Raw genomic sequence first — 144,179 nt, 5'->3', positions numbered from 1 at the left:
TCCAAAGTTAATCTCGTAAAGCAATGAAGCAATAACTCGATAAAAAGAAAGAATATTTAATAATAAATATAATAGAAAATATTTAATAAACTTTAAGTACTTTATATCAAAAAATAAAATGTATAATTTAATAAATGACATTTTTTTTTTTTTTTCAAAACAGCAAACACGCATCTTTAATAATTTATATAGGTCAATAAGGTTCATTATCTACCTTCAAGAAGATATTTTAAGCGCACAATGAGAATTTAAAGTATAAAAAATATTTTATAAATCAATTCTTTTTCAAAGTAAAAAAAACCTAAAAAAAAAATAGGATACGAATTCAAAAATTAAACTTAAGATTCATTTAAGAGTTGAATCTAAGTTTATATCACGATATCTTTTGAACATTCATTGAAAATTCCAGAATTAACGTACAGTCTAGTTATTCCTGTCTTCTTTATTAACTATTCTTATAATAATTTTTGATAATTCGATTCAAAATTGTGATCTGTATAATCATACGTTTCCAGTTTCTCCTTACTAATCTCGCAATTTAGTATAGAATTATATATCCTAATGCTTTATATGTGAATTGCATATGCTACGTAATTATGTCTGCAGAGGGAGGAAACGAGAATTTGATAAAATTCAAATCACATTCTGATATATATACAGGATGGAAAACGTATCTTTTGAATGGTATTAAAGCTGTAATAACTAAAGTTAACTATAGAAATATTAACTATTTGAGACAGAATGGAATTGACATGGAGCAGTTACTTTTATAGCCACCATGATTATTGTTTCCAATATTGTTTTATGGTTAAATTTCAATCGTTTTTATAATCCAAGTAAAGTATAACACACACAATTCGAAATGTTTAGAGACAATAAATATACACTACTCAATGAAACTTTTTCTAACAGATGGCGCTGCAGAAAGGTTTTAATTGCATTCATTTATTGTACTGTAAAAAAGAACTGAAATTAGAATATTAAAATTTATTCTTTAGATTTTTCGTATAATCATATAAAATAAGAAAATAAATTTTTATTAAAATTATTTACATTTTAAGAAATAATTCTTAGTAAAATGAATTTGAATTCATGACAGAATGAGTGAATTGAGTGAATGTAAATATCGTTAACATCGTGTACACTTTTACTTTAAATTAATATTACTCATTCAATTTATAATAAATTATGAATAAAAAGAAATGATTTCAAATATGTACACACTATAAATATGAAGATTGTAGCTTTTAAACATGCTTTCTTGAGTGAAATAAAAGTTTTGTATTATTCCTCATAAGAATTTCAATGCATTAAAAATAACTTCAGCAATATTTTCTTCCAGATATATTGCTGTTGAATACAGTAAGGATCTTCCAGAGATTTTTTTTTGTCTATTTATTCAAATACTGTACTAACAATTTTAATAAGAAATCCGTTTCGGATCTCATAAAAAAAAATAGAACAACATGATTGGATTAGAAAATATTGATTAAAATTTGAGTAAACCGATACGTGCTTTTGATATACTTCGAGATAAAATTGTTATAGATTTCTCTACGAGTAAAAAATTCGATATTATGAAAAAAATATATATATATAAGAGAAAGAATAAAATTCGATATTGTACGAGAAAACAATTTTACTCAAATAATAAGAATATATTGTTATGATATATCAAAATATTCAGTCTTGGTTTATAAAGTCAATTGTCATTATAGCCTCCAAACAATTGGGAACTGTTTCAGAAATTTATTTCAATTAACACGAATCCATTGTATTCATTGTATCTACACGAATCCATTATAAAACTTCAATTAAAATTAATGCTGTATAATTCCAGTGTGATAATTATCTTAAAGCGTGATCTAAATAAATTTATATATAATTTTAGAATAAATTTCTTCTGTATTCAATAGTTAAAATGATTTCATATTTATATAATTATTTATAAATCCTCTGTAATAATCTAATTATAATAATAATTTTAAAGATTTTGTTAAAATAGAACAGAAGTTTTCTGCTTAACCTGCCTTTCTACTCTGTTTGAGTATTGAGAGGATCAATAAAATGATGTTTTCACGTTTAGTGTATGTATATATATATTGTTTATAAAGTATATTTTTTGTTCTCATAGTTCAATGCATTTGTGTTTTCATTGATTTATGTATTTCTGTTCAGTTTGCTGTTATTTTTCTATTCTTATTTTGTTATTCTGTTTATATTCTTTAAAATTCCTTCTCGTCTTTCTCGGTTATATAAGCATACTTTATTTCTAACAATATTGTTCTATATATATATATATATATATATAATTTTTTTTTCTTCTACTCTTATTACTATAATCTTCTCTTCATTTTTATGTATTTTCATATATACACGTAATAAGCTTTTTTATTATTAAAATTGTGGTTAATCCTTAAAGAAAATAAGTTAAAATTGATTGGATGGATATAAACAATAACATTTCAAATTGACAAAGATAAAATAAATACATAATTATTTTAAAAAATGCATTAAAAATCAATTACTCATAAGAAAAGCTAGCAATTTAAATAAGAATTTATAAATAAGCTTACAGTGCATTTTTATTTTGTCATTTTCTTTTTTCTTAATTCTGTTTTCTATTCTTTCTAAAAGGAACTTTTTAAATTAATACTACTTTTCTTTTAGAAAACAATTTCCTTATCTAGAAACTTTGATTATGTTGCAGAGAATTTGGATTTAGAAAATAGCTTTAAAACAAAAAGATTAATTTTTTTTTCTTTCCAACTTGGGATTTTAATACCGCATTTACCACATATAAACTAGTAATTTTTGTATAAGAGGATTACATTTTTGTTTTCCTTAATTTATTGCGAAGTAACTAATAGTTTTGATTAGTATTTCTTTTAAAAATTCTTATTTTTATAAGAGATACTAATTCTCATTCTTATTTTTAATTTAACATTTTTTTTAAAAATAATGTTAAATGTGTAAATATTTAAACTTAAATTATATTTAACATTTAGAACAAGCTTGGGATGTTATGTATAGAATGTTCCATTTCTGTAATGTTTGAATTGGACATTCAATTGAAATTATCATAAATTTACTAACAAGACTGATAATTAACATTTACTTCACTGTCTCCTCTTGGGATTTTCCTATTGTATGAGTTATATTAGGATTTCTATCTGAAATATATATATATATATTCAGACCAATTCTATTTAAGTTTATAAGTTATATGAGTTTTGAGATAAATACAATTAATGTATTCTAAGTTATTAATAATTATATCCTATAAGATTTAAAACAATTAATTATAAATATTATAATCAAATTTTACTATAAATAATGTATGTTAGCCCATATTTTTCAAACCAGCACGTTAAATTATTATAAAATCTTTAAATATTTTAGTTTTAGCAAAACATCTAAATATATATAATAATTTATGAGAGAAAAGAAAAGTTGAAATGATGGCTTAAAAATTGTTTGTCCTTAAACAAAATTCTAATCATAAAAACATCAGTAAATCCCACGTGTAAGTTGTGTAAAAACAAAAAGACCTGAGAATAAAAATATATATATATATATATATACATATTAAAAAAATATCAAGAGAATCCGTTAAATTTAAATCAGAAGATACCTGTATTGTTGTTTCAGTGTTAAAAATATTCTTAATCCTTCTTAATGGGCACGTAATCGTTCCCATGAAGAATAATCGAATAATCTTGAAAAATGGTACTTTTCTAAAAACAAATATGATTTTCAAATCAATTTATCAAAAATTCTATTTTTCAACATAATTTTAAACATCAATAACACTGACGCACTGAAGAAAAATCTCTATTAATGTAAAGAATATGAAGACAAATTTCAGATTAAATATATATTAATGATAGGAAATCATTTAAAGATAATTAATAACTCAAAATATCTATTAAATATTCTTAAGGTAGTTTATATTTTTTTAATATAAAATCCTTTTTATATTAGTTTATTTTTAATAGCTGTATTACTATTAATTTTTTTTATTTGTTTCAAGAGTTTAAACTATGCTAAATTTATTTATATTTTATCAAGTAACATTTTAGGAGCGAGAAGGCTGACATCGATCCTATAATCCTATATTTTTATAAGTGTTTACAGTGTTTTAAATACAGTTATCGTATTTTAAATATGTAAAAGATAGAAGCGTTGGTAGCAAAATATATACAATATTTTAAGAACTAATTTATGATGCAATATATGCAAACGATTTGACATAAAATTTTATTGACAGGAGCTAATTTAAGACACCAATTTTCATTAAAAATACATATTCATATTGGTCAAAAAGTTATCAAAGTAAATTATATTAAATTTATAATCACAAATAACAATTAATTCTAATAACTTTAAATGTTTTAAGCTTATTAATTCATATGTAAAATAATTGACAACTTGATTTTAATTTATCTTATTATTAATAAAAGGATTACATTTCTGTTTTTGTTTTCCTATCTAAACAATTAACATACATCTAGCAATTTTCTTAACCGCAAATAAGCTTTAAACATTTTCTCAAATATTCTATATATAAATATTTATATTATTTTCAGTATTATCTTTATTAATGAACCGCCTCTTTAATAAAGTATGGAAAATTCTATAAATTGTACTCTATAGATTTAAATAAATGCTTCTCTTTGTTATTTTTCTTTAAATCTATAATTTCTCTCTGTTTAAGTTTAAATACTTTTATATAACTTAAATTTATATAAACCCAATAAATTTTGTTTCAGTCAAGTGTTTAATGACCCAAAACCCTCACAGGCATCGTTTAAAAGCTTCTGACCCTCACCATTCATCTCTTTGACAAGGTTGCAGATGTCTTGGGATTTAGCCTCTCTTTTAATCGCCTTATATTGCATAGTGAGAATAAAGGCTATACTATCAATGCTTATCCCGGATGAAACATAATTACATAGGAAGAAAATATATTCGATCCGGTCAAATTTAATTATACCTTTAATGTTTATTAAGTATTATTGAATTAACCCTGTAAGTTGGTAAATATCTGTGATTATTCTCTAAGTCTATTGATTTCTCAGAGATTTCCTATCAAAACAATTAACATACATCTAGTAAAATTTAAATGGTGTACAGTTTAGAACATTTTTCAATGTAATTGAAAAGCCAGATTATTTATTATTTATGTAAAACTTTTTAAAATTTTATAAGAAATATATTTTAACTAATTAAAGATTTATTATTAAAGTAAATAGTTTATTACACTAGATGATACTGAAAATAATGCAAACATTTTTATCAAATTATTATATAAATTTATATTTTTACTCGTAGACTATAATATGTTAATAAATTAATACCAAGCTATCAATACTAAAAAATTTATAAAATAGAAAAGCAAATCCACAAACTAAAATGGACTGAAACGTATTAATTTTTAGTATAAATTAACCAAAAAATAAATGTTTTAATATAAATAAATTAGAAGAAATTAGTATAATTTTATAACGTCTGTAATTTAATCTTTAATTTGAGAAATTTCCATTTTAATATATTTAGATTCGTGTATAGATATGAGAACTAATCTTCCTAATTTCTTTGTGCAGCTCAGAATATAAAAATGTTTCGTTTTTGTAAATGAACTAATTAAAAATTTGTTTTACTCTCATTTGCTATTTGAAGATCAATTACGTCGTGACTGTGGATATAATATTCGCACAAGAATGAATATTTTAGAGCACCATTACGTTTAAACATTTAGCAAAATTTAGCATGTTACACGCAATTATCTTAACTGCAAATAAGCTTAAAACATTTTATCAAAGCGAAATCTGTGAATCTTTGTAATTAATATGAAAATATAAATTATTTTAAAGACTTTCGAGTGACAGTTAGATAAGATGGGATTCAACGGACATCATAACGCCGTTACTTCCTAAAGTCATTGTGGTTCGTAGCTAAATATCTTAAACTGACATCACGATAAGTCTTTTAAATTAAATATAAATGAATTTAATTAATTCAGTATAAAAGTTCAACATTCAAGATAAGAAAATACCCTATTTTATCCGAGAATGCTATTTAATAGCTATCTTTTTTTAGAACATTTCTGAACTTCTATATCATTAATAACGGTGAGATTACAAATATAAATGTTAATGAGGCAAGAGAATCAAATTTTGTGCTTTCAGAAAAAATCTACTAATTATACAAAGAAGTTTTTACGAAAAAAAAGAATGATAATTTAATAAAAGCGACTATAATAGAATCAGAAAAAATTATTAAAATCAACAACAAAGAAACTACATATGTGAAGTTGTGTTGTAGGCGTTCAAACAGCATACCCTTGGAGCAATAAAAGAACTAAATAAGCCGCAAGATAGTTCAATATAAAGTAGATCTCAGTGAAATAACACTTCAATGTCCCGAGGACTTTATGTCACATGCAACTTCGATCAATAACAGAATAAAACTGCAGACATCAGGTTTAATATTGACGTTTGCAACATGATCCTCAAATCGAAATCAGAAATGGGTACCACGTTCTCTATAACACAGAAACTCCTACTGCATTTTACAAAAACAGAGGAAATGCAATTTGCAGCATTTTCTCAGACATCCATCTATACTGTCACAGATGTTCAAACTTACAGTTTTTAGAACATCCTGCAACTCACAAATATTCGCTGCAAGATAAATTATGACATACCACCTGTATTTTATCTATATTTATAAAAATTCATTCAAAATTTTATGTTATATTAATAACACTACTATAAATCTTTTCGTGGATGAGAATTCTATCATGTATTGAAATTAAATTTCCCGAAAAAGTATAGCATTAATCTTAAACTTCCCGGTCTTTTTGTAGTTTTATTTTTAAAAATTAATGCTGATGGTTCTTCTACGAAAATATACTTTAGTTACTTTTTAATAATGTTTATAAAAATGTATAGTCGGATATCATAAATTTTATTTAGTTTGACATTTGCAGATGTGAATATTAGAAAGAACATTAATATTGATAATCCACTAAAAAGGTTTTATGCACTGAATAGTTCATTGATTTCTATGTAACTAAAAAAAAAAGAAACATAACTTAGAACAAGTTTTCTGTCAAATCGAAGCTAAACTTATTCTTTATAATAATAACTTCTATGCTCATTGGTTAGAATTCTGACAGTACTTCTGCATTGTCTTGACAATCATTTATGGTATGTCAGATGAATTCAAAAATCGGTTTGTCCTTCTCAATGGCTTTTATTTCGCAATAAATGTACCTCTGAATACAATAACAATTAAAGAAATTAAGATTATAAATTTTATTTTTATACTTTATGTTATCAAAACTGCAATTAAGATCTTAAAAAAGAAATTTATTTTGTTAGAAAATATCAACTGCTAAAAATGACAAAGTTACACTTTTAATATAATTTAAGAGATTCTTGAAATAAGATAAGAGGAAAACCGCAAAGATTCTTTATTCTGAGTGGTGTTGAATGTCTAGAAAATAATATTTACCAGCGGGCAAGTTGCCAAAGATTTTAAAATATATTTCATCCATGATATTTTTACATGAATAAAAACGAAAAAACTTTGACTTTATAACCAATTTGCAACTCTGTCACTATCATATCCCAGCTTGGTTCCTATCTTCTTCGGTATCTAGTTGCTTGTTATCGAATAATAATCGGTTTGTAAGATCAAACTTTCTATACATATATTGTACATAACTTTATATATATGCCTATATATAAATTCTGTGTTTTAACATATCAATATTTCATTTTTATATTTTTTTTAACAACATAAACCAATATGATAATGTATTGCAAATCCGTCATGGTCAGTCAAATATCATGAAAGTACAATAAGATGTTTCGTATATCTGATTTTATTTACATTGATAAAAATGTGAATTCTACATACGTTAAAATACTTCTATTAAATTTTTACATATTTATTCAAAATCGAATATTATACATTTACGATAGAAATTTTTTAAAAAAGTATTAGTGATTTTAATACCAAAGAGAATATTTTCTAAATGTAAGTGGATGTAGTGGAGCGTTAACCATCAATAATCAGACTTCCAGAGTTGATGTGATTAACACACTAATGCTGAATGAAAGATAATTCCTCAGGAATAGATGAAGGGCTTCAAGTACTTACATGCAATTTACTGATGGGTAGGAAGTTGCAATTATTTATGAACACATTGCATTTAAAATTAACAAATCCGAAAACAACTGATCTATATTCGCAATAATATGACAGTCATTTATTATCAGAATAAGCATTGTAAAATTTTGTATTTAAACTATTAAATGCTTAAATTTCCCTTCGAAAATGTAAGATAATTATTTTTCAAAGTTTTGGACAAAGTAAATGTCGTTTAATTAAATATTCTTTTTTACAATTAAATTTTTAAAATGTTGGAAAACAATTAAATTAGTAATCCTTCCAAGTATTATTAAATGAAATTAATTTAACATCGTACCATTTTTACATTAAAAAACTAATTAATGATAAAATATTAAGCTGTAAAATGTTTGTAAATTTAATTATTTTTTTACAATACGTTTATTAATGAGAAAAGATAATTTCGATTGTCAAATTTTATTATATAAAATATGGTTAAATAATACATTTTCAAAATTATCAATTATTTGTTTGGAATATTAAATTACATTTTTACTGATTTATTCCTTTTAGAATAAAATCTTAGTAATCGTTTTAATTTATATTGTTGTTTTCGTGCTCGTAGATTATCATTTTAACAATGATGCTAACACTTTTTAAATATTAAATCATTTTTGTTGCGAAATTATCTAAAATTACCTTTAAAAAACTTTGAAAAAGTTATTATTATTATTATTTTTTTGGAATATTCCGGAAAATCTTTTGGAAAAATTTCTCAAAATATCTATCATTAGACATGTAGCATTCTTTCTGTGCTTGGCATGGAAAGAATGCCGCATCTCTAATGATATGACATTTTCTAAAGCTTCCGTAATATTAGTTTGAATATGTTATTATATTTTAAATAAAGCTTTTATATAATTTTTATATTCCTTCCATATATTTTGATATTTTAAATCATTCATATAATTAATTTTTCTCAGACATCTATGAATTCTGTTTAAGAATAATTATTTAAACATCAGATTGGCATTTCTAGACAAAAATAAGTATTGAATTTTTAGAAAATATTAACAATTTTTTAAAAAATTTCAAATTTCGATACAAAAAAATAATAGTTATCAGGTAATTCTTTAAAATTTTGCTTAATTTCACAATTATTTCAATAAAAATAAAGATTTTTAATAATACAAATCCTTTTAACCTAAGTAAAATTTATAATATAAATTATGTAATTTTAATAAATCTTATTTTTCATCGTTAGGAATAATATTAAAACAAATTTGTTTATTTTATATTGAAACATAAGTCATATACATCACGGATTATAGAACAATCAATGTCAGACAGGGATTATGGAATATTACTATATTGAATTAACGGTGCAATAATAGTAAAACCTGGGATACAATTTGCACTTCAGAGGTGGTTAGCAGTTTATTATCAATATGCAATTTGAGAATTGTCATCTCATTAAATGCACTTTCTAACATCAAACTGTCTAAAATTTCGATTTAGCTGCATTTATTGTTATAGTAGCAGGAAATGATATTTAATTATAATTAATTCTAGAAAGAGAAAACATTTAAATTTTAAATCCGTTTATTATTTTATCTATAAGTCAGAAATGCGAAAGAAAATTTAAATAAACATTAAATAATTGTTCGATAATATTTTTATTGCTACTTTATTGATTTTTCTAAGCAACTCGTTATTAGCTAATATTTGTTGTAGAGATTATATGGATAAAGTATGTTTAAATTAATGATTAGAGAGACTTTTAAATATTATTTTTTGAGATAGGATCGCTTCTGATAGTCTCTAAACTCATTAAAACCAAAAAAAGTGCCTGTTATTTTTTAACAGTGCAAAACAAACTGCACAGAAATTATTAATGCACGTTGCAAACAAGTGGAAAAGATTTATAAAGAAGACTTAATATAATTAAGTTTAAAATCTATACCAATAAGGAAATAATAAATAAAACATTTTAGATATATAGTCAATAATTCTGGCCATAAAACTTGTTCCAGAAAAATAGTTAAGATATAAAATCATCATAAAGTAGATTCAATTTTAGATATTTTCATTCATTGCAACCTTCTTATCAACTCTATATCGTTTTAAAATACTTTCTTTAGATGTTTGTTTAGCATTTTATACACGTTAATACCGCATATTTATAGCAGATTATAGTCATAGAAACAGCTTTAATACGTTATTAATATACAAGTTATTATATCTTAAATCATTAATAATATAAATCTTTAAGATAATTTTGTAAATACCTTAATTTATTCTGAAATTTCTCGATTTTGTCGTTAATTTTGATCTTAATTTTAGATGAAGAGAAATTTAAATAAGCGTACAATGAAAATTGATTAGTTTAAAAAATTTCAGTGATATTTTTTAAGAAAATTGCCAAGTTCACAAAAATGTGAAGGTTAAAACCTGAGTAAATCTTAAAGTAGAAAATAAAATTACATCACTTTTTATTTGTTGTGACAGTGCTGATAGCCATTATTAACGTTACTATAATAAGCTAGAAAGAAAAAAATTCATACATTTTTCATCAGTCTGCTGTATACTTTAAGTTGTTTATCCTAATTAAAGAATTGCTTTTAAGATATCTCTGCTAAAATACTTTAATACAAAGTTTCCAACTACATAAATGTTTATATCGATTAATAATAATGAAGAATTTTAAAATGTAAATTAAGTTTTATTAAAATGCATACATTAACATTTTTATCAAGAAAATCATCGCGATTGTAAAATATATTCAAGTTCAGGATACCCAATTATTATAAGTGGGTCACAATGGTCAAATTTCCGGGATGAAAGAACCTACTAATATGATAAGAGAAAAGATTGTTGAACATTGAGATGATTTATAATAACTGAGACAGTGTTACATTCTGGATTGCATTAGTTTGCAACAGTCCACAATCGTTTTTAACCATTAATGCAGCTTTTTTTTACTCGATCATTAAGGCATAAAATTCAATTTTAAGTTGGAAACTTTTATTTAATCAAGAAAATTGAAAAAAAAAGAAAAAGAATTCGTTTAACAAGAACGGTTGCTGATTAAATAAATGTAGAAAAAGAGGAAAAAGTCATTTTAAAATTTGTATGTTAGTAAAATTCATAATTCTCTTCCTTTTCTTTTTTTGTCTCTTTTGTGTAAAATTCGAGCATCTTTTCCAGATTCATCCCCGGAGAGCGATCCCGGATTATAAGGAAAGACGTAGAAAACAGGGCATCGATCAAGACTTTGTTTCTTTCAGTTTGCTACCGAACAGAAATATATGAAGAAATAAAGGGAAAAGTTTGTATATATTTTTAAAAATTCTTTAATGAATTCGTTTTGAAGAAGTTTTGAATTATTAACGTAGCATAAATAAAGCAAAGTGGAGTATTATATATATATATATTTACTTTATTCAATCTTTCTACACATTTTGTAAAATTTTCTTGATTTTTATCTTAGTTTAAGTCCTTACAAATGAATAAATTATCTTCTTTTAAAGAGACACGTACGATCTTTTTGTGTGAATTTTTAATTGTAAATAAAATCTTACGAAAATTTACAGTAAATTAAACAGTTTAACTACTTGCTTCATTATAGAGAAAGATAGCACTTGTTCGAATATACTGTAATTATCTGGAAGTCTTACGAAATGTAAAAAGGGTGAAACAATTCAACATCTTTTCACGTTTTGTTAATTAGGTTATTGTCACTAGGGCCTTGTTTCTTTAAAAATATCAAGTGGATAGTTTGGCCCAAAGCTAAATATTTATTGTTTAACATCTAATTAAAAATTTAAACAATAAAGCTGAGTATCAACGAAAAAGTGCATACAATTTTAATTAAATAAATAGATCACAACGTGTTAGATGCTCGATAAATTAATTTTATATATATTATAATATTCCGTATTATAATAAACATATTCTAAATAATTTTTTAAAATTTTATATGCAGATAAAAATAAAAAAAATCAAAGAATAAACAGAGAATTTGTGTTTCAAAAATCAGAAAAAGGTACCTTCAGGTGTCGGACCGACTCGCTTCTGCCATAATTTAGCACTTTATAAATATCTTAAAAGATGTAATAATTTTGTTACGGTTGTTTAGTTTACAAAAATTGAACTTTTAAATGTAAATCAGTAAAATTCATGAATTATATTACTTAAAATATGAATATATTCATATTATTCATGCATATATCACTAGGAATTTCTTCAGATGACAAGTCATAAGCGAATCTTTCTATTCTACGCGAGATTTTTGGGAAGAAATATACTTTAAAATATGCGCATACAAGTCTTTAAACAGTAAAAAGTGAGCACCCGTTAGTCTTCCGTTGTATACCTAATGCATTAATTTGACAGTTGAGAAGAGCCGAAATGGCTGCTGGCAATTTCCTGCAGCTGGAGTGAAAGATCAGTCATTGAGAGAACTTCACACTCGAGATCGATATTTTCTACGAAACACTTAAGCCTGCAGGGATTTAGATTCTGGCAACTAAAGATCGTTCCATACCGTTCGTTGTGTTTCAAAGATCTCTGAAAGAATGTTCTTGGCTACTTTGATTTCGCTATCATTAATGTCTTCTGTCCGAACTCTTCCATATGTTTAAAAGTGGAAAAATAAAAATATATCAAATTTATTTCTGCATCAATACTTCCTTTTAAAAAAACATGAGAATTTATATCTGTACCATTTAAATTTCTAGTCATTTATAAACAATTACTATCAAAATAAGAAAAAAAAATTATATTAATGATTCTTTAATTATATTATCGACAACTCGTTTCGATTTTAACAAGTACACCAAGGAATAAATAAGTTATTTTTGAGCATTAAACTGGATTTGATTAATCCTCTTATGTTTTGATCAAAACATTTTAGTTTTTAATGTATTTAAATCGAATTGCTTTAGTAATATTACTTGTGACAGACTCCATTATAGTATAATGGCATCATCGGTTTGTAGTTGTAGGTCGAAAAGTACTATCTATTTTTAAGGTTTGGTAAACATATTAATAAAATAATACCTTGACGTATTTTTAAGCATTTTCTCACCTTTCACTTATTATCGCCAGCCTATTAATGCGAGGAAATTGATTCTGAGTAACTATAATAAAATTTGATTTTAATACGATTTAAAATAATCACTTTGTATTTTATTTTCATTCTGATTTTACATAAAATAATATTTCCTGTCGGATAATTAAAACTGTTTGGCTTAAATTATAAAAATATAAAGAAAATAAATTCACATAAAAATAATAAAAATTTATATAAATGGACTAAGTACATCAGGTTTTGATCAAAGAAGTTTCCATTAGATATATCAATATAGAACGAGAGATTATCAAAACTGATAAAATTGGTACTGATATCATTCTAGCTTATCTACGAACTTTTTTTATTTTTGCTTCTCCCTATTATAATTTCATTTTTAAAAAATTAAATAAAACATTTAAGATTTAAATAACTAAATATAAAGTAAATATTGAATTCTCAAGAGGTACTACAGTTTATAATACAAATATAAATTGACACGTCAACTACAACATAATAACTGTACTATCGATGATGATCTATCATATTTTCACCTGGAATCTTATTATATATTAATTATGAATGTACTTGTGTGAAAATAGCTTTAGTATTATAATGTATTTTTTATCGATCCGTTGTTAATAACACGTGTTTTAAATATTTACTGTATTAAATTATTTACGCTCATGCAATTTTATCAACAATATATCCCGTTTAAGTTTTAAAGAAAAATTTCGAGTGCTGTGCTTCATTTAATATTAAGTTTTTTACTTCTTCCCCCCTCCCGCTTTTCTTTGTAACAAATTTTCTCTGTTCTATATGCACTCTGGTCATTTAGCAAATAGCGTCTCGTTACACATTCACAAGAAGATAAATATTGACTGCTTGCTTTTCTGATAAAAGTTTTGTTTAAATCTTTAAAGCCGATTAAAATTAAATTAACATTTTTCATTTTCTAAGAAATAACATTAAGATGATAACGGTGTTGGAACTTTCCGAAGGTGAATTCAAAATTAAACGAATTAAAGTAAATTCCATTTATTAGTATACGAATATTATTATTTTTATTATTTTTTCGTTTTAATAAAAGTGTCTCTTATAAAAGTATTAATGTAAATTTCAATGTTTTTTTTAAAAAAAAGATAACATTTTTATTACATTTTACAATTTTAGTAATTAAATAGCATTTAAATTTTTATTAGTATTTTTTATCATATATTTTAATATAAAATGTTATTATAAATATAACAAAAACAATTTAAGTATTTATACACATGTTATATAAAAAAGTTAACTTATGTAATAAAGTTTACATATAAAGTTATATTATATAACTTTAATATAAATACTTAAATTATTTTTGTTATGTTTATAATAATAAAAAATAAAACTAATAAAAAATAGTGTTATAATAGCCATAAAAAGGAAGAATTCATACAATTAATAAATAAAATAATTCTATAATAAATTATTAATATTGAGTATAGTATAATAAAAGCATTTATATCATTTCAAAGACTATGCTACTTAGGCTACACAGACTACATTCACTAATTCAATATGTTACTTACTTATTGATTACAAACGATTACCAATAATCAGAAAAATATTTGAATATAGCCTTTCCTTGTGTAATATCCACCAAATTCTATTTATTCAATAAACAATTATAAGTTTAATTTTAATAATATAAGGCTTATAAAATAAATTAATGCAGTGAAGAATTTTAGTTAAATTAATATTTTACTAACTTTTTATTTTATATTTAAAATATTATTTAAATTTAATTAGTCATTTGAATAAAAAAATAATAAAAATTATTTTTTTATTCAAATGACTAATTTGTATATTTTTTGTATATTTTGTAACTTATATAATAATTTGATAAATATAAAACTTGAATAGAATGTTGTAAACATTCAATTACATTATTACATTAAAATTATAAATATTTTAACAATATTATTATATTTTTCTCTTATTTTTTTAATTGTTAATTTAGTGCTATATATTATTTAACGTATAAAATATATCTATTAATTTAATATATGGTATGATCATAAAAGTATATAAAGTAAGTTTAAGTTTATTGATGTATATTTAAACATTTAGTAACAGTTTCATAAGAGATTCCCGTTATACAGGTGATACGAAATAAATTAGTAGACAGTTACATATCATTGTTACTATTAACAAATATTATAAATTTAGTTACAAAAATAACTGAAAATTACATTTTAAAAATACTATTCTATGCCCAAAATAATCTCGTATTATTCAACTAAAAATAATTAATTTAAAACTAACAGCGATCAGCACTACTTAAACTTAAACTGTACAATAAGAATATTTAATTTCTAAGTTTTCTGTAGTTTCATATTTATGCAATTCTTATTCTCACACAAACTTTTCTATAAAGATAAGATCCATCGTTAATCTCAATTCTTCATATTCTTTACACTCAGACAATGTATGGAATACAGACACACGAGCATTACAACATTTACATCTACCCGTCAACATTATTATCTTATCATTTATATTAATGATAGTTATGAAGTTCTAATTGCATAAAGTTTTTTTTCCAATTTGAGAAGGAAGATCAGAACAAATATAATTGGTTTCACTTGGATATTTTAATAAATAAGTGCACCAGTATATGATTGATTCTTGTAAAGTTTTCTCGTCGAATAACATTGACACTGCAATTGATAATCCATACTAATATAAGACCATATTTTTATCTTCAAATTAAACGGAAAAAGTGCTAGTTATACACCATGTTTTGTAAGTAATAAATAAAACTTTGTATATCAATTGTACAGTATAACGGATTTGTGTGTTTTTTTTTATTATATCATGTAATCATCTCGTATAGTAGATTTTGAATTATTCTATTTTTGAAGACAAAACTCTTAAGTAGAATTTAACTATTATTTTTATTATTACTGGTAACAACATGATACACTAAAACTGTCCAAAAGTTTCGGTGCCATGCTATTCCGGTTTACGCAGGTTTCGCTGTATGTATTCTAAACTAAACAATAAACGAGCAAAGGCCAAATGGAAGTTTTCAGCTTAATTAATTTTATCTATTATATCCATATTAAATCAACAGAAAACACAACGTTCAAAACAATAGAGTTATATAATTTAAAATATAGCCTAATCTTTTAAATCTCTTATTTTGAGTTTAGTAGATATACTATATAAAACAATAACTAATAAATTTTATTTATGTTAAAAACCAATTATAAGTTTAATTTTAAAAACATAAAATTCGGATATTTTGAATAATATATGTTAAATAATAAGCAGACCAAGATTAATGATTACCTTTTTATTGTTGGTCAAAACTTGAATTTTGTAAAATAATATTAATTTGTTCTTGACTGTTTAAAAATTCAATATTTTCAAATTTCTATTATTTAGAAACATTCCATATAATCAAATAATTCAGATTATTGCATAAACCTAGAATAACTTTTGAACACTTTCGTTTGAAAAGTCATAATCAAACAATACCAGTACATTAAAGACATAAAATTGATATTCTTAGATTTAAAATAATATATAAACTATATTTATGGTTTTTCAATATTACTTTATTAGAAATATCGTTATAACTTGGTTTTTTTTACCTCTTTTATGTCTACTATAAGATCGAATCAAGTAGGAAAGGGATAAAAATATATCAATATAATGCTGTCAATTTAACAGATTGGTTGTTACTTTGGTCGACTTTTTTAGTCACGAATCCATGAAAATATTAATGCTATAATACATCTGTCTGTCTCGTGATTATTCAGTTTAAAAATATTAAAAAAAAAAATATATATATATATATATATATATATATATAAAATCGGTATATATGATTCTTTGCATATACGTATCACTTATTTTATTTTAATTTTGTTATAATAAAAGGGCCTGTTTTGTATTTTTATTTGCGGAATAAAGAATAGAGATAATTAAACTTTTTAATCTAAAAAATACGTATATACGTACATACATTCATATACTGTATATACGAGGATGTAGCTGGACTAAGTACAGTAGAGGTTGCTCTAAAAAATTGCAGATGGTCTTCCGGGTGGTGTGGGGGATCATGGAGTATCATAGAGAAACAGGATTCCGGGATGGCTCCCCGGAAAATTTTAAAAATATCACGTAATAGGTCTACTATTAAATAAAGCACAATACTTACCAAAGGTACAAAAATACACACAATTTAAACTCTAAAAATTCATTATTTTTAGATAAATATACAATAGAATTTCGTCATTTGGAACAATGACAGGAGCGGCTCAAAAATATATAATATATGTATACATAGATTTTTCAGTAATAAGCACGAAATAGTTTTATCTACATAATTAAAATATTTATTTTTAAATTAATCTTTCTTAGGTTATTGATTATAAATTATATTTTAATCAAGAATAATCTTCTTTGAACAAAATAAAATTTTTCCTTCCTGAAATTTTTATAAATATTTAATATCGATATTTATTATTTGTAGATTATAAAGCTGTACTGTGCAGGAAATTTCCCTAATTGCTTGAATAAATTATCATTATTATTCACTATAAATCATAAACTTTCGTATTTTAATATCAGAAAAGAACTATAAATATAGAACTATGGATCATAAATAAATTAAATGCTATAAATATTTTCTTACTAGCCATTTAATAAATATAATTTCACAAATCTAGAAAAAGTTAATGGAAAAATATTTTTATTTTGTATTAATTTAGAGAGAAACATTTTGTATCCATAACAGTTTACTGTATATCATGTTCTTTTATATAGCACAAATCAATGTAGAATTGTTTTAAGGAGCATTTTTTACAATTTCTCTTATTATAAACATTCATTTTTTGATTATTATTTAAAATAAAGAATAAAATTATTGCACAGTTAAGTTCTTTTTTTAAAAAAAAAGGTTCAAATATTCGAATTAACTACAGTTTATTAAGAAATTTTAGCTAAATTTTTAGTTATTTTAATGTTTAAAAATTTAATTGATTAAATGCATAAATAAAGATTTGTCGCATGAAGAATGGCATACATTGAATAAAAATGGCAGAAAATTTAGAAACATTTGCAGTTTGGTTATAATTAGTCTTGATTAAAATATAGTTTTATAGATTGCTCTATAATCGAAATAAATTATGCTTATTTATAAGGACAATTATTAAATTAAAATTCGACCGTAAAATTATATTTTGGATATTTATAAATGTTCCACTAAAAATGTGTATAACATAATTCAGAGCTATTTGTTGAATTTTTAGAGAAAGCTAAAAAATTATTAATTTTGAAACATTCTTTGAAGATTATTGTGATCAATTAACACTAACTTTATAACTTTGTAAGCCAACTAAAATATAATCAGTGTGATCGATGTTCACTAAATTAGCTAAACTTTTATACCTGTAAGAAAACTGTTTTCAGTTCAGAGTTCAAAATTTTAAAATCTGTCGATAAAATTAATCATTCTATCACACAATAATTTGTCTAATAAGTTTTCAAACGCAGAAACAAGTATAATTTGTCGATAACTAGATATTGATTACTGCAGATGTTAAATATTTAAAATTATGAGTTAAAAATCATTAGAAGGCATTTAAGCGATGGTTTTAAAATGCAGGAAATACATTAGGCACTGCAGAGAATTAAAAAATGATTAAAATTTTCTGAATTGTTAAAAGTGGAGAAATTTCTTATGAGAATCTGATGGAAAGGGGGGAGGTTGTTCCCATAGATAGATTGCATGGCGATAAACGACCATTTCTGCAATAGTGGTGTATCCCAGCAATGTGTTCATTCCAGATCTCCTTATGTCCGTAATCTCCTCTAATGATAGCGACTGTCATTGCAACTGACGAATGGTAGCCAAGAGCCGCTGCAGCCTTACAAATTTCCACTTCAAGACATTTACATTGAGAAAAGTAGTCGTCAGAGGCAATTTGTTCTCTGGATCCAACGAAGATTTCCAAGATTGTACTGTAACTTACCCGGGAAATGAAGGTTATTTAAGGTCTCTTGTAAGAAGTCTACAATTTCATTTTTTGCTCTGATTGCTCGGCCAAGAAGCACTGGACACCTTATAAATTGAATAGCGACTACAGATTGACAATTTTATTTTTTTGTTACTGGATTAGGATGTTCTCTTATCAAAATATATGTTTGTACAAACTTCTATGTGATACTGAAGAAATTTTTGAAGTATGACACTATCTTCTTTTTAATTACTTATTCCTTCTTCTGATATATTAAAAACATATTACTATATATAATTTTGATTTAATTTATAAATGCTCTAAAATGGAATAAGATTTTTTTCAATTTTATAACATAATTAAATATTGCAGTTGCCAAAACAAGAAAAAGGAATCAGTAACTTCAATTCGTATAAATTAAAAACTGAATTTCCATTTCTAGACAGTTTCTTATTTTTGTTTTTAGAAAATTGAAATCTTTGAATTTAAAAATATCTGATTATTATTAATTTTTGCACCATATTTTATACATTTTTAATAAAAGTGCTTAATAACGAATGTCATAATCACAAAACAGATATATGTTTAAGCCGAAAAATTTAGTAATGATTTTTTAGTCTATAAAATATTATTTATCATTTTAACGTTAAATCCTATTTTAAGAAATTCGATAATAGAAAATGCAATTTTTATACTTTTATCATTCTAACTTCCTAAACTGAATGCAAAATTAAATTTTTAAGACTGAGAGAGGAAAGATTAAGAGACTCTCTTAGTAATTCTTTATAAAACAGACATCAAAACCATTTCCTTGATAAGAGAAATCTCGGAGCTAAAATTATTTATATGTGAAGCCGAATGATGATAGTATACTGAAGGTATTGACGTTATCAGCCAGAAGAGAACTAGATAATGTCTTGTCTGCCACTTGACATTGTGACACGTCGATGACAGATGACATTTCTCAACATCGGTCATGTCCATAGACGTGTCGCCTATGTCTCCAAGGTATTTTAAATGTAACAATAATCATAACAGCTATTGTTATAGCCAAGCTTCTCATAAGAATAAGGAGACTTAAATTAGAAATTTTCCTTTACTATTCATCTATCGATTTTAACGATCGAATCATTCGGTATGTCTTCAATGTCTTCATTAAACTGTTAAACAATTATAAATAAATAAGACATAAGTAATATCTAATAACATACCAAGCAAACTATGCAATAATATACAGAAACATTCTACATAATTTGTCTGTTTTAATCATCAAACAAGGAGCCTAACTGATCGATTTGTACAAAGTAATTACATACAAATATAAATTAATTTGAGGATATGAAGTGATTCGAATAAGTGCTTTTAATTTAATCTAACTTCGGAATATTTTGAATTTTAGTTGTAATCATTATTAAGAAAGATTAGTTGTTATAAAGTTGTTTTCATAGATATGTGTCATTTAACAGAATTAATGATTTATAAACATTTTCAATTAATATTTATTGTTTAAAATATTGCTGATGTTGTAATTTTCTATAATAAATAATTGCTTAGAATGTTTAATTAATTTTATGTATCTAATAAATCGGTTAACATTATGTTAACTAGATCTATGCGTTTAATGTAGAAGATATTTTATAAAATCATTTCTGAAATGGAAATGTTTGTTTATTTAACGTAAGATGTCTGTTATAAATTCATTTCTAATTACTATAGAGCTTTTTAAGTTACAATAAAATCAATTTTAATGACGACGAGAAAAGTTTACTGTTGATTTACATTGATTGTATTGTAATGTACTGTATGTTAGATTTCCGAAAACAAATTTTTCAAAAAGTACAGTTTACTTTACAGAAAAATAAATAAATATCAAGTAAATTATTTGCAAATTAGATAAATTAGTTTAATTTATAGTTTATTTGATTTTTTCATTTTTAATGAAAAATTCTACTCACTATACATTTTTAATTTACAAACAAAATTACAAATAAAATTTCATTTTTATTGCCCAATATAATGAACATGAAATAAATTTTAATGTCTTAAATTTTAATTTTTAATTATTTCTCAAATTATATTAAATGAAGATTATAAATAATTTGAAGTTTGCAATTGCAATAAATTTATATAATTAAATAATTATAAATTTGTGTAATATTATTAAATTAGCTCGAATGAAGAACTTTTTCATAGTTAAGTAATTAATATTAATTTAAATTAGTTAAAAATGATTGTAATTTATCAGCAGAAAGATAAATTTTAAGTTGTTCATCTCAACTTTACTCTTTGCGATTATATCTTGAATAATAACGAATAGAATATTAATTTGTCACACAATAATTATAGACGAACATTTCAGTGCAATATATTTTCAATTTAAAAAGAAAAATAATAACAGCATTCAGAAGCAATCTCCAAGAAAAGAATAAAAATGTAAGATTATCAAATAAAGCAAATTTCTTTTTATCTTGTTCCAATTTAAAACGTCAAACCAAAACATTAATATCATCCAAGCGTACAGATCAGACAATTTGATATAAAAAGCATCGAAGTCTAAAGAAGATAAGTCCTGTGAAATGGTGCAAGAGACAGTTCTTCGGATGTATGGTTTCAATAAAACGGTGACGCCATTAACGCTTTCTTTCTCTCTCTTCTTCAATAGAATAACCAGAGGGGATTGGAGCAATGTAGCGATGGAAGATTGGCGACTTTCAGACTCTTTAGATTGAGGTGAAGTGATCTGACGATGACTTAATAACTCTCTTAGTAAATCCTCATTCTTTTTTTCTTAACCAACTTTACTTCGGTAAAAGCAATCTCCGGCACTGAACAACTTCTTTCAATATCATTTACCAATCTTTTTTTTTCACTAACGGTTCATATGCAAAAATGGCAAAACTGTTTCGTTACAAAATGAAACTTTATGTAATAATATAACTCTTTCAATTGTATTTCTTTCTTTTGAATAATGTAAATGTATTTATTATTCAATATATTACTATTCTAAAATTCTTCCTCTTTAATATTTCTCTGCGAAATTCTTTTCAACTTCAATAGAATTTCAAGAATGCCTTGTTTTACCTTCAGTAATAGAATTTCTTCCAGATTTCTTTTGTAAAAGAATTTTCGATTTAGTTGATAAACATTTTTTTGCAAAAATTGTTTCTTGTAGTGAGTCAAAGTGCTCGATCTTTGTCTTTTAATTTTCTTATAGTAATTTACTTTCTTTTCTATCAGTTTTATATGACATGTCAATTTCGTTGTTTACGTTCTTCTGTCGCTTTTGAGCAATTAATTAATAAAGATAAAAATTTTAATTACATATTTAAAGATTTAAAATTATTGAAATAAATGATCTTTAGTTATAAAATAAAGTATGGAAAACTGAGGTTTTAGTATAAGTCCGTATTCTGAATAACAAATGAAATCCATTTTCTGCAGCTGTTGAACTAAATCCTCGCCATTCGCCAAGAAAATGTCGTTCTATGGTTTTGGTACGCTATTATAAATTCAATACATGAAGAGACCATGAATAAAAACTGACTCGATGCCTGTGAAAATACGAAAAAACGTATTTTATATCATATTTTTAAAAAATTAATATTAATCACAGCTAAGCTTACCGTTTTAATAGTGATTAACATCTGACTTTCGACCGTCTGAATGGTAGCATTTATTTTACTTAAAAATGTAACTTTATAAGAGAAAAATTTTTTAAAAACTTTGTTTTTAGTGTGGCCATTTATAAGTAATGATAGCTATTTACGATGCAGGAGAGATCAATGCTTCGTAGAGATAGAAGCAATAAAATAATAAATGTAGTTCATTCTTTATCTGCTGCCGAATATAAAAGAAGTGGCTATATGTCCGTCAATGAAGGTACAAGATAAATTATATCTTTATTGTTGTATTAATATAGGAACCTTACATGCTCCAGTAAAAACAAAGCAAAGTTGATTAGCTACGATTCTAACTGAGAATCGATGTTAAGAAAGCAAACGATACGAATTTAATCATGTGATACATTATTAATCGTTATATAGCTATCATAAAATGTATACCTTATTAGTTTTATTTGATTATAAATGACAATAAAACAAAAATAAATAAAACATATACAATTTATTTATTCACTATATAATTAATGCTATACAAATGTTCAAATATCGCATGCACATAAAGAAATACAATTTTTATGATACATGTTAACGAACGATGAAGTGGAACTATTAATTTATGATGACAAGAATACTATTGATAGTAATATTAAATGGAATATAGAATATTATAATGAAGTAATGTTGAAGCAAATACTAAATTAGCAATGAATAAATTTATTAGAAACTGAATAATAGCAAACCATTAATTTACTGTATTTGTTCTAAGATAACTTTAGATGTTTTAAACTAAATCGTGAAACATTAAATTTTCATATGCATCATTTTATATATTTTAAAGTATAATAGAACAATATTTTATACATATGCATTACACGAAACAATAATATGAAAATGAGTAGAAATTATTATTATTATTATACGCCCAACTAAACATACAAACTCTGTAGAAACAAATTAAATAAAGTTAAATATTGGGTAATGTTATTATCTTTCTCTCGTAGACTATATTTTATTAATATGCAATTTTAAATTACTGTATATAAATAAATATTTTATATATGCTATGAATTTTATATAGATTCACAAAAGAATATTATGCAGCATAAATAAACCAATAAAAATGTGTTGTATTAGCAAATATTTTATATAAATTATTAAACAAATACTGGTTTTACTTTAGAAATATTTAGTTTATTTATCTGAAATTAAATATAGGAAATTGAAATTTAAGCTTAAAATTTTATGCATTTAATTTCTTTTATTAATAAGTTTATAAAATTTCAAACGTAAATTTTCTATATTTTATTATGTTTTGAAATATCGACACCAAATGTTAAGCATATAATTAAAAATATCAAGAAAATTACAATGATACATTTATAACAAAATCTATTAACATATTCTTACATTTATTTGTAAACTAAATTAATAAAATTTTAACTATAAACCCAGGATCGAATCTGGTTGGTCAAACTCCAGGATTCTCCAGGTGGTTTGGGTTCAGGGATTCTCCCGGATGTATAATGACTCGTCATTCACCACCTGGCCCCCCACTTCTGGGCCTAGCCGAACCCACGATTGACCTGAAAAAAGCTTCTTAATGCCAGGCTTATTCATAATTAGTTTGAAGTTATTGATTTTAAAACATAATTTAAAATACTGTATATAATTTTAGTTATTTAAAAAATTAATTTATATTATAATGTAAATTCTAATTAATATTTAAAATGTTTAGAATGAAGCTATATTTATAAACATGTAATCAATAATAAATATAATTTTTATATAAATAAGCTTGAAGTCGATTATACGGTATGCTTATCGATTAACTATTCGCGGTTTGTTGGCATTCCTTTTAAGTTAGAAATTGTTTACGATATCGTAAATAACGAGAATTTAATATGAAAATGAATTTTTAATGAAGAAGTTTTACCTCGCCTGTCAGTAAATATTTAATTTATTCTTTTTCAAAATATATTATTAGCTGTGCATAATAAAATTAACATTTAATGTCAACATAATCGCCTATATAAAGAATTTTATAAATAGTAATTCTTTCAGTGTTGTTTTGATATTCTCCAAAAACTTCACAACGTATCCGGGCTGGAGACCGTTTTATATCATATAATACTATTCCAAGCTCTGTTTGGATTATTCTCGATCAAGGAATCTATTTTCACGGATAACCGGGAATCTAGCGTATTTTAAAGAATATATTATTGTATATTGTATAAAATTTTTATTTTTTTGCCAAATCTTCAGTCTGGATTGCTTTAAATTTTAATCCTCTCTTTATATCTTGCTTTATTGTCGCGACTCCATCTTTTCCTGGTATTTTTTATCCTCTTACATACCTTGATAATATTTTTAAAAATCATTTTACATAGCTTATATATGAGAAAGATACATTATTTTTTTAATATTTAATTTGATATATATCAGAGAATTTTACAAAAATGAGTTTAGTCATTTTAAATATATTGCATCAGAAAGTGTCACCTAGATATTCAATCTTAGTTTATGACATAATGAGAAGAATTTAATGCCTGAGCGTCCTCATCCGATCTTAAACGCCCATCCAACTTTCATCAAATTAACTCCTATTATTTCAAGGGTGATGACATTAAAGCTCCTAAGCTACAGTAATGTTTGGTAAGAAAACAGATGAATGACATTACTACTAGAAAAGTATAGAAAGATTTATTTGAGAAACATTTTAGATTACATAAATAATATTGTGTCTATAATATTTGCAGCTATCTACAAATATTCATAAAAGACAACAGGATCGAGGCACGCCCATCAACAACGCTAAAAGAATGTCTAGACTATTAATATTATCTTTATGGTAACTTAATTATTTAATTATGACTAATCGATTTTACTCCCAAGCTATGAAATCCACGCTAGCTTAATGCTTTTTAATAGGATCGCATTTTTTTGGTCTGTCAAAAATTGCTACCGGCTATTTAAATATGAAAATATTAGTTTGGTTTATATAAATATTTATTCCTTAGGTTTCGGAAGAGATGAAGAACCGTCATAATTTTTCATCTTTTTTTTCCCTCTAAATCAATCATCATGCATATTGATGCATCCTCGTACTTATCTAAACTTGCAATTTTATTCATTTTTGATCTGTGGGGGTGTTTAATTTAAATTTTTACAGTATTTAAATTTTTATTTTTATATTTTTTTTCAAAGTAAGAATATTCCATAAACATATATTATCAACTTGGAAACTTTCAATCAATATAAGATACGTTTTGCAAAAAATAATCAAAAATATAATATTTTAAAAAATTACAGGCATTTTAATGTGATTTTGTTTACTTAAAGGTTTATTATAACTTCTAAAAAGAAAGAGAATTGACAATAATTGTTTCATGAAAATAACCTTATGAAATTACAAAGAAACCTTTTTAAACATAAAAAGGTTTCTCTGTAAACACATAGACAATCCGATAATATCTTCTATCTGTTTTATCGGTTCATTGTAGTGTTTCATATACGAGGTATTTCGTATATGCCATTGAATTGCTTTTATCTTCTGTTAATGACTTTACCTTGGGATAGCAGTCATGAAGTTCTCACTCTCCCAAATCAACCACGGGAGCTTAGTCAAATGTTCCATGAAGTCTTATCGATTCTTACTAAGTTGCTGGATCAGTATGATACCACACTAAGTGCATAAATTCCTTTGCTATATCCATTCACCTAACCTTAATGCTCCTCTTTTTCTTTTATTTACCATGTTTATTTTCATTTAAAAGTTATACAAAAGTAACGATACGTTTTATTTATAAAATTAACTCAAAACTATAAGCTTACAAATAAATATTTCACTAGAATTTTCTCTTTGAACGACCAATTTTACTACTGAATGATTTTGTTTACCGAATGAAATCCAATCTAATATGGAAAAATTTCGAATTTCTTTATTTATTTATTTATTTCTATTATTTACTTTCTGGTCACTGAACCAATTGACTTATTTTGATTGCTAAAAATTATTATCTATATAAATTTATTATCCAATATGTAAATTTTATGGCTTTATTAGGAATTTTATGGAATTAGTTTTTATTAGTTTTGTTGTTAATATAGATTGTCAAAATTCTTTTTTCTACTTTCCATAAGCTAGATGTTAATAGGATTAACTTAAGACGAATAAAAACGAAAAAAAAAACTCTGCTTATTTTTACTTATATTTTTACTTTTTTCAAAAATTAAATTTTCTTTAATCATAATCATTACATCATGAATTATTCACAAAGCTCAAACGAGTAAATTTTAAATAGGAGATTTTTTTTATAATGCATTCGTATCATATATAAGAAATGACTTTTTCAGCTAGTTTTAATAATTTAAATCTATAATACACTTGAAAATTTTTTAAATTTAAAGTCAATATTATAGTTTCAACCATAAATAATTAGTAATTTTATCAAAATTTAAGAATAATTATATTCATAAATTTAAGTAGAAAAATATTGTAAACTTTATATAATATGCATTAATAATAAACTTAATTAGTATATTCATTCTGGTTATTGACATCGTTAAAAGAACATTAACCAATTTTGAAAAATTCATTTTTTTCTTCATGTATTAAATGTAAAATAACATTGATTAATACTTAACTGACAACATTAAAAATCATTTCATTCGTGTGTAACGTTTTTAATTGAATATCAAAATTTTTAAAGTCATTTTGAAATAATGAATTAATATATTATATGTTGGTTAATGTAGAATGAAGGTACTTTTGAATAATGCAATTTCACTTTCTCAGATGGTCAATAATTTGTTTAATTTTAATGAAATATGATCCGTTCACATATATCTTAAAAGCAACCTGCCAATCTTAATAGACTAATCAATTATCCAAGCAATATTCCAATTTTATGATAATCTTCAAATGTCGCTTTAAATTCTTACATCAATGTAAAATTTCCGTAACGCTTCAGCTTTATCACAAATTACAAATTTTGCCTAGAAATTATTCTTCAAATATATATTTTCTTAATATAATCATTTGTTATTAAAGGGAGAAAAAAAGTTTGTAACTTTCTTGTTTTATTTTTAAAATATTTATATATCCACCTATATAAAGGTATCTAAATCTTCGACGTATCTTATTATCTGTATAAAAAGAACTTTCAAGTGGCTTTTATATCCGATAAAAGCTATACACTTCCTCTTCTGGTAATAGTAAACCCTGAGATAGCTGATACTTATAACTTTTCTTACTTTTATCCTAAAAGCTGGGAAAATATCCAGGTTTAATATGTTTCAATTATAAAAACAAAAACTTAGAATTGAACGCTAAAGTATTATTAGAATTCGGTTTTAAAAACTTTAATCTGTGTAAAAACAACCTTTAATAACGTTCAAGATAACTGATATTTAATGAATTTAAGATTGAAGTTTAATTGTGTGAAGACATTAATAATGAAATGACATTTAATAATTTTTAATTTTTATCTTAAATTCTGTCGACTTTAAACATTATTTAAATAAGGTTTATATTTTATATATATATATATATATATATTTTTAGAATTTCTGCATAAAATTTATATTTTTGTACGAACATTAGTCAACTTTCAAAATCAGGAATTAAATAAAGTATCGTTTTAAAATATCCAGTTCAACTTTGGAGAAATTTATAAATTTCACTTTTGTATGAAGGAAAAATCGAATAAAAAACGTAGTCATGCGGAAGAGTGAACTCTTCAAGAGGAACTAAGGAAACTTCACTAATGACACAAGGATTTAGGAAGAGTTCGATTATTGACCCAGTGTTAGTCATTACTAACATTAAGTCGATAATCGAATAGAGGCGCAGATATCACTCTTATGTACTACATAGAATTCTTATGTTTGCGTTTGCCATTTAGAATATTAGTTGAATTCACGGATTATCACAATTTACCTTGCCCTAGATGAATGTAAGAAAACAATACGATCACGAGATAAAAATAGATCCGGTCAGTCTATTTAAAATGCATTAATATTAAATTTAATATTCTGATAGATTTTTAAAGTAAATTTAGATTTTTCTTAAATCCAAATTTAAATTTTATTAAAATTAAAGTAATTTTATTCAAATTTTCATCTAAAAAGGCTAAAATTTATATTTTTAATTTAAATTGTTTTGAATATTGATTTATATTTCTAAACTTATGTTTTTCCTACAGCAGATGGATATTTTAATATACAGGATGTCCCAAAAGTAAGTCAATCATTCTATAAATTAAATTGTCTTATTCAAATACTTAAATTTTTAATCATGTTTTGCTTAAATCATGTTTCTCCTAAAGTTGATAGAAATATGATTTTAAAAAAATATGATTAAATATTCTTTTATTTTGAAAAATAGTGTCTTTATCTTTTACAATTTTGTGAAGAAAAATCAGTCCACATTTCGTATTCACAAATATGATGAATACACAAACCAAAAATAAAAAAGTTAATTGACTTTGAATTATATTAAAATGCTTAATTTATTGTTGTGGCTATTATATATTTCTCCTAAATCAAATATACTAGTTAGAAATATGAATATTTTTATTCATATTAAATGTTTGGTTTAACTTATAATAAATATTTTCAAAAATATATATATTACTTTTTATTTGAAATTTATCTTGTATACTAGTACCTTTTTTTATCAATTAACAGGACTTATTATACTAGAATTATGGATGCAGATATTTAGTCTTACAGATCAGAAATAATATTTTTATTAAATATCTGCATCCATAATTCTAGTATAATAAGTCCTGTTAATTGATAAAAAAGTACTAGTATACAAGATAAATTTTAAATTACGATAGAGGACACAAAGGCGTAATAATTATATATATATTACTATTCTTTCTTTATTTATTAATTTAAACGCAACATGATAAAACCTTAAAACTTTAATCAAAATACTATTATTTATAATTTACAATAAGAAAGATATGCGTAAATAAATATTCGTAAGAAAAGCACATAAAAAAGAGAAAAAATACGAACCTCATATAACGGCCACGTCTAAACAGCGGCCATTTTTTTCAGAAACTTATAGAAATGCATGCAAAATAACCACCAAATATTGGCACTTCTGGATACTTTTTATATTCCCGTCGGTAGTCGTTGTTCAGAGGTTTGACTGTAATATGTAGCCTATATGAATCTTATTTATATCTTATACAAATATTTTTTATATTAAAGTTTATTTGGTATTAAAATGTTTAAATTACTGCTGATAACTATGAATGATGTTACTAAATAATTATAATTAACTCAATACAATACCTCGTATAATTATATTAGTAATATAAACTTTATAGTTATATATATTATCTAGTGTATGTTGTATATGTTATAATTTATTTGCATTGATATATGTGGTATACAATATTGCATAATATTATGTATACAAATATTGACTTTATTATTAAATTACATAATTATATGCAATAGATTGCGGGCTGTGGGGAAACCATTAAGAAATGACATACTTCGGTCTCTTCATTGGCAATACCATTTGAGGAAAATAGTGATTTGTGATAGTAGAGTGTTTGTACTTAGCGAGACAAGAGGCGATGTATCCTTACTGCCTAATTGACAGCCCATTTAGGCAAGTTTACTATGTCTACACTAATCAGAGCCAGATACGTGATCTTGCTAATGGCATGCTGAGGCTGTAAATAGAAGTGTCAGATATCTGGGACGTGTATTATTAATAATACCGAGGATAAAACTGGTCTTAGCAGTCTTATTTGCTGGTAGTTTTTGATTAAAAGCTGTTTATTTCTTGCCAACGACTTAATTTTAATTAAAATTCTCAATTAGATATGAAATTCTAAAGATATAAACATTACAGCTTGGCTAATAAAATCGATGCAATTAAATTATTTTGATAATTACAATAATAATAAATCTTCGTTGAGAATTAACAAAACTTTTGTCATATATAATGTTAATAACTGAGTTTTACGTCACAGAGCATCTAAAAGTGAATCTAATGGTAAGTTGGATAACGATAAAACATTACAATTAAAGGTATCTGCCGAGCTGAATAGATAAACAGGTAGTGATGTAAAGTACCATTAAAAGTACATAAAAACCTTATTTTGTTGAACGTGTCAGAATGCAAACTGAATAAATAACGTTGCTTGCCATGTAAATGTTAAATTATTGCGTTAGTAATGAAGAAATTAATAAATATATTAAAATAATTTTGATTAATACTGAATAAAAATTATCTTTTTAACACATTTAGATAATATAAAAATGCAACAGTTGAACTAATATCGCATGAAATATGAAACAGTAGTGTAGGTGACAACTGTAAACAAGTTTATGTTTTCATAAATGATTCATGAATCACCAAATCACCTGACCTAAAGTCGTTTGCATATCGTTTCCTTTAGTACAGAATACAAAAGCATCATATTTCGATATTCCTAAACAGAAATTTTTTGGAAGTCCATTTGAGATAGCCAAACTACATTTGAGAATGGATCAATAATTTCTGATGTACTAAACACAAATAACGTTTAAAAAACTTAACTTATGTTAATTATATAATTATATTATAATAAAAAAATTTCATTTAATAATTAACTTTTACATCTATTCAATTATATACATATATATATATATATATAATATAATATTGATGTAAGCTTCAAATAGCGTTATATCTTTTGTGATGGATATGGAGAACCACTTTATATTTATCGCATAGGATTTGTGCATAATTTATATTTAGTTAGTGGTATTTGTACATAATTTACTCTATTTATATGATTTTCGTACATACGTTCATGTTTATTGAATGTTATTCCGGTATATATTAAAGCTAATTATTATATAGTGTATTTGTATAAAAGATTATTATGCAGTAAATACATATTCAGTTTGCGTATGTTATAATTTTATATATTTTCATTTTATTTAAAATGTATATATGTATAATATTTTTATTTTATAAAAGTTTTATATTTTTACCATAAATATGTATAGGTATACAAATATATATTTCATTGAATTTTTATTCTTTTGCAAAATTTTATATTTATTTCCATAGTTTATTACATATGTTTTAATAAATGTTAAGCTTAATAAATGTTTTTTTTTTAATTATATAATTTTAATTTTATTATCGATATACGAAGATAATAAAATAAATTAATTTATATTGTTTATTAAACGTTACATATATTTAAGAAAATGTTATGCTACATTTTTTGATGCGCTTTATATTATATTTTTCTCTCCACAAAACTTATTTTATCTTTTTTCATGAAAAAATCCTTATCTTTAGAAGTAAGATGTTTTCCTGCAACTTCCTTCGCAAATTTTTTAAAAAGAAACAAAAATGGGTTACATTATTGTTAGATTAAAGAAAATTTTTTAAAATCGAGTTTTCCAATTTTTCATCAAGATAGAAGTTAATGGGATATTGTTTTATTTTTCTAATAATTACTACAAGTCTACATAAATTTGATTTTATGTCAGATATCCTTTAACTTTGTTCTTGATATCACCGAATACATTGCATTTACTTTATATTTTAATGCATTTAACGTGTAAATAACACGTTTACGCATTTAATGAATAAATTTGTTTAAATTTTATGTACTGTACAGTACATATCAATATTTATTTTGATATTTTTTATATTAAAAATTTTCAAAATTTTTACTAGTAGTATGGTATAGTAGCATTACGAACTTGTTATTATAAAAGAAAAATATCAGGTATACAATTAAAAAAAAAAAAATAGTAAATAATTTCGAACAAGTTCTTCGTTATCTTGATAAAAATCGATATCCAGACAATTTAGAATGAAATATTATATTAAAAAAATAGTAAACTGGTTGATAATTACGAACTCGTTATTGATTTATTGCTATCGTAATTCATTTTTATTAATTATGATACTTATTAGTGTGAAATTTTACTTGATATAAGGATTTAGATTAACCGTGAAAAAAGCAATACAAGTAATAAATTAAAGCACGAAAATAAACACACGATTTTTTCTTGAGAAAACTGTATACAACCTTTAAATAATTAGTTTTAACCGATAATTTATTAACAGTGTATGGTTTTTTTTTTACATTTTATAAAAGAAAATATGAAAGATATGTGATACTGAACTTCGTAACACTTTCCAGCGCAGTGAATATTATATTATTTTTTTTTAATATTTTATTTTGGAAAATAACCGATATGCACTTAAATAAATCAGATTTTCGTCTATTTTTGATGCGCATCTACATTGCAAGATAGAAGAGTGCATCAAACTATAACTAGAGGGAATCTTTGTTCAAAAGACAGAAAAGCAAGATGTAGTGTTCATAAATGTCAAAACAGTAAAGATACGAAAAAACTGGGTTTGTTTGGAATGAATATGACGGCCGTAAAAAAAGAACCGTTGTGGTCGATAGACTGTAGATGGGACAAACCTGGTGATGAAACAGTCCAGCCATAAAATGAAACCCATCGACAATATTACGTTGTGGATGAGCAATGAGACAAGAGAGACTAAAGATATATTTAACATCATGCCTGACAGCTAAACTTCGTCCCTGGCAATCATACTCCGGAGACAAATAGAAAATAACAATTACATACAGCCTTTTCTTTATATAGAAAGAGATGAAGTAATATCGCAGTCGGAGTAAACAGTAAAACTGTTACGGTAACGGTGCCAATTAATAATAAAATATAACGAGTGGAAATTTCTAATAAACAGATGATATTAGCTTAACAATTTTATACACGCAGAACGAATTGAGAGTTGTTATATTGAATTTCTTTTAGGTGAAATGTATAAATTATACTGCATCTGTAACCAGGGATACCTTTTTGTGTAATTCGATGCAAGTGATCACAGTTAATGAATTATTCATTGTAAAAGTTGTAGTTGATCGAATAAAGTTTTCAACATTTAACTTCCAGGATATGAGCCTACTGTTTAGGATTATGAAAAACAAACCTACTTTAAATTTTTTTTTATTATGAATAATAAAAAAAATATATTATAATCGAAGTATAAATCAATAGAAGTTTAACATATGTGTTTAGTTTTTCATAATAAATGTTTCCAACATTATAAATCAAGCACTTAGATATTTTTTATCATATCAAATAATCTGTAAATCCGTATGGGATATATCATGTTAAACCATATCATAAAAAACCATTAGAGAACACTAAATAAAATACTATAAACGAACAGATTCTTCATACATTTATATAATTATTATAATTAAATTAAATATATTTTATGTTTTAATATAAACATTTGTTAAACTTTTCAAATTTATTTTACAGAGAATAAAACAAGTCAAAAGTAACACTTTGATTTATAGTCTGTGAAAAAATGAATCAGATAAAGAACTTACTTTCAGAATGAAATTAGTTATCTAGAAGAGGAAAAAAAATAACAGTGTAGAAACAAACAGATGTAATTATGAGTTTAATTTTTAACGTAACCAAAACATTTAAAAACACGCAACTTTTATATTTACATTAATTAAATTTCTCAAAAATTCTGTAAAAATATGTCTTTTTATTTTCGTGATATTTTAAAATATAACTTATTTATAGAATATGAATAATTTGGTTCAATCACAAATATAGGACTTCGTCTCTCCGAAAGCCATTAAAATATACGAAAGAAATCAATAAAACAAAAAGATTTTTCATTAGTTATTTAAAAAATTTGTAATTTATATTATTAAATTTGTTTAGTAGCTGTATATATGTTTAATAGGTGGTTGTCTCTTTAATCCGAAAACATTCGGTAGACTAACTTACAGCTAAAATATATTACATAATACCACTGTTGGTCGATTTGCATTCCATTTGACAGATTTACTAAGTTACTATTATTGCTATGTTTTTTTATTTCTATGTGTTCTTTAAACTTACGTTTATATATATTTTTCTCGGAATGTAAAATTTTGGTGTTATTTTTAGCTGTAAGTTAGTCTACCGAATGTTTTCGGATTAAAGAGACAACCACCTATTAATTTATATTATCTTCATATCACGTTTTTACATAATACTAAACATTAGTATTCCTCTATGTTCTAATTTATTTATTTATTTTAAAAACGAAATGCTACACTGACAAGTTTATTTTTAATTTAAAGAATTGAAGAAAAACATAAACTCTTTTGAAGTCTTAAGCCTGTTTAAAATTTTCAAAACAACGAATAATTTCAATTATTACTTTATAATTTCTTATAATAAAACTTAATCTTTAAATCGAAAAATAATTCCGGTATAATTTGGATGTAAGGAAGTAAATTTCTTTAAAAAAAACAAATATACACCATCACATTCTAACATTCCTTAGAAAATTACTTGAAAAAAATAATTTTATTAAGTAAACTTAAATAATGCTTAATGTGGAAAAATATTTTCAATTGATATTATCATAGATTAATGTCATTAAATTGATATCTTGTTCTGCAGTTGTAAATGATATTCACATTAGCAAATGATCCATAAGTCGACATAAACTAAAGCATGGATGATTCATGTTCAATCATCCATAATGTAATAGACGTTAAACCAATTCTGTATGTTGTACTTTAATGATGGTATTAAAAATTCTACTAAAATTCATACGGTTGGTATTTCGTTAATTTTGAGTGATTTATACGCGTTAGTTCTTTACATATAATATACGTTCATTAAGAAAAAATTAATTAGCTTACTGAAACAACAAAGCAATATTTTAAATAACAAGAAACGAAAAAAATGCTTACTAATGAGATGTTTAATGAACTGAAGATGATGTTGAGAAATGATACATCATTTTAAAAATAATCTTTGTTTTTAATTATTATGATTTTTATATAGACAAATACATATTATTTTGGGAATTTTTTTTAAAATAAACTTTTAAGTAAGTTATACATTTTTTTAAAAAAAGGGATGAAAAAAATACACAATTGTCAATTTTATTGATGAGTTTTCTTAGTAAAATCTGTAATCAGAAAATTGTTATCTTTCAATTTGTAATAATTATACAGAACTGGAGAACGATATGTAGATATCTTAAGTAATTATTCAAGAAGATTTATCACTTTTTCTACTAAAAAATTATATGAATTTCATGCATATGGATATCCCCTAAAACTACGTTTATCAAAAAGAAGATCTTGAAGTTTAATTTCTGTGACGTTCTTAGGGATGAAACTAGTTCTGAAAAAACATCAAACTCATTTTCTCGTCTTTGACGGTTCTCCATGTCATTAATTTCAGTAAATACAAAAAATGAATGTCATTCTCTAGTGACGTAATCTACGATGAACTGTAGAATATGATAACTTCTTTCATCCACTTTTTAAAGACTTAAGTTAGTATATAAAAATATTCAAACAAAATATTAAAATATGTTTATACTTGAAACTCGATTTACAAAATAAAGTAATTCTGGGTACGTTTTTTTTTTTTATTGTTTTTGCAACCTGAACCTCATAACTTATCAAATTATTTATGGAGATATGAGAGAAATATTAAAATCTACTTTATGGAAAAATTGGATAATATAAATTCATGCTTTGAAATTTTTGCTTTTTACTTGTATAATTTTTGAGTATATTTATTTTTTTATTTTTTTATAAAATAAATCTTGAATGTTAAACAGTATTTTATTCTATATATAACAGCATGACTATAATATTTTATTTTGAATAGAAATGCAATCATTACATATAATAAATATATAACTATATAAATTAAAATTTAAAATAAATAGCCTATATATAAACAAAATGTATACAGTAGGTCTGTGTAGTATATATACTGTATATACTATATACACAAAAGTACATCATATTATTCCTGTACGTTTTCATTAAAAGTACATGTAATATAATAATTATTATTTTATCAGAATAAAAGTTATTTTTTAATAATACATTAAACTTTTAAATCCATTTAAATGTAATTGGTATTTTTGAAACCGTTCGATTATTTTTAATATTAAATTTCTATCTATCTTAGAAAATATTTGAAAAAATAATCCAGAATTACCTCGAAAACCATTCATTATTATAACTTTTATTCACATTTTCAATAATTTATGGAGAAAAGAAAAATAACAATTTATTAATGTATATTTTCCTACTTATATATTTAAGGAAAATTTTAAAATCACCAAGGAGACTTAATGAATAAAATTTAAAATCAGTTTGATATTAATCCGATTTTCGAAATCCCATAAAAAATATATCATATAATATCTGCACATTAACTAAATTTAAAATCTTGGAAATTAGGAAACACTTTGTTCCTTTGACAAGCAGATTAGAGAAGGCAGCCCATACACCACTATTGACTACATATTAATCACGCAGCGAGTACAATTACAAGTGCGAACTGCTGTAATATATGGGACCTGTGATAAATGGTCGGCCTTCCACCTCCTTCCAAGCAGCTCTAGAGAAAGAGGTAAGCGACTGAAAAGCCATGTAATTTAGCTGGCATACGTAGAAACGAACAATAAACCTGCTCATAGGGTCTTCACTAAGACTTACCATCTCCTCCCGAAGCATCCATTAATAACATAAGGTTGACAACTCCCTGGAAACATTCTTTTTCCAAATATTGCGGATTCTAATATCGATCCCTTTTTAACAATAGGTGATGAGAGAGATACCAAGATAGCAGAAACAAAATGAATATAACTCTGGTTAAGATGATAAAGCACACTTTTCGTATCTTCAATGTTCCTCTAATAGCTATTGGTTAAAGAATTGATTCTTCGGTGAAATTTTTGCACTCTCTAACCTTTAAAAAAATAACATCCATGTAGTTGCTACTTGTTGATGCGAAAATAAAATTTGTTTTAAAAATTCATAAGATTCTAAATATTCCAAATATATCCCACTTTTTATGTCTAAAATATGCAGTACTATATTATTCAAATCACAATCTATTCCTAAGCTCTTGGAAACATTTATTTTCATGAGATGTTGGAAACAAATCCGCATCATCAGGTGCCGAGAAAAACGAAAATGAAAATACAACAGTTGTAATGAAGAAAGATATATCATAAATATTTAAATACGCAATTTATTACTCCATAATTTATGAATAGATGGCAATGTGTTATGTATAAAACATTTAAATATTAAGAATACTCTTTTTATGTTCTTGTTTATAATTAACATTTATAGTAAAACTTTTGTTTAGTATTCTGAATATTCTTTTAAATTATAAATAACTCATATGAAATTCGAACAGAGTGATTTATTCGATATCCTTTAGGTAGATCGAAATTTATAAAACTTTCTTCATTGGTGATAGTCAAATTTTTATTATATTGTGTCTAATATTAAATTTAAAAAAGCTACGTACTGCCGGAAAAATATTAGAAATATTTTTCATATCGCATATGAATTTGTTTCCTGTTCGTGTTCTTTTTTCATTTCTAGTTTTCAACACTATATTGAACAATTTTTTAAAAAATTTACACTTATATTATATCAAATGACAATCTAAAATATTCCTATCGAATTTAAAAGGTCTTTTTGACTAGATATAAGTTCCCTACATCCCTCGTATATATGCTGATATATGCTAATTTTTTATATTTTATGTAAAAGATATTATTAAAATATATATTAAATTTATTATAACTCGCACTTTCTTTATCATGATTATGAATTTCAACTTATAATTGTGCTACTGTTATATATATATATAATTATGTTAGAACACTCTAACAACTTGAAATTTGATATGGAACTAGCTCAATACCATTATCTTTCCTACACTGATATCATCTTTGCTTCTTGATTTCCGAAAATAGGTCGTAAAAAAGTAGCAAGAAAATGTCTGATGAAGCAAATTATATAAGAAAAAGGCTTAAACATCTTTTTCTTATATATATTAATCACAGACAACTTCAGCTCAATTATTACAATTTTAAATCAATCAAAATATATATTAATTAAAATATTTCTTAATTTTAGCATTCTATATATATTTTAAAGTACATATATCTATCTTTATTACGCTTAAATTAAAGATTTTAAATTAGATATTTAAACACGTTGCGACTCTTAACTCTACATTACTTTCTTTTTGTGTGTGCGTGTGTGTGTGTGTGTATCTAATTTGGAAAAGAATTCACGAACGGTTTCTTAAGGACACATCATCGAGATTTCCAGACACGATTTTCGGTCCGAGATCTAACAAAAATCTCGAACTGAACTTTAAGTAAATAAATAGAAAATGATGTGATAATTCGCAACCAATGATTTACAAAGAAGTTTTTCCCGAATTAAATTATGAAAATATAAATTTATTTATATTTATAAATCTTACGTAAAGTTATTAAATTAATAATTATATTATCGTTAATGTTCAAACTATATTTATGGAAACAGGTATAATAAATTATGTAAAATTACTTTTTCGCAAGGAGGAAAAAAGAAATAAGAAAGAGTGATTCACAACAAATTTGCATTATGATAGTTTTAATTACATTTATCAAAAATATAGATGTGAATTTTATTAGAAATAATCTGTTTAACTCTAAATAAAAGTTTTAAAGAAGTTTTAAATTACCATCATCTTATTTCGTCCATTCATTAAAGTTTAAATGTAACACGTATCTTGTTTGTATTTATTGGTTATTTATACTTTTTCTCCAATTTTTACAGATTCTAATAAAAGAAAAAAGTAGCTAAATATTCGAAATTTATATATTTATATTTAATTAAAAGAATCGTATAAAATAACAAAAATTAAATAAAAAAGAGAGAGAGAGAGAGAGAGAAAGCTGCTGCATGGTTATTTAATATTATTATATTTACTTACGTGTTATATGAATGCGAGATTTGTTTAAAATTAACAGACAGTAAAAAATGTTAATAGCATAATATACAGTATATCTACAATAAAATTTATTTGAAAAAATAGATAATGTACAAAGATTTTTTTTTAATTATTTACAATGAGATTCACCTCCATTTATGAAAATTCATACAAAAAGTACATAAAAAATAATCAATGCAATGATGGAGAATATTTTAATTGTGTTTAGGATATTGCTTAATGTCTGTACAAAATATTATATACAATTATAAGTCAATTTGGTCGTTGACTTTTGGCTGAAATTGGATTTCTGCATATTCAATTATTTCTTGTCTCGGTCTTGCTATACTTCTTGCGCTTCCGTTGCTCGACAGATCCAAATGTGCATAAAGAACGCTACCATTACCTCGTTCGGACTTAAAATGACAAAAATATTTATTTTTAGGATCAAATTAAGTACGTTAAATCGAAAAAAATTAAATAGTCACAGAAACTTAATTAAAATAGAGAATTATGATTAAAAAAATATAATTAAATAAATTAAATCTAAAGTAAACTATTCTGTATCTTAATTAAGTTAAATACATTTAAAAAAGTTTATTTTTTTTATTTCTAAATTTGATGTATTTTGATGGACGAGTTCAATCTGTTTTTAAATGCATTTAATACCCTTAAGAAAAGTTGGTAAACTAAATTTCTTTACTAATTGAATAAACATTATCTAAACATAGTCAAAGTGCGACAACTTAGGAAAATCAAGTTAAAGACTTTCATTAAAGCTCTTCACCTTTAAATTTTCGTAATGAGGTTCGGTAACTGTAACCAAGACTGGAGTATTTCTCTTAGGAGAAGCGTAAAGGGCATCAGGAGGTATCGCTCCTACAGAGCGATTGGGAGGAGGAAGTTCCGATGAATGTCCACTATCGGATTCACTGCAGATAAGAACAACAAGGTTATTCATGGCAAAATTTGTAACTATAGTTTAGTTTGAGACAGTTTTACCAATTGAATCTCTTACTCTAAGAGTAATGTAAACCAGTGATGAATGTGTGTCTCGAGTTAAATTATACTGTACTTGGAAGAGATCAATGCTTTAATCTTCGGATGTCGTTTAGTTTGCAAACCACGCAAAGTTACGTTATTTCATTGATAAAAATCACCAGAAACAACTGAATACAAACTAAATATTTTAAACTAAGTTGGAATGTATGATTCATTAAAAATATATGTTAATTTAATTATTTAATGGCAGTAGTTTGAAGAACTACTTGCTCAAAGACATGATTTATTCATCAAATAACAATAATGTTTCAATTGATTTTAATATAACGAATATTTCCTAAGGGTTTAAATATTTAATTACAAAGAAAGTAAACAATGATAAAGCAAACAGTAATAGGGCGTTTTATATTATTTGTTTGAATTGTTCAGTTATTCTATGTATTTTATTACTTCCAAGATATTGTTAACGATATTTTTTCTAGTAACTTCAAGCTTACATAGCTTGTGAATATTAGATTTATTAAATAAATATATAAAATATATTTCATATGTTAATTCGGAAAATTAATAAATTATACATTGTTAAAATCTAATTTAATTTTCATGGTTATTTAAATTTACTGTAATGATAATCAAAAAAATATTATACTGTACATAAAGCTTTGTAATTATAATTCTATCGTTTTTTTTTAAATTTAAGTTTTATTTATTTAAAGACAGTAATAGGACACATTAATTTTTGAAATTAAGAGATTTCTCATTCATAGAATATTTAATTTTCCATAATTTTAAATGATAGAAATTTAAAAAATACATTTTAAGGAAATTACCAGCTGAATATTAAAATAATTATAAAATGAAAACCTATATTTTTTAATTTGTTTCTAAGCCAGGAAATTTCTAAGATATGTAGAAAAGGAAAAGCACAAAACAATGTATTTTTTGTAGTTTTCGCTTTTTAAATAAAATACAAAAATACAGCTTTAAAATGAAAAACAAACCTCTAAAATTGTATTTTTATATTTTCCTTAAATTAATATTTAAAGTCTCTTCTTCTAAGACGGATAGATTTTTTTTTAATCATTTTAACTAGACAAAATATTTTATTTTTTACGTATATAATATTTAATTTTGAAACTGTAAGCGGACTTTTTTGTAGCAGTAATTTTATATTAATGAATTAATGACCAGCATAATATAACTACTGCTTGTGATCGCGAAAGAAAACCTCATTAATTTGAAATCAGTTGATTGAGTAAAAAAAAAAGCAGTCTAGTCTACTAAATTTAAAATTTAGTCAAATTGTTTACTGACACTTTTTAAAAAGAAAATAAAAGCAGCAATTGTAAAAATCGGTTTTATATGAATGGTGTTTTTTAAAATCTTTTTCGTGATTAAAATGTTTACAAAAAATTAATATTTGAACCTTTTAGAACAGTCTTTAAGGTATGAACAATTCAATTGGGTAATATCACAAATTTAACAAAAGAAATTCATAAATATCGAACGAATCTGATTTCAGTATCTGGAGTGATATATTTTTTTCATTGGATATAGTGAAGGAATCTTTAGTCCTGTTTTTATTAGGAACATCGTGAAAGAACCAATTTTTGTCACTTTTCGGATATGACTTGTGATATCGGAGGAAACAAAATCCTTTTTTTTTTCTATTTATACAATGTTATCGAGTGATCCTGGTGGAGTATAGTTCAATACCAGCTTTATTCTTGCTTTCAAGTACATTATTGTCGGTTATAAAGATGTGGATCGTGTTTATAAACCACATTAATCCTTTATCAGCAACTTATAAATATTCAATTTTCAGAAAATATATGATACTGTATAGACGTTGTTGATCGAAGAGCAGCAACACTTTCTCATGTTTTGAATTGAGTACAATAAGCTTAAGGAAAGATTCAAAAGGCTCGGTTTTAGAGAATTTATTTAAAATAAGATTATATATTTTATTCCAAATCTTAAGATGTTTTCTATATATAAGACATTTGACTAATTACAAAGTTTGATTCTACATTTAAAATATGTAAATGGACCTTAATGAATAAATTACGTTGTAATGATTCTAACTTCCAGTCGAACAATTTTGAACGATTGATAATTTAATTGCTGATAAACCATTCGAATTAAGTTAGAATTGATAATCTGTCTGCAAGTCTAGAGTTAAACAATAAATTTTTAAACAACATCTGTTAAATTTTCTGAAGGAAATTGGAGATGATCCGATTTAACAAACAGCTCAACGTCGATGGCCCTTACCAAATCATCCGCATTCGTATCAAGTACGTTAGAAAATTTGTAAGTATTTTAGAAATTATTTTCTATTATCTTACACAAACTCGAAAGTTTGAAAGAATCTATTCAAGATGTACGTTCGATGACATTTATTCCATTATAGATAGGTCTGTATATATGTGAAGCGATAGTATACGATCAATATACTAAAGTTAATTTAACATTAGTCAAATTAGCTAATTACAGAAGGACTAATCGTTACGGAATGAATATATTATTTTTAATTTTCGTATTAAAGAGTGAAATTATCCGTTTTAAATGGAATGCGAGCCAGCTGCGAATTCTAAATTAGAATTTCGACTCTTAATAAAATAATGTCACCAAATCCACTCATCTAAATTTAAATGAAACTCGAATTATAACTTTTCTGCATATATATTAAAAATCTAAATTTCCTTTCAAAAATCTGTTAACTTTTCTTAAACGGCATTTTTTGATTGAAAAGATGAAGAAAAAAGAAAGGAGAAGAGGGGGAGAAAAGTTGGATAGACTAAACTTTTATATATTTGAAGACAAAGTAGTCATGAATGTCTCTAGGCAATGAAATCCCAGACTTTCCAGTTGATAGAAATCCGGAGTTTTTAGAGTTTTACTTGGTTTCTTCCTTGATAACGTCGAAAATCCAATTCAATGCGACTCAACGAATGCGTCAAACAAATAGCAAGAAGTTGCTTTATGATACAATCAAGTATTTACAACACTTCTACAACATCCGAGAGTTCGTTAATATACGATGAATCTTCCATTTTTCCATCATAAATAATATTAAAGAGAGAATAGGATGATACTAAACACATTCGACACCTCTTTTATATTACCTAAACATATAGTTTAAGCTAAAATATAAATATTTTTGGCGGGATTGTTTATGTAATCCCACAGTCTGTATATCTTCGGTCGTTCATGATTGATATTCCCAAAATGGAGTTGAAAGTTTTAAAAAGTTTTTAAGAACTTTTTTAAACATTTTCAAATATTGTCACCAGATGGCGATAGAAGATGTTGAACATACTAAATATAAAATTGAATTTTATATTTACAAGCAATTTAACTCGTAAATCCGATTTAGGCTCGGTGATTTATCTCGTTTGCTTCACTAAATGTTCGATTAAAATTAGTATCTTTAGAATGTCATGTCACACTCTAATAAATGCTTTTCGTCGTTTGTTTCTCGTTTAAAAAAGTAATCGTCGAAATTAAAAAAAGAGAGAGAGAGAGAAGAACGAAGCGAAGTAATTTTCTTCCTCGCTTCCGCTTTTGGCAATGGCAAAATTAAATGGAAAATCTACTAGATATAAAAAGGTTTCTTTAGTAAATGTAAGGGATTTGTAAGATGAAGTTATTCATACGGACCTTTTCCATTGTAATCGTGCTTTTCGTAGTTGAAGTCCATCAATTTGGTCATCCGTTTCAACCCAGAGTAGCAAGAAAAGTCTAGCGAGATTGAAGAGACTCAATTTTTTGTACGAAACGGATGTTAGTGAAGACAATTTTCTTCGTCAGTTCTTTCGGTTGGGATCTTGTCCAGTAATTTGAGGAACAAAGTTTAAGTGAAAAGTCCGTTGAAGATAACAGTGCGGGTGTCATTTCCTGCACTCGATACTCAGCTAAGTGAAGTGTAAACAGGCGAGAAAAACATGCCTGACACCAAGCCCTTCCAGTTAGCTTAACTCGAGCGAACATTTCACAAGATTCCTCTTACTAAATCGGCTGTTTTACGATCTGTTTTTATATTAGTTCAAATGATTTCGTTATCTTAGAGTTGCAAGCTTCTCCCTAGATCCGTATAATGCCAACTGTAAATGATAAAACCAACTTGTCAGCAGAAAAAATAATAATAAAAAAATAACTCCGGAAAAGATCGCTTTAATACCGAGTCTATGTAATTTGTCTTGGCTTCTCTCGTTAAAGAAAATCAATGTCAAGTGATAAATGTGAGTGTCCTCTTCAGACTGGTTGTTCCAATGTAATTTGCACATTGGAACAAATGCTACTTTTCAATGATTTCTTATAATGAGACATGAACATTTTCAAGTTCGACTATTGATAAATGCCTAATGGTTCCCTATAAATAAATCTTTATATCTTAATTGAACGGAATAAACCATAACCTGACTGCAAACATTTCCTATATTCTGTAATGACAACAGTTCCCATGCTAATAAATGTAACATTTGCACACATCTACGTGTAGCATAAATCTACCGGACTATTAATTTATATTAAACGTCTACGATAGACTATTAAAGTAAATTAATATTTGCTAAATTAATTAGCTTGCTTAATTCACTACATATAAATTATTAATTCCTATTATTTTAATATTCATCTAATAGATAAATTCTCTAGAAAATTGTTAAAAATGTTTATTTAAATATATTCGTTTACTCAATAATTTTAATATTTAAAAGAATATAAAACTAATTAACTGATAAGTATGAAAAATTTAAATTTTCTATATTTACCTTCCTGTATCGGTCTTGAATCTCTGTTTTCCTATTAAATATAAAGAATAATTTTTAAATTAATTTTTTATGAAATAAATAATTTATTTCGTATTAAGGTAAAATAAATTCTATAAAATTATTTAATCCTTCATCACTATGCAGTATTACTAAAGTCTTGTCTCTACTATTGATAATATTAAAAGTTCAATATAAACTGCATACATATACATTGCATATTTCTTTTTGTTATAGATATTATTTTATAGTTTTGTATAAATAGCGATGAAGTAAGTAAAATTATTTAATAAAATTAACCTAAACAAAACATGTTCCGTTTTAAAATCAAATAAAGTATGCTAATTTCATTAAAGAAAATATCTGTAAATTTTATTAAACACACGAAAACTAGCAGCACAATTTATCTTAAATGAATATTTTCGTTAAACTTAAGACATATTCCATGCTTAGAATAACAAGATACGTTTGGTTAAAAAAAAAAGGAAGAAAAAAAATGTATCATGCACACGACATCATTAGAACTCACCAGTGAAACTTTCTAGTTGACTCGTCAAGATTAATATATTTTTTCCCTTCTACAGCAACAGTAGGGCATTTATTAAAAGATTTTTTTTTTCTTTTCTTTAAAGTTTAAACAAGTCGAATGTTACGGTTAAATGTGATAGATACTCCAAAAATAGCTTCTTTCTCGTTTTCATTTTTGGCAGAAATACATTTAGTACGTGCATAACCAATGTGGATTCTATCGTTTTAAATTAAAGTAAACCTTACTTTCTTGAAGCAATAATGACTTCGGTTGAATGCCAACTCAAAAAAAAAAAAAAAAAAAAAACAAATGATATGAAAGAAACATTCTAAATATTTATTCGTATTATTAAAACCGAGCTTTTATTCTAACAATCAACTTTCGTAGGCCTTTATTACGAAATTTGTGGCCGTAATCAGTAGAAACAACAAAATTGCACATACGAAAAGAAAAAAAAATCACTAGATAGGTACTGTCAATTGATTGTCGTTGTCTTGACACATTTTGAACTTGGCAGAATTCCAAGTTGTTTTACACCCTCGGGGTCTTTAATCAAATAGCTTATAGTTGAATTTTTAAGCTTGCTTTTTCACCTATTGTAGAAATAGCAGTAGAAGAAGGTGCTGAAGAAAACAAGATTGAAAAGACGGTTACAGACATTTTATTCCATCTTGTTAAAACATTTTTATGCTCTTGCCACACGAGGACTCTCAATAGCGGAAACTGTGCATATAAATAAAATTGGAATATGTAAAATATTATAAATCGAGACTTAACGTTTGATTCGATATAGAACTTTTACAGGAATAAATTTTTCGTTAAATACAAATCAATATTTGTAAATGGTGTCGTGAACATATAACGCCTGAAAACTTCGACTTTATATTCATTTTCTCGTTTTAACTATATTAAATAAAAGTTTATTCTCGATAAACTTATAAATTTAAATTTTATGGTTTAATTTAGAAAATATTATTTAACTCTAAAAATGTTTAATGATTTAAAACAAATCTCAATATCCTAATAATAAGTAATTAATCTTTCGTATTGATGTATCCCTTAATATTTTACATTAATATTAAAGAAATTAGAAAAATACTGTCAGAGACATTCGGTTAAGATTTTTATTTTAGTCATTGTTCTTGAAATTTTTAAAATAAATGTATAATGAAAATGAATACTTAGAAGCACCTGGATAGTTTAAAAATCAAACTGTAGTTAAGTGATTTGGAATTATCAATTTGATAAAACTGAATAACTTCTGAAAATTCAGGAACGAAGCTAATTTGAGAACAATTGTACCAAATGAAACAGATGTCGTGTGCAATATGAACTGATTCTGATGTCTGTGAAGCTAAATGAGATCAAATGTAAACCATTACTCGAATTTTAAAGAATTAAGAGTTGAAAAATTTGTTTTCAGCACCTGAATTTGACAAGAACTAATTTTGTTAGACATGATTAAACTTCCACTATAATATCACTTCGCAATCAATCACTTTTTTTTACATTACAATGGCTAAAATGTTCTTTTTCTCTTATAGATAAGTTGAGAATGTTTCCTGTAAAGTATCTTGGATTTAAAGATGTCAAGATCCAAACATCTGACAACTTTGATAAGAGCTTCAAAGAAAAATGTTAAATATGAATATCAAGTAAAAATTGTGTGAAGAAAACTTAGATAATTGATACAAACAACAAGGTTACGTTTAAAAAATATTTATCAACTACTTTAACAATTGCGACTGGAAACATTTCTTAATAATTACTATATTCAAATAGCTTATTTAAACAGATAATGATTTTTCTCTTTATTTTCAACACATGATCTGTAAAAATCCATAAATTTAATTATTCTTCCTTTTTGTTTCATTTTTGATATTTAAAAAGTAAATTGTTTAAATTGAAATAAAAAATACATAATATTTCCATTAAAATATATAAACGTTTCAAAAATTTGTTAACATAGATTTTAAAACAATCAAATTCTATAAAAAACATTTCAGTTAGTACAAAAATGAGAGATAACATGATATTTTCTTAAAAAGTTTATTCACATAAGCATAATCTGTACAAAGTACAGAGTAGACTGGGAGCAGACAATGTGTCACAGCCTAATAACTTTCCTCAGACAGCAGTTTGCTAAGATGTTCCTACAGACACCTATTCTAATGTTTTCACCATAATGGCTCAGAGCATGGTGAAGTAGGTTACACCCAGCACAGCAGTCTTCGGTATGATAAAGCAGAGCGGGTAGACAACAAAAAACAAGTAGCAGTTGATTGATATTGTCCATTTTTTTCTCTTTACGGAAACTGTAAACATAATTTAGGAATCGGGGAGAAATATGTCTATTTACATCGTTTCCAACGTGAACAATCATGTCCAACACTCTTTACAACGAGGCACACGCATACAACGGCCAAACGTGGTCAGTTCCAAATCGTTGACCGCTATAACGTTTAAGTAGACTTTTTCATAATTTGAGAACCTCCATAAATGATGCAAACAGCAATTGAATAGAGGAACTAAAGCCTCATCCATGTTATAATGTTTGAATATTCGTTATTTTTGTCTCTTCGTCTTGTGGCAATCTTTGTCCGCTGTGTTTCGTGCCTGGAGAGGAAGGAATAATAGTTATGATGTTATCCACACTTCCAGAAGAACAATTACGTTGAGATATTTAAATTATTTTACTTAAATATCTTTTTTCGCTAAATTAAAATATAACTACAAATAAAATTAACAAGAGCTTTTCAAATTTACTTTTAAAAATTTGCATGCTGATATATTTACATCTCATTGTAACTTAATACGTGTAAATAAACACGAATGTAAAAAAACAGAAAAGGAAAAAAACAGCAAAACGTAAGAGATAAACACGCATTTTATTAATAGAGTTTAAAAAACACGAAATAATTTAAGTATCGTATTTAAGAACTGTTCATGTTCCTTGATTTAAGAGAATGATATTCTTGATGATACATATTCGCGGCTATAATAAAATTTATGGATTAGAAAACTTTATTGAGTGATATGGAAATGAGTGAATTCAACAGTGATTCGAAAATTTAATATTAGAAATTTATGAAGAGAACGTAAACTTTATACAGTGCCATTTTCTTTTTCAAATTATTCAATTATAAAACTATTATGCAAATTATTTATTCAAATTATTCAATTACCTTGCAAACTATCATTCGTTTTTTTTATTTTAGTATTATCATTATTAAATATTTAAAAATTAACGTTAAAATAAATTAATCTTAGAATATGAAAAGAGAAAAAGTTATTTCGAAATGATACTGAGTAATGTATAATATATAAATGCCAAACGGTCTATAATTTTGAATAAAGATATCTGCAGAATTTATATAAATTGTTATTTCTTTCGAAGCATACGATTTTCATAATTTATATTTTAACTGTAAGTCAATAGTATTCGTATAAGCAGGAAATATTAACCTTAAATGGAAAAAATTACTGCAAGAGCAGCAGCCACTACTAGAAATTGATAAACTGGTGCTTTAGAAATCTTTCAGATTTCAAAATTCTGACCATTAAAGGCAAAAATCTATGTCTATGACAAACTCGTAAACATTTTCTGAGATAAATTGAATTTTTAACTTATTTCACAAAGTAATAACTCGGTTTCTAAACCTCGAATCATTTATTCATACCGGAAAGCTTTTTCTTGATTACTATTTTCTGTGATTTCTCATAACTCAAGTCAAATACAAAATATGAGATTCCTAAAGTGCGATCCATTTTATTTCACTTTTGCCCTTCGTTTCTGCTTCCTTGCCTTATGGTCTCATTGATTTCCATTTTATAGGTTCAGAAATGAAGATGTATTATATTCTGATTAATCCATATGCTTCCGTATCAGCAATTTATTAAAAAAAATCTTCGATAAGTTAAATTAATAAATAAATTGCAGTTTTCCAGAAATAAAAAAATAAAATAAAATAATAACAGCAAAATATTAACAATTTTTAAAACAAATTAAATTTACTTTATATTCATTATTGATTATTAAAACATTTTAACATTCGAAGAATGAAAGTATTTAAAAAAATCTTAGTTTTGATAATTAAATTTGTTTAAATTAATTACAAATTATTTTTAAAAAATAAATTATAAAAATATAATAATAAGCTGACAGAAAAGAATATTAATTCTGCATAAAAATTCGAAAGCTTTATGAAAAATACTTCAAAAAAGAATTTATTAATTGTCATAGAAGCTTGGAAAGATGAAATCTTGTATGTTACGTCTTGAATTGACGTCAGACAAGATGAGTGAAGTACTTGGAACGATAATTTGTGTCAACAACTTTCTCGTTGTTTTCCTTTCGTAAATCAGATATAGAACACTTCAGTTGTGTAGTAGTTATGAATAAGACAAAAAACACGTGATACTCATTGAAAGCAGTCTTATTATTAATAAATGAAAAGCTATTATGTTCAGAATCAAGAAACTGTCATTGTTAAGATTAATTAGACAGCTGGGACAGTGGGACGACATGTGAGAAACACAACTAGCAGATACCAATCAATCAAAGCCATGACATGAAACAAACACGACACGTCTCAACGTTTAATTACATCACAACGAATTCATCTATCAAGCAAGAATGAAGAACCTGTTGAAGAAGCTTCTCGTTTAAGAAAAATATCCATCCTCTACAGTCACCTCCAAGCTAAGCTGGAAGTCGCCTCTTTCATACAACTTTTGAAATTAACAAAACGGAATTCAATTAAGGTTGCAATCTACTCTAAAAGAGGATTGATCCCACGAAGTAAATTATTTTAATACGTAAACAGAGTACAGAGAAGATAATTGGGTGTAGAAGTTTCGTAAAACTTATACAACATGATCAATTGATAAATGATATCGTCTACTAGCAAATACTTGCTTATAACAAGTTCAAAAATAACGTTAAAATAACAATTTTTAAGAGTGTTGTTGATTTTTAAAGTGTTTTCAAAATTAAAAACGTTAATCTATTTTTAAATTTCATTAAAGTTAAAACATATTTTTAATTATTATTATTATACAAAGAATTTATTATGATTTTAGTTGGAGATAAAAGGAAATTCGATATATTTTCGCTCAGATTTTTGCGATAAATAAACTTTCAAAAATTTTGTTTGTGGTTATGTGGATTATATCGTAATAAAATAAAAAATCGAATAAAACCAAAAATAAAGAAATATATGGCATTGTGTTTCGCAGAATATCCAAGCAGAAGAAATAAAATGTGTGCATGCTGCATGCATTATTTACTAAGAAACCCGAGAATCCAATAATAAGCGATAATGGCACTTACGGCTGAAGCATAGACGGTCTGACTTCAGAAGATAAAGAACTACAAGTACCACGATGATGAGCAGCACAATACATCCAACAACAATACCAATCACTACAGACATGGCAACTGGTTCTGAAAGTAAAATAAAACTAATACATATATATGATAAAAAAATAATGTAATCTGATCTGTACAATAAGATCAAAATTGTAATTTGTTTTTGCTTTTAAAATTGCAGCAGATATAAAAACATTCATTCATAAGAATTATTTATATTAATAAATAACTTAAAATAAATTCTAGATAATATATTAATGATATAAAAGTTAATAGAAAATATATTAATTTAGCTAGAAAAAAATAATAATTTCATATAACTTTTTAAATATATTTTGACACTAAAATCAAAATTATTTAAAAATTATTATAAATTACTTAATATTTTAAAATAATTTATTATAATTGTTTAATTTTGATAATTTGATATTAATTTAAATCCAATTTAAAAATTATATTTATATCACGTATAATGTAATTACAGTATATCATATTGTAATACAAAATAAATACAAATTTTACGCATCTTTAATTTTAAATCGTAAAATTAAACAAATTCGTTGAATTTTCTACATTAATATAATAAATATTGAAAAATGTTAATATAAGATTTAATATACTATTAATAATAAGCATGAAATAAATATAAAATTCTAAATTTAGCATATTTGGAATATCTTCAATAAAAAGAAACTGTATTTATCATCATAAATCATTATAAAAATTTATCCTTTTGACACATGTATATCTATTTTTATGTCTATTTATAAATTTATAAGAATAAACTAATAAACATTATTATTAACAAAATTCTCTACGAAGAAAATTACTATTAAAAACTACATCCTATAATTTATATAAAACATCAAATCAATAAAAACTTTCGACCTTTACTTTGTTATTCTATTATATTTTTGTCCCTTAAATCGATACATATATATATCGATTTCACGGACAGTTATTTATATATATTATAGCATATCTTTATTAAAATAGAATTATGCAAGTAGGTCTATATGTGATATTTACTCTATGTTAGTAAATTTGTTTAATAAAATATAAATTTAAAAACAATTTTTGTTTTATACGTTATCTTTATAAATTAAATTTTAAAAATACCCAAAATTTTCAATTTGAAAATATGGAAGTTTCAGTATGGATTTTTTAGGTTGTATTTTCAGAAATTTTAATAAGCAGAATAATTATTTGATTCAAGTAAAAATGTAAATGTAGTTACAATCAATGATATATTTTTTACTTTATCATCATTTTGAAAAATGACATATTTACTTAAACATGACGTTGTATAGAATATATTGAAATAGGATAAGTAGAGTGTCTTTATGTTATGTCCAACGAGCATTGGACGTAGAAAGCATTATCGAGAATGCATGAACGAATAACAACATTTCTTTTGATCAAAGAAATGTTCCAAAGTCGCTTTTTTCAAATGTATTTTGGTTCACCTCCAAAATAACTCAAATTAGAACTGGATTGAATTCAACCCAAAGGTCGAGATAAATTTCCCCATAAAATTCTGATCTTAGTAATTCGGTTACCTACTACTTTTTCTCTCCAGATAGATTGCTTGATACTTAGCTAATAGGTTGTAAATCGTTCCCACTTTCTCATCAAAAGCTTATAAGATTTCTTTCATAGATTAGCGTAAGACAATGTTTATCCTTAGTTAATGATCTAAATTGATATTTGGAAGGTTATATGATACATATATTTAAAATATTATTAGTTTGATAACCTAATAAACTTGTTGTCAGATAACAGACTAACGTTAAATTAGATGTTATACTTCTCTTGTTTGATAAGATCAGTAAAAATTGAAATTTCTTTCTTTTCAAGAAACATTAGATTGGATATTTATGGAGAAGTCGTGAAAGAAAAACTCTTTTGTTAAATAATAGTTCACGGATCCGTACAAGTACTATTTACCATAATTAACCCAATCACTTCGGTGCTATATCTTGGTTATAAACTTTATTTGCACGTAGCCAATTTGAATTAAGTTGCACCTTAGGCATATTTTACCTTTTATATTTGCATTTATTTCTAGTTAAGTTCTTCGTTTGAATTCATGGAAGATATCTTCTCCTTACAATTCTTTTATCATTACAGAATTTTAACAAGAATTAGTACTCTGATACTCTTCATTTAATAAGCAATAAACGTAATGAAACAATCAAAAACTATAGAATTGACTATTATTTGATATTTTAAAGTTTTCCCCTATATTTAGCTATAGTTTTGAAGAATTTCGCTCAAATTATTCACAATTTGTAAGACTAAACTTTACATTTTGCAGGTTAATAAAAATATATAATATCCTTCACGTAGAATATAAATTCCGGTGTTCATATGCAATATATTTATCAATATGTAAAGAAAAGGAACATAAATATAAATAATATATACTTAAGATCCGTGTAAACATTAAAACATAGTAAAAATATTTTTACTACTGATATCTATTTAAATTCCATGACAGTTTCTCACACAAATTCAAATTTAAGATTAAACTGAATAAAAAAATTTCAAAATAATTCATATTTTTTTAAAAAATTTACCTCTAACTTCTAATAAAACAGCATAAGATTCTCTCCCTTTATCGTTTTCCACATTTAAAGTATATTTTCTGGAATCGGTTCCATCCACCTGCTGTATAATCAACCTAGCTTCGTAACAATCTCCCTGCCTTAAATCCTGAAAACAAATCATTGCTTTCTTTAATTTGAACAAGCTTATTAGTATATATCACATCATATAAACCAATTAACTGAAACTGCTGTGACGCTAGATAACCATTCTAGTTCAATTAATCATGCCAAACTCTAATTTATCTACATTTGCTATATTGGAAGTAAATGGTGAAATAAATTGATCTACAAATCATGAAAATTTTATCCTTTAATAAGCGATAGATTAAATCGCAATTATCCCAAATTTTAAACTTTTGTGCATTATTTACAAACAGACAGTTTCTCGATTACGTAAATGCGAAAATTTATTGCATACTAATTTGATCTTTAAGTTAAGTAAATCCAAATTTAGGTGGTAATGCTAGGAGTTTATTTTTCATGGTAAATCTTGTATTATTCGTTCACCAGTTTTACAGGAATAAAAACTACTAATTTGCACAATTTATCAATTGTATTAAATCTTAAAAACTTTAATTACAGATAGTACATACGCATACGTACCGGAAGTAATGGTTCTGCAATATAACGCACCAGATCAGATCCTGTGTCTAGTTTCGAACTTCCCCATTCCCAAAATGTACGTCGTGGCTGCGGATCCGAGCAGAAGAACACTGTCATTGTGGCATCTTCGTCTTTCTCAACCACAACTCTTTTCTTTGTCTTCGTAGTATTTGTTAGCACTTGAGGAGCACCTTTAATTAAACAGCACATTAATAAATGTCTTCTGTCATTATTCATTTAATTCAATTTAAATTTTCTACAGTTAAAACACCTTTATATATTATTTTAAAGGAAACAATATTGTTAGTGAAAAATTTTACTGTGCAGTGCGCTGTCATAACTACTAGTATCAAGTAATAAATCATAGAAGACGTCGCTATAGCGGTAAAAGTTTTAAAATGTGAACCCAAGAGATTACCAGTGACATCTAAGGTGATTTCCTCAGAGGTTGCCTTATATTCGTTTCCATTGATAACATTAGAGACCTCGCAGATGTAGTGACCTTGGTACATGTAGGTAACGTTGCTGACGAAAAGAGTAGAATTATTACCACGTTCTAACCACACTAAGGGCTCCCCTCCTATTTTCTGAAGCCACGAATATCTGTAGGGAAAAATAATTTTCTATTTAATGTCCCATAACGATTAGCTTTCTAAAATATTTAATATACATAATAAAAATTTTGTAATGAATACGCATTTAAATCTATTCGTGAAAAATTAAAGATATAATTAGTATTTATTATGATATTCATAAATTATAATATGTATTGTATTGCATGTTTAACTTTCAGATCTCTTTTTGCAGATTATAAATTATTTATATGAATTCCATAAAGTTTTCTGATAAATGATACTCAACCTGACAATATGGCGAAGGGAAGTTTATTTCATAGGGTATTCTACAAGCTACGGAAATCTAAATACAGTATAAAATTGATTTAATAACATCTTGAAACATTTCTCTTGTGGAAATCAGGTAGAAAATATATTGGTTTAGCCATAAAAGAACTGTTTAAATTCTAACAGTGACCGAGATACCCATTCTATCCACAATCAGCTATATATAATTTTGGAAGATTGAATGGTCTATGATGAAGAGGAACGAGTCGGCACATATGACCTTTCCGAAATAAATTTCAGAATGCTGTTTACTGAACTGGCTGAACAAATCCCTAAAGGACTACTACATAGAGATGAGCGTTGACTAGTGACTGTATAGTTACTGGATTGATACGTTATCATGGGACGTAAAGATACACTTTACGGAGAAAGCATGAAGAAAAATAACATCATTTATAACAATGTCACTGACTGATGGCGCTATCTGCTGGAAGCCGGACAAATACAAACCCAAGGTAAGCAGGTAGTGTCACCATTGGAAGACTCAATGATGCGCAAACAGATCTCGATACTATCTTTTATATATTTTTTCTTCGAATTTTTGCCTGGAATAATATATCGTTATAGATATGTTTGTATCGATGCCTTTCATACTAAAGTAAAAAACCTATGAGATATGTCTTACGGCTTAAAGAAATTTGGCTATTTGTGTTGAAATCGCCCAAGAATATAAATTGACTCAAGGTAGTAAAACCGTGGATAACAATTTATAAATAAAAGAAAGAATCATGAAATTTTTCGTATATTTTACTTTTTAGTGTTTACTTGATTCTCCGAGAAGCGAACGTTTGCAGTATAAAAGAAATGTTTATCTTTTATTTTATTACATTCGTATAATTGGAATAACGTTTTTTATTTCAATAAACCACTTACTTGGGTACTGGGTTTCCTTCGGCAACGCACAGTAATTTCGTCGAATTATAAAGAGCTACTGTTGAAGCAGGCGACGGATCGACTCGCAGTATTTTTGGCCTATCTGCAAAATTCCATTTTCAATTTATATCAAAAGTACAGTATTAAAAGTATTTTCCATAGTTTATATAAAAAATATTTAAGAATATAAATTTCCTATAATCGCTTTAACAAAACAATTATTTTAAAGCTTTAAATAATGCATTTTTTCCATTAAAACATTTAACTAATTATTAATAAAACAGTTACCCTTTAAGTTCATATCAGTAAGAGAAGAAATATAATATTATTTTAGAAAATTTATCTACGTATTTACTGTACATGTGTAATCTAAGTAATAGGCTAAATAAATAAGTGGAGTGAAGAGTCTTTATGAAAAATTAATTTCCTTGAAAAATTTAATAAAATATTTAGTAATATTTATTAATTGTGTAAGTAAGGATTTACTCATTAATATGTTAATTATATTGTATAATTTGTTGTATTCTTAAATAAATAATATACTTACACTTAACATCAACAGTCACCTCTAGTTCTTCACTTTGACCAACGTCATTTTTTGCAGAACAGCTGTAAATTCCGGTATCTGTTCTTTTGATGGGTGAAAAGTCTATTTGATCTTTGATATCATAGATCCCTGAGTTACCGGATTTTCTCCAGATGATATTGGCTTTAGGATTAGCATCGGCTTCACATTTCAGAGACAACGACTTGCCTTCTTCGATGTCTTCCTTTGTATTCCCTATTAATTTGATGATCGGAGAATCTGTAATATAAAAATGCTTAGTTTAAAATGTGGATAAATATTATCGAAATAATTGTTAATACTTATAAAATTCAAATATTTTAAAATGGTTTAATGCTTCATTTATATTATAAAACTTATTATCCATAATATAAATATAATTAATTTATTTAGTTAGCTTCGTTAGAGACTAACAAATTAAAATTTGCATCGATATTACAAACATTTATCTTAATATAAATATTTAAAATTGACGTCTTAATATGAAAGGAGATTAAAACTTACAAATTACCGAACAATTATAATTTTGAAAACTTTTATAATTGATTAATTTTTATTTTTAAAGTAATTATTACTAAGTGGATCGATTAACTCTATAACTATTATTACTAAAGTGGATCGATCGAATGCTAGTTGACAATATCTTAATAAAAATAGAATCAATTTTAAACAAATCGTAGCATTTAAACAGCTTGGAATTAACTTAAATGGTGTATATATTCAATACTTACATAAAACTTCAAGTAGTACCGTTATATCTAAAAATTCTTTTTCGTACGCTGGATGGTAAGCTCTGCACTGCAAAGATTTTCCGTTATGTTCTTTGTGGAAAGTATAATCGAGGAGACTAATTGCTTGCCACGTCTTGGCTTTATCAACGTCGGTAGTATTGGTTTGATTAGACATTGATGTTATATCTACACCGTCAATGTACCATTTCAGTACAGCCGGAGGATTTCCTTTCCTCGATACGCAATGGATTCTCTTGCTGTCACCAGAACGAGTTCTATAGGAATCTCCAGGATTTAATTGTATTGTATTATCTTCTATTCTCGGTGCCATCGGTGCTTCTGAAAAATATCATTTGCATATTACAGATATTCATATTTAGTCATTTATTTCTTTATTCCAAGATACTTCGAGCTATATTGGATCATCTTAATAATTCATTTACATGTAAATAGAATACTAATCATTAATCACGAAGATGATTTAAACATCTGTAACAAACATAGTAATTTTGCTGTTACAGAAATTACCGAGTGTGATCATTCCCCTAAGGTAAAATATAGCTGAAAATAAAAAACATTACTTAAAGAATGGTGAAATTTCCCTAGAGTTTCATTGATGTAATATTTAATTTCCTTTCGAAAGGCTCCTGTTGAACGAAGTTGTTTTCTGCTTTGAAATATTTGTGTTTATAACCACATATTCATTCAACATTTATAATACTCTTTAAATATTCTTTAAGTTTATAATAAAACTTATTTTATCAACAATTTTTTTTTCCTTTTTAAATTTTTAATGAATCTAAAAATGGATGTGGGCAAGGGATTCAAAAAATTTAGTCGCACTAACTAGTAAAATTTTTAAACTAATATATTTAATTCACTTATTAGATTTGACGTTCAATTACCTTGAACACGGAAAACAATTTATTTTTAAACAGTGAAAGAACAGTTTTAAAAAATAAAAATATTTTTAAAAATTTTCCAATTTTAACTAAATTCAAAACGTTTATATTTGTTCTTTATTTAAACAAATTTAATTTAGTTTTAATGAAAAATATAAAAAAAAATCTCCATTAATACGGCTAAAACTTTAACTAAAACATATTAAAAATTTACTCTTACTTGTTAGAAAATAAATAAAAATTAAGATCTTAATCTGAAATGTAAACCGAATCTAATCAATAAAGTCAAGTCTACAAGTCGCATTAATAAAAATAATTATTACACTCTAGAAAATAAAATACAGTGAGAATAAAGTTGAAAATCGTCTCTTGCAATAATCCCAGGATAACTACACTTGACAATTGACAAAGTTACTTGCTGCTGTTATTTGTGGGAACATTTATTTTAATCTACAACAAATTTCACTCAATTGGAAACAGTGCTAGGAAACGAAATCGTCATCTTATTGACTGTTGTACTTAATAGGATTGTTAAAAGTAAATTTTGTATTTACTCTTGAAACTAGTAAAATTTTGTTCACTTCTATAATTTTCCTTTCAGGTGATGCATAAATTATTCTCTTTGGTTCTCTTTATGGCTAATTATTAAATACATTAAATAATAAATCTTGCGGTAATTAAGAGAAATTTAGAATATACTAATCTTGTTATATAATAACAATATCTTGAAATAAAATATTTATTATTATTCTGAAAAGCTTTCTATTCTTTTAAAGACAATATTAAATATTTACTTGTGTTTGTTTCCAATATGAAAATATTTAAAAATTAATATGCTTTTTAACTACCAAAATATGTATTGTTTGTGACATTATACAGAATGAGAATTTCAATAATGGAATTTATATGAAACAAAGGAATAGGAATTAAAAGAAAAAGGCAATGCTATACTACTCAGAATTGACAAGGTGACATTATTTGATCTCTAACCTGTCAAAATCAAAAGACTGTAGATTATATTGTTCACTGCTTCACTTCGTTGCATCTACTAATCGATCACCCTATTTCTTTTAGACTGGCGGTTTTACTTTTGACATCAAAAGATGATTTTGTTAGCCACCGAGAAAAAGTAATCTTCTTTTATAAAATATCCATATTAAAAGCAATCCCTTATCTAGGTATCGCGTGTTTAAAAACTTATATAAGGATGGAATTCGAAATTGATCAGAAGCTATAGAAAATTAATATTCTTTTCAGGAGATAGGAAAATAAATATTAAAAAGTAAATTGAATAAATTTATAAACTATTACAGCATTTATCGAAAGAAATGGTTTTCTTTAAATAAATAGCATAATAAATAATTTAGTAAACAATAGACACTTTTCGAGATATCATTGATTGGTATTTACTGACGTATGTTGCTGGCACTAGTTATGTTTACAGTTCTCCACACTTAAACATATTCATCTTCTTTATCTTCCGGTCCATTAACTTTCGTCTTTTGGGTCGATCAACTTTTCGAATACGATGAGCAGAAAATTTACAAAATATGATTAATGTTTTGTTCACAAACTGCTACGGGTGGATCGTTGTTCTTTTGTCATACGAAAATAATGAATATTTGCTGTGTCGTGTTCACTTCTCATTTACAGTTAAGCGGTATTATCGTGAAACAAGTCACGTCGTATGAATTCTTTTCAAATTGTTCCTTTTTTTTTTTAATTGTGGTCTCGAATGATTTAATATTCATCTGACTTTCAAACTAAGCAGCGGATCGATATGTAAAAATGAAGCTATGTTGTATGAATAACTGTTATTCGTAGATAAGAAATCGTTTAACTCGTATTTAGCATATTCCTCAACCACATTTTTTTTTTCTCTTCCTAGATAAAAAAAAGCTCTTTATAAATTAAGAACAGACGTTCGATTTATATATTCGGATAACTGCTTCTACAATAAAAGATTACTTCAACCGGAATGTTCTTGTTGCACTTAAAATACGTTCTTTTTTCAACTTAATGGATTTTAGAAAATTATTCTATCGTGCCTTGGCTATTAGATTTAAATTAATTTTTTATAACCGATTTTAAATATCCATTAAAATATTTTTTCAATATTAAATATTTTGCCACTTAATCCTCCAATTTTTTCTATTTGTAAAAATTTCATATTCCAAAAATGACAATAAATTATTCACATTCTTAATGTACTTTTAATTAAAAAAAAATACATTTTATTAAACTTTATATGTTTTAATAAAAATAGAAAATATTCATAAAATCATAAAGAAAACTGTAAAGAATTAAGAAGCAGCCAATATATATATATATATTATATTATATTTTTTTCCAATGACCTTTATAAAGCCAATAATTTACAGTCGTTCATTTTTCAATTGGATGAAATTTATTCAACTGGGAAAGATTCATTATTTTTACTACTATGAAACTGAAGAAAATAATAAGATAAAATTTGTCGATAAATTTAAAAAAATAATAATAAATTTAGCATAATTTATTAGAGCAGTAAAATATTTTGTAAAAAGAAAAATTTCGTTCAACAAGTAAAACTTTTCTGAAAATCACATAAATGATGAAAAACTCTTTTCTCTTTCAAAAATTTAAATTACGTTCGGCTGCTAAAGTTATAGCTATTGGACTATGCAGTTTTTATTGAGGAGCAAGCAATTGGAGCCTTGTATTTGCATATGGTGAGATCACAACTGGAATCCAGCTATCCATAAAAAAATGTTCTGCTCCGTTGACTGAGTTGAGATTTTGTTCTACTCCTTGATATAAAACGTAACGAAAACTTATTTCAAGAATCTGAAAGCAGAATCTAGACCACAATGTTTATACTCAGTCTAGATTCCATAAGAAATGACTATCTCTGTTTTTTCCCGTGTCGGTTTAGTCAGCAGTCTTCAATGCAAAGACACGAAGAGCTTTCTATCTAAAATCGAACCTCGAACTGTGATATTGATAGCAGAATAATTTATATCATTTTAACTGTTCGAGTTTGAAACACCAAGTGAATATATGTGTTTTTAGATGTTTTGAAAGTCTTAATTCAAGATATTTTTATTATAAATAATCATTATTTTCAAGAATTTTTTAAACACGCGTTTATATTTTAAAGATAAATTTATAAGTGATAAAAATAAATATTTCACTACTATAAATACATAAAAATAAAGAACCGAATACATTATATCGTAAAATTCTTTCTCTAGTCTCAATATAAGAATATATATATACAGAAATGAATATTTATTTTTAGATTCTTAATTCAAGATTTATTATTTTGGAAAAATTAATTTTTTAAAAACAAATTTTAATACCTTTAAATATATTTTAAAATATAATAATAAATTTTCATTACTAAAAATATATATATGAAAATAAAATAAACAATTACATGCATTGTAATTTTCATAAAACAGTTTATTTAATCTAAATATAATTTTCTACGAAACTAATTATTTTACTATATATTTAAATTTAAATAAAATAATTTTTAAGTTTCATAAATGCTAAACAACTTCGACAATATAATTAAACTGCATTTTCCCTATAATTTTCATACAAAATGACCAATATTATCTCTAAATCTATTCAGTTCTCGTGTGACTGTAATTTGCATCTTATTCAATCCGCTCGAGTTTCTTTATTGGTACTTCAAGTATAGAAAATAATATAGTGAAATAGAAACTTTTTTATATTTTAAAAATAATTATACATTTATTTTTAATTAATTTATTTTTTAACTTTTTAAAGTTAACTTTTACGCACTTATCTTTTCTTTAAATATTTTATATGTTGTGTGTATAAGTTATATTGAATAAGAAATAACGATTTCTAATTATTGTCATGCTGCATCAGAATAAATGAAAATACTTGAGTTATATTTGTCGAAAGAGATTGTAGTTAAGAACAAAACATAATCGAAAGCTAGTAAAAGTGTTTACCTTGTCATTGAAAGTTATGCTCATGTTTTTAATAAACTTCTCTTATAATAAATACAGAGAAAATAAGTAAAGAAAATTTATTTTGATATGATCATAAAATATTATGACTGTATCAAAATAAATTAAAATTTTAATATTTATAACAAAAAAACATTTAAATAAATAAAGTATTTTTTTACTATATTTTTTGTACTAAATGTATTAAATATTTAGAATTTTAATATTATTTAAATTATCACAGTATTCGATCAAATAAAAATTCCGAAAAATTGTCATTTTTTTCACAAAACATACAGATTTTTGCTGTTCCGTTGAAAGCTATTAAAATTTTTGGAAAAAAGGTGAATATTATATACAAAATTTTACAAATTATTCTATTGAATATAAAATACAACAACATAAAATACAAAAAAATGCAGCAGTAAAAGGAAAATTATACTGGCAATAATAACAATATTTTTTCTACTTTAGAAAAAAAGATGAATATATTCGAATTTTGATTTGTACAATACTTCTTTGAATTGAATAGAACTTTATTGAATTTTTTTTATGGTAATATATTATAGGACATACGCGTTATAGGACGTATGCTCTACTGCTTTAGTCAATTTCTTTTTCTTCAAAGCAATTCCATTGTATAGTACGACTTTCTGGGTTTTTTCAAAACAAGATAAAGTACAAAATCTATACAGCGTTAGGATAATAAAACACAAAGAAATAAATATGTGTACTTTTGTAACTTGATAATAAAATAAATTTTAATTAAAATATATTTATATAAATAAAAAAGACGTAGTCGTTTCCAAAACTTGGTCAACCAAGTTTTGGAAACGACTACGTCTTTTTTATTTATATAAAAAATTTCTCATCCAGCGAAAAAACTAAAAATAAAATATATTTATTTCTTTAAAACATTACGTATTATTGAATATTAACATTTAATATATATATATATTTAAAATACATACACATATATAAATAAGTTTGCAGAAAAGGAAATGCAAAATACATATTATTCTAATTTTATTCACAGTCTCAAATTTTGTTATATTATAACGAATGTAACGAATATAAAGAATGTAAAGACGAATAAACATGCTCATTTACGTGTATTTTAAAAGAAAAAATTATCATAAAATTTGTATAATCAGAAATATTTTTAGCAAAAAAATTCAATATTTTTCTTAAAATAGGATTTATGCGAATGTATGGAAAAATCTGTTTATATAAATTGAAACACTCAAAATTTTTAATTCGAAACCATATTGAAAATTATAGAGATATGTAAATTTCCTCATATTTAAAGTTTATAAAATGAACTTAGAAAACAAGTTAAAATCTATGAAAGTTTAAGGACATTTCTCGTTAAATGAATTTACGCGATTACTATCGACTGATTTCTCTTATAACAAGTAAGAAACACAGAATATAAATTATCAAAATATTTGTTTTTCTAATTCGTGTTTTACTTCAATTTTCATAATTCTTGTTTTTCCTTTTATTATTTTAAAAAATAAAACGATATATTTTAATTAATAGTTTATCGCTTTATTATGTAAATAATTTAACTCGATTTTTTATATTTATTTATTTCTTTAATTTATTATTATATTACTTTTTTTAATTATTCACGCAAATAAAATAAAAAATAAATAAATATAAAAAATCGATTTAAAATATTTACATAATAAAGCGATAAACTATTAATTAAAATATCAAATATTTAAAATGTATAAAAAAGTTTTTTAATTAAAATATTTCGTTTTATTATTTATTAAGTATAAAAATATAATTTCATTATATAAATCGAATATTAATAATAATAAAAACGATAGTTTATAGATAACACTTCAACCTAATATTAAATTATTACAAGAAGAAAAATATAATAAAATTTGTGATAAAAATTATTATTATTTTTTATGAAAGAAAAACAGATGAGTATCATTTGAGCTATTCTACACACATGTAATTAATTATTTAAATTTTTCACGTGGTATTCTGTTTCAATTGCTAACTTTAACTTTAAAAAAAAACTTAGAATGAAGGAATAAAGAAAAATATATTTAGAGTCAATCGTAAATAAATAAAATAAGTTAAAAATAGAAAACAAACACAAAAAAGAATTTCTTATGATATAGGTTTGCCTTAAAGTAAAAACGCGTCTAGTATTATAACAAAGACTGAGTAGAAATATGAATTTTTTAAAGAAAAAAGTAAGAACGAATAGTTGAGAAAATAAAATAGATAGAAGAAAAAGTATGTTCGTAGTTTTTTTTTTCAACTAATCGTCGTTAAGACCGCCAACCAATACATAAAAGTTTATACATTGATATATATTTCATAATATAATTTTTTATACATTAATGTTTAGAAAATTTAAAATAAGGTATAAATCAAGAAATGTTTTACTATCTGCACGTAATTAAGAACTATGAAACATAACAGTTTGTATATCAATGTTTGTTTAATGAATGTTCAAAATCTGTAAAACCTTGCAAATATCTGATAAGTAGCAGCAATACAATCATCGGTCTGTTAATTTTGTAGATTAAAACTGGAACAAAACGACCAAGAGTTTCATTTACATTAGCGCAACGTTTAATGATCGCCAAGTCTCATAACTATTGTGAAAACTAAGATCATTTCAAATGCGTAAAATGAGACGTTCCTTGCACGTTGGAATGTCTGTTCACTGCAAACCATAATTTGCAACTGCTTTGTCTCACATCTGCAGATAGTATCATTAATCGCTAATCATAGCATCAACGTTTTCCTTGATCATCAACTTTGATTACGCGATTATACGAGACACGAATTCATAGAAATTATTTAAATATAAAACACAAATTACAAATTCTGCACAGAATTCTTTATCACGTGAATTTCGTTAAGATTTATTTCTTATTAAAATTTGAAAAAAATATATTCAAAAATAAAGTAAATAATTTGGAAAGCGCTATATAAATATAATTTTCTTAATTATTATTATTTTTATTAATTATCATTAAAAACAAAAGAAAATGTATAAAAATGATCGATTTTTATCATTTAAATGACAAATTTAACAAATGAAATAACTGAAATAATGAAAAAAAAAAAAAAAAAGTCTGTGAGATTCATCGCATTTTCAATAGAATATTTATTACAGAGACAATGAATAACTAACTAATCTCAGATTTAAGAAAAGAAAATCATAAAATATTCTTTAGGATTAATCCAAAAGCAACAAATTATTAATAGAATGATCTTAGGTAAATGAATGTTGATGCAAGAAGACTTAAGTCGTTGAATGCGAAAACTGATTAAAAAGCAATTGCTCTTTGTCATCATCAATTCGAGAAAATATGACATCAAAATATGAATATATTCATGAGCAGATGACATAATAAATATCAGAACAAATGAAAGCAAGGTTTGCATAAATTCAAAAGATTTGTCTTCCGCAAGACAGTTTTTAAAGTAGAAAAGAAAAAGAAAATCGGATCAGTTTAAATTAGCAAATATCTTTTTATTTGTGAATAAATAATAATTAATTATACGCCTATTATAATAATATTAACATACGTATTTATGAAGCATATATTAAATAAACATTGTTTAAAATTTAATTAAATTCAGAATAAATATAAATTATCAGCATTATTCTAGAATTAATTTTTTTTCGTTAAATAATTTAATATTCTGCGTAGCTTAATTATTCTTTTTATCTACAATTTACGTGATTAATAAATTTCAAAAATTGCGTTTTTTTCCCCGAAACACGAAAAGATAAAGAACTTTGTTGAAAGTGTTCGTAGATTAATATCTAAATTTAAGTATTACTTATATAATATAGCGTGTTAATTTGGAAAATTAAGTTAATTTAGTCCAAATGAAAATCTCACGATATTTATCGATTATTTACTTCGTTTATATAGTATACAATTTATTTGTTTATCATTTGTTTATTTATGCGGAATCCATTAAACACAATTAACATATATTCAATGATTTCGGTGGTTATTTTTAGCAACAATTTATATTAAATTATATTTTATCGATTCTTTAGTACCTCATTACTTATTTAAAAAAGTATTATTCGTTTAAATTTTGCCAATATAAATGAATATAATTTATTTATTAATTAAAATATAAAATATTTTTTTTATAATTATTTTTTCAAAATATTGAAATTTTAGTTGAACTTTAAGCTAGAATATTTAGTTTCTTTTAACATTTTTTTTCCTTAAATAAAAAAATAGAATAAAATATTTAATAAACAGGAGCGATCGTGTTTTACTTACAAGTTAGTTTTCTTTTTAGAATTTTAAATATAACCTCGGGATGGAATTTAACATCTAAATGATTTGTATGTTAAGACGAATGGAAAATTATGTTTTCTCTTTCGTTCCAACAGTTGTTAATAACTTGCAGATGCAAAATGTCTTTCACAAAATATCGATCACCCTATTTAATGCATATATTTAAGTCATATTCTATCAAATGAAACTGCATACAAGAAAAATATTTGAAACCAAGCTTTTTAAGTTACTTATTTACTTTTACATTCCTTAAAATATCTAATAACGAAGCGCCTAACAACTTTTCAATTGAGAATTCCTTTTTTTTCTTTTTTGATTTTCAATCCATTTTAAATGAATAGATTAAATAACGAATGATAAAAATTAACATTATTGGAAAAAAAATTAATTTGACCATTTTTCTTTTTGCAATAAAATTGGAAGATTTCCATTAACGCACTTAAGTAATTAATTTTATTTCATGGCAAAATAAAACGACTAACTCTCCTTCGATTCCTTTAGTGGGAGTGAAGAGAATTTACTGGAAAACAAAGAGCACATTATGGTTAGATGTTAGCGGTATGAAACAAATTCATTCTAAAAAAGAAAAAGAAAAAAAAACTTAAATCGAGTCATTTCACGTTTGAATGAAATGGGAATAAGATACGTATATTTTATCGTTGTTTTTAGACGGTTTATACTCAGATTTTATTATTGTTTCCTTTCATTTGTTTAAAATTTCATACATTTTACAATGCAGAAATTTAGTCACCAATATATAAATTATTCAATAACATTAATGTATATATAACATAAACACTAACGTGATTAATATGTAATAAACAAAAAAAACTATATCATTGAAATTTATTACTTCAAAGAACTATGTTTTATAGAAATTCCCAAATCTGATTGTTCTGTATTATTTAAATATTTACAATTTTAATTGCAAACAGCCTTTAAATGTTTTATTAATTATTCATAACAATGTGACGCTTCAAATTAATTATTTACTTAAAAGTGAATTTTAAATAACAATAAAAAATGATTTAAAATATATATAATTTTTATGAGAAAGGCGTTTTTCTTCTTTTCTAATTAATTATTTAGGATAGTTATACGATCTAATTTCTTTCCATAAATTATAATTTATATTAAATTAATTTATTGCAGCGTCAAAACTGTAATTTTCCTAGAATATGTTATAATAGCAAAACTATATTAATTAATAATTACAACATATAATTTATATAACTATTAATAACTAAAATTTTAGAATTATAGAATGAATTGCCTAATAGTTCTCTTATTCGAGATAATGTCCAAAGATTTATTACTTGATACATTTTCTAATATATTAGCGAACACATTTTTTCGTATTTATTATAGCATTGACAAGGCAATAAAAGCTTTGGTATAGCCTATAATTATTGCTAGGTATTTTTTATGATTAATAATTGATGCTTTTTCAAACGAAGAATGGAAAAAGGTAAAAAAATATAACTTTTATTTTAAAGAAACAGAAATGTAATATCTTAAATATTTGTATTAAAGGCACATCAAAGCCCTTAATTAAAGCTCGCTGCTTATTAAGGTCAGAATAATCGATGTCCATTCTAATTGCTGGTCTTGTAAACATTGATCTCAAGACAATGTTTTGAATGGTTGGTACTCTTCTTCTTGGCCAATGTGTGTCAAAGGATGAGAAATTTATTATTACATAGCTAACGATCGAAAGGGTAATTGATAATGATAATTACCCTTGACATGGAGGATATGTAAAGTATGTCTACAATTAGCCATAAAATCAGGAAGATTTCAATTGGCGAATTACGTGAGAATTGCATATACATTAAATTTTTAACTGTGAATAAGAGTAAGAAAACGTATTTTAAACGGAAAAATATTCATTGAGTAATTTATCAACTGAAAAAAGTCAGCGAATATATTTTTAATGTTTCTTAAAGTTAGTTCTTGTAAGGAAGTTAAAGGCTAAGTTATGTTTTAGTTAAAAACTTGAACTGAAGTCTTAAAAATAATAATTTAAGAGCATAATTTTAAAATATAAATCACCTATCTCCTTGTACTTCGGTGCATTATATTGTAAGTTATATCACATAAATAGTTGTACGAGTGATCAGTTTTGCTATAGTTATATCAGATGTCGGTTGTGAATTACGATCCGGGTTAGAAGAATCTGATCAGTGATGAGGGAATATTATCATAAAGAATTAAAGAGTCTATCTCATCGAACTAAGTACAACAAACTTCATCTAATTTAATGGAAAGGACGTACTGGTCTCAGTATGTCCTCGTTAATAGGAGATAAATATATCATAAAACTAGAATGAAATGACTTGTAAAAAGTACGAAAAGTCGAGCTGAATATAGGATGGTCGTAAAAAAAGTTTATCTATATTGAAGAAATTACAAAACTTTATTTTTTTTCCTTAAGAACTGTTATAAACTTTCTACTATCTTAGAATTTGTTATTTCTCAATAAAAAGTAAATTGAGTCATAACGTAAAAAATATTTTCTCAAATAATAACGTTTAATAATTTACTACAACTAAAAATTAACAAAAAAGTTTAATACTTTTAGATTTAAATTATTTCATTAATAATTGTGTTATCATACATAAAAAAAACTTATGAAAAATCGCTTTCATCTCACATAATATCATGAGGAGGTATTTGCTAGAAATTCGATATTTTATAAAGAATGCATTTGTGAATGTGTTAGTGAATAAAAAACTATGTTACAGCAACAGTTGGCAATACTACAATGTAATAGTAAAATCCATAAAAGAGATGACAGATTTTGTCACTATCGTCCTCAGCTAACTCTCACCCTCTTTACAGCCTTACTGAATATATTTAAATGCTAATACATCTTTTATTCATAGAAATTCGGTGTAGAAATGGAATGGCGACGAAGAATTTCATGTTTGGATAAAAACTAGGCGTTAAATTAGATCTCTGAATATTCTAGACAGGTTTTAAAAAATTCGTGTTGCAATATATTTTAACGGTTTACTACGATTTACTCTAAATAAAATGACGAAAATCTGACTAAACAACGTAGAGAATTAGTTACGTGGAATGTTTTATTTACATTCTACAATTTTATAACCATTTCGGTTAAACCCGCACGTTTATGAAATAATTAACAAAAGTTAAATGGTTATTTAGAAAAAAAATCATAACTCGACTTTCAAAAATTATTAAATATTTGATGGAAATAAATTATAAAGAAAACAAAATCACTTAACATTACTAAAAAATCAAAACGAAAGTATTTTTAACGAGAATATAAAGACATTTTCAATAAATTTAATTTTAAAGTATACTTTTGAAGACTGCGGAAACGTACTACTTAAACTTATTATACGTTGTTCATTATTTCTTTCCATTTTTATCGCATCAAGCATGCAGTGCACATATCAATTGATTTATTAGCTGAAGTTATACTGCCGATTATCATCGTATTAAAATTTATCATTTGTCACGTAACCGTGTTCCAGATTACAGTTATTGGATAACGAACTAAACTCACGAAAGGAAAGAATCTACAGAATGACTTATGATCGGAACATTGAAAAATATATATATAAAAAGATAAAATAATATTTATTATAAGATAATTCTATAAATAAATATATATCTTAAATTACCTCTGACGGTGTATTTGATTTCAGGAGAAGTGAGAGTAAGTTCCGTTAGTGAAGTTTGAGTAACTTGGCATTCCCATCTTCCGTCATCATCTTCTATTCTGCTGTTCCTGATCTTGATGCTGCAATCACCATCTGACGGTTCTCTTTCAAAGTCATATTTATTTTGAATTTTTCCAACTACCCTACCGTCTTTCAACCACGCACATTCTCCCTTTCTGTTTCTCACTTTACAAATTAGAACTGTTGTGTCTCCGGGGTTTACTTCTGTGTCTACTGGAGTAGTGTCGAATTCTTGTAACGGCGATGTACCTGGAAAGAAGATGGATTCGATTACAGAGGGATAGAAGAAAAGCGATTTGCCGTTGGTCTAAGCTTATTGCCGAAGCACTTAACGAAATGTTGGTGAAATCTAACTTCCTTTGCTAGAGTAACAAAGGACAAATGAAAGCACTTTGGTAGACCACGATTGATAGAATTTAATGTTCCTAAAGAAAGACAAATCTAATAGCTAAAAAAGATGGAATTCTATTTAATATCGGGTTATCGCGGTAAACTGTTACTTACATTTTTCAATTTACTTCAACCTTTTTCTCAGATAAAAGTCTAACTTCATTTATTTTTTTAATATAATTTTTCTTAAATTTTCAAATTTATTAATACTTTTTCTTTACTTACAACTTTTCAATATTCTACAAATTCGAATTTAAAAAATAAATTTTATTTCAGAAAATTTGATAAAATTCAATTTTTATTTACGGAAATTTTCTAAATTTCATTAAGGATATGTTTTTATTAGTATTTCTTTTATTTTATTTTATTCAAATTGTAATTTTTAACGTATAAAGGTATAAATTCATTTTTGAAACTGTATAAATATTTTATATAAATTTTCTTAATTATGTAAATACTTTTTTATTTATTGTTTAAATGAAACTGTATTTTTAAATTTTATCAGACTGTATTTCCTTAACTTTCTATTTTCTAAATGTTTTCTATGTATAATCTTGTTATTATTTTACTTTTTTACATAAAAACAAGAGTTAAATTTTTCAATTTACAACGTCGCAATATTTACTAAAATTTTTCAATTTACTCGGTATGCAACGTTCTTGTGTTTTATTGAAAACTGAAAATTGCAACTGAGATTTTAATAAAAAAAATGTATTTTTTCAATAAAATTCAGAGACTAATTTTTAAAATATTGATAGCATTGACAATACGATTCTCGGTAGTAAAATTTTCCAGTTTATCATGCATGTGCAGGTTACCGTAATATTCTCTAGAGAAGGCAAGAATAAATTAGTTTGGTATAACTATTAGTAATAAACTATAATAGTACTCCAAACAACGTTCTATCAAGTAGAAATGATCATTTCTCTTGTCAATCAGCACAAGCCCCAGAGATTTAAAACTTAGTAATTACCGTACAGCATACTTGTCATTTAAGTTTACTCAGACATAATATTTCCTACTGATTAAAACCCCTTTGGATATAATAAATTAATGTCAATTACTGTAATTAGCAGCATTGTAACTGACAGTAACATGCCAGCAACAGTCACAAAGCCATTGTCATTGTTGAGCGTGGCTTGCACTGACAACCAATGTTGGAGCAACTGTCGATTATTCAGAATACATGAGGATATTACCTCATTTGCATCTCGCATTGCCTACATTCATATACCATTAATAAATGATTTACTAAAAAAAGCATGGTTCTTGCTCAACGCGACTACTACTACTAATTTTTTAAATCGATGTTTACAACAATGTCCGAAAAAATATATTTTTAATTAGAAAATAATATGAAACTTTTTAAAAGTGTGTATATCAATAGTTTATACATTTATAGATTTTTTCCCCTCATTTTTAATATTCAAACCGTGCGTAATAAAAAGAAAACAGTAATTTTGATTTTCGAGAGTTTTCTAAATGACATAAAACAAATGCCGCAATGATAAATGACAAGAAAGTCAAAATACTATACGAGATACATAATAGTAAGTTGGAAAGATCAGCAGTTTATTTTTATTCTTTTTGATACAGCAGATGTTTATTTTCTTACAACAATTTACTAATACACTACCACTGCTTTACAATAATGATAAAAATAAGAAAACAAACAGAAATAAAAAGTTATTAAAAATGCATTTACTTTTTGCAATATCTTAATTGCACTAAAACGATAAAACAAAGTAATAAAAACTTAATTTTTCATTTAAAAGTTAACATTATAAAAATATTTTTTACATTTTTAAAATATGTGAAATATTTAATTTAAATTATAATTTACTTCTATATTTTTATACGTAATTATATTTATACAACCTTAATAAATTATGTAATACACTCTTAGAATCTAAATACAATGCGTACGTCGTAATTCTCTCATAAATTATTTACTATGTTTTTCCTGCAATAAAATATTCCGGTTTGGAGTAAAAACTCATATACAATAGCAGTGCAAATGGAAAAAAAGCAGAGAAGATTAGACTAAACAATTTCTATGAACATAGAATATTCTATTCTCAGAAAAATCAATTGCTTATAAAATATATTTTGGAATATATAACTACAAATTGTTATTCGAATATAGACCTATATTCGAATAACAATTTGGCAGGTATGCCTCTACTTCTACTGTAGTGCACATGTTTCTTCTTTATTCAAACGTAAGGTATAACAATCTTATAGCTATAATATAAAATACAAAAATGAATTTTAATACGTTTCAGTTATAGCAAAGATTCCCAAGAAATTTTGCTTTATTTTACTATTTCTTAACATTATTTACAATCCACTTTATATGCAGTGTGATTCAAAATTTAGCTAATAGATACATATATTTTTTAAAATAATTAACACCAGTTTGAACAGCTGCATTCTTCGTGTCATTCGCTTCCAAATAATAATATATTGTGATTAATCAACTTTTGGATTACCCTGACTAAATTAAAATGTTATTTATATAAATATTATTAATCGTTAACTTAAATAATTGTTTATATATTTAGTGATGATTATATATTTTATATTAAAATTACGTATTAAACGATCTAGCAAATAGCAATCTATAAAAGAGCATGCAAGTAAATTCTTTTGAAATTATCCGAAGAGCAATTTACATATTAAAAAATCTATACTCTAGACACACAGAACAATTTTAGTTATAAATTAATCCATTATCATTAATAGAACTTATCATTAAATAAATGAAATCATCTCAATAAAAAGCTTATTACTTGCCATATATCTATATTTTAATTATTCAGGAAATTAATGAATTTTAATTAAAACTAAATATAAAAATAAAATTCTCAAATATAATTATTCAAACTGCTTCGTATAAAAGAAAAGATGATGCTGTAAAGAATAATAATTTATGAACTTGATAATTTATATCAAAACATAATTAAGATGACTTTAATTTTTTTATGTAATTTTATATTTTTCATCGATCGGCGATTCAAATCAAGTTTCAACCCAAGTTTTTCTTCATTATCTATAAATTTGTTAATTAAAACAGGAGAGACATTTGTTAGATGGCTACTTAAAAAACCTTTTTTTTTATATATATTTATATTTAAACGTTTCCATCAATTTAATAAGCTTTTATTTAAAAAATTTATTAAACCTCTGGAGAAATTTTAATTTACGGTCTCTTAATATAAATATATTTCCACGTTTACAGTAATGATTCAAACCGTAATAACTGGAATTTAGTAGATTATAATAGGACATTTTAGCCGTTTTAAAGAACTAATAGCTTGCGATTTCTATTACAACATTAACTAATTCGATAAACTGCTAATTTCTAAGATCCTTACATCGCTTGACTAGTAACACCATTCAATCAAGAAAATGTAGAGTTAATGGAATGACAGAACTTCTAGTAGACAAACACTTTTCGTTGCAATCGTCTGTTTTTCTTGGCTCCTCATCGAATTTCTCGAGATGTTGGATTGACTGACTTATAACAGACGATGAACTTCAGAGTCTATAAACACATCGCGACGTTTCCAATATTAACATTGTTGTTCTTTGTGGGCCGATGAATGCATTAATGAAGATATCCGTTCTAAGTGATGATTCTGCAAACATTCTAAAATAAATCGACATTATAAACCGTGTTTGAAATTTACGAAAGATCAAAGCATCTTCATTTTGCATCTATGAATAAAAAGAAGAGAATTAATATGTTTATACACGCTTTAAGAAACGTAAAAATTGAATTCGCTATATCGCTTACGACATGCTTTTATCGATTTTTCGCCTTCAGATTTTGCATTATTTAGTTATAAATAGATTTTCGATAAACAACTGATTAACTACAGTAAAATAACATCTGCTATATAATGTTTTTAACTGAAAAATTTTTGGTTTGAACAAACTTTTTAACCTCTATCGAATGAAATGTCTATTTCGATTTTATGTAATCAAGATCTAGTGTAATTTAACAACTAGAGTTTGACAAATTATATTATTATCAACATTAACATAACTAATCATCTATGCTATTCTATAATAAGTTTATAGCGTAAATTTCCTAATTTAAAGTTTTAAAAATGTATATTTAAGCATTTTATTGATCTCAATAAATTAAGACCAGCAATTTATAAATTAGCAATAAACTTTCGAAGGAAAAATAAAAAGATGTCAACATCGAATTGTTTATGTAAACTTATAAATACTAATCCTATTTAAAAGAATTAAGAGAATTAAAATTAACAAGCTTCAAACTGGATTATGAATACTAACAGAAAAATCCCATATTTAACGGTTAAAAAAGATTAAAATATTCAAATATTGTTTGAATTTCTATTATAAAACGATTTTATGAAAAAAAATCTTTTATTCGAGGATTATATTGCTGTTATTCTTGATAATTAACTTTCTAACTTGCCCGAAACTTATTGTGATACGAAAGATTTTTGAAGTGAATCATATTTACATACGTATCCATTATTCTCGAATTTTGGCCACAGGCGTTATTCAACTATTCTACAGATTTTCCACTTTCCCATTTTCTTTCTTTCTTTTTCTTTATCAAAACTCTAGAGATTTTTTTCCATCTGTAGACCCTATTAAGTGTCTTATGAATGTGAAATATTCTAAAGAATTTTTTACAAATTTTCACTACAGATATCTCGTTTAACAATGAACTTTCAAAACAATTTTTTTTTCGTGTACAGTTTTATTAATTATTATAATATATTTATTACTAGTTGAGAAATAAGATGTTACACATATTTAAAATTAATACATATATATATATATTATTTATGTATCGACTTAATTTTTAAAATATATGGGAAAGGAAAATATTACAAAAAGATCGTTCATCGTGTGAAATGGCAGAAAAGTAAGTTGTCTGCCGGTCACTGTTGTGATTTACGGTTATATCGCCCAACATAAATTTTTGGATGAAAACCAGTGTTCTAGGAATTCCCACAGAAAATGGAAAACGTGAAAATCAATATCTATTGCAACAATAGGCACCATCTTATTATGGATTTCCCTACTGACAAAATTTTAAAAAATAAATAAATATAAACTATCTTGATTTTTATATGTAAATTTATTTATTTATTTATTCACTTTTTATCAAAATACGCATGAAAATTTGCACTTTTCAAATATATTTCAAATTTTATGTTAATAATAAATAATCTATATTATACTCTCCTTGGTATCATTTTACTCTTTTAGAATTGCTGAGGAATTTTTAACATATTTATCATACTTTTGATATAAAAAATATATCTTAAATTTATAATTCAGTTTGAAAAATTCACATAAAACTATATATGTACGAAAACTATATAGTGTATACTTTTTATTAATTTATATATATATATATATATATATATATATATATTCGACGTATTATCGAATTAGTCTATAAAAATCATAACTTTTCTACGAGTGATCAAAGAATATTTTTATATCCTCCTTACCTATAGTAATTTCTAGATCATAAGTGATATGTGACTGTCAATTTTTACCTTTAACAACATTTGTAGTATCTGAAAAAGCTATGAAATGTTGGGTGGGACAAATCTACCAAGATCTGCAATTGCCCTTTGCAGTTAAAGCAACGTATGGAAGAACTAATAAAACATGACTTATCAACCAGCTAATCATACTACTTTCCATACTCTAATGTATGTTTTATGTCAGTAAACTTGGCAAGCTTTCCAGCAGTAATATCTATAAACTAGTACATTCTCAATCTTTTTAGATAGCTTTTTAGCCCTCTGGGAATAAAAAACGGGACCAATATTCTACAAGCAGATTTACAATTCTCGTCGGAACGTCAACAGATTTTAACAAATTCTTATCAAGTTATTATAAAGTTATTGGCAGATTTTCATGCAATTTTATAGTCGAATTCATGTTAGAGAAGACGTGTAAATGTATTTATCTGATCAGTCGATAGCATAACAGATTCGGAAAAGAAGAATAAGAAAATATTCTTACAAAAAAAAAAAATTGCATTCTTTTAAGTTATTTAATTCTTTCTTATATTCTTATACTATTATTATTTAAATTTATATATTTATAAAAATAAATCTATTTTGAATCCGTATTTATAAAATAAATTGCATCTTTTATATGCAAAACACAGCTAAGTTTTATCGTCGTATATCCAATTTAAATAAAAAATTAGTTTTGTAAACAGAATTTATTCATTACGCTACTTAAATTTATTTAAAATATATTTTTTGCGATTTATTTATAATACACGTTTTCCCCCTGAAAATAAATGAATATATGTATTTAAATTTGCAAATATAACGAAGATATTCTATCAAATTTTATGAATTTTGAGAATCTATAAAATTGTAGTTGTTATAATGATCAGATTGGCGACGAACTTCAAGCTAGAAGTGTACAGGTTCGATCTAATAAAGTAGTTTGCGACCCTAGAGTGGCTTGGCAGCATGCTCAGCCTCGTTGAAATGGATATCTGATCTTATCAGGAGCGAAACAAGTAACCGACCTTCTGCATCTCCTACTAGAACAAGAACGACAGCCTAACTTTATCTAATAAGACTTAAGAAAGGTATGAAAAGAAGTCCCTATTTAATTACATAAATACCATAAAATAATTTTCAACGACTCGTATAACATTTCATCACAGGAAAAAAAAAAAAAAAACTAAATGATTATTTGAATGCCAAATTATTATTAGTTAAAATATATTTAATGATAAATAATCGCTAATTACTTCAACATGCTAATTCCATCAAAGCTTTAATGTTAATAACACCGTTAAAACCTTTATGCAATTTATTTTTTCTTTCGAAAATAAGGATATAATTATTAAGCTATAGCGATCTAAGAGGATAATAATCTGAAGTTTATGTCCTCTGCATATTCCGGGCAAGAATTTTTTAAACTTTAATCTGATAATAAATTTCATCAATTATTAAAAAACAATATTTTTACTAGAATTTAATGAAGCTGTTCCCCTGCCAGAGTTCATACAGGCTCTAAAATTTATTTATACTCGGAATTATCTATTCCATTACAAATTAATGGAGCCATTTAAACGTCTGTATTAAAGAAAAACAAATCAAAATTTTTAATCATTTAAAGAAAATAATTTTCTTGTTATTATTAGAAATCGTATATATTAAATATATTTTATAGAAAAATGGAAAAATTATTTAACTGTTATTGCTTTTTCTGATGTCGGATGTTATTAAAATCTTTTCAAACCGTTTAATACCGATAACTAGCTTCAATGATAAATTTCTCTTTCAAGAAAACTATTTTTGTTTTTAGGAAGTGATCACTCAAATAATATTTTGGTTGTTGGTAATAATGATAACTGATTACCCTGTTCACATATTGTAGGAAATTTTTTCCACCATTATGGATTTTTATAGCAATAAACAAGACCTTATATTTTACAAGACAAATGAAAGCACGTCAGTCCATCCGAAAACTATTTTATCCGAGGGAATTTATTGGATGAAACTACTTTTGTCCACTTTCACAGTAAAGTATTCCATCACCCTATCGATTGTATTCCAGGCATACTTTGAAAATACTACAATTTTTTTTCTTCATTGTTCGGTTGTATTTATCCTAATTCATTTGATCTTCTTATAGCAATAAGTTCTATTCTGACAGAGCCAACCACCAGCAGGCAGTTCCCATCGTTGATTTAGCATTCACATGTTCTAAGGGTTACTTTTCCAATCGATAACGTCTGTCATGCTTCTAAATGATAATAGCCGGACTGCGATCTGTTCCCAATATACAGAAACACCTTTAAAGCTTAGGTAACTATAAATATCTCTACATAATTTATAATAAGAGGGTTGAAAAACTTTTCGTCATAACTACCAAATTTTCGTTGCATGGGTTACATGTAAATGACATTTTGCGTCATTAATTTGTGTCACTGAACTCGATAATGCTAATTTAAAACGGAGAAAACCAGATTTTTCGTGTTTATTAAATATATTTTTTATTTCTAAATAGTAATTATGTAGTCGTTACTGTCAGTGTCGAATGGGAAAAGATATACTTTGCATTGTATTCGCAGAAGAAATTATATTCTCCTCTAAAGTTAAACTTGAATTTCTTCCACGAATTTGTATATTTTTCAAAAATTCTAAACTTTTTAATAAAACAAATTAAACGTAGTTATTTAATTTATAAGTAGACAATAATATTAAACCAAACTTAATATAAAAATTACTGTTTTCTATACTAAATATTTTCAGTGAGTACCTTTTACTCCAAGACATAATTTAAAATGTTTATTTTATAATCTAAGCGACATATAAATAATGTAATTTTGCAAAACGATAGGTTTTGACTGATTTTTGAACACCACCTCAAGCTCAATTATAAAATTCAGAAGGAGTATCTCATCGAGAAGTCTCTTACACTGTTATTTTACTACTTCTAATCAGTTGTAAAATATAGGATTAGTAATTAAATAGTTTATATTCTGTTATAAAAGACGAGAGTAAAATGAAAATTTATTTAATCTAAACATGAATAAATTTTCTATTTTTAAGAACTGTGAATCCTACTAATGTTAATGACCATTAAAAATCTATAAGTAGCGACATGAAAGGCTTTATAGAATAAGATAACTAAATTTTCAAAGTGAAAGTTTATCATTTTCGCAAAACTTCCCCCAGCAACATTTATTATGTAAATGTATCTTGCATGAGTAGGTAATAACTTTATACGACTCTCAGTAACATTTTATACATTGAGAAAATTGAGCCTTTAATTAAATCAACGCTTCACTCTCGAGACTAATAAAGAAAAGACGAGAGGAATTGAAGAAAATTTGTTAGATCTTTCTTTTGTAAACTTAAAAACATGTTTGTAAGTATAAAATATAAATATAAAGTATTTGTTTGAAACAAGCAACAATTCATCTAATACTTCATATTTCTTTAAGTTTAAGTTTAAGGAAGAAACCTGAAAGTATCTCGCCTCTATTGGCATAAATGATGACACAGTAAACTGGCGATAAGATAACCGTGAATTGCATAAAAATAGCAACTCAAACACAATCTGTATGAAACAGGATTTCTGATTTACTGATCATTTTTACTGAAATAAATTTTATTTTGTCACATATTGAATTTACATGTTGAGAATATCAAGAAGTAAACCGAAGTGAAGAGCGAAAATGAATTGTTAACCGCTCAGTAATGAAATATGAATTTTCAATATTCATTCTCGTTTACCACTAAATGAAAAGTAATTGATTGTTTTTTGCTAAAAGAAGAAACGATATATGAAAGTATTTAATTAACAATTACTTATCGTAAACACTAATTTAAATTTGAAAACTAGGCCAATATTTTAAACGAATAGGACTGAAACAAGATGAATTAATATTCAGGTTTTGTAAAAGAAAAATAAACAAAATTCAAATTAGTGAAAGTTACGTAAATCGAAGTTACAGACTAACGTTGTTCGATTTATACGTGTTGATCAAGAATGGCACTTCTATTGCTCGATAAAACACGAATCCTCATTTACCCCAGGCTTATTCGATTTTTCTAGAAAGAAAAAGATCAATGCGTTTTGGTGTGGTTTATTGATGATTGAATGATACCATTAGAAATGATTTTCGTGGAAAGACGAAAATTAATGGGCCACATCTCCAGGCCAAGAATACTGCTAAGAAACTCAAGATTATCTAAGTGTCTAAAATGATAAGAATCATCACAGCATCTCTGACATATTAAAGTGAAGAACTTAATGGAATAACTGTAAATTATCGTCAAACCGAAAATCTATAATCATTTTTGAAGTTATCAATTAAAATACTTTAGAAATGTCAAATTAAAGTAAGTAGGCCTAATTGATGTTTGAATTCAATAAATAAAAATATAAAATTCCAGTAATAAATAGCCCATCTCTGAAAATATCTGAAAACACCTATTCCTACTGGCACCAATAAATAATATAAATAAAGGGCAATGCAAATATATTTAGAAACTAAATTCTTTCTTTAAAATCACTTCTAAAAGCGAGATCAAATCGATTCTAAAACTTTAAAAACTGAAATAGCTGGAGGTCATAACTGTTGTATAACAGTTATGGCCTGGAGATATTTCGCAACTTCATAGTTTTTTTTTCTTTTTTGATTTTTTTGAAAACTTACTTGGTCGTGGATTGCCAACATTGCAAATCTCTTCAACTTCGATCGAAAGAGTAGAAGATCCAAACAACGCAACACAACATATAACAAATCCTTCAGGAAATTAGTATGGTCCTGCATTGTTTTTATAGAAATAACCTATATTATGAAGAATAAATTGTCATAGTAAATGGTTTATGTTCGATACTGATATAAGTATAAATTTGTAATAGATCTATTTTACTAAACGATCCAAGTAAGTTCGCTGTTTGAAATAACAAACGAAGGATAAATCGTCTGAAATGTCGTTAGATTTACTTTCCACAGTTTAATGGCATCTGGATAGTTAACTTTGATATTTGGGTTAAACGTTTTGTTTACATGTTGTTTGAATTTCTGTATGCCTGTATCAAATGTATTTATTTTCATTTAATTTTAGATATTATTTTTACCTCGTTTTACCATACATGTTAAACACAGCATAAATATTTCAGATATAAGCATATGTGAATTATAAGGTTATAATTTATTTTTTTAAAATATTTTTCACGAAAGCCTCCAAGGAAAACATTGTTGGGAATCCAACAAACTCCTCAAAATTATGAATTTTAAGAAAAGAATTTCTACATCAAAACATTCCGTTATTAAATTTGATGTTTAGAAATTTAATAATTATCGTTCTGGGTAATTTTCATTACTAAGATATTTTAATAAATGTTTATTTGCGTAGCAGTTCGATGAACAAATCAAATAACTAAATATAACAGTTTCTAACGAAAATCTCCTACGGATTTTTCAGTTAATTCTGATATATATCCTCTCACTCCTTCGATTTTTTTCCTTAATTGGCTCTTATTAAAAGTGTGAAATGTTAGAAAAGATCAAATCCATCCCACAAAGCAAAGAATCACGAATAACTTCAAGGTGAGATATAGAAATTTTGTCCCTTGAAAGATATTTCAAGTTTCAATAAACTGAAATATACTTATTATAGAAGTATTTCTTAGAAAGTATATAAAAACGTTTCAAGTACCAACATTCTGATGTCAAGATTTTTAATGGGAGAAAGACTACTCTATACTGATTCATATGGAACCAAATTATACCGAGTTAATTTACGTTTTAATGACTTTTTGCACTAATTAAATTGCAACTTTGCTATCTTAAAAATAAAAGCTGGTAGGATGGCCTTCGTATGTCCCACTAATGACTTCTAATCCTTCGGTCCAATTTAAACGAAATTCGGCACAGGAGAAAATTGTTTCCTACATCTTTGTTTTCCAGATTTCTACGTTAATTAAGAAAACCGATGTATTTCAGGTATATTTCAGACTTAAAATACTTATACAAGTATTATACTTTCACCAATGGAATTTTTGATAATTCGTAACACGCATGATAAAATATTACTTAAATATTTTTTATTGGCATATAAAGCTCTTTAACTATCGTTATAAGTTAAGTTATTGAATTAAAAAAATAATATAATAAATTTTTATTCAAATATAAAGAATAACTAAGATAAATATTTTGAATTAAAACAAATTTTCTGCATACTAAACGAAATTCTTTTCAAAAAAGTATTATTAACTTTTTAAATTTTGTAGTTAAATTTAACTTTTAAATCAAGTTTTTATGCATTTCGTACGATTTTTAAGATTTTAAATAATTTTTATTATTAATTTTATGATAGAATAAATTCAGTAAGAAGCAAAGTTTTGGAGGCAAAAGAAAATATTTTGAGAAGGGAGTGAGTGTGTGTGTGAAGGAGAGATTAAGAAAAGAAAATAAAAGGAGATGATGATCTTGGTAAAAGAATTATATAAAAATAATGCTGTTAGTATGAGAACAGATACCCTAGAAAAGAATAGCTCAATGTTAAGAAGGGATTAAGACAACAGAAAGCATTATCTCTCCTTTTTTAATATCATTATATAAAAGATGTTGAAAAATGTTTGCGAACGGATGCGAATGCCAGAAAATTCTGATAGTATTTATAGATGATATATTGATTTATGATTCCAGAAGTCTGGCAAGAACGTCTGGTCATGGGGATTAAAACAATAAATGAAAGGGGTTAAGATTTAGGTTAAAGAAAACAAAATTCTTATTAAATGATTACAAGCGTAATGATAAATGACCCTTCTGTTCATTACGGAATTAGAAGGGCAAATATCATCTATAGGGCTTTAAGACTTTAGTAAGTACGCTCAACTAGACTCGAAGAATATTAGAGATAAGGAGAAAAACAATTGCGTAAAAATATACATCAAGGCAATGCCATTAATCTGGAATTGATGAACAATTCAACTGGAATAGGTTAGAATCTATTGGAAAAGATATAAACACAGAGAACAGGAATTGAAAATAGAAAATAAAAAATAGAAAAGTTTAAAACAAACACTTTCGAATGGAAAAGAAAAAGAAATTGAAATAGAAAAGGAATTCTTAACACCATTTGGATTGAAATTAAATACTAGATTAAAAATAATATGAATTTTTAAAGATTACAGAAAGACCATTAGGATGGTTCGTTCTTTAAAAATTCATATCATTAAGAAAGAGGAAAAAAAGAACGAGAAAATGAAAAAATAGATTTTTAAAAAATAAAAGAGATTCGGAGTTTCTTGACGAAGAAAAAATAGTAACATAACTTAAAAAATAGGCTGAAACAAACATAAAACAAACTGTATAAAACTTTTCTTAAAATAAAACAATAGTTTTAGATGCAGGTTAATAATTTAAACTACGTTTTATGTCTTTTCTTTATTCAGTTTATTTTCTTTTTTAAATTTAATTCTTTACATATTTAATTTATTGACAAAATATAATTTTCTATAAAATAAATTACTTCCGATAAAATCAATAAATAAAATATAAATCAAATCAAAAAGTGCAGATACAATTTATCTACACCCATATTTCAATTTTTTATGGGTATAATTTAACTTAACTTAAAGTTATGCGCGTATTTAAATTTAGATATTAATTTCATATAGTAACAAATAATTTATTCTAAATTTTTGAATTTTTTTTTCAAATTTGTTAGATAAAACACAACCTAAATGATTATTTTTCAAAATAACGACTGTTAAAAAATCATTAATAAAGTTCAAATTGAATAAATCCCGATAAAATGTGGAGAATCATCTCAAACTTTAATTGACCGGCGATACTTTATCAGAGAAAAGATCGGCCTTACAAAAGTCAATTCTGTCATCAAAGGCAAAATCGGAAAAGAAATCGTTTCCTACAAAACTTCTTTCCCGTTTATGCTTTTTCGTACTATTTTTCTATTCGTGTTTTATTTCTGTAGTTTTTTTTCCTCCTCTCTACCGTAGGAGGAATGTCTCTCTGTTGGAAATGGCGCTGAGGGAGTAAAAAGTCTGATTTAGAAAACATTCAGCGGCCCAGTCGAGTTGGTGTGTACAAGGAACTAAAGTAGCCGAGCAGATGGAAAGTATTGATTCCAAGAACAGTCTATGGAGTCGAGAAGGGTAGGATTACAGCCCATCTCTTAATCCTATCTCGAACTGGTGACATAGCATTTCGACCAATCGAATAGTCTGCATCTATCGGCTAGAAAAATATTTATTTGTGATATACTATAAAATCTTAAAGCTTTTTACTGCGTGTAAAACTGCATCTCTAAAAAGAAATCACTTTGAATCGTGTAACAACAGTATATCTCTCCATCTTCCAATTTTACAAAATACCGATAAAATGTTTTGTATTAAGGAAAATGTGTACACATATTTTTGCCAATAACATCTCATTAGTTTCGTGTGTATGCATATAAACCGAAAATGCGTTCCGATAAGAAAATTTTGAATTTATACATTCATAAATAGAGTTTTTATCAAAATTAGATCCTGTTTATCAACGCGTAAAACAGGCCATTTACGCAAAACAACAGCAGAAGATAAAATTAATAATTCCGCATTTCTGAATGAAATTTAATCAAATATGGAAATTTCTCTTCTCCTTTTATAACTTTAAATGAGATATTTGATACAAATTATCATCAAACCAGACTTCTGAAACAAACTGAAAGTAATTAGTTGTAAGAAGTATCGGTATTATACCCGACATTATTAAGCTGAACCTGTGCACGATCAACATTTATAATGTGTTTGAAACGAGCCATTTGTAAACTCTGTCACGCGAATGTGTCAAATTTAAGACATTGTCTAATCACGTAAGTGTACAGTTTATAATAATAATAATAATAATATACATACAAGAAAAAGTCGTCTTTGATTTTTATCAAAAATGTTGTATAAATTATTCGACCGTTTTACAAAAGACTCTTTTGTTACATAATTTCCTATTTTGAACTGGTTAATAACTATTTAAAATCATTACTTCTTCTCAGGACATAAATTATTTATTAGGAATAACCTAGCAAACACGTCGTCTATAAATTGTGCTAACTCGTTTGATAATGCATGAAGTATTCTGTACATGTAAGGTTTATTGTAACTTGAATCATTTATTTCGTGAGAGGCCAGGTGAAGCTCAATGACTAATGACAAAACTTGCCGAACATCTGCAATTGTCACATATGTTTAGACGTACCAATTAATCTGCTACGACATGTATGTCATGATATAGCACGTGTTCGGAAAACGGCACGTGTTTATTAAAATTGGAAATTAATACCTCCCACTAGTAGCATTAAAAGTAATCATTTTGTTAGTGATTAAAATCGCTAATTTTTACGTGAGATATCGCATACATCTTAAACAACATGCGATACATTACAAATATTTGTTGTTTGCAGTGCTTTGTGCAAGTTAAGCAGATTTCAGGATAGTTTTGTAGATAAATTACATTCTGTTTATGTAAACAAGAAAAAAAAAAGAACTCGTGTTTGTGTTTGTTTACATTTTTAATATAAAACGATATTTTTCTTCGGATTAAAAATATTTGTTTACTTTCCAATCAAAATTGCTTACGTCTTATATGCTGTTGCGCGTTAATATAAACCGCATATATAAAGATGTTTTATTATTAGAATTATGCACACAGATGATTCAATAATAGTGTTTCAAAGACTTATTCAAAGTTAAAAACCAGTATTGGCATGTAAAAAGAACTTATGTAACTAACGTGAGTACCATCGTGTGCATTATCATCATACAACAGCAGTTATTAAATATACATCGCTACCATAAGATTATAATGGGAGGTTTGTGCATTATGAATCAGCATAAGCAATTCTTTACATATATTCATAATCGTAAGATAATTTAAATGCATTAATAATATCATTATGCACTTCTAACGTCATGAAATTGTGATTTAGACGTGTATATGTTAATATTATGCACTACTACTATATGATAATAGTTTTAAAGCCGTTTATGATGATAGCTTCAACGTGTTCATAGTGAAATTATGCATGGCTTTACTATTATAATAATTATAAAGCTTATAGTATGGGTTATACGCCATTATAATACATTAAGTTAAATTGATACAGAAATTTTAAAAAATAAATTTGGTTTAATTGTGGAAAGAAAAGTAAAATATTTTATTTTATAAATTTTACTTTTATCCAAAAAATTGAATTAGGGCGTCATCAAAGATTCCGACACGCGTGAGATTGGGCGGAGCTCACAGACACGAATTTGGGGCGTTTCTTTATTGGCTCCCTTGATTAGTGTCTTATTAAAGATCTCGTTTTTCACCATGAAAACACGAAATTAGTTTAGGGTATGTGTTTCTTTAATATAGAAAATTCTTTTTCCACTAGATATGGTTTTTTTGTGGCGATTTTTAAAAGTAAAACCTGTCAAAAACACGTTAAAAGGGGTGTTTCAAATTAATAAGTGCAATAACAAAAGCAAACAAAAGAAACTAATCAAAAATATCGTGAAAAAACACTACAGAAAATTGAATTAATTAGCAAAAATTATACAAAAAGCAATGATTCGATTGAAGTTATTAAATTCGCATTTGTGTATCATTTATTAGGAATTCGAGAAGATGCATTATATTAATAGCTATATAGTTCATTTTTGTAAACGGATCATTTGATAATTCCAAATTTAGAAAATGAACTTAACTGCTAGTAGAGCGGTAATAGTTGCGACACGAAACCATCAACCTGATTTGATGTATGGAATAAAATGGATTGGAAAGAGGTTCACTATTGATCAAACAACTAAGCATCCTCAACCAATTTCGACATCTCTTTCAAACCCGAACATTTGATCAAACACTCTGCCCAACAAGATCAATTTTATTCTTATTTTCCCTTCCAATGATAATCTAATTATCATTTTTACACAAGGTTGACGTCCGAAAATTTTTGGTTTCATTAAAATCCTAGAAGGGTAATTTACACTAAACTTATTGATAGTAATTTTCTCTCACGTCATATTCAGTTAAATTTTATTTTTATTATATGTGACTTTCCTGCACGGTAAACTATTTACTGAAGAGAAGAATTTTCGTAAATTTTAATAAGTTTTTAATACATTTTAATTGTTTATGTCATCGAATGTAATTAATAAAATAATTTTTAAAAATTTAATTTTCGATTATTATTTAATTATATTCAAAATATGTATAATGCCTCTTGGTATTTTTTTTCTTAATTATATTTGCAAAAAAAAGTCTTCAAAACATTAAAAAATGATTAAAGTTTACTTATTTTTATGACAAAATCACGAAGAAATATTTCGTATAATTAGGATGTTTGTTCAAATCGAATCTGTTTTAATTTATCTAACAATTTCGATAATGATGCTATTTAATTTTTATTTTAATTAAGGTTTTAAAGTTAAATCTCTCACAGGAGTGATTTCAATGGTAAATATCTTAATAGGAATTACTTACAAACTGATATCAAAAGTTCATTTTTCGAATTATTTTTATCGAGCAATGCTCATTTTAAAGATGGTATAAAAATTTATATTTCTATATATTAGATAATATTTTGATAACTTACAAGTATCTTGAGATTTCATTATGTTTATCTATAATTTTTCGACACGTTATGTAATTAACTTGAATCGACTCGAATATAATTAATTAAATATAAATGACATTTATTCTTTCCATTACAGTTCAAAAATAAATTTGAAATCTCAAACGAATCTAACTTTTGGAGACGTTCGATGTTCTTTGTTCTATCCAAACTTTCTTTACATCAGTTAACAGGACTTGAATCCTCTTGATTTGATCCTATCTGGTTGAAAGTTTCTTAATTTCATTCTACCAAATTTTTCTGCTTCACTATTGATCTTTCAATTCCATCAATTTCTTTGATCTTCTCAACTTTCTGGAGAGACTGACTACTTTTTAAAGCTTCTCATCTCATAAAATTGTTCTCTTCGAAGATTTTAACCTCAACAAAACTCTGTCTTTCTCCTTCACTAGTCCTCCCAAAAGATGCCATTTTATATGATCAATCCAATTCAAAACAGCATATGATAACTACAATTCTAATAAGCTTGCATAGTATTCTTTTATTCTTTTAAATCTATGCCTAAAATTATCCTATCTTAAATCTTCCAACGGCGTTCATCTCGGTTGTCTTACTTCATCTTTTTTTATTTCAAGTTCTAGAAGAATAATAAATCCTATCTTCACTAAATTCGAATCTTCGTATTTCCCCCATATAAATTTTTAAAATTTTATATTTTTAAGTAATTTAATTGCTTTTATATATATTTTAAAATGTTCTTCAAAAATTAATTTTTTATGTAATTTTTAAATACTTTTAATATTCACTTCAAGAGTTTCAGTAGAATTACTAATAATCGCATATAATTGCAGTAAGTGACAGGATATCATGGACAATGTTGATTCATACAGTCATCAAGAGCACATTTCAATATAATGAAATTAACTAACGAGTATACTGCTTTCATCAAAACTTAACTTTAATTGAACTTATGCAAATAATATTTAGAATGAAACATTATTAAACGTAATAATTTTAAAAAGTAATATCAGAAAAATATTTTTAATAAGTCAAGCAAATTTGATCACATCGGCAACCTTTTATTGTAACCGTATAAAGGAAGATAATCTAAAAATATAAATTTACTGAGAACCGTCTACACTCATGTAAATTTTTCTACTTAAATTAATTTTCGTTACCTTCCCTAAGTTTACTATATTTAATAATACTTCACCTTGCGTAATTAATTTCCATTCATATTTATTTACGTATCACTTTCGGTGAATAAACACGAATGATAATGATATTGTAATAAATATTTAGCCACTTTTTCTTGCATTAATTTTAACTTTTAACAATTTTTAGCGCATTAATTTAATTTTCAGAAGCTATTACCGCGTAGCGAACAATGAATGTTTTCCTCTGCTATCGATCGAGTTGCCAAAATTTCACTCCAACGCAAACAATATTAAAATAATATTTTTTAAAACAAATAATATCAAAGTTTTTAAACAAAAGTATTGATTTGGAATAGCTTCTTCATCGTATCAAATATCTGATTAGTTTTCTTTTAATAAACACGAAAAGTTTCCTTGTTAAAATTCGTTCGTGAGAAATGCCAATCTAAAACAAATATACAAACACAAGCTTATTAAATATGTATATATACGAGATATTTGTTAATTTTAAAGTTATTTTGTTTCTTTTGCGGGAACAAACCGTTATTAGTGAACAAATACGAACCTAAGTCGACAATTAAGACGACGAGGACAGTCTCGAACTGTGTAAACTGCATTAATCTGAATTTCAACTATGCACAAACAACACTTGCTAGTGCATTCTAAATATATTGCCAACACGATCTCCAGATAGGCAGTTAAGTGTAAGAACCAGTAATTACTTTGTTATGGTAAACACGTTTGAGTAACGTTTGCTACGACTGCGCAATGCTACTGGTTCCTTTCGATCCCATAAGAATGTAAATTAAACACGTTGAAAGTTCAATTAAGAGATCGTGTTGTACAATGACATCGCTTTACTTTAAAGGCAGCTGACTCGAGTGTTTTGAATGCGATCGATAAATGCAAAAAAAAAAAAAAAGAGAAAAACTTAATTATTTATAACCTGCTAATAAAAATACTGACAGGAAAACTGATAAAATCTTATTGTTAAATATACTATAAAAATTTTTTGGCTTATTTCCCAAAAAGTACAAACTTTAAGTAGTGGCTGGATTATCAATTCTTTAGAATTTTAAATTTAAAAAAACTTCTAAAAAATCGAAAAAATAGAATTATTGACTCATATAATAGTTTTTGTCGCCTTTAATAATTTATTATAAGTACTTTTCTTTAGTCTGTTTTATGCAAATTTTATAATATCCTACATCTAACTAGCTTTACTTATTTGGTATGACATTGTTTAGTTGCATAATAGAATTTATGAAATATTTAAAATTTCACGGGTATGGGATAACACTCTCTTTAAAGTAATGGACCACAAAGGTCTAATACGAAGATTAATAAGCCATGTAACAGTTCTTAAGGGAATTCACCATAAAGTAACAATATGCTTCGTATCCCTCTTAACTGAATCTGTAATTCTCTACCAACATTTGCAAATACGAAAACAAATTTAATAACTTTAATATAATACAATAAAGAATTGATATATTTCATATATTTAACAGTTTTCTTATTTTCTAAACCACTAGAATACTTTTGTAATAAATGTAAAATATAGGTTAATAGTACTATAAGCCTATTGTATAGTGCGTATGCCAGTGATACGGATAAACCAGATAGGAATACCAAAAAAAGACGGATGTTTCAAATAAATTACATTACTTATCTTGTTTCCTGTATTGGTTAAAGAACGTTATATGACATGACAATATATGTGACATTTTATTGTTCGTTTACACTAAATCATGTTTCAAGTTCTATACATTAATCATACACAACATGGCCAAAAAATCGAGAATAAATGTAATAACTTCATAAAAAACAAAATATTATCATAGCGTGTTTGAAAACAACATTCAACAGGGATTTTAAAGTGTTTTTTTTCGAAATTTACGAATTTACGGCTCGAAGTTCGTTACTTAAATGCTATCCCTTTTTTTATGATCATCAGTAGACTAATTAATTTTGATTTTTTTACGAAATTTTTATAAATATAAAAGCGTTTTATCGCATATTTTTAATTTAAACAGTATCTTAGCAGTAGTAAATTTTTTTTCTTTCAGTTCTTATAAGTTTTAAAATGAAAATGACTGCATAAAATTTCTTTTAGCCATAAAATGCGATGATAAATTAACAAGAGACTATTAAAAAGCATCGTGCGTTATTAATTATACGCGTTTTATATGTGAAAATATTAACGAAGCTTTTTAAGAAACTTTTTAATATTTACTGTGTTACTTTATACCTATTTTAATATAGAGAATGGCAAAAATAAAACGATTTCAATAAACCAGAGCACTAACAATAAGTTGTCAGGCTAATGGGCCGAGTTGAGCCATGGATATTGCAAGATATGAAAGTGATCACAGCAAAGTTGTTCGAGTTGGATGTAAAAGCAAAAACAGAAATCACGGATGAAAGAATGTTTATCGTTGAAGAATGTCTGCATTAATTCGCAAAGCAAGAATTATTTTCATTTTTAATAATAAAGTCTGATTATAAATTATTTATTAAATGAAGTGATAAGAAAAATTTTTAATCCCCTTTCAAAAATTAATTTTTTTTTATTAATATAAAATTATTATTCACTTCTAGAAAAAGTCACAGATATTAAAAAGTTAATAAATCATTTCAACAGTCGTTCTAAAAATAAGTATTTAATATCAAGCAAAAGTTTAATCTAAATTAATTTTCGCAGCAAATTAAAATACAAATAAAATAATGATTAAATATCTATGAATTTAATTTTATTCTACAGATGAATTTAATTTTTAATAAGATTATATTGATTTTTATTACATAAAATTTTTTTTCACTCAGGGAAATAAATTTTTTTGCTATTTTTTCATATTGTGAAAAGGTTATATTATAATTTATCTTTATTTTTCATGTAAAAATAAATTCGAAAATAAATAAAATATACGATAATATAAATAATAAGCATCTTATTAATAATAACTTATATAACAACATCATTTCTATGAAAACTATTAATTAGATTTTTTAATAATAAATAATAATCTTTTAATTTAATTAGCATATTTAGATTTAGTCGATAAATTACGATGATTTGAAGAATATTTTCTCATTTCATCAAGTTTAATAATTGTAATTTAACCGATAAAAACGCTTAAATGATATTTGTAAAGTTAATTTTATAAAGTTATAAATCACTTTAAACAAGTTTAGAACATTTGAGATGAAGAAAGAAGCAAGCGCGAACAAAAAAATCTCCAACATCAGGAACTATCCAAGAGAGAGAGTATTTTGAAGCTTATTGCAAGCTAGTACAGATACGCCAAGATTTCTGACATGTTGAAAATCAAATGCTGGAGAACAACATAAAAAAGGTCATCAAAAAAGGCAAAAGGGCAAAGAAGGACGAACAACTGCTTCAATTGAAGCTAGAACATTGTAGCGTGTCAAGAAGCATCGATATCAACTGATTGATAAATGTTTTATACAAAATAAAAGATATTTCCTACGTTCTTTATAAAGGAAAAAAATATTATTTTGTAATAATAAATTTATGAATGCAAAAAAATATATATACATAAATTATTGTTGTTTTTATACAGAAATAATAAGATTGACTACACTACCTAAGACTAAAATCAATTTGACAGTTTCATGATTTCATTACAAGTATACTAAAATTACTAATGAAATTTTCTGTAGTTCGTAGTCTTGCAAAGAAAGAAAATAGCTTCATCAGATGTGATAATTTTATTTGCTACGTTATTTAGAAATTCTTTCATCCAATCAGAAAATCGCTCTTGTTAAATGCGTTCTTGCTAAACAATAAAACCTGCAGAAAGGAAAAGTTAGGTTTGATGAATTCTGTACACCGAAGACTAACTAGCATTAGCCGCTAGTGTTATTTTTCTTGTTCATCATCCCATTGGAAACAACAGAGCTTGTAATGAGAGTTGCTCCCTCCTCAGAGGCTGCAGGTTTGCGACATCACTTTCTATCTGATATGCTTCTGGGTCTGAAAGACGCGTCCCATTTATTGAGTTATCGTCGTTCTTTGAATTTTCTTCCTTTGTCGCGATAATTGTGGTTAGAGTAGTCGTGGCTGCTGCAGCATTTTTGAAAACGCATTCGCTTTGAAGCGAAATTAGTACGATGTTACAGCTTTAACGTTCTTAACAAGCATCCTCTTATTGTCGACTTTCTAACAATAAGAACTTTCACGTTTCCAACTTTTTAAAATGAATTTCGTATCTACATATTGTCAAAAGGTCGATTGATTATGGCTTATTTTGACATCTTAAGGGTCTATTTCTTATTTATTATGAATTAGCACTTCTTACACAAAACTTTTTAATAATGTAAAATTCTTGTAAAATCTAAAAACTATTTTTTTTTAACTTTTTACTTTCATTATAATTATTTAAAGCTGTTAAATTTTATATTTTTAATCGATAAATGTAAACCTGAAAAAAATAGCAAAAGAAAAACAAAATGATTGATCAAAATTTAATTTATAAACAGTTCAAGTTAAAATTCTAACATACTTTTCTTCGATAAAACTTTTCTTAATAGCTGCCAAAATTTCGATGCCTTAGAGTTAATAATAGTTTTAGGCTATTGTAAATTATTTTCAACGCGGCAATCAATGTGACTTTGAAAGGTACACTTCAAACTTTCTTCTCGAACAATACTTAAATTTTAATTACAGCATCTCAAAATGATGATTACCCTTTATTTTTCAAGTATTGTGCAAAGAGAGGAACGCTTATTAATTGCTGTTCCTAATCATCTAAATTAAACAAATACATTCGTATATTTAATTTAATTCATTTGTATGTGGAGTAAATAGCATATTTTAATATGATAAACATGCATGCAGATACATGTGGCCTGAATATATGATGATGCAAAATGAACCCTCCCAAATGCAATAATAGAAAGCTGTATTAAAGATAAAATTAATTCAAAAATTTCTGTAAGCACAGACAGGTCTTTCCTTTATATCCGTCCTAATACAATTTAATGAAAGTTGTTTAATATTGAATTTTTATTTTATTGACGAAGAAGCAAGCAAAAGCCAATACCTCGTTTTCTCTTCTTCAACCAATCGTCATTCAGACGACTTTATCTTCCACCAATTTCGTTTAATTTATTTTATTCTATTTTTCGAAAATAGCGGGGCTTTTTACCAGTGTTCACACAAAATTCTTTCGTAATATTATCTTCTCGAGAACATTTATCTATTCACAGTTCATCTTATATATAATGCACATTACAGTTCTTTACGAATATCATAATAATAATTTCTTACTGGGAAATTTTGTAGATAATCAGTTAGCAATTTAAAAGCTTCGTGGCATCATTATATCAAAAACTGATTATATTTGAAAGTAAAACACGTCGAAAGAGTTAAGATAAACGTCTTTTCTAAAATACTTCAGATAAAGTGAAGTCTTCTTAAGGGGGAAATCCTTAAGATAGCTAAAGTGATGACCTAATTGAAGACTTGTACTTTATCATCGAATTACTTGTTTAAAAAGTAAATATTTCTGTCTCAGACTAATGAAGCTACCAATTAGTGTCGAAACGATTATTAAAGTATATAAAAGAAAAGACATTATTAAAGTATGTAAAAGAAAAATTACATTTATATTTATAAAATTTTATAAAAATTTATTATAGTTTAAATTAAAAGTGTAGTTTACATATAGTTTCTTTAAACAATAAAAATTAACGCAAAAGTTTTAATAATTTATTTTAAAACAGTAATAAATTATTTTAATAAATTCTCTAAAATGAAGTTTTCAAAACATAAAAAGAAAACTTAATAATTATTAATTATGATAATAAATTACAGTAAAATCTTAAGTTTGAATAAATATTAAAAAATTTTTATTATTAATGATATGAAAATTTCTTTTGATAGTAAATAATGTAGCAGTATATGATAAATTTTCTTTGGCATTATCTTTGAACTTTTATTGAGTTTTGTTAGTGTATGTATGGCTCAAGTAATCCATAAAGAATTGATAATTCTTTACTTCTTTTTAGAAACCCGTCAATTTCGTTTATCCTATCATTGATCCATCTATTCCGGATCAATTAATATAAAAATTTGCAATTTTCATGATTCACTGGATTCAACTAGATTAAATTTAAAAAAAAGAAAAAACCATCCATCCTCTAGGAAAATTTAACAAAGGGTGTATTCATATATACAGTTTATATTAACATTTCTTCTGTAATGGATAATTAAAAAGTTTCTGCTAATTTTTTTGACTGCGCCTTTCCATTTAATTTTCCTTAATTTTAATAATATACGCCTTTATAATTTTTATAGCAGATTGTTAAATGTGGTAAAAGATTTTTATGTCGATTTAAAAAAGGCTGTTTAAATTTAAATTTACTTACATAAAACTTCTTTAAGTTTCCCAAAAGAAAAATATATAGGTTACGTATAAAGTTGGAACTATAAATAAATATTTTAACATTTTTCTATCAAATTCTTAATCTACCTACGAAGAATAGTAAATGGGATAGAGTGGATATACAAAACTTTCTGCCTTTCTACTAGTTTAAAAGAGACTAATCGAAAACATTCATCATCTTGACTGGCAGTTGTCATTTCCTATGAAACAAAGTCAAAGGGTTATAACTTACAACAGAAAATAAAAACGAAAATTTTCAGGATTTTTTTACTGTTTTTATTATTTTTTTCTAAGATACATATGACAAGCGGTGTCTTTGTCAGTGTAACATAGAAAAACTTTGAAAAACCGAGTTTGAAATGCCAGTGATCAATAAAGACGCCTTACGGAGTGCCTTTGTCTGAATATAATAGGATACAAAATAATGCCGATAGATAATTTAACATGAAATTAAATCTTAGCTATTAAAAATTCTCCTTTTACTTAAAAAAAAATCACTTTCTTAATTATATATACATTAATGATACAAAAAATCAAAACTAATAAAAATTTTAAGCAGTGTTTTTTAAGGTCTTTTATAATAATTTTAATAGAAACAAATGAAGTTATAACTTGTTAACATTTACAAAATAAATTTATTTGTACATAAATTAATTATTAACTAAATACATTTCTGTTTATAAATTTAAAAATAAATAAAAATATTTTTATATTATTATATTCGTTATAGAATACTCACAATAACAAGGAATGCTTGGAAAACAAATTTGTTGAAGATAAAAAATATTCAGTAAACATTTTCAAACATTTTTCGAAATAATCCTACTCAAATTTCAATCTAGTTGATTCTCTTATCGTGAAAAGTGTTTTTCATACATTAATTTAGTTTATTCACTGTTTATTCACTATTTATAATTACATTATTTCTTTGTTGTTGTGTATTTCTGTTACAAAACAAGAATCAGCGATAATAAACGTTTATTATTTACTTTTAAACTGATTGCCTTCCTTGTAAAGGTTAACTTTGGAATAAACCGTTGTGAATAAGTTATAGAGGCTGAAGTTAAATATAAATTAAAAATAACGAAGATATATTTTCTTTTAATGAAACCAGGATAATTTTGTATGTACCAAACTTAAAAATTTATTCAATAACAGTATTAAATTATTATGCCTTTGTGTCCTTTTTAACTTTTTTTAAAATTTATTTTGTATACTAGTACTTTCTATATATTAACAGGACTTATTATACTGGAAATACTCGATATCGAGTATCTCCATGTATTGCCTCAGGTGAACTAAATAAAGAACATTATTTTTGATCTGTAAGACTAAATATCTGCATCCATAATTTCCAGTATAATAAGTCCTGTTAATATATAGAAAGTACTAGTATACAAAATAAATTTTGAACAGTATTAAATATTTAAAATTTAATAAGAAGAAATATATAATTAAGTACAAAATTTTCAAGTAAATATTTTAAATGTTTATAGATTCCAAATACATAAATCTGTTTATTTATTAATTATTTATGTATTATTAAATAAAATCATTTAAACAGAAAATAAATTCATTTAAACTTGTCTAATACATAATATATATATATTGAATATTTTCTTTTAATTGTTTTCTTATCGTAGACCACGATTATCTTAAGATTAATTATGGCTGGAGGTTTAAAAAATGATTTCAAGTTTCATGACATTATCGTCAAGTGCTATTGTTAAATCAGAGTGACAATAACGATTATTTTTATTTTTTTTCCCTCCTTTCCTTAGGAGATGGCAGCAGAGTTATATCGATTGATGCGCTAATAATATACGGTAAATAATATAAATAATAGAAAATAAAAATATGTTTAACATATTTTAAAATTATCTATTATTAATAAACCTTATAATATCTTTATTTATATTATAATGTCAATTTATTTTTATTTTTTAATAATGTATTATAATTCTTAAAAATATATTTAAACTTATATAAAATGAAATATCTTTTATTTCTATATAAAATAAATAAATTAAAATTGCATCAAAATCCAGAAAACCTCATTTTTTTCGTGCAGATCAATAAGTAAACTATTGATCTCTTTTGACCAAGTACAATATTATATGCATCAAGATGGATGTACCTAAGGGAATTTTATATATAAATTTATATAAGAAATACAAGGTTTTTTTAAATATATATATATATACTATGCCCGAACGTAGTATAATTTTTCAATATTGATAAAATTGAAATTTTGTTGCAGCTTTACAAATAATATTTACAATACATTCATTAATTAATAAAAATTCATCAATTTTTATTAATTTATGATAGAAACAAATTTGAAATTTGTTTCTATCATAAATCTAACATCCTCGTTTTATCTCTCGTATTAGGAATAACAATAATATTTTAAATAGACAACACAAAAATACAATATATCTTTCATAAGAAAAGCATTTTTTATGTTATAAAGACTAATTAATATCTTTCATAATTATAAATTTTTTTATAGTTTTAACAGCGTAAAAAATTATAGAAGCGAAATGCGATCTGGAAAAAAATGATCATCATTTCCGATTTATTCCTTTCAAGAAATACAACCGGTCATTTCTTCCTTACCAGAAATGGTACGTAGATGGAAAGAAACAGTATACATTCCTTCCATGCAATTTACTCATCAAGGAAATTTAAAGCAAAGAATGGTCCTAAAGTGCTGTAGTTGTTTTACCATCTGCAATGATGGGATCTTAACGTATCCACCAATACAATCAGTCAATCAATCATCCCATTCTACAAGAAATTTCACCTAGTTTATTGGTCAGTCTTATCTTCATTTAAATATACAATTCAAGAAACTTACTTAACTACTTACTTTTTAATTATTTTGCTTTTTAATATAAAAAATCAACTTAATATTTACATAAATTTTCCCATTATTACGCGATTTTCTTATTGAAATAATGAAGTTTTTTCATTCGTATGTTTATTGAATGAAAATGATCCTTATTCAAATATCTGTTGGCATATGTTTGATTTAGTATTTGTGTACGTGATAACACCTAAAAATATCTACTAATTTAATGGAAATAAAAAAAATTTTTACGGTATAGAAGAAAAATAGGTAATAAAAAATATTTCATGTTGTCGAGACAATGTGACAACTGTTTCAATGCAAGAGAACTATGGATACATCTTAGGTTGTCACAGAGGAAGTAGCATTTCATCATTCTTTATGCGAAACAATGATTTATTTATCAATATTTCATGACGACATAATGCGACTTTATATATATAGTTTTGGCAATAGATAGTAAAATTAAATATGGTTTAATTTAATAGTATTTTACAAGTGAGCGTGCAGATTTGATGCAGATATAATCAAATACTATATAAATGTGGGTGCCGGGAGGCGGACGAAGTCTCGTTCCTCCTTTTTGTCGGCTAACAGGTCCGTGAGACCTGCCCACGTCAAGATGGCGGTTCGGATGAGTTACGCGTTACGCGTTACGCGAGTGGAGGAAGTGAATGGGTTCGACGGTAGAGCGGCGGATGATAATATTCGAATAAAGGACATTACAACGGATACAACAATAACAAAGATTTATTAACGCTACCATAACAGATACAATTCGGGCGAGTTACTGTCGCCTGAGCGCGGCTTCGCGGAGGGAGAGTTTACACGACTTTGGGGTCATACCTCGTGATCCGGGTCGGTCCGCTCGGTCCTGGTCGTCTTTCGGTCGGATTTTCTCGGACTTTAGCGCGCACACGCACAGTCGAATCGACACTACGTAATCGGTCCCCTTCCCTCTCTCGTCGCCCTTTTTTTGCGTGGTCACGTTGTTCAGTTTCACCAACCCGCAATTTTCGTCGGTTGTTCCTTCTAATTCATTTTTTCTTCCTTTGGACTCATATCCTTTTTCCTTCTGAACGCGCGAATAAAGGATATATCATTACCGGTTAAATTCCGGTGGGTTCGAACTTTCACATAAACAAGTAAGCTTATATGAATGATTAATTTCATTAAATTAAACTTAATATATGTAAAACTGCAAATACAGTATTATATATAAAAATATTAAAATTATTCCAATTTTATGTGTAATAAAATTTTGGAAAGTAAATATTAATCAATTAATTGTTATAATGAATTTAAAATTAAAAAGTTCAGTATGATTAATTTATATTATTTTAATTAAAATTATTAAATAGTGAAATATATATTTAATAATTCTATTATTTAGACACAGTAAAAAGTTTTACGTAAACTATATTAATCGAAATTAATCACACTTTGTGATGAAATATTTTGTTACTTTTTGTAGATACTCTGAATGACATGAAGTATCCAGATATTAATTATTTTCTTTAACATAAACGAATTTAAAATCTTTAGCAAAAATGATGTTTTTTCGTTATTTAATTTCCTGAGATATTTAAAACGCGTTCCTCTATCCTATTCAACACAAACATCAATGATTTCCTTGGTATTCTTTAGAAAAATACCATGCCTACATATTGAATTTTGCAAAGACATCTGCATACAAAACGGAAACGAAAAGTTCATTCCAATATTTTCAGTATTGTCTTTCATTTTTATTATATGAAAATACATTTTCATGATATACTACTCTATATTTAGTATAGTATTTCAATATATCATATTTACATCCTTGAAAAATATAATGTAACTTAAAATATTTCAATGCGTCTATAGTAGTCTTTAGAATAGAAAGGTAAAGAAAAGAAAAAAACAATCCTTGAAACAGACAAAGAGAAAAGTTATCTTATTTTTTTAAAGTTGAAAACGTTCATTACATAGTGAATTTTTACTATTGCATTCTTAGAGTTGCATCTTACAAAAGTTAAAAAGAGAGGAAGAAGAAAAAAGGAGAATAAACCCATCGCCTACTTTTCTATTCGTAATCCTTTCTGCTTACTTGCAGATTTGGAAAGACGATTAGTGTGAAATTTGAAATTCTCGACCAAATCACAATATAAGCATACATTTATTCCTTCTGTTGTTCTTCGGTAAAAAAGGAGATCAGATTTATTTTGTTACATTAGAATTTTTTGCCCATTTTGTCAAATACGTTTCTGTAAATGAAACTTTCATTCAAATCATTTTCAATCGCTATTTATTTCTATCTTCATTAATGGAGCGAGAACAATCAAGAGAAAGATCGCATAAACTAAATGAAGTGTTAACCAAGTCGTATTTAATATATAAAAAAAGATTATATCAATTAAATTAGTATATTTAAATTTTAAAAATATCTCTATTTTTACAGTGAAGCGTGAGACAAAATCAGAAATATATGCAGAATAATCACATAAAAATACTGTGGATACTTTTTGATATTATTATTGAACTGATATTATTAAACTGAAAATAGTTATCATCGTGCTGAAAGCTATTATTATACTAGAAGAAGTTATTGATATTATTTGATATCATCACATTTTTTCAGAGGAATATCAGTTATGATGTTAAAAAGCCATTGATTATTTTCGTTATTCGATATTTAGTTCATAAATTATCAATAAAATGATTTTAAATTTTAATAAAACCTCATTGTTATCATTAATAAATTGCTAAAACAAATCGATATCAATATATTTTGTTTTATTATTATTAGTATTTTATTTATAAATGATTGTTGTTGAAATGAAAAGTGTTAAATGTAATTTCCGGGATGTTTTATCTCTGAAATTATTAAACAACTGACTCGTTAATATATTTAATTTATAAGCTCATCTAGTATTAAATATTTGTATCAAAATGTTATACTGTATATTTAATTATTTAATATTTTAAATAGCGATAAGAAAATGAATAGGAAATTTTTGAAATTAAAAGTAATATTTAAATGATAAAATGCAAATTTTATCGAATTATCTTAACGCAATGTAAAGCTGTTTGAGATATCCTTAACTGTGATAATTGATTAAGAAATAATTATTTTCACTTCCATTCAAACTGAAGAAAATTAATGAATTAATTAAAGTTTAAAAGTAAAAGAAATACAATAATGAACATTGATTTTTTTTCACGTTACTATGTAAACGATTATTTTAATTTAAGTAACCTTTAGTTACGATATTTAATTCTTGTTTAGTACGTCTAACCTTTAAAAAAGTACAAGATATATGAAGTGGGATTAAGTTCAAATCCATAAGTATCGAGTGGACAAATGATACTCGAGTCCAAACTTTTTAAGCTTCGTACAATTATTAGAAGACAAATATTAGTGATTAAAAGACTTAAAATGTGATCCATGCTGTAATGTATAAAGCTTGATGTTCTCTTAATAAAATTAACTTCATAATTTTTGTCGGTGATTAATGTTTAGATGGGAATTTTATCCTAATAGAATAAAGACATAAGAATTCATTATTGGATAGTAAACTTTTTTTTTAATTTATAATATGTGAAAAAAATATTTTAAAAAACAATTTTAATGATTTTTACGATATCAGCAATTTTATTTACATTCATATAAATTTTTATTATTTAAGTGATTATGTTCTGTGACAGTTTTTTTTAAATTAATCCATTATCAAACAGTTTAAATCTTTTTAAAAAAAAGTAATTAGCGATTTTTATCTAACAAGCAAAATACGCTGAAAATACGATAGTTAAATTGGATATTTATTCGAGATAAAAGAAAAAGGTTAAATATGTAAATGTTACTTTTACATTTTTAATAAAAGAAATAAATATAATAAAAGGCATCATATTGGATATTTTTAGGATCCGTTCAAAGATAAATAATATAGAATTATTTTGTTCATATTTTCTTAAATCATTTTTTCCATATTTTTCAAAATTTATATAATAATTTATCCATCTTTAAATAAAATTTTAATGAATTTACTGGTACGACTATTTTAAATGTAAATATAATTATGATATATTTACATTATTTTTAAAAAGTTTTATAATGTAACTTATTATTTTCAATGACATCAAATTTTTTTCTTTAGATTTATAATTATATGAGGGGGAAAAGCGTTGAAAATGTAAATTAATTAAATACATTTTCAATTTCGAAATAATTTATCTATTTTAAAATAATAAAAGAAGAGAAACAAAAGGAAAATTTATATTGTTTGAGATTTGTTTTTGCATAAAATATCTGAAAATGTATAAACTATTTAAAGAAATGAAGACTTTTTTTTTCAAAAAAAAATATATATATAAATATATGTTCGTATCTTTCTAGAAAGAATAATATTAGTAAATAAATAACATAAGTAAAAAAAAAAATAGTTTATATTTTCACGACAAACCGTTTTATTCAATAAATAAGACTAAAAGTAATTCACTTATAAAAGTTGCATCGTTTTGAGAATTTCACAAACTATACAAAATTCTTTACAATTTTACCGATGTTCATCCTAACTGTCTCAATTTCTGTCAAACATAGTAGATTCAATCCCAATACGAAAGATAGTAGTTCTACCTGACTTTGACCCCCCCTTCGCTTCTTTGTCTGCTGGCATACTGCCAGTATCTTATCTTGGCCAACTAACATTTCCGTATTTTCAACCGGCAACTAACAGAAACAAATATGGCCATGCATTTTAGATTTATGTTTGTCCCTATAAAATAGTTAAAGTCTGATAAAAGTAAGAATAATAAAAATAGAAATAAATTTGAATTCCTGTATTTTTCCCCCTTTAATCTCCTTCTGAATCAAGTATAAAAAATAAAATTGTAAATAAAAAAAATTCTTCAAATTAAGTTAAAAATAGAGTGATGTCAAAGATTGCATTTAAAGAATAATATTGATGTTTTTATCGTTATAGAGTCGTTATGTTTGAATAAGTATCATTCGAATAAATATCTAATTATATAACCTATATATATGTAACATATTTTAACAGCAATAAATGAATAATGTTATAATACAATAAAAATATAATCCCAATATTGATACTGTACTAAGAAAAAAGAATAAGTATAAATTTCAAATTAATTAGTCAATTTTTATATTTTTCCTTTCGACCTTACATATATTTCATCTATTATAATCTTTAAACTTAATAAAGTTCAATTTGATAATGTTCTTGATCATTTATAATGCTAAAAATTATTAAAAAGATGAATTGTAGGCTTATTAAAAAGAATAGTTGTACAAGAAGATATCATTTATACAAAACAAGTGGAGAAATTACATAAAAGTTCGAAGATATATATATATATATTAACATTAGCATTAATTTAACCAATAATATATTTGCTGTTATGAAAGTTAAAATTGATTTTAGTGCTATTATTAACAAAGTCGTAACTACGATTTATGTTAATTAATGACTACGTTGATATCAATGAGCATCCGTAGCATAAATGCTTCCATTGAAACACCAAGTTTATATAAAATCCATTATATGAGTTAATGTTGTAGTAGGTAAAATTTATTTCATTTGCTCTAATGAAATAATATTTTTAATATTGTTAGACTTAATGCTTTTGTAGTTGAGTTCAAGCTTTACGTTTACGCTGTTATTGCTATCATAGAATGAATGTAACATTATTAACGTTGTTATTAGTAGTATTACATTTAATGATAATTCTGTTATAATTTGGATTAATTTTAGTGTTGCTTTGCTATTGATGTTACTGTTATTGACTGCATCAACTATGATTTTGTTCCATAAAGTGTTATCTTCTAGTAGAACCAGACGAATTTACAGTGATACAATTGCACTATTTACACTACCTGTAAATATTAAAGATGTTATTGTTTTAAGTGCTTCAGATGCTGCTATAACTGAGATTAATTTTAATATTTCTGTTATAATTATATATTCCGTTATTGATACAGATTTGATTAATTTAAATTATATTTTCTGAAAGTTTATTTAATCGCTATAGTTCAATCGTATGCTCATAAATTTTTAATAAAAAAAAGCAGATCATTTTTAGAATATAAGATGATAACTTTAGATAATTTACTTAAAAATAAGTAAATAAATAAAAAATAGATATATTTTATCGAATAATTTAGTCAAAAGTTAAGTAGATAAAAGCAACGTGCTCTTCAGAACTCTTTAATCGTGACTTCTTAAAATGCATAATTCACAGGAAAAAATTGATTTTTCGAATATAAAAATTACAAAATTTTTGGATATCGGTTTTACTGTTATTTATCTCTTACAGAAAAGAGAAAAAAATAGAATTCGATAATTCTAGAAAATTTTTCATTAAAGCATTAGAATTATTGACTGGTTACTTTTCTTTCGTTACCTCTAGAACAAATTTATTCTGGTAAAAATCTCTTTTCGTTTAATCAAAAGATGAGGCGGATCAACATGAATTATTATATTTATCAATTGCAAGGAGCATAGTGTTAGGGAATACCTCGAAACATCAGTTTGCGTTGGCAATTTATTGCATTATTGAATTAATCTCCGAAGATTTCAATTTCCAGAGCATTCTTTATCTTCTCATTTATTAATTTTATTTAATCGATAAAAAATGTTTAAAATTGAATATCGGAAAAGAATTATTTACATACTTTAATACAGAAAATAAATCATAATTAACATTAAAAAATACATTTATTTTACTTACAAAAAGAATCATTTATTTTAATACTATATCAGATTTTCGATTTATAAGCATGACTTCATGTAATAAAATCTAATAACAAAAATGGGTAAGATTATTTTCATAGAATTTTCAATAAATAGATTTTATATACTTTTAAAAATACGAAAATAAAATGTTTACTTAGATATATATAACAATTTTATAAAGTTTAACCTTTAAAGAAATTCATTTTAATGGTTGATCGAATAAAACTATCATTTTTATTGAATAGTTTTTTTATATTTTTAATCGTTGTTAAAATTCCGAAGTTTGAAGAAACCCAGAAATGAATCATGATGCTTCTAAAGATTATATCGCTAGTCTCACTTTATGGACATATCATCTTGAGTATTTTCAGTACCCAGAGGGCCTAGCTACTTCGTATTTTGAGTATATCTTTTGTATGTAAGTCTACATATCTACAATGTATACATGGGTTTTCCTTAGAAATGGAGCTGAATAGGAAGAGTCATCATTTTTAGAAACGTTTGATTTCTTATACCATCTCCATTTAAGATGTTTTAAAAGGGCTTTAAACGGGAAATTAAACTTAAAAAGCTTTACTTTATTGTGTTTTACATTGAAAATAAATATTAAAAAAACATGCAGCATACATTAAGCCGAGTAAATCGTTTTAAAATGTAATTTTTAAAATTTACTTTACATAATTTATTTACGTTATCCTTGCATTAGTAAATAATGCAATTCTTCATTTTTTTTAATTTTTTAAATTGATAAAAGTTGTTGTTATATTCTGTTATGGAGAGTGATAATAAATATTTAATAATATACTAACTTAATTTAATTATAACGATGAATGAATGAAAACTGACGAGCGACAAATAGGTCTTCCTATAACATTGATAGTACGAAAGACACATGAGGCGAATGCAGGAAATGCTGCAAAAGAAATATATGGATGGGTATATCCATAATAAGTCAGGGGAATAAACAAGAAAAAAGAGTGAGATGATACTAGGTAAGACGATACTGTGCCAGTCTGGCGGGAATCAATGAGCGAAGAGTTATTGATCAGCTCGATACCCCAATATTGGATGGTATCAATAATGTTAAGGAGATTTAAGTGCACTACCTAAACAACTACTCAGACAAAAATCCGTTTAGAAAACAATTTTTTATATTGAAATACTTAGTATGATTGTTTACAAATGTTATTTATTTCTAAACGGGGGGAATATATATATATTGATGTCTCATATAAATCTATTTTGAAGAGAAATTTTATATGAAATAACTAAACTTTTAAAATTAATTTATTATTTATAATAAGAAAAAACGTTTTAAAAGATAGCGTAAATTTTAAAACATCTCGTTAGTATTTATTTTTTATGAAATAAATAGTTTTTGAAAAATCAATGGAACTATAATGGATACACTGTATTTATTTTTTATATATTATATGGTTAATTTATAAATAAAATCTACACTTTATGGAATGCAGTTGTATATGTATTTGCAGTAAATACCACGTTAAAAAATTAATTCCAGTAATTCTGTTTCTAATAATTAGCATTAAGATATAAATACAAGTATATAAATCGTCGTAATTACTAGAAACTTATACAAATCTGATTGATTCTTTTATCCAAATCGTTTGAATCTTCCTCTTTTGTCACGTTGATATTTTTCCATTAATCCCATCATTGCAGAAAAGATCAATAAATTTCTTTCCTTGATCTGTATGACGACCTTTTTTTCTAGCAATAACACTCCACCCGACTGAGCATCTCAGCCATATCTATACAGAAAGATGTATCGCATGTTCCAATATCGTACGCTTAAAGAAGAAAATAAAAAGAAAAGTTTTTCCTCTACTTTAATGCCCGCTAATAAGATTAAAGGATGATAATAAATTTGCTTATAAAAATTAATTAATTTCAAAAAGTCTTAATTAATTAAGAACATTCACAAAAGACAAAACAACAGAAAATTCTTAACAGGAAAATTAGTAAATTCCATCCTGAATAAATGATAAGTCGTATTTGTGGTATAGATATATGAATTGTTCTGTCTAGTAGGTAATGTGCCAGAGTGTGCGCATAACTATTATGTTATCAGAGAAAATTTCCGCCTGACATAAATAATGGTCTTCCAGTCTTAGTCCATAGAGGAAGTGTTTGTTTAAAAGCTTCCTGTAATCCAACCAGAACAGCAATCACTTAGTCGATGTAAAGATAGGGAGAGTCACTTCAGGTTCGAGACCTTATGACCAGTCGTCGACTGTCCAAGACAGGCTGTTAGATAATAGGTAAGGCTATCTCAGTGTCAACAACCTTAAAACGATACAATATAGACTAAGGATTTCTTTGTTGATCTCCGGGATCGACACGAAGATTTAGCATCTAGTTTTGTCATCTAAACTCTCGATATTCTTTTAACGACTGTTGTAAGTTAAAAGCTTTCATTTACAACACTCTACCCCGAGCTTCTTCTTTTCTTCAGACGTTTTACGACAATTTCCTCATAAAGGAAACTTTTAATGTAAAAACGGTCAAAGTTACTATATAACTTATGATAAATTTATTTAAGAATCGATAAACCAAACAATTTAACTCCCGAAAATGCCAATTTCTAGATGAATTCTTTCTTTTATAAAATCCGTAGAATTAATATTTTAATGTATAGATACCAACAGTTTGTCTATTTATAAAGATACAGCTAACTTGTACGTTCTATACAAAAGGTTAAAGCATGTCTTAATCCGAATTTTTATTAGAAAATTAGTCGAGGTATTTAAGACATTCAAGACTAATTCAAACATATTTTTAAAATTTTCTTTTTAATTAAAATAATTAAGTATAATTTACTTATTGAAAATAAAGTATTTCGGAAAAATTTATCAATTTTTCTTTTATTTTTGTAAATTTTAATTATAATAGATTAAAATTTATTTACAACATTCTAAAAATCCTACAATCAATATCTTCTTATTTTAATTTGTTAGTAGAACATATTTAAATAATTGCTTGCTGTATTTTAATTAAAACAATGATGTACAGTACAGTACAATGAAAATTTCTATAAAAAAAATAATAACAATTTTCTAAAGGCATATTTATTGGTTATAATTTTCCTATTCTATCAAAAGCAATTTTGAAATCTTTAATTGTTTTCAAACGGTTAATCAAAATCCTTAACGAAATTGATTTAATTAAGTAAAATGCCTAACTTTATGGTGAACTAAAAGTTTAAAGTAGATTCGGGCATATAACAAACATAATTTCCATAACAACGTAACGATGCGTTGGATTTAATAATATATTAAATATCAGAAACTATTTCCGACCAATTTAGTTAATTTACCAAATAGAATAATTACTAAAATCAGAGTTTATACCTCTGGCCATTCACATTTCGAATGTGTAGTTTAAAATAGCTATTCTTACCCTTTAAAATATATGAATTTCGTTTTGGTACAATGGTTTTCAATAACGTACATACCTATAGATGTGTCGATTACTTTACTAATTTGCAAACAATATACCTATATCAAATCATATTATAGGATATAGCATCGAGTGACGAAAATGTGCCGTAAATGTCGACTCAACATGTAATTTCTGCGGTTGTAATTAGCGATTTGGCTTAAATTCGGCGATTTATTTTAAGCCCTTTGCCTAACTAATTGTGTGTAATTAAGCTTAACCCTTATTAATCTATCAAATTGTTGTATGTCGAGATTAGGCCGTGAAACGCTTAGCTATTACATTTAACAACGTGTATACATCATAAGTTAGTATTGTTATGTGTCGGGTAACGCAATACGCACTTATAATGATAAGCACTCGATACATCGGTTTGTCCCTTTTCATTTCATTACACGAGGTTCCAGTAATATCTGCTAAGTGTAAATCATCCAGTGATGCAGTCTCCGAAGCTGTGATACGTGACTCAGCTGCAATAACTTTCAACAACACCAACAAAATAATAAAAACAATGAAGCAAGCATGAAGATTTCTTTCTCTACTAAATTTTTATACATCCCAACAAGAATTTGACATAAAAGAAATTACATAATTAACTTTCTTAATTTATTTACTTTCTTATAAGAGCAGTAAAGGCATGCTTTATTTTTTAAACGTTTCCCTTACACTTTTCTTACTGGATATTTTAATTTTTGATGAAGAAAAAAAATGAAACAAGGTATATATTTTATAACAGTTATAAAAAAATTCTGTTCGCGAATATCTATAGCATGCACCATTTATTTGTCAAGTTTAATAGCTTTAACTTATTAAAGCACATTAGCTTATCTTATTAAAGCTCTCTACATAATATCGATGTACATCAAACTCTGGCAGGTAAACGATACATATAATCTAATTAATTTACCTATAAATTCGAGTGTATTTATTTATACTGTAGCCATTAGTGTACAATAGATTGTAGATATTTGCATAACCATAACTATCGAGTTTAGGTTTTTACACACTTGCATACAAAGTTATTTAATTATTTAGTAAAATTGCTATTCGAATTCATTACGTTTCACTTTAAAATCATTTATTTGCGGAATTTCGCTTAATGATACAGAATTAAAAATAAAAATTTGTACATTTTCTACGTTTTTCGTAAAATAACTTTCCCAACTTTAAACATTTTTGAGAATATAAATTGAAGAATTTCTTTTCGAGAGTTAATTTAAGATGATTTTCTAAATTGTCTTTGAAACTTTCTAAATATATTTTATAATGATGTAAGATAAGTATAATAGTTTTAGTGCTAAAGAATTTTTATTTTGTATTTAATGATTATATATATATATATATATACAGACTAAATTTAGTATCGCACCATTTGTCATTTTAGTTTCGAATTCTTTCCGAAGAAAATATTAATCATTTTTTATATATATTTAATTTATAAATTTCAGCAAAGAGTATACAGTAATTTAATAGTTTGAACATTAATTTTTCCGAAGTTGATGCTATAAGTTAATTGCTCTAAATGATGTTGAAAAATGGCAAAATAATTATCTGGTTACCGAAGCGGGAAATGTCAGAAATATAGGTTTTCCTTCTATTTCTGTGTTTCCGATTATAATTTATATAGTTTGTCGAAGTCACAGAAAGATTTTATTGAATTTTATACACCAGATGCGATTTTAATAAGAACATCTTTTAATTAAAGCAATTTTCGATTTTTAGAAAAGCTTTAAAGTAAGGAAACGAGATTAATCATTATCAACATATCATTAATCTGACAGAAATCCAAGGAATAATCTGACAGGAAATTATGACTAGAAAACCTATCGTATGCGATACAGAAAGTATTTTACAGGGATTATTAAACCGATTTTTAAACCTTCTTTTAGCAACTTATATTATAATTCTACATATTCTGCAAGATAAGTTTAAAGTCTGTTAAGATCTTGAAAACGGGTACTTGACTATGCAACACATGTTTCCAAAATCTTAATAAAATATGGATCAGCTTCATTTTTAAAATTTAAAGAAAAATGTAAATAAACTTCACTGCATAGCTTTGATTGTCTTGTTTTAAAAATTTTTAAATCATACAACTTCGGTTTACTTATTTTCTAGAAAACATAAATTATTCATAATTTTTCTGCTATTTTTTTATTTTATTTTTCACGCTGCACTTTAAAAATTTTGTCAAAGAATATTAAAATAATAATAATAATAAAGATGTAAGAAAAAATGTATCTAAGTTAATGAAATTCAGTAATTATTGCGGGTTTTTATATGATTGATAAACTTGTTAAGTATCTGCGACATTCAGGCTATTAACAGAATATAATACTATGTTAAAAATAAAAATAAACATTAAAGTTATACTGTGATTTATAAAAATATCGATTTATCAATAAAACTAAACAATAAAATGTTCCTTCAGTAATTATTAACAGAGAATTTTTTTGAAAATATTCAATAAATTGATCGAAACTTTAAGTTAAAGTTTAAATAATATTTTCAACGATAGTATAATTAAATAAAATTCTAATTTAACTACAAAACAAAATATAATTTAATTATTTCATTATATTGATACGTTGAAATCATATACAACACATTATAAAACAATTATGAACATTTGTCAAAATTAATGCGACAGTTCAAGCTGTTACTATGAGTTGTTAGAACATAAAATTGGTCATTTTGTCTACTGTAGCAACAATAACTGTAGAAACTAGTTACCATCACTCAATATTTTCAACAAAATTCCGGTAGATTAGATTTAAATTTTGAAAATGAAATAATCCAGTAAGAGCATTAATTTGTGTACAAATTTTCTATTTAAATTCGTCACGCTAACGTTTTCGATTAATAAAAAGGCTTTAAAATTTCGTAGTTTGTAAATATTCCATTCGAATTATAATTGAAAACTTCAATTAGAAACGTAAAAATATTTTTAATATTGCAAGAAAAGTGAATAAGTCTGTGAAAGTGTATTGCTGGGAAGCAACACATTGCGCTACAAATGCAGCTGATGTTCTTCCAGCCATCTATTATCGTGGCAGAGTTCTGGAATTTGCTCGGATTCTGAAAATGCACTATCTTTCTATAAGAATTATTATGCAAATTTTAAATTAATTAATACACCAAACACGTAATACTTCCTAATCTCTTTCTTTAACGTGTTGTATTTGTTAAAAGTTATGCGGGTCACATGTAAATGAGAATTTATATTAAATATTCGGTATTAATTTTACATTGCTTAATATTTAAACATATATTCTATGTTTGATTATCAATGAACATTGTCAGCAAATTTGATATATTTTTATTCAAATCCATTTTGACAAACATCGTTAGGTAAATAGTTCATTAGAAGCAATAACAAATTTTCAAGGCTTTCAATACCAACGATTTGCATATGCATACATCATAATCAGATTATTATTTTAATCACAAATATTTTTAAAAATTAGCAACATTAAAATGTAATGTAATTCGTCTACGGATTTTGTTAAATATCTTCTACACTTACAAGGATTATAAATTCATTATAACCCATGACAAATTTGAAAACCGATGTCTCAAAGCGTTACATTTTTTGAATTTTATATTTTTTCGTATTCACGTAAGCTACTAATTCTAAAAAAAAATCTTTTAGTTTTATTTTAAGGACAAAATATTCTATATAAAAATATCCATTACATAAAATAGTTGAAAACTTACATTTATTTACTTTTTCCTCACTAAAAAGTGAATAAAGTAATTCGCATTTTACGTGAATCCATTTTTATTCGTCTTTAGTGAAACTTCTTGTAGTAAATTCCTAGATATATAAAGTAGGTTACACTTCTTACTTTTCGAATTTTTAACAAATCATGGCAACTCCCTTTTAAGAAAATATTGGAATATTACTTTTAAATTTTAAAAAAGAAAAGGAGGAAAAACTAAAAACGAAAGGAAAGTCTGATGTAATCTCAACCGCATTATGAATTTTGGATGAATTTGTAAAAATTTATGCTTTTCTATGCATTTTATATATACTTGCTTCAAATAATTAATTGTGCTTATTATACTTTCCACGATAAAAAGCTTTATTCTTATTTAATCCATTGTAGAACATAAAATATTTAATTCTTGAAATTGACTGTTTTCTAGAATAAATCTATTCCAGAAATCTAGAAATTGATATGTTATATTCATTAAATATTTTCGAAAATAAAAATTTTACTCATTTTAATCACATTCGATAAAGTTTGAATACATTATACTTTCATTTAATTTGTGAAATAGATTCTTATATATTGCGAATATTTAGTGAAATATTTAATTATAGAAATAGCATTTACTATAATAATTCTTTAATATTTGACAGATTGTATGGAAATACAAATGAAAATAAATGAGTAAAATATCTATAACAGCTATATATATGCATGTAAATTATGCAATTTTAGTTATTATTGATAACGAAGTTTAAATTAGCTATTGACTAATCTAAATTTAAATATATATTTATATTAATGAGTTCCTAATATCAAGAATACTATTATCATGTTTAATGCCCTAAATCTAAGATATTTATATATTTAATTAATAATAAAGATTATAAATATTTAAAAATTAATTTCATATTCCCCCATTTTTCTTAACAAATATCAGAATGTTTGGAACAAAAACTGAATTTTATTTATTCATTTTAAATTATTAAACCATACAAAATTCAACTCGAGTTATAAATTACAAAATTTAAAAAGTAGGAAAATATATGTATAAAAAAATAGCATTTTTTATTTTGAAAAACTAAATTTTATAAATGAATAAACTTACTAATCCATAAGGGATAACTTTTTACTTTGTCGTACATAAATTTACAAAAAAAAGGAGGAGAAAATATTAACAAATGAATAACAAGATCAATAATTGCATTATACTTCCATTTAACCCAATATTCATTAATTATATTCTAAATTTGTACTTTCTTTATTTAACAGAATCGCTCTAATTACCTATAGATAACAGCAAATTTCACTTAAAGATACTTAGACCTATAGGAAATTAAGAATAGAATTTTGTTACGAGTTCAGAAGCGACAGTATATTATCCCCATGTGATAAAGCAGTACCTGAATTCATTATCACTTATCTTTCGGTAGTTGCTCACCCACAGTTACCGCTATTACTTGCGCTATATATTCTCATTATTAATGAAGCCACTTTTGGTAAGAAAAAAAAAAAAAGAAAGAAATAGTAAACTTTAAAAACTAATATTTTTGAATTATGATAATGCTTTAAAAAATGTTTTTTCTAGCGAGAGACTTTTGAATATACTGTTCCTATTCATAATATGACCTTTAACATTAAAGTAATAACTGTCATACTAAATATTTGAAAACTCATAAATTATTATACTTTTTTAGTTTTTCTTTTCTTTTTTTTTTAGTGAAATTATCCTCATCCATCTTTTTCTAGGATAAATCATTTCTATTTGCAATTTTATATACTTCTATAACGATATTGATTAGTAACAATATTGTTTTATCTTTCGTTTGTTTTTGTGTATTTTTAAACAGTAATATTTATACTGCATTAAAACAATTCAAGAAAACCAGTCCATCCATTACAGGTATTTTTATAAAAATAGGTCACTGATTTTTCAATCTTCCATATAAATCCCCAGAGAAAATTGCTTTTAAATATATTTAACAATAAATTTTTTTATATTTTTATACACTACCAATTGCTAAAATAATATTATTTAACTTATTATTTAACGTTAACGTTATAACAATGTTATGACTGATATACAGAATGAAAGTATTTTGTACTTTTTCGTAGTAGTTGTTGCTATTTTTTAAAGTAAAATTTTAATTTTAAAATAGATTTGTATGTAACGACAATTTTAAATGTATTATAAAAAGAAAAAAAAATTCGAAAGAAAATGCGAGAATTAAATTGCTCTTCAGAAAAACAATATGTTGAAATACTGCTACATCTGTGTTAAGGAAAATGCACGAAATTTTTACATTAGACTACAAATTCGTGCAAAAGAAAAAAATTTCTTTCCAGGAAATATTAAACATGAAAATTGGCTCAATGAATTAAAAATGCATATAAACGAAAAAAAAAAAAATAGTTTTAAATTATATTTTGGTTTTTAATTTGAATAATTTAATTATGTATTAATATAAATATTTTCGATATTAAATTTCAAATAATTTCTTATTCAGAAATAATATCAATGATAAAAATTTCATATTAAAATTATATAAGCAAGTCTAAATTAATATTAAACATATAAAAATATAATTAAATGAATTATTTCTTCATGATATCAAATTTATGATTTATTGATCTTATAATAATAAAATATTAAAAATATTGAAATTACAGTTATTTGCTTTATTTCGTATTAATATTTGATTGCAAAATTCTAATTTTCATTCTCGAATAACATTTAACGAGAGCAGATTTACAAAAAGCCTATTATAAATAATCGTTTAAAGTACGAAAATTGCAAGATAGAATATAATAAGTAATATAAAATTGCTAGATATTACCGACCAACTACCAGGTTGACAATCTCACAATCTTAGATGTCGATAAGAGTACGAGTTTCACTAAACGCAGATTATTATGTTCAAAACTAGAAAAATCAATAAGAAATTTCAAAGTATGCATATTTAATATTACGATTTAAAATAACGTATATGAATTTTTTTCCTCCATTCTAAATTTAAAACATAAATTTTCGCCGGTATGCCAATTACTTTAGAAAATGGGTTCGACATTTTTATACTTTGCTAAACACTATAAAGTATAATGATTATATAGCGTGTTTGCATACGTGGTCTCGCATCAGACTACAGTCTCATTTTCTGACTATGTGAAGAATACTTGCATATTCAATGTTTATGAAATTTGTACTTTGTTAAGGTGTTGTTGTGTTTCGAAATTGTAAATATTCTAATTTTAGAATCTAATTATCCTTAGAATAAATTTCGAAGATTAAATCTTAAGATATGCGGATATTAAAATCAAATAGATCTTAAATTTTAATTGTAAATTTACTAATTAGATGATTTACTTTTTTGAAAATCAAAAAGATTACGCTTCGTTCGAAGGCATGTTTATTATACCCTCAAAACTTTAGCTTTCTTTTTTTCTTTTTTTTTTCATTTGCATATATGATTATAGGAATGTCATTCATTTAACTATTCTCCATAGACTCGCCATTCTAACAAAAACTTTTTTCTCTAGTTGGAAAAGAGAAAATAGATGGTGATGGTTATAGTGATGATGATGAATGAGAGATGAGCCATGAAGGTTCACATACCATCTCAACTACAGCATGATCAATAGGACTACCTTTGTCACTTTAAAAGTATTGAGCTTTCTTTTTCAAAGGAATATTTCTTACAGGAATAAAGTAGACTATTGTATATCATTAATTTATAAAAATTTACGCGTCCATTCGAAAATATAGATTAAAAAAAGTAACTGCAGACAGAAAATAAATTATATAAATATTTTCTTTCTTTTATCCTAATTTATTATTCTATTGTTGCAATTTTTCATTGTTATTGTATATACATAAAAATAACAAGATTTGAAACTACGTTAGGCCTGTATTCTTCTAAAAATGGAAAGTTTTTGATTTTATATTTTTAACAAAATAAAATTTCTCAACTTGAAATGAAATTTATATATTTCAAAAACAGACTTATTTTTGTATAAACAGAATTAATTTTTAAAAATCTAAATTTCTTATTGCGTATTTATTTAAATATATAATTATTCACGTTACGCAGGATAGTTTGTAAAGTTTATCATTGCATGTTATACACATGATATAATTCAAACATAAACTCTTAAATGTATTTAAATCATACACTTCGTTAAATCACAGATGTTGCAATTCTAATGCAGAAATATTCACTGTTCTGTCTACAGTAGTCACTTTCAATTATACCGTAGACTTAATACTATGATACTGACGTGTTGCAAAATGTTGCATTCGAAAATGACGTGTAGATATGTACAGTACTATATGTTGCATATAAATTATCAATAATATATTGTAACTTTGTTTCCATAACATTTTAAAGTTATTATTGACATATTTGCAACTTAAACAACGTCTAATTTAATGTGATATTAACCGTCATGCAATAGTATTTATGTTTGAAAGTTCAAAACAATAAAATTATGATAATTCGACGGTTATATAATTTTAGGAAAGTCCATAAAAAGGTCATAAAATTCAACTAAGTTACCTTTTTGTCTAATTTAAAGAAATGACCAATAATTTAGTTATACAAAATTTATTATCTAGAAGTATTTTCATTCATCGAGATGCATAACAGTTGAATTAGATTCCAATTTATTTGTAAACTTATGGTATTTAAAATTTTTATAATTTATACTTTACATTTTCAACGATTAAATATCGAATTATCAATAAAAGAATGTATTAAAATGTAAATTTTCCTCTTGAATAATTTTTAATTATAATTAATGTTGATTCAGTCGTGTTTTTTAATGTAACTGATAAATTCAATTTAATGTAAGTGTTGATAATTTAAACAGAAAAAAAATAAAGTTTATGTAATTTATTTTTAAAAAATCAATAATTTTTATAATCGTAATTTTAAATTTTTTATTGATAATATAATTTTTTTTAAAATAATAACAAAAATATCTAAATTTAAAGAGAAAAATCACGAAAATTACAAAAATAAAAATTTGTTTATTATAATTATATTTAATTTAGAATTTCTGACATTTTTAAACAATCAAAATCCATTTATTATATTTAAAATTGTTTATTTTGCTTATAAAATCTACGAATTTAATTATATTTCTACATCCGTAATATAATAAAAAACTGTTTTATTTTTTAAAATATTGTTCGCAGTTTGTAGAAATTTATATTAATAGTAATAATAATAGACACAAATATTTATTATTATTATCTATATCTAGTAAAAAAATATTATTGAATAAATAATATCTTTGAAAAAGATTTAGGTAACAAACATTCAACATCAAATTTAAATCGAAATATTGAAAATAATAACAATTTACTGTTTTAAGTGTCGTTTTTCTTAGCAGCGAAAGAAGATCTAACTATAATTTATTGTGTTTGATTTCGTATTAACTACTTCTGAATGAAAATATTTAAATAGATTTTATAGTTTTTGTTGCAAAATAAAATTGCAGTAATGATATATACATAAAAAAACAATGAAATCTACTCTAATTACATGACAAATGATCGAATTTTTTAATGTATAATTTGCGTAATGGATAAAAAGTTAGAAATAAAATTATAGATTAAAATGTTATTTTGTACCTTTATTAATACTTACTTTCAATTTATTTTGAAAAAAAATTTCAAAGTAAAAAATAAAATTCCGAATTTTTAATTTTTAAACATGAAATTATCTTATTTAAAAAACGTTCAAGTTAATCGAAAAAAAATGAGTGGTTACAGAATTTTAAAAAGATAATTCCACGTTATTCGTTATTAAAATATTTTGAATATAAAAGTAATTTATAAAAAAAAAGTTATAAATTCATACAAACATTTTTAAAATGTAAACAATCAATAACAAAACGAAATTTATTTATCTTCTTAAAATTTATTTTATTTTTATAATTTTAAACTTAAATTTCATCTAGATTTTAAAAATTTATATTGATAAAAATCAAAATTTAAACGTTATAAAGTATTCCTTTATAAACCATACTCATTGGATTAAATCCAATACCAAAATAGATTATATAACATTTACATATAAAATAGGAAAACATAATATTGCGTTGTATATAAATAACCTTTAAAGAACTGTATAATTTTATATTCCGAGTTATAACGGAAAGATGTAATCTTGTAAAGTACAACAAATTAGACATTAGCCATTACATCAAGATGAGATTCTTTCGTATGAAAGAAAAAAAAAATAATAGTTTCACATGCAAAATATCATTTAGGTCACATAATTTCTTGAACAGTATGGAACTACTCATCATTTACCATGTAATAGCATTCTTAATGAAATAACTGAAATGTTATATTTATAACATAAAGCAATTTTAAAAATTCATATCAATATATGTATATAAATACACCTAGATATATATATACAAAGTATATGCAACCATTTACATCATTTGATGTACTGTACAGAAAGGTACGCCTTATACGAATTATAATACAATGAAATTCTGTTTAACATTCCTTTCATCGACTTCATTTTCATTTATCAAATGCCCTGGAAAATAATAAAATTCACTCTAGTTTCATTTAGTACTGGAGAGTAGTTGTTAAAGGACAGACATTGTTGGTATTCTTTAATAACATTATTACATTCATGACTTTTCTATAATTTATAAAGTTTTCATTCTGAAAGTTTTCAACAGTATTAGCTTATTCATTTTATAATAAGAATATTACAAAGTGATGGAATTAAATTAAAGAAATTAGATGAGAATAAAAGCAATTTGAAAAATTCAAAGGGAATTTAACTAATTTATGCTGAAATTCTAATAACTTATTTTCAAATGTAGAAATAATTAATTTGAAAGAATTTTGTGTAAATAAAATTCAAGATTTTATTTAGGAATTAATTTAATAATTTCAATAAAATGATTTATAAATTGAAATTTGACATTTTTTTTTTATTATTATTTTCTAAAATATAGTTGAAACGGATAGTTTTTATTTTATTCTTAAATAAAATAACATAATTAGATACATAATTTATTTGAATTACACATTTAATATGATTGTTTTTTCTATTCGTGTAATATTTTAAAACTGTAAGATGTTAAATTAAGAAGGTTTTTTTTAAAAGTAAGTTTTTTTTTTCTACAAATTTTATCAAATTATGAAATAATTTGAATGTCTTTTCTATAAATTTAAATATTTATACACTGTGTGATAAATTTTTCCTTTCGATTTTTGCTAAACTTTACACAGTGATTTTAAACTTTGTGTTCATTTATAAAATATTTTCATGTATTAAAAAGCTTTATATTCAAAATTTTATGAGGAAGAAGAATATTTTAAATTATGTAGATATTTTCTGAGGAAGTGCATCATTCATTTTACATGATGATGATAAATACAAAGAACTTTAAGAAAGATTTAATCGGCTTAATCGTTTTGAAACAATGCAACGTTTTTGATTTTTTTTCTTTATTCCGTGTAAAATAGACTCAAATATCGCTAAAATTCAAACGTTTATAAAATATTAAATATAAACCCGTTTTGTTTTGCAAAAAAAGATGAGGAAAGTACCGAACATTAACATTATGCTTAAATAAAAAATATTGTGAAACATTTATCGAAAAAAATGAAATTTTCACAATATCCCGTGCTTAAAATTTCAGGGCAAATACAGAAAGTATAAAATGAGATAGAAAATTCTAATGGTGTTGCAAGAAAGTTAAATCTTGTTGAAGATATACGCGAGGGAAATACAGTAGTCCAAATGTTTTCTTCTAAAATATTTTATCTGTAACTAGTTGAAAAAAATATCTATGGATACGATCATGCTTTGAATTTGCCATTTCTTATATATAATATCTAAGTATATTTTATACACTTATATACTATACAGCATTATATACGGTAAGAATATTTATTAAACTACAAATTGTAAATATCAATGAATTTTGTTTCTTAATCCATTTATGTCATATGAATAATTGCATATATTAACATACTAAGTACTGAACTTTAGCATTTTATTAGGAGTAAAAACTGAATTGTTTTAGAACTCAACGTGAACTGTCATCGAAAACAGAAAAAGCATCGATGCGAGAAGAAATGTCATTTTTACAACTAGACACAGATGCACTTATTAGCAGAGAAGTATTGTTTTGCAATAGCCGTCCAGATTTATCAGTTGAAGCCACCTGAGCTTTACAAAGCCGCATAGCGAACAAATACATCAACTGTCTTCTCACGTATCTTCACTCCGGAAGAACAAACACTTATCAACATTTCAATGAATGTAAGGTGGTTTATGAAGATTCATTTCTTTTTTGTCAATAAAATGTTACTATTTGTAGAATATACTCAATAGCAACTCGGTCTACAATCTATCAATTATTTAATTCCTTTATGGTAGCGATGCGAAAGTAAATAAGCGAACACTACGTCAGAAGAGAAGCAATCTAGAAGTCTTTAGTTGGTTCACTTCATTACATGGGATGTGAAACAGTGACCACGAACGGTTCATGTTGTTAAGCCAAAGGGAAAATGTGAAATATTGTCGAGACAGCCAGCTCCCAGAACGGTCTTTACCCTTCAGCAATTCCTTGCTCTCCCAGTCATGTGCACGATGTGTCTACGGCTAAAGAGCACCTGCTCCCTTGGCTACTGTGCTCCTAGGGAAAACATATTGTCTATTACACTATACTACACAGTTTTCTTTTCTAAGTACGACCAATATCTCACTCTTGATCTGACATAAGATTGGAATTGGTAAGTTTCACAGAAATAGCAATCCCATGGATTCTCTTTTTTGTTTCCCAGAAATCTAAAGTCGAACACGTATAAAGAAAAGATCGTGTAAAATGTCAAAAATACTACAATAAGTATGGGAACAGAATTATATAAAGTTTTCCTATCTATATAAAAAATAAACTAATGGATATTTTTAAGTGATATTTATCAATCAATAGTAAACCTAATTAAAATGTAATTTATATCTTTAACATTGGCATTTATTGCGTTAATACCTTTAAACGTGGTTAAACTTTTATAGAATATAATTAAGCATAGAAAAGAATTCTAAATAGTTTTAGATGAATAGAGTCTAATTTCATTTAAACACGATAGTCCACTTTCCTTAAGTATTAGAGTGAATTTCCTGATGAAACTCGTGGAACCGGGTATGGATCCCATGCCTAATGCATCACAGGAAACGTGCTTTAACTTTCACAGAGAAATACAATTGCTAAAATAAACAAAAATTAACTAAAACATGTTTATAGTCTATTTACAACGTTTTAACACATTAAATTATTTTCCTTTATGGTACCGAAAACAACTAAATTGCAATTTGATAACGTTATAAAGTCTTATAAGCTTAATATTATTAAAGAAAAGTATAAGATTTTATATGAATTTTACATTTTTTAATACACATTTGTTTGGAAAATATTTTTTTGGATATTTGTTAAAATGAAATAACACCACATTTCTAAAATTGCAGGTTCGTCTCATTTTTAAAAATATTCTAAATTCTGTCTTTAGAATAACGACATAGCTTAATTATAGCATTTATTATTCTTAACTGATTTATATTCGAATAAAAATAAGTCTCCTTTTAAATTTACTAAGCTGAAAAATTAATACAGACTTGTAATAAACACTAAAAATAATAAAATCTTATAAAAATCCATTTTAATATTATAAAAATTTCCTGATAAAAATTAAAATCCTAATTTATCAATGTCAAGATATATAAAAGAAAAAATTTGTTGATAAAAAGTACTGTATAATAAATTTAAAATTCTCATGTTTATGATGCGGAGAAGAATTTCGTGTTTGAAAGATGTTAACAAATGCTATTGATTTTATTTATTTATCGTTAACATTATTTGTTCAAAACACGTTGCTAAACATAGAAATATGTTTAAATTTTATTTAAAAATGTAAGCCAACATTTGCTCGAGTTTGAATTCTGTATAGAAATTCTATAATTTTGTAATTAATTAAATTTTTACAAAATTACTTTAAAAAATTCAATTTATTTTAAATATTTTTACACCAATGATAGTAGAAAACGCTCTCTCTTTTCGAGGAATGAATTGTTTGATGTCGCTGACAAGAAAAATTGATGAACTGTTGCAGGTCCTTAAAACAGATGGAAAAAAGGATGGCGGAATAATCCAACAGGCTAGAAAAGAAGATGAACGATGGTAAACGATCAGTCTAACAATATAGCTGACCTGTCTTAGTTTGAGAATGGAATTTGATGAACAGCCTAAGAAATTAGAGAAAAAGACTACCAAAAAATTGAAGAAAGAAGAAAATTGGTTGTTTTAAACTTTCGTGGTATTTTTAAACGTAATACGTAGCAAGATATATTGCACCGAATTTGATAAAATATCCACAAGTATCTACAAGAACAAAAGAAGAACTATCCCCAATCCGTCATTGGCGAAATTTATATCCTCCTGAGATGAAATTTAGATAAATTCATTCAAAAATGTTATCAAAATCAAAGACGATATTCAAATTTAGATTCAAAGTATCACAATTCAAATAGAATATCCAATTTATCAAAACGCTTTGGTAGAGCGAGATTAAAAATTAGAAATTGTCTTCTAATAATTTAATTTCTGTATTTAAGCGTATCTTTCAATGGAAAGATATGAAATGACATAAAGAAAGTCAAGTTTCCAGCGATATCAAAAAATTTTATTATCGACATTTCATTCAAGAAAGTAAGTAATCCACAATAGTAAAACAGTAAATTCGGCTGATTTGTTGATTTAATGTTTAATGACGCAAGAGTTTCCTAGATTCTACTGCGTCGAGAAACTATTTGAAGAGAATCGCTTGGAACTATTTTATGTCATCGGTCCAAATTCTAAAAGACAAATAACGAAACAACCTTGTAACAATTTATATATTGAATTTCAAAAGTAATTTTTAAGATATTAACTGTTTTAATATATGTGTTTGAAATGCGTTTTAAAAAACTGTACTGTTTCTTACGGTCTATTTAGAAAATTACAGTCAACTAGTAAATATATAAAAATAAAAAGCATTCTCCTTATTTTCAAATTATTATCATGAATGTATACGATAGATCAATATGTTTTTATGATAATTTTTAAAAAAATTCATTGAAGATATTTATAGAAAGTATTATTTTTATTGAAAATCTCGATACATATGTAGCTTTACCTTTCTCCTTTATAAAATATTAATTCTTTTAAAAATACTGTTCGAAATAACGTTAAATTTAAGTTTTTGTAATGTTAATGTGTTCCACATTATCATTTAACTAATAGAAATCTGATATTTATATAAATTTATAAAAATTATATCATAAATGTTTAAAAAACTTTCGAAATAAAAATAAATAATAACAAATTAGTCTGATGGAATAAATAAAAAAATAATTTTGAAGAATTAAATTTTAATTTAGTAGCTTGCATTATTTTAATAACATTTAAAATTAATTAAATTCGGTCAAATTACTTTCATATATATAAAAAAACGATTGATTAACTTTGTTTATATTGTCACTACATCGTAAATTTCATTTTGAGAAAAGGTTTTTCAACCGTGTTAATTCATTTTCTATTGTAATTAGAGTTATTAATAGAAAATAAAAAATTTTGTAATGAAATTTAAATATAATAAATTCAAAGGTGACAACAGTTCACAAAAGCTTAAACAATATTGAGATCTTATTTGTACTTTTTCAGAATATTAAAACATCAGGATATAGCATATTTTATATAAAAGTTTTGTAAATATCGAAGAATTAAAAAATAATTCTTCGATATATACAAAATTTATAATCGTAATATCATTTAATTCTTTATGAACTAGTATGAATTTCAATGTTATATTATCGTCACAATTGTTGTTCTCTATTCTTAATTTTCTCATCAACAGATTAAATCTAAAAAATGTTTCAAATCTTACATAATGTGTTTTAGCATCTCGTATACAATACACTTTAATTTTATTATTTTACGAAACCTATCTGAAATATTCTGGCTAAAATACATCCTAAATGCTAATGCATTTTAATTCCTAGAAAAGCAAGAAAAGTACTTATATCTTACGTAAATCCAATGCCTACTGAACAAATTTTTATCATCCTCTCCAAATGATCTTTAAAATAACACAACTTTAAGTAATGAAGCATCTAAATGAATACCGAGACTACAGAAAAAAGTGTCTCTCTCTTCACCTATATGAAACTGGATCACAGAATACAAATTACAAGATTTCAGTCTGATACATGTGGTTTTACCTGAGCAGATATTGAATTCTACTCACTAGTGAGTTGAATTTACTTCATGGAATAGAAAATTGGTTATAACGAAAAAGATCCATATCTTTTCCAATTTTAGTCCAAACGTAATGAAGTATACTCGAGTATTTTCACTCCATACGAACATAAGATTTACTCTGAAGTTTATGAAACAATATAAAAATTTAAAATAGATATTTTTCAATTTTTGTTTTTATTTCAAAAGTTTTAAGCCACATAATAAAGTGTTTTCTATTTTTTTTTTTTTTTTTTTTTTTTGAAAACTATAGAATGATTACATGTATTAGGAATGTGAAAGATCAAGGAAAGTAATATTTACTTTAAAATATCATTTTCGTAGTATAATATTTTCTAGTATAAGCGTATCTTTACGTAAAATCAATAGAAATTTCTATTTAAAATCTGAAATAAAAATTTTTTGTTATAAATGTAAATAGCTTTATTACAACTTTTTGAAAATTTTTACAGAAAATATCCAAGGTTAACTTTCAGACAGAAAATCCCTTAAGTGATTATATCTATAAAATAATTAATTTTACTTTGCTGTAACGTAACTTAGTTGCCTACAATTTAAATACAAATTTTATATCTAAAATAATTTCTACTGAAATTATAACTTTTATGTTTGAAGCAAGAACTTGTAAAGTGTACGAACGTAATTACTTAATTTCAGTCATATTTTCATTACAGAATGACTGTAATTATATTATGTATGGTTTAGAAACATTTACTTAATAAACAGGATGAACATTAAACAGAGTGCCTTTATATCCATATTAAACAGTTTTTTTTTTTTTCATTTTTCTCAAAATATATGTGGCTAACAAATGTCCAATTTTGTTAATAATTATTTAATTTTAATTCATAAATAAGGAGTTTGCATTAAGTGATTGGCAAGAAAAGTTATCTCATTCTTTCACAATTATTCAGTTAGTTTGATATTTTCAAATTGTATAATAATATTTTATTTTTAATTATTTTATAAGGAGTTCATAAAGTTTTTGACGTATCTGTACAATTTATAAGATATTTATTCTTCTATTTTATCGACTATTTATGGTCTTAATTCTAATTTGACAATTTTAACTTTTTCCTAATTAAGCAGGTTGATAAATTTTAAGTTTTACTCTACCGTTCTTTACTTAGTGTTTTACTTATATTTATTAATTACATTATTTATAGAGGCTATCATACACGCTAACAACTTCTAGGCATTAAATTAAATAATCTAGATTTCAACTAAATGTATTTATTCAAAATATTATAAGACTAAAGATCACAAACTGGCAAATTTATTATTACATTCTCGTCAAAATCTGTCGCCCAAGGATTTCCAATGGTTAAATGCTTCATCTCACGAAGCTATTTAGCCAATATTCCTAAAGGCATGTTTACGTTTAATGTATAATCTACTCCACAATTATTAACGAAATGAAAACTGCGCAAAATTCTATTTCAAATTTTATTTCATTAAAATTAAAAGATTTAACATCCCATTTTAAACAATTTAACGTTTAAAGAGATGAGTGTTCAAATGAAAAACAATCAACTTACGGTACTGTAATACATTATTTTCGGTTTTACAACGGGGGTGCATTAGTTTAAATGTTTCAGTTTTATTAATTAATGCTGGTTGTACTATAACTTGGGATATATTATTTAAATCGTTTCTTTAGTTGAGGGTTCATCCAAGCTGTTTAATCGCTCTCCAATGCAGATGTAAAACTGTAAACGTTCAGTTTTACGATGTGTTGGGATTTCAAAGATACTTTCTTCGCAGACGTAAAACCAATACTTATACCAGAAGAAAACCAACCAATTTTCTGACTAGATTCGACTTGTCAGCAGGTACTAAAAACTATATAGGCGGTAAAACTATTCGTGTTTCACATTGTGGCAAAATCGTTTTTTTCCCCTTAAAAATATCAACACGGGAATATTGAAGAAAGATAACCTTGCGACATTTTTAAGAAACTTTACTTATATTATGCATTTTAAAGATTTTTATTATATTATTCTTCCTTTTCTCATTTCTATTAACATATAAGCCCAACAAAACTTAAAGAATAAAAAAAAAAAACAAATACCAAAAAATATAGCGACATTTGGAAATATAAAAAAATATAAGAAATGACAGTAAAGAAATGGCTAAAGATCTTTTTAAAAAAATTGTAATGTGGACTTACCAATAATTAGGAAGTTAGCGGAAAGTTAGCCAACTCAGCCATTAACTCTAATTCCTTTTTTATTGAAGATTTACTGTTATGGAAGTGAATGAAGATAGATTGTCTGTCACCACTTCTGAATAGGAAAATTGTGGAAAAAAACAGCGAAAATGGCAATTAAAGCAAAACATTTTAATAAGACATTCAAATATAATCATATTGTGTCTTCACTGTACCACATTATTTCTGTTATCTGACCTACTAACAGAATGAAGTAATCAAATGCTTTAATCGACTCTAAGGAGTAAAACATTAGTAAATTAACCCATTTTTTCTTATTAAAAATCCCTAAAAGCATTTAAATCAATGCGTTATTTTAAGAAGAAAACATACACGAAGCCATTAAGGTAATATTGAATGATGGTATTATTGTCATTTACGGTTAATCGAAGAAATAAAACAATGCTTTCTATATGTATTATCTAGCTATGGCAAAATAAGCCATTTAAACAGTTTTCTTAATCTGTGGTTTTCTTTAAGTTCCAATTACCAAGCCATTTGAATGTGCAATTTTCAAATTGAATTTCTCCATCGACATTAGTTGCTGTAAACATTTGCTTTCAAATAAAAAGAAAAGGAAGGGGAGAAAAATATATAACGAATTTGATTGGCTGCTTGTTAATTTGTTCAAAGTAAAATTCAATACAACTTCGATGAAAGTAAAAACAAAAGAATAGAAAAAATAAAAGAAAAAAATTAATAATAATTCTTTAAGATATAAAACAATTTTTTGGAATTTTACTGATTGCATTTTATATATTGAAATATTTGTAATTTAGATTATGAACTTTAAACATTTATTAGATTGGTTTTCATTTTGTTGTTATTATTTTTGATTAATTTAAATATAAGCATTTAAAATAAATTAATTTTTCTGGAAAAATGTTAATTACTTACTAAAACATTGTACAAATCAATAATTACTTTAAAACAAAAGTATTTAAGAAAAATGCATACAAAGATAAACACTATATAAAATTGCATTAGATTATGGAAAAACTATTATTATTTTTTGTACTATTTTGTATTATATATATTCAATTAAATTCAATTCAATTCTTGATTTCTCTTAGATTTCTCTTAGCTTGGGGATATATTATTAGCAATTATTTACAATCCATGTTATATAACCAAACAAAATATAAATATCACTGTTTGACATACTATTTTTAGAATGTCGCACAAATCTAGAATTTTCAGCTTCGAGATTTAGTAATATCCGACAATTATGCATTATTAAATATATGTTATTTCATTTCCGTTCCTTCCAGCCACAAAATTACTAAAAGTTTAAATTATTAACTTTAAACAAATAGCTATTAAATCTCAACCGTGTTATAAGCTTTATTTTACCCCCAAAGAAACGTCATTCGTAGCATAAGGTTGCATTTCCCAACCCACCCATCTCATTAATATACCATGTTTTCCTATACAAATGTTAGCATCGCATTTGATTAATATAATAACTTCAAAAATGCATTTTTAATATTAGATTTATTTTTAAAAATTGCTTTATATTTATTTGTTTTAACTAATATATATATTGTGCTACAGAAAACCTTAGTATGGTAGTTTTATACAGTTTGGTTCATAAGTAATAATCATAAAGGAAACATGGCATTAAATCTAAAATATATGTATTAATTTAATATATATATTAAAAACTGTATTTTAAACGAAGTTTAAAAAGACGTTTAAAATATAATTCTCAAAAAAATAAAATAAAATTATGATGTTTAAAAATATAACAACAAATAATAAAAAATAAACCTAAAATATTAAGTCGTTTTATTTTATGTATAAAAATTTCCTATAATTTATAAAATAAAAAGAAAATTATATAATATATTTTCCTATAATATTATGTATTAAATTAATACATAATATTACAGGAAAATACATACACATACGTAAATTTTACTTTCAAAATAACTTTATAAATAAACAAGCTTAATCAATGAATTTTTCCAATATTTTTCCTTAAAACAATTATCCACTAAAACGAAAAATTTTATAAACTGAAAAAAATATATCTTTTTTAATTTAATTTGTTTTTATAAATGCAAAAATATATAAAACGAAATCTTTAATAAAGATATGCAAGAAATTGCTTCAGCTTCTTTCTATGTAACTAACAAATGAATATTTTTATATTCATATATGATAAAATATAAACAGAAAAAGCATTTAAAAAAAACTACAATAAAAACGTATTATTCGATAAAGTAAATAAAATTTCCGCTTATTTTCAATATTAATGCAATTGTATAACTAACAAAATTAAATAAATAAATCAAAATTCATAAATCTTTCATAAACAATCGAAAATTCAATCTTGCAATTTATATTTTTCGAGATTTTATAACAGACGGATGGATAAAAAGTCATAAGATAAATTCACTAAAAAAAATCAAAACTAAAAATAATAAAAATAAATAAATTTCTTACATTTTTAATTGCTCAATTTCCAAGAAAAGTACAATTAGAAAGAATTTAACAATATCCAAATACATTATTATAAATATTTAACTATAAATAAATAAATAAATTTCGTTTATTTCTAAAATATTACAAAACGAAATTAATTTCAATATTTAAAGTTAATTTTATGTTTTTAAATATTATCTATTTCGTTTAATATATTAAATAAAAACATCTTTAACTAAATTAATAACAGGAGTTAAAAATAATAAGTAAATTACTTAAGCTTAAAAAATTATATAAAGCTGCATATTATAAACAGAATTAATGACCAGTTTTAAATTACGTCTAAAAGGAAAACTAATTTTGAATTCTTGTATATATTTTTGATACATTTGGGCTATTAATAATTTGAAATTGTAGTAACAAAAGCAGTTATCGGTCGTGTTTACCTAGTAGATAACTCCCAAAGTACAAATCAACATCATAAATGTCAGAAGTATGAACCTCTTACCTGTTCTCAAAAGTCATTGGTAGTTCTAATACCAAGGGATCTCATTTTCTAGACTCAACATCTTCTATATATATTTATTTTTTTTTCTTTTTATTTTCTGTCACTTCAATTAATTTTTTTCTATTTTTCTATCAACAAATATACATATATATCTACAATATATATATTTTATATGTATAGCGTTAATGAAATAGCGAATATGAAATTTTATAATTAAATTTAAATTAATAAAATTGAATGAAGACGACAAAAGATTTTTGTCATTAATTGAAATAAGTTTTTATCATAAATTTTCGCAAAAGTTATTATAAATTGAAAATGAGTAAATATTTTATTTAATGTATTGTACAGTACACGCGCATAAGTATTTTCAAATATTTTTTTTTAATTAAAAATATTTTAATTTAATGTAAATGATTAATTTTTATAATTTTTTATTTATATAAATTTTAACCAGAATCATATTTTGTTTTCCTATTTTAAAACTAAAATAATAATTATTTATTTTTTAAATTCATTTTTTAATTAAAACTTTAAAAATATATATATATATATTAGAGACGAATACATTTTGCATTTAATTAAAGAATATTATTTGTTTTATCCAATAATAACGCAAATGTTTAAATAAAATCCCGCTCGATATCAATCATAATAATGAAAACTTTTTAATAATTCCTTTATTATATTTTCAATAATTTTCAAAATATTTTTTATCGATACAAGTCTCTATTATTTTATCCCTCAATTATATTAATAATACATATATATGTGTATATTTTAACTATCCTATTATTAAGAATTTCGATCGCTTCTGAACTGTTTCCTGAGGTTACAATGAAATGAATAACGCTTCAGATAATTTTATAAAACAGAATTAAAACGCTCTACTAAGTTTTCAATTGACTGATATAAAGAGAAAAAAATAATAATAATAACCATACTGAATAAGATTATTATTAAAATGCAGAAAAACTCGTTCTTCTCTTGACTTTTGATCTATTCTCTGATCGTAAAAACTGGCACTTATCAAAATATGACATTCCATTGATAGATCCGGTTTTTTTTATGATTGAAAAACAACATTTTTCTAGTTTAATAAATGTAAGTAAAATATATTATTTAATTAAAATTTTTCTTTAAAGGTAATAAGAGATTCGAGATAAACTAATTTACTTACGATAATCAAGCAAAATTTCAAATAGTAATAAGCTATTTTTATTGAAATTTTCGATAAGCCATTGTTCGATAAATCCATAAGGATGCATATCTCCAGTTTCCTCTTGCAATTTCATTGATCTGTTTATTCTACCTTCATTATAATGTCGAGTAAAATAAGTCAATACCTTGCCACTACACATTTATATTCTAAGAAAATCATACGTTGAAATGAATGTTAATTTAATAATAAATCGCTTGCAAGAGTCTCGATTTACGAGTGTTTTTTTCCTCTAGTTGGAGTCAATATCTTACATTCTATATACTAATTTGAACGAAGCCCCAAACAAGATAAAGTAACCGAGATTACTTGAGACTTCGCAATTGTCATGTCCTAATTTGATTAAAGACTAACATGGCAACCACGAAAATACATTCTTTGTTTTCTGCCAAATTTTGCGTAAACTATTTCACAGAAGTTTTTTTCAAATTGTCCTCTTTTTTCTTTACTATCTCATCGTCTTAAGTGCCTTTTCATTAGTCAAATCTCTTCTGCCTGCTTTTAAGCACGGTTCAAAATACATTATACTACAAGAATAGCCTTCTAAACTTGATATATTTTCTTGTGAAAAATTGTTTATTTCCCACTATAAAAATTGAAAATAGGCCGATATATAAACATTTATCATCATGAATAACATTATAATCAATTATTTCACTATTTTAGAAAGTTTAATCTTATATACTAAAAATAAATGTGAATTTTTATTCTTTTTGTACGGTTCGGTACTATTCTAGTTTATAAACATTTTGAAAGTTTGTTTATTAAAGTATTTATTGTTATATTTTCATATTCTCATAAATTAATGGAAAAGAATTTGTGTTTTTTTTTTTTTTTTTGCAATTTTCTTACCAAAGATCTTCACAAAACTGTTAGAGATAGCTTTAAAACAGCTTATTTGTCTGAAAGTTTATTCTCTTATAAAACTTTAGATACTCGAAAAATTTATAAATTTTGTACTTTTTTATAGAAGTGAATTGAGTTACAGCAAAAGCTTTTTATAAAATAAAAAAAATCTAACTTGAAACAAGTTTATAAATAATAAAATGAATAGAAATTGGACATTATATATAAGCTCTATATAGAGTTTTTTTTAATTTTATATTTCTAAAATATTAACTTTCTGAAAACATTGTATGATATTAAGTATTAAATTTTTAATAAATAATAAAAAATAATAATTTTCTCACCAATTGGAAATTTATGATTAACTGAGAAAATATTTGTTTTAAGTATAATATTTTTATACGTATAATCACTTTATTTATAAAAATAAAAATAATTTATTTACTAATATTTAATAATGGTAAAGATAATATTATTGTTTACTTATCAATATCAGAAGATCTATATTTTATATGAAAGTTCAATATTTATATTTATATATTTAATATTTATATAGTGTTTAAATAAACTAAAAGTTGTTATATAATTTCAAAATTGAAGTTATTAAATAAATCTGTTGAAAATATTTATAGAAATTAAACGTTACAAACGATTTAGAAATAATCGATCAAATTTTATATTTTTGGAGGTATTTTTAGGGGGTGAGAGATTTTTTTTTCAAACTTTTATCGTGGAACGAAGAGGAGAAATCTGAAAATTCTTAAAATCACTTATAGAAAATTACAGTAAGTGAAACTTTCAATGATCGTGAAGTATATTAAAACTTTCTGTAATAGTTAAGGCTACTGAAAATTTGAAAAAAGAAAGAAATTGAATAGTAGTAGCATGCCCTAGAGTCTGACCACTATATGTTATATACGAGACAGATATAACGTACGTGATACGAAACAAAAATTTTCACTTGTTTTTTTTATGTACATATTTTTTTTTTTGACATATCGAACCAAACTTATATTGCTAGTTCTTATAGATACCACCGAAGATTCCAACTCGTATTAACGTGATATAGATAGCCATTTAATAACATCCGACAATTTACTGAGGGAAACAGCTATAATTCTCATCCATTTATTTCAGTATACATCTAATAGATATATCTAATAGCTTGTCATTTAGGTGAATTTTTATGAATTATTTACCATTGATGCATTATCATGATAAATTGTTATCTCATCAAACTAATCTATTGCTTTTAGTATTGGTTTCATTTGTATCGATTTATGTAATCAGATATTTTAATATTGAATTTTCTTTAAAAAATGTCATTTACTAAAATTAGGATAATTTTTATATAATATAATCAAATGAAATATTTATAAGTGATAGAATATCTATTGAGTATTCTTTATTTAATATATTTTTTCCTTTTTTTAATTATATATGCTTATCTTCTGCTAAGCTTTGCTGGATATCTTATATAAAAAATGAATGAGTATTGTATAGTCTACTTACACAGATTATATCTGAATGACTGTTCTTTGTTATTAGATTAAGCATAATTTATATTAATGGAGATAAAGTAACAATCTAATATATTATAATATAAATAGAATTTTAGCTAAAACATTATTTGTAAATGTTTAGCAATATCAGCTCCTTAAGTAAAATTTGTTTAGTAAGCTATAAAAAAAAAGAATACAAACTCTTTCGAATTAAAGAAAAATAAATAAATCTGTCCTTTTAAATCCAATGGGAAACAATGTAAGAAATGTAAGTAATGGAATTGGTGCAATTGCATCAAAAGTGGTTTATTTCTATTACAAGCAACGATATTAAGGTAAGGGGAAACAATACTGAAAGTCATTTCTAATTTGTTGCAAAGCATGTCGGAAGATAAACTGAATACGTGGCTAGAATAACGGAGGTAATACAACTTTTCGAGTTACTGCACATTCTCTATTCATGCTGAATTTAGCGAAAATGTAACTAAACTGTTGAAACAACAGTTTAACCTTTATTATCAATAATATCACTTTCATTATGTGTTTAGTTATGTAAGATGATGCCTTTAACTAATGTCAAGTAAGCTTTTGTCAAGAATCGAGTAATTATGAATTATATTACAGTCGACAGAAAATTTTTTTTATTGTTCGAATTAATTAACTTATATTAAATTAGAATTTATTTAAATAAAAAATATTATGAATTAACCGATTATGTTTAAAGTAATTATTAAACTAAATTTTATTTGTAAAATATGACACTTAATCAATAAATTGCAATTTACAAGTTTGGTACGATTGACAAATTCGATATTACAGGTCTGGAAGTTTGGCACACTTCTGTTTGATCGAATAATTATAAGCCTTCAAATAGTTGTTGAAAATGGTAATTTCGTAAGTCATTTCTGTCTTTGTTCGTTATGTTGCGCTCATCATGTAAATCCTATTGCAGAAAATGTCCACAACTTAAGAATTTCTTAAGATGAATACCGGCAACCTTGTTCTTAACTTTCTGTTAAATGACAAATTTAGCATGGTTGAAGCACTAATCCAATTACTAATAAGGATTAATTTTAATAAACATATTAACGAATTTCATGTGGGAGAGTTAAGTTATTAAGCGTAAATATAAAAGACTGTTTATCTTTCTGCCTTTAATATATATAAATATATATATACAGTATATATATATATATATATATATATCCACTTGTCTTTCTACATATACGTGGTCAGTGTGTTCTGCTATACAATTTTGTGGCAAAGCTAATTAACAACCAGTTAATTATTAGTTGCATCTCCCAAGGCAATATCGAATGCACAGAGGAATTGCTTTCGAAAAGTGGTGTTCAAATTAACTTGGAACAGTACAAATCTTATTTAGGAAGATTTAGGAGTCACCCAGACAAAGAGCTCTTATAATAAATTTCTGATTTAGTTGTTTACGTATAAGAATTTCTAAAGAAAATATTTCTTGATAAAATAAAATAAATAAAATTTAAAGACTTTATTGAATTAAAATCATTTCACGTGTCTTATAATAAAAAAAATTACATAGGTAGATTAGATCTAAATTATATAATTTATTTTCTATAATTCAATAATTTTAGTTACTATTTAAGTAAATAAAATAAATATTTCAATATGATTAAAATATTAAGACATTGGTCCAATCCGTCCATCTTATTTTAATAGGTTGGCAGTAACTTTTTTGATGTGCTTTCAGTGACTTTACACAAGAGACTATCTTTCGGTTTATCTAATGGAGAGTTTCTTAGAGAAGTCTCTCGTCTCCCCAGAGCGAAGAAGTGACATCCTGATAAAATTTGAGAAACTAAAAAGAACCACTAAGAAATTGGCAAACATAGATACAAAAGTAAAAATATTTACTCGACAACTCTTACAAATAAAACATTTCGAAATTATAAATGCAAAGTTTGTTTTTTGTTCAATTACATGTAAAATTTACTCAAATCGAATCTGTTGCAACATATAGAAGGGAAAGCTATATTGAATTTAATAAATATAGCAATATTGTAAAGATTCTTTTCGTATTTCTTAACTTTCTTCGAGAGAATGCATGTTAAAAATTTTGTTTTAGCAAAGAAAATTGAAAGAAAGAATTTTATCTTGAAAATCTTTATAAAGTTTGAAACAATAAGTTTATCACAAAGAGACATGTTCCGTTGAGAGTGGTGGTAAAAGGGATTGACAGATGAAGGATCACAGTATACTTAGTCAGCCTGAAACGATCATTGTCTTCAGACTAACTCATTTTAATTACTTACGCTAGCTATGAGATGCCGGTAAAAAGCAAACAATCAATTGAATCTGTTCGCCAATCAAAACTTTCAGAATGTAATTAAAGACATATTACACATCCTTAATTGGCTGAGGTAATTTCTTTTAATCCCGAACTTTAGACTTAATAAATTACTTACCATTTTGCTCTCATTAATTATATTCTATAGAAAACTTTTGTACAGGTTTTAGAAAGATTGATTGTACGACAGAAATATTTGTCATATCAGCAGAAAAACTGCTAAAGATTTCTTTGTAAGAATAATTAAATCATGTTATACTAATGGAAGATAAGATCGATTTTTTTTAAAAAAAATATACATTCTTTTTTCAAATCGAGGGTTTTTCTTATTTGTTAAATTGATAATTTTCTATTGAGGATTTAGTAGGCTTTTTCCCCCTCGATAGCTGCAAATAATCTCGAATGTTGGGAACAACTCTCAATAAAAAAATTCCTGGCATCCACACAATTGAATCGAAATATAACTTCATCTCTTTCTGATAATAAACTTTAGAGAGAAACGTTCACCTGGAATACTTGTAAGCCTATTACTACAAAAAAAGCTAACTATAAATCCATTTATAACGCAATTTACCTCCGAAATTTTAAAAACCAGTCTCAAATTATGTTAAAATGATATTAAATGATGCATAATGCTGTTAATCATTCAAATATTTATCGTCTATCATTAACCATCGACGAGAATATTCTTTCTGTATTTTCCACATATTACGAGCTTTTTTAAATATTTATAACCTTATTAAATTAATATGTAAATTATCTGAAGAAAATTCGACACTATCTAAATTTGAATAAACATTTTAAATACGTTCCCTTATTAAAATATGCCTTTTAAATATTTTTATTCAGTAACAACTAATAGTTAAAATATAAAATTAAAATTAAAAGATATAGTTAAACTGCATAAAACTCAGAAATATATTTACTAAAGTTATAATAAAAAATATAAATAATAATAAATAAAATAACTTCGTTTAATCTCATTTATTTAATGTTTAAACGAAATAAGGATGAAAATTTTATGTAAATAAATATGTCACGATACTAGTTAATGTTTAGTTATAACATCGTCTATTTTATTTAGAATTTCATCTGATTAAAACCTTATTTTTCTTTTCTTTTCTTGTTTTTTGCATATTTTATGGAAGCAAAAGCTAAGGAATTAAGTTCAGTGATTTCTTTGATTAAGAAAACAAAAAGCGCATAAGATTACAAACAAAAACCGTTAACTTCTTCCTTTAAAAATTTAAATCATGCGAAAGCCTGAAAGAAAAATGATTATTTCTTTTCTTCTTTCCCCTTTTCCCAAAAGACAAAATATAAAAAGAAAAATTCATTTGTTCAAAAACCACGCAATAACTATAAATTGTAATTTTAGTAATATTTCTGTTTGCCACATTATTTACAATTATTGGCAAATCGGATTTTTCGAATTTAATTCTTGACGTTTAATTATCTTGTTTTCGAAACTTTCAGATAAATTTCTCCATTTTTAAAATTAATTTTAACAATCCAGAAAGTAAATATATTTTATTTAATGAACCAACTTAAATTTTGTTAGATGAAGTTATAAACTTTATTATTTTTCATCGTTTATAACTTTTATATCCTCTGCTATTCCTTACAGAAATCAAATTCAGTTATATATCCTCTAAACAACATCAGTCGTTGACTAATAACAATGTCAACGTATCAAATTTTTCCAACGTTTTTCCACTTTCGCAATAAACTTCTTGGATCTTTCAATACATATTACCGAAAAATAACTTATAGTGTTTGATGTTTATCAATGAATTTAGTTTCTACCACGCCTATAATTTATTCATTGATATATTTTATCTTCAGGGTTATTGACGTTCGTTTTATGACCTTTAGAATAAAAAAAATATATAAAAAAAACGATTGAACTGAAGAGCAGGAAATGAAAAATTCCTGTTCTTTATATACTGGAACAACATAGATTGAAGTGGAAAGAAATTGCAATCAAATTGATGCACAGCAGTTTAAGTTGTAGCAAAGCCCCTATATAAGATGTCAAAAGAAATGACTTCTAAAAAAACAACTCGTTTAGTTAATATTTTAAATTTTTGTTGGCCTATTTTATAACTAAGATTTTTATTAAAAAACTAGGTTAAAATAACAAAATATATCCAAAATTTCTTGAAAAAATACTTTATAAAAGTAAAACATATATACATTTTTAAATAAATTTTAATTATTCGGCATATATCGAATTGTCTATGCTCGATTTTAAAGTATTGGAGAGAGAGAAACACAACATTTCTTTTTGATTAAAATTTTAAAAATTTTTCATAAATTTATATAAATATAATACGTTATTAAATATTTATGTTATCTTCACTAAACAAAAGATTTGCTGCAAATTAAACATTTCTGACTTAGATATTTTAATTCACTTTGTTCCTTCAGATAACGTTAGCAATTATAATCCTATTTAAAGAGGTTCTCAATGAGATATCCTATTATTTCCGCTATTAAATTTCTGCTTTGCGAAGTCTATTTAATTTTATTTAGTAGAATTATTTAAGTTAAAATTATTTACTGATTTCACATCCATAATATCCTCTAATCTTCCTACTATCACAGGTACAATAGAAGCAAATTTTATGTTAAAATTTTCGTACCGTTTTTGATATAAAGACGAAAGTTTATATAAGTTATATATATATATATATATGAATAATTCCAAATTTTGATATTTTTAAAAGTTTCAGTTTACATTTGAGGTACATTTCTTTCAGCAGAAGCATCTACTATGTCTTATAAGTTTATGGCAATAGGTCTCATGTTGCTTGAAAATCGTGTTAGGGGCCATTTACCAAGGATCATGAGTTCTGGCACAATTCTCAAGAATTAAAGTACTAGACTTTCTGCTACATCTAACTCTGTATTCTACAAGTTTCGCAATAATGTATTCATAAATGAACTGAAACATTACCATCTTATTTATTTATTTTTTTTTATGTATATGTATTTTTAGATAAGCTATGTCATCTCTAAACATCCAATTTTATAACCGTGACTCATAATTCATTATTTAAAAAGTATCATGAAAGTAATCATTCCATATACATTTATAAATATAAATATATATGTTATGTCCTTAATATAAACTCGAACCACTATTACTTTAGTTGGAAAATTTACGATCGAGAATATGATTTATGATGTTGGAAGAATGTGGAGTCTATGGTTAGATCTGAAGGCATTTCGAACCGTTAATCGTACAGCAACATTTTAAGCTGTTGAAATTTTTAAAAGTAATAAATTTTTCAATTAATTTATTTAAGAATAATGTTTCTTAATAATTCACGTCAGAGTTGTTTATTATGAACATAATAATAATTCATGTAATTCGAATATTTTTATGATTAAATTTGCATAGGCAAAAATACTTATCATGTTTTTATTTAATAAAATATTAAAACTAATTAAATTAAGTATTATTTATGCATTAACTAAGATATTATTACTATAATAAATATTCAGACAAATTTATGTAAATCGGTTAAAGATAATTAAACTTTCGAACGGTTGAAGTTCACTTTTTTATAGCTCACTATTCGAATATGATGTAGTTTAAATCGAAATATCACAAAATAAATATGTTAATGTAATGAAATCAATTTAATAATAACATAAAAAATTACTATAAAGCTTATTCGATTGATTCTGACAGAAGAAAAAGGTATAACAGGTCAACAGATGTGATGATAATCCTGGCTACTCCAAAGGCACAATACAAGCCACAAATCTGCTGTATGAATTGAAACTTTTAATCAAATCTCCAATTTAAATTAAATCTTAAGTGGAAATAGTAGATTGATGGTTACATAAAATACTTTTTAAATCTTCCAGAATAATTTATAACTTTTTTATTTTTTTTTTAAACCCCGAAGATCCATAGGCCATTAGTTAGGTCAATAAATAATTTAAAATTTTATTCAAATACTATACTAACTCACTTATATTTTATTTTGTATCGAATAGATTTCTTTCTAGCTGACAGAAGCTGGTGTATTTTTTTATCCATTCTCCTCTTTCTATTCTTTAAAATATTACAGCTTTGCTTTTAGAAATGACAGATCATCTCTCGTGCGATTTTTTACCCGAAACAAACCTGCTAACATCGTGAGCGGCAGTGAAATTTTAACCAGCATCAACCACTACAGCCTACCTGGGTCGATAGCAGAGAGTTAGAGCTAACAGAACACGCTGATTCATAAAATAATCAAGGTGATCGTCCATTCTTGTTGATCGAATGCAAAACATACCAAGTGGTAGAAGTGATTTCTTTCAAACAAACTTTGAATTAATATTCCCAAATATTAATAAACACCTGAGAATTTTTAATGGAGTTTATCGTAGAAAGAATTTTGCCTTTAAAAGAAGTTCACAGTTTTGTAAGGAAAAAAAAGACCTTTCAATATCTCACGCGATCTTAGATACAAAAACAAAAAAAAATTGGACTTTAAACTCAGCGCTGACAATCAGCTGCGATACAGTTAACGTTTTTTAAAATAAACTAACCGTTACGGAAATTCAAAAATAGTATTTTCTTCAAGAAAATCAACAATAAATGCAAATATATATTCCGCTATAGAATAGCCTACAGAAGCTACAGAGCTAAAAGACTTAAGTGAGACTCACCCCACTACTGCCCGTCAGGCAAATAACCCGGTCCTATCAACCAACCACTTGGAGGAGAAGCGAAACAAGTGGTTTGATATTTTGTCTCCCCCTTCAAAATTTCTTCACTCAGTCGATGAACTCTTAATCACAATCAAAGCTAGTTTCAGTGCAGGAGCATCGTTCCAGAAGAAGAAAAGCTCATACAAAACGTGCTACCAACTTTTTATAAACATTTTTTAATATATCAAAACGAATCGCTTCTTACATAAATTTTATCAACACATTATATAAATGATAATAGCCTGTAATAGATCACAAATCGTGGAATAACAATCGTAATATATTATTAAATTAAAGTCATATTTTATGACCTTGTATCTAACCGTCATACCAAACTGCCGATGCTAACGCTCTATACAGAGTTTAGTCTAACAAGTTATATATCAATTGTATTTAACGAAGCAAAGGGTAAATGAACTCACCAGAGACCCAAAAGGCACATAATATCCATAAAAGTCTCCACAGTTCCATATTTGATGATGTAAATGGCCAAAGGTAGTAAAAAATTCCCCGGTATCTCCTGCTTGCTTGCCACACCGTCAGCCGAACGTTCGCCATTTGACTTGTTCGTGAGTGTTGGCCACAGTCGCACGCCAGCGCACTCTGGTGACGTTTGCAAACTTTAACCAGGCCACGGGCATTGTGAACACCATTGTTGCTAAAGAAACTTATCTGCTTAATCACTGCTCTGCACTTGTAGAACTGAACACACACTTTACACACTTAATTTATATTCCTCGACAGTCGACAATTCTGATAAAAGTCTATCGGAGAGATAGAAAAACATTTCGAAAATATCACAATTATGAAATTAACTTGTTAATTATTCAACGTATCTTGATACTTGACAGCTTTTTCTCTATAAAAAGCTGTGCTTCATACGCATTCAAAAACTAAAATAGCTACTTTTTATTCTATAATTTTGTTATAATATAATAAATAAAATTTCATAGAGTCGTATATATTTTATATTTTAAGTAATTTAAAAAAATTACATTTTTATATATATAAAGTACATTTATAAAAATACATAAATTTTTATTAAAACAGTATCATTTATGTAATTATAAAAAATTTAGCGTAAAAATATTTAATTGTATAAATAGAAATTTTTATTTACATATTATTTAAATTTTTTATAAAATAAATTATCAAATTTAATTTTTAATAATAAAATAGTTTATATATATATATATACATAAACTTTATCTATATAATATATAAAATAAAATAAAATTTATTATTACTGTATCATTGTATTTGGTATTTATTACAATTTATTATTAAAATCATTAAATATATTATTTTATTAATTACAAAATACTTTTCTTTATATTATTAATAAAAATATATATTTATTTTTACATATGTATTTCATTTTTTATGCATTTTTGTACAGAAAATGTATAAATGTAAACAAATATTATTGAATATATTTATATAAAAATATATAAGATTTATTTTAGAATAAAAATAACGTATAAATTATTAAAAAATAACGAAAATTATTGTTAATTTTTTAGTAATGAATGTTGTGCGGTGATTATCATCCATGTGTCCAGTAATAAGATGCAGGAAAGACTCCTGTTTATGTAGCGCCATCTAATGATTAAAACTTACACTTTTATTATATATTAAAATGACTAAATTAAATAAAATACGTTTTATTAAAATATTTAACATAAATTTAATTTAGTTAATGTAATTCTTAACACAATTTTTAATAATTATAAAATATCTTTCTTGTAAACAACATAGTCATTACTCAACAGTAATTTTATAGTAAATATGTTTATAAATTACTTTTAGTCACATTTTAAAATATATATATATATATTTTTAATTTAACATTATATAATTTTAATTCTATAAGTTTTATTTAATATAATTATCAAAAATTAATAAATAAATAAATCGTAAATATTAATTAAATTATCAGAAATTAAAGTATATTTTCAAGAATATTTAATTTATTAAAAGTTTAAAATTAAGATGCAATGCTTTAAAAATTCTAAGTTTGTTGAAAATAATAATTATGCAAATTTTAACTTTGTTGTTGAAGAGTAAATTGATTTAATATATTATACTTAATTCAAGGGAGAATTTTCTAAAAATGATTTTCTACAATATTAAATGTTTACAAATTTCTTATAACGTTAAGTACAGTACTTTAAAAGTTTAGAAAATTATTTATTTACATAAAATATTTAAATATTCTTTAACATTTTTAAATGCATAAATAAATTTTGGAAGTTTAGAAGTTAAGTTATACATACTTAAATTAATTAATTAATAGTAATAATGTGCTTAAATATGCTTAGTTATGTATTTAAGTGTCCATAAATAAATTGTAAACTTTAAATTTATACGCATGAATGTATATTTAAGTAGTTTTAAATGCATTTAACCTCCTAAAATGAGCCTTATAAATTAACATATATATCATTTTCATTATATACAAGAAGTGTGGTTATGGTTAGTTCTGCTGGCATTTAGCTTCTGTTAAAAATAAGTGAATATAAATCACAATATTCAATAGGAAAAAGAATATATAAAGTTACCTACTTTAAATTCCACTTTCAGTAAATTTTGTATATATAAAAAATAAATATTTTCAAAATTCCATAAAAACAGTTAATGATTTATAAGTTAGAATCGTATTAGTTCTAGATAGACGTGCCAAACTAAATTGATTGGAAGATCTTCAATTGCATTTAGAAGCGATCAATCGAGAAAAGGAAATTGTATGAATCAAACTAAATTTTTGAGACGTGAAATCGAAGTAGCAAGGTATTATTTTGAAACCAAGTTTCCATAAATGATTAATCAATTTTAAAAAGAAATTCAACATTTCTATTTATCTATTCGAGTTAAATCCGTAAACACAATTATGGTTTTGAATTTTTACGTTTTTTTTCGAATTTATATCGAAAGTTCTTTTCATCCTGTACAAATCGTATTAGTTCAAGCGCATTATACGCAGATCTTATCTGAAGTGTTTGGTGAAAACAGCATGTTTTTCCTCTAAAAACCTGATATTTAATATCTTGACGCTTTTGTAAGTTATCGAGAAAGGAAGACTTACGAAAAAAAAAAGTCCGAAATAACTATTTTATACATTTTTATTCGTAATCTGGTTCTAATTCGACTGTTGAAAAATTCGTTATTTGTATTTTCAAGCAAATTCCAACTTGAGTCAAAAACTGTCAGAGTCCTTCTTTCAATACTCCTTTTAGACGTATCATAGTATAAATTTATCATAAAAAGATTTTGACTCTTCAATTGATTCTTCAACTTCACAACAATTTCTATCTTCTTATAGATAAAAGCGAAACGTGTCAAAATCGCTTAAAGATGAAAATTTACTTCATAAAAAATGAGGAAAGAAGAAGACGGAGAGATGGACAGAGAGAGAATGTACACAGCTTTCAACTCGTGTTAACTTTTCTATTCATAATCAATATGATTATTATTAATTATTATAAGATAATATTTATAAAACTTTAACATCATTAATTTCATGTCATGCATAACTTCATATTTTAAATATGTAATATTAGTTAATAATTTTAATAAATCATATTAAAGTTTTAAAGATATAAAATTTTTATTAGACGAATTTTCTTTTTTTGCGTGTTTTTTATACTTATCTTTCTTCATAAATTATTTATATTATTTTATATAGCTACAAATTGTACTAAAAGTATCTTTGATAAATTAACTACTGTGCAA

The 144,179-nt window shown here is 25.0% G+C and overlaps 1 protein-coding gene across 2 annotated transcripts; it reads right to left on the bottom strand.

Moving 5' to 3' along the window:
* Positions 1-39,768: 39,768 nt before the first annotated feature.
* On the bottom strand, positions 39,769-141,039 carry LOC136975898 (irregular chiasm C-roughest protein-like). Of its 2 annotated transcripts, XM_067271061.1 has the most exons (12): positions 140,870-141,039; positions 70,480-70,788; positions 57,653-57,991; positions 56,904-57,161; positions 56,357-56,459; positions 55,000-55,184; positions 54,582-54,772; positions 53,949-54,084; positions 51,331-51,444; positions 45,473-45,503; positions 40,483-40,627; positions 39,769-40,111 (listed from the first exon to the last, which is right to left on the bottom strand). In XM_067271061.1, exons 1-12 carry the CDS (start codon positions 141,003-141,005, stop codon positions 39,962-39,964), a joined length of 2,097 nt encoding a protein of 698 aa, XP_067127162.1. In that variant the 5' UTR covers positions 141,006-141,039; the 3' UTR covers positions 39,769-39,961. The 2 variants fall into 2 exon arrangements, with proteins under 2 accessions (XP_067127162.1, XP_067127163.1); XM_067271062.1 differs by lacking the exons at positions 39,769-40,111; positions 40,483-40,627; positions 45,473-45,503 and adding an exon at positions 47,481-48,614 and having other exon boundaries at positions 140,870-141,038.
* Between the last annotated feature and the right edge of the window lie 3,140 nt (positions 141,040-144,179).

Source organism: Centruroides vittatus, unplaced genomic scaffold, assembly GCF_030686945.1.
Source record: "Centruroides vittatus isolate TY-2023 unplaced genomic scaffold, ASM3068694v2 contig_391, whole genome shotgun sequence".
Classification (NCBI taxonomy): domain Eukaryota; kingdom Metazoa; phylum Arthropoda; class Arachnida; order Scorpiones; family Buthidae; genus Centruroides; species Centruroides vittatus.
The sequence above is the reverse complement of the archived record's forward strand: the minus strand, read 5'-3'. Positions and strand labels throughout refer to the sequence as shown.

Excerpts from the sequence above, each read along its gene's own strand:
- LOC136975898 (XM_067271061.1), bottom strand. The coding sequence starts at position 141,005 with ATGGCGAACGTTCGGCTGACGGTGTGGCAAGCAAGCAGGAGATACCGG. Across the intron at positions 70,789-140,869 it reads ATGTGCCTTTTGGGTCTCTG|GTACATCGCCGTTACAAGAA; the intron begins GTGAGTTCATTT and ends TCTTCTTTCCAG. Across the intron at positions 57,162-57,652 it reads GGTACTACTTGAAGTTTTAT|ATTCTCCGATCATCAAATTA; the intron begins GTAAGTATTGAA and ends TTTATATTACAG.